This window comes from Dendrobates tinctorius, unplaced genomic scaffold, assembly GCF_039654945.1.
Source record: "Dendrobates tinctorius isolate UK_male_01 unplaced genomic scaffold, ASM3965494v1 ptg000159l, whole genome shotgun sequence".
NCBI classification, from domain to species: Eukaryota; Metazoa; Chordata; class Amphibia; order Anura; family Dendrobatidae; genus Dendrobates; species Dendrobates tinctorius.
In genome coordinates, this window is record NW_027361826.1 from 3,086,651 (window position 1) to 3,230,829 (window position 144,179).

At 44.6% G+C, this 144,179-nt stretch overlaps 1 protein-coding gene and 1 long non-coding RNA gene across 2 annotated transcripts in view; one reads left to right on the forward strand and one right to left on the reverse strand.

Moving 5' to 3' along the window:
* The first annotated feature begins 7,922 nt into the window (after positions 1-7,922).
* On the forward strand, positions 7,923-95,448 carry NPTXR (neuronal pentraxin receptor). The gene is made up of 5 exons (XM_073549445.1): positions 7,923-8,681; positions 65,662-65,893; positions 71,456-71,697; positions 89,376-89,555; positions 89,740-95,448. Exons 1-5 carry the CDS (start codon positions 8,121-8,123, stop codon positions 89,962-89,964), a joined length of 1,440 nt encoding a protein of 479 aa, XP_073405546.1. The 5' UTR covers positions 7,923-8,120; the 3' UTR covers positions 89,965-95,448.
* Positions 95,449-143,627: 48,179 nt separating this feature from the next.
* LOC141052238 (uncharacterized) overlaps positions 143,628-144,179 on the reverse strand; it is a 1,112-nt gene continuing 560 nt past the window's right edge. The window contains exon 3 of the long non-coding RNA XR_012220760.1: positions 143,628-143,993. This is a non-coding gene — a long non-coding RNA (uncharacterized lncRNA). The remainder of the gene's footprint in view (positions 143,994-144,179) is intronic.

Here is a 144,179-nt window from a genome sequence, read left to right on the forward strand (position 1 = left end):
AAACAGGGTCTGTTCCTTTTGATTGGTGGCAAGCAAATGTGGTACCAATATTCAAAAAGGGGTGTAAAAGGGAAACTGGAAACTATAGGCCGGTAAGTTTAACATCTGTTGTGGGTAATATTTTTGAAGGGTTTCTAAGGGATACCATTATGGAATATCTCAATGTTAATAAATGTTTAACTCCATATCAACATGGATTTATGAAGGTTCGCTCCTGTCAAACTAACCTGGTCAGCTTCTATGAGGATGTAAGCTCTCAAATGGACCAAGGAGAATCATTGGATGTCATTTATCTCGACTTCTCCAAAGGATTTGACACTGTCCCACATAAAAGATTGGGAAGTAAGATGAGAAAGCTGGGGCTAGGGGAAAATGTGTGTAGATGGGTAGGTAGCTGGCTTAGTGATAGAAAACAAAGAGGGGTTATTAATGGGGCATACTCAGATTGGGCCAGGGTTACTAGTGGGGTACCACAGGGTTCTGTATTGGGCTCCCTACTATTTAATATATTTATTAATGATCTAGTGGATGGCTTACACAGTAAAATATCAGTATTTGCAGATGATACAAAACTATGTAAGGTAGTTAACACAAAGGAGGACAGTTTGCAACTACAGACAGATTTGAGTGAATTGGAGAATTGGGCTGAAAAATGGCAAATGAGGTTTAACATAGATAAGTGTAAGGTTATGCACATGGGAAGGAGAAACAGATGCTACAATTACTTACTAAATGGAAAACTGCTGGGGAAATCAGACATGGAAAAAGACTTAGGCATCTTAGTCAATAAGAAGCTAAATTGGAGTGCCCAGTGTCAGGCAGCTGCCACCAAAGCAAATAGGGTCATGGGATGCATTAGAAGAGGTCTGGGGACACGAGATGAAAACATAATTCTCCCTCTATACAAATCACTCGTCAGACCACACTTGGAGTATTGTGTGCAATTTTGGATGCCGATGCTCAATTAAGACATTACTGAACTTGAAAGGGTTCAAAGGCGGGCTACTAAAATGATAAATGGAGTTGGTTCACTACAATACCCAAAAAGGTTATCAAAATTAGGTCTATTTAGCCTAGAAAAGAGAAGACTTAGGGGAGACTTAATATATATGTACAAGTATATCAGAGGGCAATACAGAGAACTCTCCAATGAACTGTTTGTACCAAGGACTGTGACAAGAACAAGGGGGCATTCTCTTCGTTTGGAGGAAAGACAATTTCTGCACCAGCATAGAAGAGGGTTCTTCACGGTAAGAGCAGTGAGGCTCTGGAATTCTCTTCCTGAGGAAGTGGTGATGGCCAACTCACTGAATGAATTTAAGAAAGGAATGGATACTTTTCTTGTGAGTAACAGTATAGAATGTTAGGAATAACATAATATTATAGGTAGATGATTGACCCAGCTTAGGGGAAGGAATTTTTTTCCCTATGGAGAAAATTGGCTTCTACTCTGTGAGTTTTTTGCCTTCCCCAGGATCAACAATGCAGAACAGCTGCACTAAAAATAGGCTGAACTAGATGGACATAAGGTCTTCCTTCAGCCTTCAAAAGTATGTTACTCTGTTAGTCTGTGTCCGCACTGCCAGGTGATGTAGAAACATCAAATGCTGGAAATAATGTAAAAAAAAGTTTTTTTATTTTTCAAAGTGTGGCCCACTTCTTCCTCAGGAAGCAAAAACCACATATCTGGATACAGACCACAAACTTTTACATTTTTACATATTTCTCTGGTGAAATTACTCCTCTTCTTGCTGCTGCCTCCCGGGGTCTGTGCACACCTGTCAGATCCCAGAGCACTGCAATTAAGGCCCACTTGTGCTCCCAGTCCCTTAAGGTGACAGCGCGAACCATCCTAAAGTGTCCCCAGCAAATGGCTGGGAGACACTTATTTACGCATCTACACCTGTTGGGAGGTGCCTGAGCAAAGTGTTCACTCTGCTTGTTTGCATACTTGCTAGTTCTCAGGGCCCTTGTTCTAATATACCAGTCGTACCTATCAGTACCTGCTATGCCTGCCTGTATACCTGCCACACCCTCCAGCATCTGCCTTGCCTGCCTGTATATCAGCTATACCTGCCAGTACCTGCCTTGCCTGCCTGTATACAAGCAATACCTGCTGTGCCAGTCTGTATATGAGCTGTTCCCACCTAAAAATGCCTTGTCTTCCAGTATGCCTGCCGATCCTGCCTGTACCAGTTGAGCCTTCCCATTCCTGACCCTTCTAGCTTTCTTGCCCTTTGGGGGTCAGATGCTGTGTGTTCGACGTCTGACCTAGAACACGGTATGACAATGATCCTACTCTATGCCGCAGATTCATCAATCAATGTATGCTGCACTTAGAGCTATTAGCACATCAGTTCTCTCCAGACTGGACCAAAGTGGCATTCTTCATGTCCCATCTTACTGGTGAAGCTCCGGTATGGCTCAATACCCTAATGGGAGAGAGGAAATCCTCTGGTCTCCAACCCATAGATTTTCCGAGAGACTTTGATGAGTTTGGTTGCGTTTCCTCCTTAGCATCCTCCCTCCTCAGATTGCGTCAGGGAAATCTCACAGTGGGCCAGTACGCCATCCAATTTCGTACCCTGTCCTCTGAACTCACCTGTAACAACAAGGTGCTGGTGGCCGCCTCCTGTAAGGGCCTATCGGGGAGAATTAAGGATGAGCTGGCTGATCATGATGTTCCTACCTCGATAGATAACCTGGTATCTCTGGCTACCTGATCGACCTCAGGTTTCCAAACTTCAAGCAAGTGATCTGAAAGAGAAGATCTATGTGCTTGGCTCCCTGCCTCCCAAAGTCAGATCATGCTGCAGATCTCAGCTTCAGCACTCTCCTCTGAATCCATGCAAGACAACTGGATGAAGCTGGTCAAGCCTCGTCAGGAGGTCTGTCGTGCTGAGGGGAGGTGCTTCTATTGTGGCAGTCCCTGACATTTAATTCACTCCTATCCTGAGAGGCCTGGAAACTCCAAAGCCTAGGGTCAGTAGGAGAGGTTATCCTGAATGAGAAATACTCCTATCTCCTGCTGACTCTCAGTTTCTGTTTCCTGCAGCAACACCCATTTCATTGAATTGGCCTATCTGGACTCTGGTTTTGCAGGAAATCTCATACAACAGGTTGTGGTGGATCGGTAACACATCCCTATCCAACGCCTGCAGAGTCCTTAGTTGCTGTCATCCATGGATGGGAGACCACTATCCGAAGCAGTCCGTTTAATTTCCGAGTCTGTAGAATTTTGGCTAAGAATGTTGCACTCAGAGAAGATCTCCTTTTATGTGCTACCAGACCTGTCCCATTCCCTCTTCCTGTGCCTTCCTTGGTTACTAGCACAGGAGCTTGTCCTGGATTGGAGATCCAGGGAAATTCCGCTTTTGGGGACAGATCTGCCTTGAGAAATGTCTTGTTCCTATTCGCCCTGCTCTATCTCCAGCTATTATATCAAACTTACCCAGCTTGCGTCCCGCTTATTGGACCTATGCAGACGTCTTTGATAAGAAAGAGGTGGAGACATTACCTCTTCGAGGCCGTATCTACCCTCTGTCCCAGGCTGAGACCTGAGCCATGTCAGAGTATATCAAGGAGAACCTAGCCAGGGGATTTATCTGAAAGTCTTCCTCCTCAGCTGGAGCAGGATTCTTCTTTGTTAACTATCAGAGTCTCATCCAGATAATGATCAAGAATAAGTATCCTCTGCATCTCAGAGTTATTTGATCGGCTCAGAGGTTCCAGAGTCTTAACTAAACATGATCTGCGGGGGGCATATAACATGATCTGTATATGCCAGGGGGACTTTAACACCTGTCATGGCCATTATGAGTATTGTGTTATGCCATTTGGGCTCTGCAATGCCCCAGCAGCCTTCCAAGATCTAGTGAATGATATCTTCTGGGACCTACTCTACCCTTATGTGGTGGTTTACCTGGATGACATACTGGTGTTCTCCCCTGATCTTGCCCACACAGAAGGGATGTTCGTGAGGTCCTGCAGAGGTTGAGGAAGAACCATCTGTACATCAAGTTTGAGAAGTGCGTCTTCTAGCAAACCTCTCTTCCCTTACTAGAATACATAATCTCTGAGACCGCACTGAGGATGGATCCCGAGAAAGTGTCCGCTGTCGTGATTTCCTGGAAGCTATCCAGCGGTTTCTGGGAATTGCAAATTACTATCACCAGTTCATTCCACATTTCTCCTCTCAGACCGCCCCAATTTCTGTTCTGACCTATAAGGGTGCTAACCCTAGGGTATAGACTAGAGAGGTTTAAAGAGCCTTTTCCTCCATAAAACTGGCCTTCTCTTCAGCTCCAGTATTGCTTAGGCCTGATGGTAATAAGCAAATTTTTTTGGAGGAGGATGCTTCTTTCTCTGGGGAAGCTGCTGTTCTTACTCAGAAGTCTCCTACAGGATGGATGGTGACCTGCAGTTTCTTTTCCAAAGCCTTCTCAGCTTCAGAATGCAACTACTCAATAAGCTATCGAGAACTGTTGGCTTTGGAGGAGTGTAGCGTTCTTACTGACCACAAGAATTTAGCCCATCTGCAGTCCGCACAGCAGCTAAATCCACGTCAAGCCAGGTGGTCATTGTTCTTTGCATACTTTGATTTTGTTCTCCATTTCCAGCCGGCGAACAAGAAAATCAAGGCAGATGCGCATTCTAGGTCCTTTCTATCTTCTGACCAGAAGGAGGAGCCTATGCGAATCATTAAGTCTTCTAAGATGCTTACCGTGGCTCCATTGGACTTGTCTTGGGTCCCATCTGGAAAGACCTTTGTCACTGGACCAGACATGAAGCGGGTTCTTCAGTGGGATCACTCATCTAAATTGACCAGCCATGCAGGACAGTAGAAGACAACTCTTCTCATTTCTCTGCATTATTGGTGGTCATCCCTGTGAAAAAATATTGCAGATTTCTTCTCGGCCTGTCTGGCCTGTCCTCAGAATAAGACTCTGAAACAGCTTCCGTCCGGTCGGTTTCTTCCTCTGCCCATACCGTCAACTCCCTGGAAGTACATCGCAATGGACTTCATCACCGATCTTCCTGTCTCAGCCGGAAGTACCGTCATTTGGGTAGTTGTGGATCACTTCTCAGAGATGGCCAACTCCAGCATATTTTCCATCTTCTCGGGTTACCTCTTCATATAGTTTCTGATACAGGTGTCCAGTTTACATCTGGAGAGCTACCTGTGAAGCTACGAAATGGAACCCTGGATTTCTCTTCAGCCTACCATCCCAAATTCAATGGGCAGGTAGAGGGGGTCAACCAGCTGCTAACCAACTTCCTGCAGCATTTCGTCAATGCTCATCACAGTGATCAGGATGAACTTCAGACTTGGGCCAAATTCTCCTACAATAACCATGTGAGTGAGTCCTCCGTTTTCTATTGAGCATGGTCAACATCCCAATATTCCATTCCCTGTAGCTACTCCTCCTATTGCTACCTCACGCCTGTCTAAACACCGGGCACTGCTCTTAGGGTGCGTGAACACTCCCGGTCTCTTAAAGAGACAGAGCATGACATCCTAACGTGTCCCCAGCCAATGGCTGGGAGACACTTATTATTTAAGGCACTTTCACCTGTTATTAGGTGCCTGAGCAATGTGTTTACTCTGTTTGTTTGCATGCTTGCTAGTTCTCAGATCCTCTGTTCTATTTACTAGTTGTACCTGTCAGTACCTGCTGTGACTCTCTGTATACCAGCCGTACCTGCCAGCACCTGCCGTGCCTGCCTATATACCAGCCTGCATCTCTTGTGTCTGTCTGCATACCAGCTAAACCTGACTGCATCTGCTGTGCATAGCTGTATATCAGTGTTACCTGCCAGCACCTGTCTTGTTTTCCAGTATACCTGCCAAGCCTGCCTGTACTAGCCAAGCCTTTCCACTCTTGGCCATTCCAGCTTCCTGCCCCTATTGGGGTCATCTGCCAGGTGTACAAGGTCCGACCTGGAGTAGCACCTGGTGTCCATCTGGAGCCAAGTCTAACAACATCTTCAGGGGCTCAAGAGAGAGTCAAGTGTTTGTCTAGTCATGCCCCTCCAGGCGTTAAAGTTGCTACACCCCAAAAAGGGATAATTTTGGGACCGCTTTTTAAAAAGCCATTGTTTCTTCTAATATCACCATATGTGTATGAACACTGACTGGCTTCTTCCCTAAAAAGGAATAATTTTGGGACCTTTTTTAATTTTCAAAAGCTTAAAAATTCCAACTGTGGAGTGTGTTATTAAATAGGCTGTTTCTTACCACTGGTTACCATTCGTTTAACCATAACCATATATGCTGATATCACTTGACATTTTTATGGTTGTCTTTGCATTAAACAGCTTAAAAGGGGTTGTCCAGGTTTTCTCTGTGACTCTAGACTTGAAAATCCTCACATCGCGTGCACTGTCACGATTCTCCATTGCTGGCATGTGACTGCAAGAAAGCAATATGCATTCTTCCGGCGCCTCAATCAATTCACTTTTATTGAATGAGGTCACACATGTCTATTTGGATTGTGGGCGGGAGAATGCATATCACATATTTGTGTGTGTTGTGAGAATTCACAAGTCTGCAGTCTCATAGAGTAAATCCAGACTTTTGACAAATAAAATTGATTACATTTAAAAACTAACAAGGGGATGTGGGTCGTGAATGGCACAACCTGTAGGCTATCCACTGTGTAATAATTATATTGGCTAAAACAAACATTTTTTGCTTATCCTAATCGGTTTGCACCATGAACCGGCAGTGATAACATTTATCAGCCTGGAATCTAAAGGTTCCATTACGCCTTAGATAGCTGTTGGCCTAAACATTCATTTGGGTGTCAGCTATCATCCCCCAACCCACCTTACATATGTACTCTCAAATTGGAAGAGTGGGGATACTATTGAAGAGAAATAGCACAATAGTGCATTATCCAGTGTAGGTATATCAATTTAAAAATAATACACTCACCAGATGGAGCTTGTAATAAGCATGGAGGATTCGCTGCTGCAGAAACCACAGATCCACGAGGGACCGACATAGAAGATGCAGTATAGGAAAAAAGTGGTCAGACAATCCGCGCTGCGAATCCCTATGGACAATTATTATTACAGTGGTCTTTATTCGACGTGTTTCGAAGTTTCACAGTACTCCTTCCTCAGGAAAAAACAACCAGGTGATTTTTTCCTGAGGAAGGAGTTCTGTGAATCTTCGAAACGCGTCGAATAAAGACCACTGTAATAATAATTGTTCATAGTGATTCGCAGCGCGGATTGTCTGACCACTTTTTTCCTATCCTGCAAATTGAAAGAGTGTGCATTTGTTTCCAAAGGAGAAGAGTGGAGTAAGCGCTGACGTTGCCCCGACAAAATTGTAAGACTGATATGACTTTTCTATGATTGGCATAGATGGGGGGGGTAGTCACTGGATACAAATAAAAATATTTTCATTGGCTAAATGAATCAGAAAATGTTAGTAATTTACTTTATTTAAAGCAAATACTTTACCCAAACTGAAAAACACCCGTTTACAGTATATTAGCTTTGCTACTGGGCATAAAAATGTCATTAAGGGCGGATCACAATGTACTGCTATACAGTACAGTGTTGATGCATCTGATATAATGGGTATATATTTTCAATATGGTGCATTTTTTTTAATGAATGTGCATATATTCACATGCCGGGTGGTTACACTACTACTACTATTAGGAAATGCTTTATACACTCAGCTACATATATTGTACACAATTGTATCATCTTATTTTTGAAAATAAATATAAAATTGATTTTTTTCTGACCAACAAGGATCTGTCAGGCTACGTATTAATTTGTCCAAATGATAGGATACTGAACAGCAAAGAGTTAAACGGAGCTGTGCTAACTCACAGGGGGAATAAAAAATGAAGAAGAGGAGGAGGAGGGAGCAATGACGTGCAAGCTTCTCCTCCCTTCCCAAGTCAGAGACCAAGCAACGACTGTGCACCAGAGAGAGTAGAGCTTGCTCCTCATCCATCTGCTTAGACAGATATTAAGGGCTCCTTTTTTACACAAACAGCTCTATTAACTCAAGAGGTGTTGGTCTCTTTTCTCTGCACAGGGGTCCCACTTTAGCTGTCACCCTGAAGTTTCTAGCTGTATTACTGGTGGCAGGAATGCTTGCATTCCTTGGTGCCATCATATGCATTATTGCCAGTGTCCATCCAGCAGCCAAGGGACCTGTTCTTGGTGCTGAAAATGATTCAGCTCCAGCTGCTCCAATGGAGAAGAGCCTAGGAGCTCTCCATGGTGTTAAGACCCTGTATGGATCAAAGGATGCCTTCCTTGAGCTCTCCGGATCCAAGTCCCAGGGTGGCCCAAGCTTCAGCAGGCTCCTTTGTACCCCTCTGGCCATGGAGTGCCCCTCTGATGTGCAGAGAGATTCCCCTAAACCTGCAGGGGAAGAGGTGCTTTCCTTGCAGAACACAGCAGAACAGCTGAGGCAGACAGTGCTGCAGCAGAAAAAGCAGATCCTCACTGATCAAGAAGCCATCAGAGAGCTCACTGGGAAGCTGAATCGTTGTGAGAATGGGCTGGAGAAGGGCTACCAGGAAGGAGCAGATGGATGGGGGGCCAAGGAAGGAGCCATGGGAGACCTGCCTCTTGATTCCCCCCAAGCAGTACAGGAACTGGAGGAGGCAGTCAGGACACTGAAGGATCGAATAGAAAAGATAGAGGTAAGAAGGAATAAATGTATATTCATCTACAGGTACAGGGATGAGATGGAAATATAATGTATCAAGACAGTCCTGAAAGGAGGAGACATTTTATTCCTAAATGGCAATATGTTGGTTTCATGACTAATGTCCTTGATAGAATAACAAATGTTCAGTATTCTACTAGGCAGGAAGACACAAAGGCCATGTAGACAGATCTATTGATTTGTGGACAATGCCTACATCTTATAGCTGCTTCTGTCCTAACTATAATAAGGTGTTTAATAATAAACCATTCATATCATGCAGAGATAAGTCAATACTGACAATACTGAATTGACATAATACATTAAATATTGACATTTCTAATGTGTGGCTCACTTTGCCATTTTGCATATTATATATGACCATTCTAGCGTCTCACTTGTTTTGTTAGGCCTTATGTATATTTTATACAGATTCCATAGTCCTGCTTAATTACACCTCCACATTGCTCAGGAAGGCAGGAAAGCTGCTGGAGAAACACTACTGCAAAAAATCCTCAATGACGGTGTGATTAGCCTGACTTGGGCGGAAACTTGTTTAAACTGATGTTATCAATGAAGCCATTTGCTATAGGGGGGAATATGTGTTTGTGTTTGTAAAATATGTGTAACGTTGTGTTATTTGCAATGGTTGTCATCTGTAATCACTAAGTTGTGTTGTAGTATCATCTCATAATGATACTGATGTAGCATGGATGACTTTTCATTTAACCATGCCTTTTATTTATGCATGGGATAATTTGGTGTCTGAGTTTGTCATTATATATCTAGAGAGATAAATATCATATAGATAGATAGATAGATAGATAGATGACACAATGATGACATCTGTGAACGCTTATCCATCACCTTTTTAGTTTTTTTGAACTTTCAACAATAGATATGTTCGTTTAATTTAGTATTCCTTTTCGAGTGGTAACAGTTGTGTAAAAATATATTATGATTATGTTAAAATATGGTTATTTATCATCTGTTACTAGAAATGTATGTCAGAAGATAATTAATTCAACCCATCCACTGATAATTTATGAAACACAATAAGGGATCTCAATCTGATAGGGAAAAAAAAAAACTCAGAAGGCAGAGAGAAGTGCGTGTAATAACTACACCAGTGTAAGGAGATGCTACAGATATGAAAAGTAACAGTATGAAAATAATATGCACATGGATAGTAGAGATAGATAGATCGATCGATCGATAGATATTAACGGATAGATAGATAGATAGATAGATACAGTGGGGCAAAAAAGTATTTAGTCAGTCAGCAATAGTGCAAGTTCCACCACTTAAAAAGATGAGAGACGTCTGTAATTTACATCATAGGTAGACCTCAACTATGGGAGACAAACTGAGAAAAAAAAATCCAGAAAATCACATTGTCTGTTTTTTTTTCATTTTATTTGCATATTATGGTGGAAAATAAGTATTTGGTCAGAAACAAGCTATCAAGATTTCTGGCTCTCACAGACCTGTAACTTCTTCTTTAAGAGTCTCCTCTTTCCTCCACTCATTACCTGTAGTAATGGCACCTGTTTAAACTTGTTATCAGTATAAAAAGACACCTGTGCACACCCTCAATCAGTCTGACTCCAAACTCCACTATGGTGAAGACCAAAGAGCTGTCAAAGGACACCAGAAACAAAATTGTAGCCCTGCACCAGGCTGGGAAGACTGAATCTGCAATAGCCAACCAGCTTGGAGTGAAGAAATCAACTGTGGGAGCAATAATTAGAAAATGGAAGACATACAAGACCACTGATAATCTCCCTCGATCTGGTGCTCCACGCAAAATCCCACCCCGTGGGGTCAGAATGATCACAAGAACGGTGAGCAAAAATCCCAGAACCACGCGGAGGGACCTAGTGAATGAACTGCAGAGAGCTGGGACCAATGTAACAAGGCCTACCATAAGTAACACAATACGTCACCATGGACTCAGATCCTGCAGTGCCAGACGTGTCCCACTGCTTAAGCCTGTACATGTCCGGGCCCGTCTAGAGAGCATTTGGATGATCCAGAGGAGTTTTGGGAGAATGTCCTATGGTCTGATGAAACCAAACTGGAACTGTTTGGTAGAAACACAACTTGTTGTGTTTGGAGGAAAAAGAATACTGAGTTGCATCCATCAAACACCATACCTACTGTAAAGCATGGTGGTGGAAACATCATGCTTTGGGGCTGTTTCTCTGCAAAGGGGCCAGGACGACTGATCCGGGTACATGAAAGAATGAATGGGGCCATGTATCGTGAGATTTTGAGTGCAAACCTCCTTCCATCAGCAAGGGCATTGAATATGAAACGTGGCTGGGTCTTTCAACATGACAATGATCCAAAGCACACCGCCAGGGCAACGAAGGAGTGGCTTCGTAAGAAGCATTTCAAGGTCCTGGAGTGGCCTAGCCAGTCTCCAGATCTCAACCCTATAGAAAACCTTTGGAGGGAGTTGAAAGTCCGTGTTGCCAAGCGAAAAGCCAAAAACATCACTGCTCTAGAGGAGATCTGCATGGAGGAATGGGCCAACATACCAACAACAGTGTGTGGCAACCTTGTAAAGACTTAAAGAAAACGTTTGACCTCTGTCATTGCCAACAAAGGATATATCACAAAGTATTGAGATGAAATTTTGTTTCTGACCAAATACTTATTTTCCACCATAATATGCAAATAAAATGAAAAAAAAACAGACAATGTGATTTTCTGGATTTTTTTTTCTCAGTTTGTCTCCCATAGTTGAGGTCTACCTATGATGTAAATTACAGACGCCTATCATCTTTTTAAGTGGTGGAACTTGCACTATTGCTGACTGACTAAATACTTTTTTGCCCCACTGTAGATAGATACTGTAAATAGATGGATTGATACTGTATATAAATAGAGAGATAGATACTGTAGAAAGATAGATAGATAATCTGTAGAGATGGATAGATAGATAGATAAAGAAAAAAGGGCAGCACTACCAAAATAATATAGTAGGTGCAAAACCTATTCAGCAGTGTCCAAACAGCCAAATTAACAAAAGGAAAAAAAATAGGCAGCACTCAAATTGAATGTGAAAACAGTGGATACTTTACTGATCCTCAGGTGGCTCCTGAGGATCAGTAAAGTATCCACTGTTTTCACATTTAATTTGAGTGCTGCCTATTTTTTTTTTCTTTAGGTAGATAGGTAGATACGTCTAGACAGAGTTGAAACGTTGCAAGAATGCATAAAGCAATCTACAATAATTTGGACTTTTTGGGGAGCCGTCTTCTATTCCTTTTATTAAATGGACAGACTGACTCAATCACGCATGACCTGATCAGACGACATTGCAGAAATGATGTATTACAGACGTTGTATGAAACATTATAATGTGATAAATTTAAAGGGAGAAATGAGGCTGTCGCTCTCCTACTATCCATCTAATAGTCACTGGATGCTTCTCTTATTTACCTAATGTATCATTTCCTTATACTTAAGAGTGTACAATTGTATTGGTATCTGCTGGGTTTCCATCTAACAATTCCTAGCCAGCATTATCTGTTGGACCTCTGTGCATTATGCTTGAATCGATATAATTAATTCCACATCCTTTTCCGGCCACCCTCCAGCACACTCTGTGTGTCGTCTCATTAGCACCTCTCCTCAATTTTGATTTTCCTACCGAGAAGACTTCCTTTGTCATAGGAAACCAATAGTCTACTCATTACAACCTCGAGAATCAATGGAGTGAAATGACGCTGACCAGCATCTTTCCAATATGCAGTTACTTGTATCTATGAAAAATGAAGAAGAGACTGTATAACCTATTCAGAAAGAAAAGCAGATTGTGATATATGCAGGGAATTTACACAGGTGGTTCCCATTTCTCAACATACTGTGGAGAATGCACATTGCTCAGCAGTCTGGTGTAAGTCCATTGTTAAGAATATCTAATATAGTTGATAATATTAAGGTGTTCTTCCATTCAACAAGGTCATCTTATATACAGTGATGAAAACTCCGCCACATGTATTATGGTGATCTAATGGTGCTGACATAATATTTATCAACCATGGCCACCAGATTGGTATATTTTATGGGAATCACATCAGAAAACAGCTTCAGTTACTCAAAATGACATTACACAAACACAAGATATTGTATTACACCATTTCCAATGATCTAATGAATGAAAGAAACCCTGAAGTATTGTATGTTTCCAAATATAGAAATTTTAGGTGGCAGAATTATTACCACATGCAAAAGTATTATCAATCCTTTCTAAATTCTATAGAAGTAATGGCTGAGATTGTCACTGTGGCAATGTATTTTCCATCATACACTGAAACTTAACTCTGAGATTCTAGTTGATTGGATACACAATGAAGGAACATATCAAAGACCCTCTGTTCAATGAAAGAATATAGCGAACACCCGATGTGCAATGGAGGAATATATTGAACATTCCCTGTTCAATGGAGGAATATATCGAAGTCCTCTGATCAATGGAATCAATGGAGAGATACTGTATATCAAAGTCCCCTGTTCAATGGAGGAATATATCAAAGTTCTGTGCTTAATTGAGGAATATATTGAACGTTCTCTGTTCGATGGAGGAATATATCGAATATCTTCTGCTCAATGGAGGAATATATAGAACACCCTCTATTCAATGGAGGATTACATCGAACGTCCACTGTTCAATACAGGAATATATCGAACTTCCTCTGTTCAAAGGAGGAATATACTGAATACCCTCTGTTCAATGGAGGAACTTATCAAGCATCCTATGTTCAACGGAGGAACATATTGAACACACTCCCTTCAATGGAGGAATATATCAAACGTCCTCTGTTCAATGAGGCAATATATCGAACGTCCGCTATTCTCTATATCTTTACACATGACTTCCTCTGGATTTTACTAATATGCAGGAGAATGGGATGATATGTTTTTCCCTACTATACATGTAATCTATTGGTTATATTGCAGTGCATTCAGAGCTTAGTAAAGTGTTGGTAATATACTGCAAGCGCCTCTAGAGAAGCCATTTCTATAGCAGTGCATTAGTAATGTATAGATTACTTACCACACTGTATAGCCTACATTGCAGACTGCAAAAAGCTGTGATGTATCGGTTGGTAATGAGTTTCATGGATTCCCTACTGATTTTTATTGCTTCTCACGCCGGCAGGAGTCATTCCATCAATAACAGTATGTAAGTGAACTGCTGATTATACAATCATATATCATATGAAGGAAAGCAGGGGTGCACGTAAGGAGTATGGGGTTCCCAATACCCAAAAGCTTCTTAGGACCCCACAGCCACAGATTAGAGTAATAAAGCTATACCTTCCACCAATAAGGGGAGATTTTATTTAGCAAAGATGGCATACTGGTACAGTTTTAATGCAGTTTTTTGAGAGAAGCCAGAAATCAATTCCAGTACTAAACACTTATATTTAGGGTATATATTTCCCCTGACCAATCATCGGGACTGAATGTTTTCGAATAATCATCTAAATAGCCTGACAATCACCCAACGAATGAGCAAAACGTTTGTTCATCAAGTGAGATGTTTTTTAAGCTTAAAATAATCATATCCAGTATCATATCTTCCTGTGTAACAGGACGGGTGCAGCTCAGAAAAATGATATTCAATGCTCACACAAAGACTGTATTGAAGTGTAACCGTAGTTTTAAATTTTATTTCATAAGTCAATAGTACACATGAAAATAAGCAACTTTGTAATATATCTGTCACGATCTATTTTTGGATCCGTGGCAGAGTCAGGATTCTTATAGAAACCTTTTTTCCTTTTGACCCGGTGGCCGCTGGTGTTACTACAACTATAGTTGCTTTGCTGCTGGTTTTCCCCCCAGTGGCCGCTAGTGTTACTACCTATTTAATTAGCCAGCAGGTGGAGACCAACCCTCTCCTTCCTATAAAAGGTCGTCAGGTGCTTAGCTCCTTGTTGGTAATACTGGTCATTTCGAAGCCAACCGTTCAGAGGAGAGAAGCTACCTTGAGCAGTGGTGTTTGCAGCTTATCTGGAGAAGTGGTTTTCCTGCTGGAAGCTGTCTTCGGGTGCCTTTCCCTGCGGTCCTGTGCATGACTGCAGAGCAAGCTAAGTTTATTGATTTTTCCCTGTCTGTTATTTTCCCTGGTGTTTATTAGTACAGCGTTGAGGACCAGTGTCCGCACTTGCCAACTTCTTTTGATCCTTTGACACAGCACCCTCGCTGATCACCGAGAGAAGGCCTGCCTTGGCACATCTCTCTCACCTCCTGCCCCATACTGATCATACTGATCGGTGAAGAGCAGCAGAGGAAGCTACCAGGACCTGCACATCACTAATGCTGCACACATGGTGCTAGTCCAGACTAGCTGAAAGCCATATGCATGTAAGGGACTTCAAAAAATGGAAATGTAATGCAGTGTGCAGGAGAGAAATGTGTTTATATAGCAGAGATGTGTTTATTGATTGAGCAGAAATGTGTGCGTTGATGTAGCACAACTGTGTAAATTGATGTAGCAGAGCCGTGTGCATCGATGTAGTATAGGTGTGTGTGTGTAAACCTGTGTGTGTATAGCAGAGCTTTGTGTGCACATGTACCAAAGATGTATGTAGCAGAGCTGTGTGTATATACAGCAAAACTGAGTCTTCTTGTGTTGTGCAGGCAGCAGTGTTGTGTAGGTGTGCACTACAGAGAGTGTACATATTGTGCATACTGTAAAATTATGTGTGTATAACTCACATTCTGCTGGGAAACACTATAGATTTATTACCTCACTATTCTGCCCTATTGCATTAAAATTAGTGATATTAACTAGAAATGAGCGAATTTGTTTGGATTCGGTTCCAAATACGATCGGAACCTAATTTTGCTTTTGCAATATCTGTCGAAGACAGCCAAACGTCTTAAGTGTATGTGCACACGTTGCAGATTCGTGTGCAGATTTTTCCGCGTGGAATCTGCAGAAGCCGCAGGACAAAATACCTGCATTTTAACTGTGGATTTCCTGCAGATTTCTAGAGGATTTTGTGTGGATTTGGCCTGCATTTTTACACCTGCGGATTCCTATAATGGAATAAGTGTAAAAATGCTGCGGAATCCTCACAAAGAATTGACATGCTGCGGAAAATAAACCGCTGCATTTCCATATGGATTTTTCCGCAGCGTGTGCACAGCGTTTTTTGTTTTCCATAGAATAACAAGGTACTGTACATCCCATGGAAAACTGCTGCAGATCCGCAGGCGAACCCGCAACGTGTGCACATACCCTTAGAATCGATGGGAGTAGAAATTACCGAATATGTTTGGAACCGACCATAAGACATATAATCGTCCCGAATATGTCACGAATATGTCAAAATCAGATTTGGGGGACAAAATTTGAACAAATTTGCTCATCTCTAATTTTTATCCCTCTATTTCTTCATACTGCAAGAGAGATTTTAATTTGTAGAAAATATACTTTTCCTATTTTCGGCTGTCTGAAGTTTGGAAACATCTTACAGTAAGATGCTTCATATAGTCCAAAATACAGTATATGTAGTATAATTTGTTTTTTACTTAGAATTAAGATGAGTTTGAAAGTTAAAATATATATTTTCAGCTTATTGAATGAAGTCAAGTGTAATACTAGTTTAAGCCCAATGTGCTGCATTTCAAAACATAATTCTTAGATACAAATCAATCTAATGTTTTTTGCACAAAGAAAAGGTTTCCTTGACATTCTCGGACCACTATGACAAATCTGTGACCGGGAAGTGCCTTCAGGGATACCAAACATCCTGAAATTTATGGACAGTCTTTAAAAATAGAACACATATTTCCCAGTCTGTAAAAAAAACAGAATTGAGGTGTCTGTGATTTTGTTGAGGCTGAAAAAACTTCTACAGATAACATTGACTGTAATCATCATTTTACAGTTTACAGTGAATGCAGCTGATGTTTCATATCAGGATTATGGGCTGTAGACCTGGATCACTTATCATAATGATTTATGATGGTTTTCCAATGTGTCCATAAAAAATATTGTCTGTCTATGATTTTTTGATAAACTGTCCAGAAAAAAAACAAAAACTCAATTTGGCAGCCCTGAGTGCCATGTATGATAGTAGTGGCAGTAAGGCTTTTGTGCCATCTATGACACGAGGGCTCAGATAGGAATGCTGGACTTGCATTCCCTATTGTGGTGCCTCAAGCTGGAGCATGATCATTGTTAGTATGCAATGTAATACTTTTCCCACATGCCAGTGATGGTAAATTATGTATTTTTTGATAGCAGGAGAAAGGCAAATCAGAACCCCTAATGAATATTACAGATCTGCAGTATATAAATTCAGAATATAATACAGGCAGATCACTAATAGTGTTATCTAAAATGATTTATGCAAACCATGCAAAAACAGAGTTTGAATGAAAAATTAGAGAAGGAGCACACACAAACCTAGATAGATAGATAGATAGATACTGTAGATAGATACGATAGATATGATAGATAGATGTCACGATGACCCGTCCTGTGTGACGCGACCCGCAGGCCAGTAACTAAAACAACAAGACACGGGGAAAGGGGAAACAGTTACAACAGTGGGCCCTGCGATAGGGGAAGGGGATGTGGAAACCTCCTGCACTCCCCTGAGTCAGCGTCCCCAACGCTCCCAACGTTCCCTATGCCGGTTCCGCACCAGGCGCCGATCAGGAACCTGTCGCCCTAGCAAACCCTACACCTATCCCTTGCTAGGGAGCTGGGTGGCGCAGGCACCGGCCCCACTGCTGCACTAATACACACAAGGAAAAACACAAACAGGGAAACACCACTTAGCTTTACTCTGTTGCTCTTGCTCCTGGCAACAGAGTCCACCACCAGAATGCAGCTGTCCTCCTGAATAATTGCCACCAAGCTCTGTCAGAGCTACAAGGAAATCCCCCATGACTCCTTCCACACCAGGGCTAAGACAGTGCTGCAAGGAACGCTCTCCAGCTCCTTCCTCCACCAAGGATGGTTGAAATGAACACCATCACCAACACTGATTGCAACACCTGTGACTCTTTTATAGGTAAGAGCCAGCAATCACACCTGCATCATAATCATGTGCACTCAACTAAAGAAACAAGAGTGCAATGACGCTCAGCACCACCGGGGGCAAACCCAGAACAAAAGACACCACAGTGCAATAATCCCAATGGCCACCGGGGGCAAAAACCAAACTTAAGCACAGCTTAAGAAAAAAAAAGGTTACCTGTGCTCTTTATCAGTCCCGATCCAGCATGGATCATGACAGTAGATAGATAGATAGATAGATAGATAGATAGATAGATAGATAGATATACTGTAGATAGATAGACACACTGCTCAAAAAAATAAAGGGAACACTAAAATACCACATACTAGATATCATTATTATTTAATAATAAATTTATTTATTTTATTTATTCCATGTTGCTTTACATGTGAGGAATGTGAGGAGAGGTATACATAATAAAAACAAGTAAATGACACAAGTCACGACTGGTACAGGAGGAGAGAGGACCCTGCCCGTTAGGGCTCACAATCTACAAGGGATGGGTGAGGAATTGAATGAAATATTCCAGTTACAAATCTTCATTAATTATATAGTGGAATGCATTGAGAGCAATAAAACATAAAAATGATCAATGTAAATCAAAATTAATATCCCATGGAGGTCTGGATTGGAATGACATTCAAAATCAAAGTGGAAAATCAAATAACAGGATGATCCAACTTATGTGGAAATGCCTCAAGACAAGAAAATGATGCTCAGTAGTGTGTGGCCTACACATGCCTGTATGACCTCCCTACAATGCCTGAGCATGGTCCTGATGAGGATGTTCTCTAGAGGGATTAAAGCATTAGTGAACTCCTGGACAGTCTGTGGTGCAACATGTCATTTGTGGATGGAACAAGACATGATATCCCAGATGTGTTCTATTGGATTCAGGTCTGGGTAATGGACAAGCAAATCCATAGCATCAATGCCTTCATCATGCAGGAACTGCTGACACACTTCAGCCACATGAAGCCTAACATTGTCATACATCAGAAGGAACCCTGAGCCCACTGCACCTGCATATGGTCTCACAATGGGTCTGAGGATTTTATCCCAGTACCTATTGGCAGTCAGGGTACCTCTGGCTAGCACATGGAGGGTTGTGCGTCCCTCAAAAGAAATGCCTCCCCACACCATTACAGAACCACTACCAAACCAATCATGCTGGAGGATGTTGCAGACAGCAGAATGTTCTCCATGGCATCTCCAGACATGGCCTCTCCACATCTGTCACATGTGCTGAACATAAGCCTGCTCTCATCTGTGAAGAGCACAGGGCGTCAATATTGAATCTGCCAATCTCGGTTTACTTTGGCAAGTACCAATCGTTCCGCACGGTATTGGGCTGTAATCACAAAACCCACTTGTGGACATCCGACCCTTATACCACCGTCATAGAGTCTGTTTCTGACAGCTTGAACAGACACATGGCTCTTAGTGGCCTGCTGGAGGTCATTTTGCAGGGCTCTGGAACTATTCCTCCTGTTCCTCCTTGCAAAAAAGAGGAGGTAGCAGTCCTTCTGTTGGGTTGTTGCCCTCCTACAGCCCCCTCCATATCTCCTGATGTACTGGCCTCTCTACTGGTATCTGCTCCATACTCTGGAAACTGTGCTGACAGACATAGCTATCCTTCTTGCCACAGCTAGCGTTGATGTGCCATTCTGGATGAGCTGCACTACCTGTGCAACTTCTCTGATTTTCTAGTGTAGACACCACCTCATGCTATTGTACCTCTAGGGCTGAGAGCAATGACAAAATGCAAAGGTGATCAAAATAACAGTCAAAAAGGATGAGAACAGAGAAATGGTTTGTGGTCACCACATGCAGAACCACTCTTTTATAGGAGTTGTCTTGCTAATTTTCTATCATTTCTAACTATTGTCTGTTCCATTTGGATTTACATTGTGTTGTTTAAGTGTTCCTTTTACTTTTTGAGCAGTGTATCTAAAGTTGTGCTCAAAAGTTTACATTTCCCGGCAGAATTTTTGCTTTCTTGGCCTTTTTTTTTTTTTTAGAGAATATGAATGATAACACCAAAACTTTTTCTCCACTCATGGTTAGTGGTTGGGTGACACCATTTATAGTCAGACTACTGTTTTCTCTTTTTAAATCATAATGACAACCCAAAACATCCAAATGACCCTGATCAAAAGTTCACATACCCCATTTCTTAATAACGTGTATTGCCCCCTATAACATCAATGACAGCTTGAAGTCTTTTGTGGCAGTTGTGGATGAAGTTCTTTATTTTCTCAGATGGTAAAGCTGCCCACTTCTTGGCAAAAATCTTCCAGCTCTTTTAAATTCCTGGGCTGTCTAGCATGAACTGCGCGCTTGAGATCTCCCCAGAGTGGCTCAATGATTTTAAGGTCAGGAGACTGAGGTGGCCACTCCAGAACCTTCACTTTGTTCTGCTGTAGCCAATGACAGGTCAACTTGGCCTTGTGTTTTGGATCGTTGTCATGGTAGAACGTCCAAGTACATCCCATGCGCACCTTCTAGGCTGATGATTGCAAATTTGCCTCCAGAATTTGCTGATCACGTGCTGCATTCATCTTTCCTTCAACTTTGACCAAGTTTCCTGTGCCTTTGTAGCTCACACATCAGCGATCCACTTCCTTTCTTTACAGTAGAAATGGTGTTCCTTTCATCATAGGCCTTGTTGATCTCTCTCCAAATGTAATAATTATGGTTGTGGCCAAAAAAGTTCAATTTTGGTGTCATCACTCCAAAACACCTTGCTCCACAAGTTTTGAGGCTTGTCTCTGTGCTGTTTTGTATATTGTAGGTGAGATACTTTGTGGCATTTGCGCAGTAATGGCTTTCTTCTAGTGACTCGACCATGCAGCCCATTTTTCTTCAAGTGCCTCCTTATTGTGCATCTTGAAACAGCGACACACCTCTACTAGTATTCAGAGAGTCCAGTATTTCAGCTGATGTTATTTGTGGGTTTTTCTTGGTATACCAAACAATTTTCCTGGTAATTGTGATGAAATTTTTGTTGGTCTACCTGACCGTGGTTTTGTTTTTACAGAGCCCCTGATTTTCCATTTGTTAATCACAGTTTGAATGCTGCTGACTGGCATTATCAATTCCTTGGATATCTTTTTGTATCCGTTTCCTGTTTTATACATTTTATACAGTTCAACTACCCTTTCCCGTAGAACTGTTAACATTCCTTTTGCTTTCCCCATGACTCACAATCCAGAAATGCCAGTGGCTGGATGAAAGATGCAAAAGTCTGTCTGGATCCCAGAAACTCACTCAACTTTTATGCACACACACTAATTACAAGCAAAAAGGTCACAGGTGAGGATGTTATCTTTAGTAGCCATTCAAACCCATTTGTGTCAACTTCTGTGCATGTTATCAGGCCAAAATCACCAGGGTTTGTGAACTTTTGATCAGGGTCATTTGGATGTTTTGGGTTGTCATTATGACTTAAAAAAAGACAAAAACAGTAATTTGACAATAAATTGCTTCACCCAACCACTAGCCATGAGTGAAGCTAAAGTTTTGGTGTTATCTGTAATGGGCTGGAATGTGGAACCACTGTGCCAAAGCCCAATGAAGACCAGGAGGGGCATGACTAGGAGCCTCACCCAATCTGAACATGGACATGCAGCAGCTAACAACACTGAGGCCCATGGAGAGACAAAGGAGGTGATCCAGGTGCTACTCCAGGACTGACCTTGGGTAGATGGCAGCTGACCCATAGGAACGGGTAGCTGGCATGGCCTGGGGAATTTTCTAACAGATGCTGGCAGGCAGAGAGGATGACAGGAGCCACAAGTACACACAGGACAGTCTGACAGAGATGAGCACTGGCAGATGCAGCTGGCTCGGCTATCGTTGAAGTGAGCACTGGCGGGTGCAGCTGGCTCGGTTGCCATTGAGGTGAGCACTGGCGGGTGCAGCTGGCAAGACACTAGTACTGGGAACTGAGAACTGGCAAGTATTTTAGGAACAAACTCACAACATTGCACAGACACCTCCATGTTGGAGGAGGCACTTTAAATAGTAAGAGACATCCAGCTATTGGCTGGGGACACTTTAGAGGAATGTGCGCGGCTCCTTTAAGAAAGAGGAAGTGTGCACGTGCATGCTCTAAGAACAGTGCCTGGAGACTTGCTAGGAGTGCGTGCACCCCGGGCAGCAGCAGACCCAGAAGGAGCAGGACAGGAGCCTCGGCGGTGAGTACACTGGTATCTCGTCAGGGAGAGAGGGACTGCAAGCAGAGATGTGGGCACTACATTATCATTTATATTCTCTGGAAAAAGGCCAAGAAAGCAAAAATGCTGCTGGGGTATGTAAACTTTTGAGCACAACTGTATATACAGTAGGGTATATAAGTATTTAATATACTGCAGATTTTGCAAGTTTTCCCACATCCAAAGAATGGAAAGGTCTGTAATTTTTACTGTAGGTACACTTCCAGTGTGAAAATCTTTAAAAAAAAAAAAAATCCAGAAAATCACATTGTAGGATTTTTACATAATTAATTTGAATTTTATGGCATGCAATAAGTGTTTTATACAATACTAAAGCAGAACTCAACTTACTATTTGGTACAGAAACCTTTGTTTTCAATTACAGAGGTCAGACGTTTCTTCTATTGGGACAGGCACAGGTTGGAGTCAGGAGGTGTCCCATCCCCTGCTCTCAACCATTAGGGCCTTCCTCTCCTTTTTCCCATCCAGTTGTAGTTATGTGAGCAGGTAGCGGGATGCAGCAACGGACAAGAGGCAGACCAAGGGTTAACAAAGGGTTAAATTCACAGGAGGATATGTGGCGCCCCTGATGGTCCGGTCGCCACAGAGGTAGTGCACCTCATCCAGAGGTGTGGTATCCCACCCTCAGATAAGGAGGGATCACCACCCAGGACTCCTAACACTCACACTCAACACATACTGGTTTGGAAAGGGAGTGTGGAAGGTAGGTAGATTGGGAGGAGCTTAGGTAGTGCAGTGATTGTGGGCATCCAATCAGAGAGAGAAAGGTGACAGTTGGTGGGTGGAGCTAGTCTGAGGTAAAGCGTTTGGTGCAGAGAGTAGTCAGTCGGTGACAGGACCAGCGAGAGAACAGGACTGACGTGAGGAAAGTTAGAGAAAGAGAGACATCGCTAATAAGAAGACACTCCCAGGAGAATAGAAGCGGTCCTAGGGGCATGGGTAGTGCGACTGGTCACCCGTGGGGCCTGCATCCTGGAAAGGAAGGACCAGGCCGCAGTAAGGGAACCAACCCCTGAGTCTAGCGGAAAATACCAAACAAGGCTCAACTAATATGTTGGAGGCTGTAGTGACTGTAGTGCGACAGTCAAATCCACTAGCAATCCTCCAGAAGGCAGCCGTTGAGATAAAGGACCCCGGGGCCTGACCCACGTCGCTCGACAAGGTCCGAGGCTGCTGGATGAGGGCCACTGCTGGTGAGGGCGTAGAGGGAGAGAGAGACAGCCAAGAAAGAGGACCATAAAGAGGAGTCCTGAAACGGTGTTCATGATCTACCTGGGAGTTGGCTGGACCCCTCACCTGGAGGACACGGTACCAAGTGGGCACCTGTGCACAAAAGACAACAGTGAGAAAAATTCTGAAACTGCACCCATCTGTGTCCTTCGTGTCCTTAACATCTCACCTGCTTTACACCGCATTTCACCATCACCGTCACCGGCTCACAAGCACCATCTTAACTGCCCTGGGAGACAGCTCTGCCCCTGGAGAGCTACACCATCTCTGCTGCTGCCGCACCACGGTTCCAGAGGATCTGTACAGCAGCATCGGCTACCCTAGCCGAATACCACGGGTGGCGTCACGATTCCCCTTTCCCCAATTAATTATCCCACCATCTTCCCCCTCATTGAACTTCCATCTTCTTTATTGGACACCCAGGGCCACGGACCGGGTCACCATCACCACCGTGACATATTTCCCCCTTAAAAGAGCCTGAAAGGCCCGGTACCGAGTAAACCTCGGCCCTGCGGGGCGTTCCATTTTGGCGTTACGACGAACAGGATCATTGAGCTCAGCAAAGCTGGGTACTTGGAGCTCGGCAAAGCAGGGTGCCTAGAGCCTAGCAAAGCTGGGTATTGTGTGCCAGAGACTGTAACATACTGAGTGCCAGAAGCCTAAATGTATAGTGTGCCAGAAATTTACAATACTGTGTAAAAGAGATTTTGTAGTATTGCTAAAAGGATTACCTGTATTGAGTAATAATGAATTTGTAAGGCTGTTAAATCATTGCCTCTCTGTGCCATTGTTTACTGCGTCACTGTTACTGAGTGCTGGTTAAATAGCTGCATCACAGGTTGTGTGGGCTTGTCAAATTACGGCCAGCAGGAGCTCGCTGAGAGGAATGCGCTGTGGTGGGCGGGGCCAGAGAGTGAGTGCAAGGATGATGCCCGCCCACCACCAACATCATTATGTGATGCAAAGGTGTCTGTCAGGAGGAAAGACCCACCTCCTGCATTACTTTGATAGGCATAAAGAGCAGAGGAAAGCCAGCCCCCGGAAGATGTCAGAGGCGAGCAGGAAGAACAGAGGAGACAGAACAATAAATATGGCAGCAACAAGGTATACAGAAGGAGGCAATTGCCTGAGTGCAGAGAATAAAACCATCTATGCAGATGAGCTGAGTAGCCAGCTCCAGGATCTGTCTCTGACCATGGTAGGAGGATGGGAGTCAGAGCAGGTCAAACCACCAAATACCTCAGCTGCGGTTGACCAAGTCATCGGGTCTGAGGATACCCTGATAGACCCCCTTCCTGTCCCCGCGGCCCCTACACCTGGGTGGGCACATTATAATATAGTGTGTGATCGGGCTACCCAAACCTCGGTGGTACACCCGGAACAGCTAGTGATCACTGGTGTAGTTCTCCATACAGAACTGTCTCAGCCAGGGAGTAGTGAATGTCAGGGGCTACCCTGGAAGAAGAAGTCAGAGTAAAAATGTGAAATAAATGCTTAAAGTTTACCTGGTTAGGACTGTGTTATAGTTTATTGAAGAAATAATGTTTACCTGGTTAGGTGTGTTTTACTGTTTTTAAAAGAACTGTGAGGTCATGTACAATGAATGATCCGAACTTTTAATTGCACATAGCACTTCTTAAGGTGCTCCAGCTTGGTTTTACGTCAGGCCTTTGGAAAGTGCCTTAATGCCACAGAACAAAAACCCGTTTGGCGAGGCCGAAAATGTACAAAGTACAGATCAACTATGCCTTGTAGCCTGCCCAAGGCCTACGCTGGGGGTTTAAAGACGGGTCCCCCGCATCATACCAAAGGAAAATACCCCGGTCAGGGATGGACTGAACTGTGCAAGAAAAATGTTTTATTCAAATGAGTTACATAAATGTTCATATTTGAATGTTGAATTTTTTGACACTTGATACAAGTATTTCTATTGAAGAGATGGTATTTTAGTAATTCAAGTCTAAAAGGTATATATTTATCAAATAGTAATTATTTGTAACGTTAAAGAGAGATGCCTCCCATAAAGGGAAGAAGAGCTACTGGTTTACATGTTTGACTGTTATACCCATTGTTATGCATTACAAGAAAGATTTTGTATGTTTCTGATAAAATCTGTTTTTGCTCTGTTCCAGCCTGCGGATGTGCTGTGTTTAATGAGGGGGGGTATGTGGCGCCCCTGAGGGTCCAGTCGCCACAGAGGTACTGCACCTCATCCAGAGGTGTGGTATCCCACCCTCAGATAAGGAGGGATCACCACCCAAGACTCCTAACACTCGCACTCAACACTTACTGGTTAGGAAAGGGTGTTGGGGAGTGTGGAAGGTAGGTAGAGTGGGAGGAGCTTAGGTAGTGGAGTGATTGTGGGCATCCAATCAGAGAAAGTTGACAGTTGGTGGGTGGAGCTAGTCTGAGGTAAAGAGTTTGGTGCAGAGAGTAGTCAGTCGGTGACAGGACAGCGTAAGAGCAGGATTGCCATGAGAGGACTGAGGATCAGAGAAGAGAGAAATGTGGCGCCCCTGAGGCTCGATCACCACAGAGGTACTGCACCTCCTCCTGAGGTGTGGTGCTCCACCATCCAGGTAAGCTGGAGGCTCCTGACCATGCTCCAACACTCGCATCCCACACAACACAGTAGTTCAGCAAAGCCACATTGCGGCTCCCTGCTTGGATTGTAGCAGAGCACCTTTGGTGGCTCCCTGCTTGGAACACAAAATGCGCTGGGAGGCGGGTGGAGTTTAGAATACATAAGAGAGCGGGAAGGGTTAGGATTACAGGTCAGTCTGGAGAGGAAGTCACTCAGAGAGGAGTGAGGGAAGAAGATCCCTGGGAGAGGAATGGAGGAAGGAGGTGCTGCAGCACAACTCAGTGACCTGGGTCTGCTGGCACGGGAAAGGAAAGAAGGAGAAAGACATTGAACTGAAACATGATCTTCCAAAAGAAGGAGAGATTAGTACGGAACGAAGGAGTAAAAGGGAACAGAGGACGTGGGTTAGGAGAGAACCCTGCCTAGAAGTTCTAAGCGCAAGGCCGGGGCCCGGTCCCCGAGGTTGTATGGATGCTAATGGTCGTGCAGCAGACACCGGTGGAGTAGTGGACTGTAAATGCACCACTCCCATCTAAGACTTGGGGGCACAACAGCAACTTGGATAGTGAGCCGGGGCTCAGGAGTAAGGAGTTCCCGAAGCATGCTACAGCTGTCTGCCGTACAAGTAGAGTTCTTGGGAACATCTGTCAGGAGGCACTCCAGTGTAACTCAGTACTGGGAGTACTTCACACTTAAAGGCGCTATAAGAGGAGACGTTCAGAAAGGTACATGTTGGCGGAGCGTTGGAAGGGAGCATTCCATCTGACCTGGAGGTTGATTGAGCCTCAAACCCGGAGAACACAGTACGGAGGCAGGCACCTGTGTGTATTACAGACTGTGAGTAAAGCTTTGGGACTACAAGGCCTGGTGTCCTCCATTGATTCTTGCGCCCACACACCCAGCTACTACACTGTCTGCGCCTCTCAGCTACCCCCCACATCTACATTGCCCTGGGACTACAGATCCACCTGTGGGGAGCTTCACCATCTTGGCTGCAACACACCACCAGTCCCAGAGGATCTGCATGCAGCGTCGGCTTAATATCTCCCTTGCCGAACACCACAGGTGGCGTCACGAACTATTCATCAATTCTATTTCATTGTTCTTTTACCCCCTTTTGCAATGGAGCCCCAGGGCCACGGACTGGGTCACAGCTTCCGTGACAACTCCCATTGAGATCAACGGGCCCGGTGCCGAGTACCCCACAGCCCTGGGAGGGCGACCCAGAAACATCTTGACCAAGCTCTTAGACTGAAGGAAGGGGTCCTAGGGGCACGGATAGTGCAAAAGCCAACCGTGGGGCCCGTATCCTGGAAAGGAAGGACCAGGCCACAGTGAGGGAGCCGGCCCCTGAAGCTAGTAGAGAACTGCAAGGCTCAGCTAGAAAGCCGGTGGCTGAGGTAACTTTAAGTGCCTAAGCCACAACCACAACCATTCCACAAAAAGGCAGCAGTAGGGACAAAGGGGCCTGACCCACATCGCCCGGTGTGATCCATGGCTGCCGGCTTGGGACACTGCTTGTGAAGGCGCAGGGCAGAAAGGAAGGGAGAGAACAGCGCAGAGACACGGCCTAGAGAGGAGAACACAAAGAAGAGTCTTGAACAGGTGTTCCTGATCTACCTGGGAGTTTGCCGGACCCCTCCCTCAGAGGACACAGTACCAAGCGGGTCATCTTGTGCACAAGACTTGTGAGTTAAAACCCAGAAACTGCACCCAACGGTGTCCTTGGAGTCATTTACAACTCGCCTGCCATACACTGCATTCACCATCACCGTCACCGGCTTAACTGCCCTGGGACACAGCTCTGCCCGTGGAGAGCTTCACCATCTTGGCTGCTTTAACACCATCCCAGTGGTTTCTGCATCGCAGCGTCGGCTACCCTAGCCGAGTACCACGGGTGGCGTCACGATTCCCCATTTCCCAATTAATTATCCCACCATCTTCCCCCTCATTTAAACTTCCATCTTCTTTATTGGACATCCAGGGCCACCACGGACCCGGTCACTATCACCACCATGACACAATTCCCCCTTAAAAGAGCCTGAAAGGCCCGGTACCGAGTAACCCCCAGCCCTGCGGGGCATTCCAGATACTCCTCGCAGGGAGATATTTAAATGGGGGGAGAGTTCTTCCCTAATACAAAGAACACTCCTAAGGGAGTTTTAACTAATAGGGAAAGAAAATATAAACTATGCACTTATCACTTTGTGCTCCAGTCACAGATGTGCCCCTCAATTTGACTGGGGCCACTTGGAATGAGCCACAATGGGGATCTGTTACAGTCTTGTGGAAAATGGGGGAAGCTTTTCTGGTATTCAGAATGTCCTCTTGTGGTCCTGACGGTGTCTTATTTCCAATCCTGTTGCTGGCGGTGATTACCCGGAGTTCTAGCATGGGCACTGGCCCCAACGGATGCAGGACGGAAGGAGGGGTAGATTCTCCCCTCAGCGGTGAGAATCCTTGTACTATCGGGGCCCGGGAGATGGTCCCGAAACAGTTCACGGTAGGCTGTTCGGTCTGCTGAGTTGTACCATTGAGAACCGGTATCCCTCACACAGACGTTGCCTTTCCAAGTCAGTACCGTCTGCCGGGGCAGTTGTGTCAGCGTCGTCGGCTGAGTTTGCAGTCTTGTCAAGGACCTTGATATAGGCGGGGACAGTGAGGTTAGCGGGGACAGCGGTACGTGCGGCCTGTCAGAGGAACCCCGTTGGTCAGCTCGTCCTCTCGTCTCTAGCTCCCCTTAGCTCTGCCCCCTTGGCTCATAGCTGAAATTGCCTCACACCATTGGCGTGTGCTCGCGTTCCCGCCTCCTCGGTTTGAATTTCTGAGCACGCATTTTCTGTCTGCTTAGCCACGCCCCCTTTTCTTGAGCACAGGGAACATCCTATTACTCTAAGCGCTCCCCCCTGTAACTGAGATGACAGACCCGACGGTTCTGGACCCGTTATGGATGAGTCAAACCTAGCTTGCTTCTTCTCCTTACACTTATATGCTGTGTAGTCCGCTTGACTTACCCGTGTCTATGTCTGAGTGTGAGAGTCACTGAGCAGCATTGAGTTTCAGTTCCGTCCAAAGATTTTCTATTGGGCTCAGGTCTGGAGACTGGCTAGGCCACTCCAGGACCTTGAAATGCTTCTTGCGGAGCCACTCCTTACTTGCCCTGACTGTGTCATGCTGGAAGACCCAGTCATGAGTGACCCATCTTCAATGCTTTTACTGAGGGAAGTAGGTTGTTGGCAAAAATCTTGCAATACAAGAACCCATCCATCATCCAGATGGTCATTTGCGGACTTCAAAAGGGCCTGGAGTTGTGCTGGTGTGAGTACGGGGACCTTGTGTGCCACACAGGATTTTAATCCATGACGGCGTATTGCGTTACTAACTGTAATGTTTGAGACTGTGAGCCCAGCTCTCTTCAGGTCTTTGACCCGGTCCTCCTGGGTAGTTCTGGGCTGATTCCTGACCTTTCTCAGAATCATCCATACGCCACGAGGCGAGATCTTGCATGGAGCGCCAGACCAAGGAAGGTTGACAGTCATCTTGTGTTTCTTCTGTTTTCTAATAATTGAGCCAACAGTTGTTGCAGTCTCAACAAGTTGCTTGCCTATTTTCCTGTAGCCCATCCCAGCCTTATACAGGTCTACAATTTTGTCCTTGGTGTCCTTAAACAGCTCTTTGGTCTTGGTCACAGTGGAGAGGTTGACGTGTGATTGATTGAGTGTGTGGACAGGTGTCTTTTATAAAGGTAATGAGTGCAGATCAGGAGGGCTTCTTAAAGAAAAACTAACAGGTCTGTGAGAGCCAGAATTCTTGCTGATTGGTAGGTGATCAAATACTTTTTTCATGCAGTAAAATGCAAATTAATTATTTAAATATCATACATTGTGATTTTCAGTTTTTTTATTTTTGGATTCTGTCTCTCACAGTTGAAGTGTATTTACGATGAAAATTACAGATCCCTGCATTCTTTGTACTTGGGAAAACTTCCAAAATTGGCAGTTGTAGTGCAGCGGGGTTGGTGCAGTGCGACAGATTGGTCGCTGCCTAAGAAAGTTCAACACAAACAGTGTCTTTAATCTCAGACTCACATACAGGAGTGATATCCTCGCAGCCAGGTTTCAGCAAATACAGTCCATGTTCAAAATGGCCCCTCTAGGTCTCTTGGGTGTATCAGCCGCCTTGAAGTCCCTGGCTCCTCACAGACCTGGGTTGCACAAAGCCTCCTGCTCTGCAGCTTGCAAACTCTAAACTGACCCACCAAAGGCAAAACCGACAGACTTTAAGTGGAATCGTGGCCATAGAGCCAATTCCAAAACCCGAAGTGGAGAGAGGGATTCGCCTCACTACCAAACCTGCAAATCCATCTAAAAATAAAAGCCCTTGACGGGCTTTCCTAACATTCTGACTGGGTCACTACTTGGACCCAATCCACTCTTTTATTTTGCCTTATGATTCACAGGTGTTCTGCTGTGAACACGAGGCACTCAAGCGGGTTTAATAAGACTTCGTCCACATCCTGGGGGACACATATCGACTCTCACATATGATCCCCCTCACTGCCTCACTTACCCCCCTCTGTTCAAATTTGTGGGGTTTAACACTTGTCACCATACAGGGTGCCTATGACAGGGCATCCGCATTTCCTTACCTGCATGATGTTCTACGGTGAAATTAAAGTTTTGCAGTGACAGGAACCATCTGATGACCCGAGCATTCATTTCCTTGGCATTTCTCATCCAGACCAAGGGTGAATGATCTGTCACCAAGCGAAACAGTTGACTGAGCAGATAATATCGTAGGGACTCCAAGGCCCACTTAATAGCCAGGCACTCCCCCACTACGCTATAATTTTTCTCGGCCGGGATGAGTTTCCTACTCAGGTAGGTGACCGGATGCTCCTCTCTGTTCACCTCCTGCTACAGGACCGCTCCCAGACCAATGTTAGATGCATCCGTCTGCACGACGATGATTTTCTTGAAGTTGAGGCTAATGAGGACGGGCTGTCCACACAGCGCCAAGGTTATAGACTGGCATGTCCATCAGCCTCTGGAACATGGCTGGTGCCCCATATAGTCCAAAAGGCAAGATGACATAGTGGTACTGACCCTCCAGTGTTATGAAGGTGGTCTTTTCCTTTGCCAACTCTGTAAGAGGCACCTGCCAGTAACCCATTGTGAGATCGAGCGTGGTAAAGTACTGGGCCTGCCCCAGTCGCTCACTCAGCTCGTCCACCCGGGACATTGGATAAAGGTCGAATTTCGACACCTCATTCAACTTACGGAAATCATTACAAAACCATAATGACCCATCCGGCTTCGGTATCAGCCCACTCACTCCGCGACTTTTCAATTACTCCTAGCCAGAGCATTTGTTTTACCTCACTTGCGATAGCTTGTCTTGGGCCTCAGGCACATGCTGTGGTTTCATCCGAAACCCTTACGTGAGGCTCGTTGATAATGTTGTGCTGGATTACAGACATCCAGCCAGGTAGTTCCGAGAATACATCTATCTATCAATAGTCTCTTGTACTAATTTCCGCACCTCTCAACGCTGCTTTTTAGGGAGAGTGTCACCTCTTTTTACCTCTCTCTCGGCCTCTGGCCGGGCTACTATCGAGCAGTACCCAGATGACACGTCTGGAGTCGCATCAATTAGCATATACTCCCTGTCCTTCCATGCTTTTAACATATTGATATGGTACACCTCTTCGGGTTTCCTCTTCCTGAGCTGGTATATTCAGTAGTTCACCTCCCCAACCTTTTCCTGAACTTCATATTGCCCTTGCCACTTGGCCATAAGTCTACTTTCGGTGGTGAGTACTAAAACGAAAACCTGATCTCTTTCTTTAAAGGAGCATACCGTGGCCTTTCTGTTATATGTGCAGCTTTGTGCTGCCTGAGCATCTACCAAATGCTCTTTTACTATAGGCATGATCCCTGCAATCCAGTCCTGCATATTGGCCATGTACTCAATTACACTCTTATGCGGCATAGGATCTTGCTCCCACGTATCTTTGGCTACATCCAGCAGACCCCTAGGATACCTGCCATACAGTAGCTCAATGGGTGAAAATCTTGTGGAAATCTGCGGATCCTCGCGTATGGCGAACATTAAGTAGGGCAGTAACATGTCCCAATCCCTTCTATGCTTGGAAACCACCTTTTTTCAACATGAATTTGAGGGTTTTGTTGAACCGTTCGGCTAATCCGTTGGTCTGGGGGTGGTACACCGACATGCGCAACTGCTTTCTTTTGAGAAGCTTGCACAGTTCCTTTGTCACTTTGAACATAAAAGGAGTCTCCTGATCAGTAAGGATCTCCTTAGGTAACCCAATTTGACAGAAAATGGCAAACAACTCCTGGGCGATTAGCTTAGCCGAGGTGTGCCGAAGTGGAATGGCCTCCGGGTACCGATTGTCATAGTCTACGACCACTAATATGTACTATCGGCCCTACTAGATCCATCGCCATCTGTTCAAAAGGTACCTCTATAATGCGTAGAGGTACCAACGGACTACGGTAGTTTGCAGTGGGTGAGGTCAGTTGGCACTCGTGACACATTTCACAATGCCTCTGCACCTTGGCATAGACTCCAGGCCAAAAGAACTGTTATAATATGTGGTCCTGTGTCTTTTTATCTCCTACGTGCCCCTCCAGCATGTGGGTGTGAGCCATTTTGAGTACCGCCCGATGGTAGAATTGGGGCACTACCAACTGTTCTACGACTTCTTCCCGGATTTTATTAACCCTATAGTGTAACTCCGGGTTGACTGCCATGCGTGAGAACACCATCTCTGCACCCAATTGCTGTGGAACCCCGTTTACCTTGATTACTCTTTTTTCCCGTGCCTGGTTCAGAATGGGATCCTGTAGCTTTGCTTTCCCAAAAGTTCCCCGGGGCACTTCCAGCACAGAATTTGTTGGGGTCTCCTCAACCTCTCCTGCCATCATCTCTAGGGAAAACCTATTGGGTTCACACTCTTTCCCTGTGGGGGTGACCCTTATGGTAGGAATCCCTATGTGGAGATCTTCGGCTCTGCGCCCAGAAGAATATTTACCGGGGAGGCTTAATTTTACTTTTTCACAGAGACCAGAACATGGGCAATTCCCATCCCAGGACAGCCCCGTAAGGAAGTTTCTTCACTACCCCCACCACGTGAAATCTCAACGCATGAAGTAAAAAATGTAACCTCTACTGTCGGATACTCACGGAGCTCACCATGAATATACACGACACCCACATTTTTCCCAGTGGGTTCTAAGCCCAAGATTAATGACCCATGCACAAGCGTCACTAGACTCCCTGAGTCCAGGAGGGCCTCGGCCTGGTCCGTTGACGCACACCTGGCACAGATGGGGTTCAGCCCTGGGGATGAACAGATCCGCGGTGAAAACGGCCTGGGCGTATATCGACATACGTTGAGTAAACCTGCAGTCCATGCATTCGGTTGTCAGGGGGCAGCTGACAGCCACATGTCCTGGCCCTTTGCACTGCCAACACCTAATAGCTGTGGCATGACTGGACCGTGGGACCGGTTTAGGGGAAACTGGTCTCTTGCCACTCGATCCTCGAATATTATTCCTCTTACTGTATCAAATACTTATTTTCCCCACTATGTACAGTATATATACTGTATGTATATATATATATACTAGCTGAAGAGCCCGGCGATGCCCGGGCATAGTAACTAACTGGTTAGTTATAGCAAATTATAATTATCCTCCATCCCATAGTCCCGTGCCCATATACCCATCACACATCCTCCATCCCATAGTCCCATGCCCATATACCTATCATACATATTCGCCATCCCATAGTCGAGTGCCCATATACCCATCACACATCCTCCATCCCATGCCCATATACCCATCATACATATCCTCCATCCCATAGTCCCATGCCCATATACCCATCATACATATCCTCCATCCCATAGTCCAGTGCCCATATACCCATCACACATCCTCCATCCCATAGTCAACCATTATGACATCATAATGAGCGGCAGGGCGTGCAACCTATGATGACATCAGCGTCGCCATGGCAACCATTATGACATCATAATGAGGGGCAGGGCGTGATACACACACACACTTTTTCCCAATTATGTAGAAAGGGGCAAAATGGTTTGGTGAATTGGAATGCGCGGGGTTAAAATTTTCGCCTCACAACATAGCCTAGGATACTCTCGGGGTCCAGACGTGTGACTGTGCCAAATTTTGTGGCTGTAGCTGCGACGGTGCAGATGCCAATTCCGGACATACACACACACACACATTATCTTATCATCCATCCATCCAGTATCTACTTACACAATAATTCCCAGAGATTTCCTATGATATATTTAAGCTCTACATCTCCTCTCCTTTTGGCCTTGTTCTTCATTCAATAATTAGGCATCGCTGGAGTCACAAGTCACTTTATTCTTGTGTGTGGTGTATCACTGGTGTGTAGTGTTGAGCATTCCGATACCGCAAGTATCGGGTATCGGCCGATACTTGCTGTATCGGAATTCCGATACCGACTTCCGATATTTTTTCAATATCGGAATTCGGCATCGGAATCGGAAGTTCAGTTGATTGACGGCCTGACGTCATCATGATGCGCAGTGTGTGCGCATCATGATGCGCCGTCATTTCGGGCCTTCCGGGGGTCTCTGCCGGCCTGCTGGGGGGCTGTGCCGGCCTGCCGGGGGGCTGTGCCGGCCTGCCGGGGGGCTGTGTGGACTGCCCGGGGTCTGTACCGGCCTGCCGGGGGGCTGTGCCGGCCTGCCGGTGGTCTGTGCACCCTGTGGGGGTCTGTACCAGCCTGCCGGGGGGCTGTGCCGGCCTGCCGGTGGTCTGTGCACCCTGTGGGGGTCTGTACCAGCCTGCCGGGGGGCTGTGCCGGCCTGCCGGGGGGCTGTGCTGATGTCCGGGGGTCTGTGCAAGCATCGTCCGATGGGACTACAAGTCCCATCGGGCGATGCCTGCTACCATGACAGTGATTGACACATTAGCCAATGATGGGACAGTAGTAGTCCCATCATCCGGCTAATGTGTTAAATGTTAAAAAAAAAAATACTACATGCATGCTACATACATGCTACATGCATGCTACATGCATGCTACATGCATGCTACATGCATACTACATACATACATACTACATACATACATACTACATACATACATACTACATACATACATACTACATACATACATACTACATACATACATACATACTACATACATACATACTACATACATACTACATACATACTACATACATACTACATACATACTACATACATACTACATACATACTACATACATACTACATACATACTACATACATACTACATACATACTACATACATACTACATACATACTACATACATACTACATACATACTACATACATACTACATACATACTACATACATACTACATACATACCACATACATACCACATACATACCACATACATACCACATACATACCACATACATACCACATACATACCACATACATACCACATACATACCACATACATACCACATACATACCACATACATACCACATACATACCACATACATACCACATACATACCACATACATACCACATACATACCACATACATACCACATACATACCACATACATACCACATACATACCACATACATACCACATACATACCACATACATACCACATACATACCACATACATACCACATACATACCACATACATACCACATACATACCACATACATACCACATACATACCACATACATACCACATACATACCACATACATACCACATACATACCACATACATACCACATACATACCACATACATACAATACATTCATACAATACATTCATACAATACATTCATACAATACATTCATACAATACATTCATACAATACATTCATACAATACATACATAGACATACAGTACATATAACATAGAGTAACATACTTACCAATACTTGTCACATTGTTCCCCGAAGCCATTGTCTATTCCGGGATAAATATTAACATAACAAACCACAAAAATACTCACCCACGATCCGAAGCAGTCCACGAGTGTGTCCCACGACGATCTTGGGTAGAGAACTGCAGCATCAGATGATGCTGCCGTTCTCTACGGGCTGTAGGAATCCAATGACGGAAGGTAGGTATCCTTCCGCACTGTATTCCTCCGCCACTTAAAAAAAAAAAGTCCCTAGTCTCACTTTATGCCATTGCTGTGTGGGAATTTCCCACACAGCAATGGCATAAAGTGAGACTAGGGACTTTTTTTTTTTTAAGTGGCGGAGGAATACAGTGCGGAAGGATACCTACCTTCCGTCATTGGATTCCTGCAGCCCGTAGAGAACGGCAGCATCATCTGATGCTGCAGTTCTCTACCCAAGATCGTCGTGGGACACACTCGTGGACTGCTTCGGATCGTGGGTGAGTATTTTTGTGGTTTGTTATGTTAATATTTATCCCGGAATAGACAATGGCTTCGGGGAACAATGTGACAAGTATTGGTAAGTATGTTACTCTATGTTATATGTACTGTATGTCTATGTATGTATTGTATGAATGTATTGTATGTATGTAGTATATATGTGGTATGTATGTAGCATGTAGTATGTATGTGGTATGTATGTAGCATGTATGTAGCATGCATGTAGTATGTATGTAGTATGTATGTAGTATGTATGTAGTATGTATGTAGTATGTAGTATGAATGTAGTATATATGTAGTATGTATGTAGCATGTAGTATGTAGCATGCATGTAGTATATATGTAGTATGTATGTAGTATGTATGTAGCATGCATGTAGTATATATGTACTATGTAGCATGTAGTATGTATGTAGCATGCATGTAGTATGTAGCATGTAGTATGTATGTAGCATGCATGTAGTATATATGTAGTATGTATGTAGTATGTATGTAGCATGCATGTAGTATGTATGTAGCATGTAGTATGTAGCATGCATGTAGTATATATGTAGTATGTAGCATGTAGTATGTATGTAGCATGCATGTAGTATATATGTGTTATGTATGTAGCATGTAGCATGCATGTAGCATGCATGTAGTATGTATGTAGTATATATGTGGTATGTATGTAGCATGCAGTATGTATGTAGCATGCATGTAGTATATATGTAGTATGTATGTTGCATGTAGTATTTATGTAGTATGAATGTAGCATGTATGTAGTATGTAGTATGAATGTAGCATGTATGTAGTATGCATGTTGTATGTATGTAGCATGTAATTTTTTTTTTTTTTTTTACATTTAACACATTAGCCGGATGATGGGACTACTACTGTCCCATCATTGGCTAATGTGTCAATCACTGTCATGGTAGCAGGCATCGCCCGATGGGACTTGTAGTCCCATCGGACGATGCCTGCACAGACCCCCGGAGCCTGCACAGCCCCCCGGCAGGCCGGCACAGCCCCCCGGCAGGCCGGCACAGCCCCCCGGCAGGCCGGCACAGCCCCCCGGAGCCTGCACAGCCCCCCGGCAGGCCGGCACAGCCCCCCGGCAGGCCGGCACAGCCCCCCGGAGCCTGCACAGACCACCGGCAGGCCGGCACAGACCACCGGAGCCTGCACAGACCCCCTGGCAGGCCGGCACAGCCCCCCGAAAGGCCCGTACAGACCCCAGAGAGGCTGTACAAGGGCAGGAAAGGGTTTTTCTTATTCCGATACCGGAAGTCCCATAGACTTGAATGGGACTTCCGGTATCGGAATCGGCGATACCGATACTTTTTTTAAAGATCGGCCGATACCATCCGATACGATACTTTGAAGTATCGGACGGTATCGCTCAACTCTACTGGTGTGTAATACTCGGCTGAGCTGCCAGCCTTGTGGAACCTTTATGTCTCATTAGTGTGAGTTGGAGTATTTATGAATATTGTAGGGATTCGCTCTGGTAGGCAATAGCTGGGCGGCAGTAACGAGGCAACACACAGGCATAAAGTCCAATTTCAGTGGTTTTAATGTCACTCAGTAACCAGCAGTTTAACAAAACATAAGGGAAATAAAACTCATACTCCAGCTTGGAGAACCACTGGTCCCAGACTCACCCCTTGCACGGGACGGGCGTAACTAAGCAGCTGCCAGGTCCTGCGGCATCCGCCAGGTGCCATTCCCAGGGTTCTTCCGAGTCTTGCTGCGATAGTCCTGCAGCACGGAGATCCTATATACAAGTTGCAGGCTGCATCCACACAAGTCCCTGTAGTTTCCAGAAACACACTCACACTGTGGCATTTACCAACCTCCATTACATAGGGCCTAACCCCTCCCACCAGTGAGGTAGACATCACATGGACTGATTTCGTGACCCTGACATCATCGCAGGTCCCATCTTTAAGGAAAAACCCAGCCAAACATTAATCTGCTAGGAGAAACATATCTTCCATCCAGTAAAACCCCCTTTACTGTACCACATACCTCCCCCCCTATGTTCAACCCTAGAGGGGTGGACAACATACAGTGAACTCTGGACAGGGCATCTGCATTCCCCTGTAGTCTGCCTGCACCATGTTCTACTGAAAATTTAAAGTTTTGCAGGGACAGGAACCACCTGGTGACTCGGGCATTCCTCTCCTTCGCTTGATTCATCCACGTAAGAGGGGAATGATCTGTCACCAACCGAAATGTTCTCCCCAGCAAATAGTAGCGCAATGATTCCAGTGACCACTTGATGGCCAGGCACTCTCTCTCCACAATACTGTACCGGGTTTCAGCTGGGGTAAGCTTCCGGCTTAGGAAACTAACGGGATGCTCTTCCCCGTTAACTTCCTGAGACAGCACGGCACCGAGGCCTATTGTCAAATTGGTACTATAGGTTCTATGGAACTCGGTAGCATGGGTCAGAGAAGACAGACACAGTATATGTTCAAAGGTTCAGTATTGTATTGTAGCAACAGGTCACAGTACTATGCAAAGATAGTTCAGGGGTATTGCAGGAAGCAGGCTTCAGTATTACACGGTAAGCAGATATAAGTTCTGGCAACAGGTAGAGTCTGTACGAACCAACTGGCGAGAGTCTGAGGTCCGGGAGCACACAGTCCTAAAGTCCTGAGCCTGGACCAGGCTTCAAGCGGAGAGCAGGCCGCAGAGATGAATGAAGCAGAGCAGATCCGGACAGGAGAGGCGGTCAGGCAGGACGGCAGGTAAGTAACAAACGGGGAATCCCGAGGTATAGAAGAAGCAGGCACAATGCGAGTTCTCCAAGCTTGGCAGCAGGTGAAGATCCAGATACACAAGCACAGGTATAATGTGCTGAGTCCCTTTTGTACACAGCAGGCAGGAAACAGGAAGAGTCAAACAGGAACAAGATGGCCCCTTGTAAAGCTACTTACTCCATCTTTGATAAGGGCAAAAGTAAGGGCAAAGTCAAACAGAACAGGAACATGGCTCAGAGCCTCACACTATTCCCTCCTTCAAGGATGTCCTCCGGACGACCTTAGATCAGGTTTATTGGGGTATCGGCTGTGGAACCGTTGGATCAGACGGGGAGCTCGAATGTTCTCCTGAGGTTCCCAGGAATTCTCCTCCGATGGGTAACCCTGCCATTTCACCAAGTACTGAAGTTTCCCCCTATGGATCCGAGAGTCGATGATCCCTTCCACGATAAATTCTTCTTGCCCGTCAATGAGAACCGGACCAGGTGGAACAGGTGTACGTCCAGGAAAAGGATTCGGTACTACCGGTTTAAGCAAGGAGACATGAAAAACAGGGTGTATTTTCAAAGATGTAGGCAACTTAAGACGGCAGGCTACAGGACTCACTATGTTGTCGATTTTGTATGGGCCAACATATTTCTGTCCCAACTTAGATGTCGGAATCCTTAATTTCAAATTTCTTGTCGAAAGCCAGACCATGTCTCCTACCTTGTATGTTGGTGCTGGTTTACGGAACCTGTCTGCAGCTCTCTTGTATCTCTCTTGAGCTGTAGCCAGCGTTTGTTTCATAGACTCTAAATTCTGTTGTAAACACGTAATTCGGTCAGCTGCTGCGGGTACAGACATGTCTATCGGGAGTCGAGGGAGGATGCTGGGATGATACCCCTTATTGGCGAAGAAAGGAGACTGCTTGGTGGAGGCACTCTGCGAGTTGTTATATGTAAATTCGGCCATCGGGAGTAAGTTTACCCAATCATCTTGCAAGTGGCATACGTAGCAACGTAAATACTGCTCCAAGGTTTGATTAGTCCGTTCCGTTTGTCCGTTAGACTGCGGATGAAAAGCAGATGATAGATTTACCTTGATGTCCAGGGCGGCACAGAAGCTTCGCCAAAATTTTGAGGTAAATTGGACCCCTCGATCTGATATCACTTCGTCAGGAACTCCATGTAGCCGAAAAACATTTTGTACGATGAGGTCCGCTGTCTGTTTGGCTGTCGGAAGACCGATACAGGGAATGAAATGGGCAGCCTTGGTCAAACGGTCGATCACTACTACGATAGTGTTTTTCCCCTTAGAAGTAGGCAATTCTACAATGAAATCCATTGAAACAGACCCCCAAAGGCGAGATGGAATAGGGAGGGGTTGTAACAGTCCCGTAGGTGAGGAGCGGGGAACCTTTGATCTTGCACATACCTCACATGACGAGACGTAATGCTGAACGTCTCTCCGGTAGGTCGGCCACCAAAAGAAGCGAGACAAGAATTCCTGAGTCTTCTGGACTCCTCTATGACCGGCGATCTTTGAGTCATGCATTAATTTTAGTACACTTAGTCTGACCGTTTCCGGAATATACAGGCGTTGCCCCTGAAACCAAAGTCTGTTTTTCCAGGTTAGGTTTACCTGATTGGGGGGGGGTCGGATCAGTAGTGGGTCTCCAGCGTAGGCTTCCTTAATACCTGTTAATAGATCTTGATTGTGTAACACTCCTATGAAGTTTCTTTCTGAGAGTATAGTCCTCGGAGGTAATGCTGGAGTTACGTTTCCTGAGTGAATCCTAGATAGTGCATCGGCCTTCCCATTACGAGAGCCTGGCCTGTAGGAAACAATGAAGTCAAACTGATTAAGAAATAAAGTCCATCGGGCCTGTCTAGGTTTTAGACACCTTGCCGATCTCATGAATTCGAGGTTCCGATGATCCGTAAATACAACAATCTGGTGAGATGCTCCCTGTAGTAGATGCCTCCATTCCTTGAATGCGGTTATAATGGCCAATAGCTCTTTATTCCCGACATCGTAATTTCTCTCTGCGGGCGACAATTTCTGGGAAAGAAAGGCAAAGAAAGGCACAAGGGTGTAAAAGATCTTTCTCACCTGTTCTTTGCGAGAGTATGGCCCCTATCGCACAGTCGGAAGCGTCTACTTCCATTATGAAAGCTCGATCCGGATCCGGGTGTACGAGGATCGGTGCTGATGTGAATTTAGCTTTTAACTTGGAAAATGCTGTCTGCGCTTGCGGTGACCAGACAAATGGTATCTTCTTCCGGGTCAATTGGGTGATGGGTATGACGATCTCCGAAAAATTTTTAATGAATCGTCTGTAAAAATTGGCGAATCCAATAAATCGTTGTACTTCTTTCACAGACTTGGGAATTGGCCACTCCTGAATGGCTTGAGTTTTACTGGAATCCATGCTGAGACCCTGAGGAGAGATAACATACCCCAAGAATTGGATTTCCGTCTTGTGAAATTCTCCAACTTGATATACAAGTGATTCTGCCGTAGACGATCCAAGACTACTCTCACGTGCTGCTGATGCTCCTCGATGTTGCTGGAAAAGATCAAAATGTCATCCAAATAAACAACAACAAATATATCGAGTATGTCTCTGAAAATGTCATTCACCAAGTGTTGAAATGTAGCTGGCGCATTACGGAGACCAAAAGACATGACGAGGTACTCAAAATGCCCATAGCGTGACCGGAAGGCTGTTTTCCACTCGTCACCGGGGCGGATCCGTACTAGATTGTATGCTCCACGGAGATCTAATTTCGTGAAGATTTTAGAGTGTCGCACCCTTTCAAGTAGTTCAGGAATTAATGGAAGTGGATAGGAGTTCCTGATTGTAATTTTGTTGAGTTCTCGGTAATCAATACATGGGCGGAGTGAACCATCCTTTTTTTTTTTACGAAGAAGATTGGGGCACCCGCTGGAGAGGAAGATGGTCGTATAAATCCCTTGGCTAGGTTCTCATCGATATACTCCTTAAGGGCTTTTAGTTCTGGCCCAGCCAAAGGGTAAATTTTACCGAACGGAATCGCGGCACCAGGTAGCAGTTCCACGGGGCAATCGTACGGCCGATGTGGAGGTAATTTGTCTGCATTTTTTTTGTCACATACATCGATGAAATCCTGATACTCTATTGGTAGATTTAGGTCAACTGAGCATGCTGACCCAACTAAAGCTGGTTCTTTAGATGATATCTGTCTTCTTGGAAACTGTATTTCTTTCATCTCCCAATTGATAGTAGGGTTTTGCAGTCGTAGCCATGGTAATCCTAAGATTATGGGAAAATGAGGGGAAGAAATTAACAAGAAGGACAGTCTTTCTGAGTGATCCGCCCCCATACGGACTTTCAGTGACGTTGTTTCAAGGTCTACGGGCCCGGATACCAGTGGGGAACCATCCACAGTTTCCATCAATACCGGAGAAATCCTCCTTTGTGAACATATACTGTGTTTTTTAGCGAATGTAATGTCCATAAAATTGCCGCTGGCCCCTGAGTCAACCATAGCGAAACTAGTAATCCACAGGGACTGGGTCCATATCTTGATGGGGATATAACAGTGCGAGTCCTTCCTTGAGCCGTCCAAGGTCGAAGTAGTGGAACTTACTGATGAGATGGCTGCATTCACCGGTGAGAATATTTCTGAAGTACAGTCGGAGAAGTCGTGATTCCAGTCGACTATTTCCTTCCTAGGAGGGTTTGAGTGGGAAACTACTGAAGATACATCCGAAAAGTCACATTCGATTACCGCAGCCGTGGTCTTGCGATTCTTACCGGGACAATTTGAAATATAGTGACATGATTTTCCACAATAGAAGCATAAATTTTCTCTAAAACGGTGCTCCTTGCGTGGGTCAGGAGGACTTCTCCGGACTGCATCGACCTGCATAGGTTCTGACTCAACCGTGAGGAAAGACTTGTTCTGAGCTTCCCTGGAGGGAGACGGCAAGGTTAAAAAATTACTGCGGTTAGCATCTGCCCATCTCTCTTGCCGGCGTTCTGCAAGACAAATATCAATACGAATGCAATGGTTTATGAAGTCTCCCAGGGCAGTGGGTGACTCGCCTCTAGCCAATTCGTCTTTAATTGCGGCAGATAACCCCCTCCTAAACACTGCATATTTTGCTGAGTCGCACCATGTGGTATCCAACACCCACCTCTGAAATTCCATCGCGTATTCTACGACAGGACGCTTTCCCTGATGGAGGGCCAGCAATGCGGTTTCTGCTGTGGCACTTCGGTTGGGGTCATCGAACATCTGACACATTGCGGAAATAAAGTCATTTAAAGAATTCAAACAGACATCATTAGTTTCAATCAGGGGATTTGCCCAAGCAAGAGCCTTGTTGGTTAACAGCATTATCATAGCTAACACCTTGTCTCGTCCTGTTGGAAACTGAGCCGCATGCGCAGCAAAATACAGCTGACACAGATTTAGGAACCCTCGGAACTTTTCTCTTTTGCCACCGAACCTGAATGGCGGGAGTTTAGAGAAAGCTGGAATCGAAGGTGGGGTTGCGGCTGGGGCTGAAACTGTAGTCTCTAGTTTTGAGAGACGAGTAGCTAACGCCTGAATGGACGTATCGGCTATGGTAGCATTATGGTTAGCTTGAGTCTCTAGTGCCGACAATTTTGTTTTGGTAGCCTGAAGCTCCCCTTGAAGTCCTGAGATAAATGTGCATATCTTTTTAAGGCGTACTTCCACAGAATCTGACCCAGCGAGCTCCATATTATTGGCTTGTGTATCCTGTCAAATTGGTACTATAGGTTCTATGGAACTCGGTAGCATGGGTCAGAGAAGACAGACACAGTATATGTTCAAAGGTTCAGTATTGTATTGTAGCAACAGGTCACAGTACTATGCAAAGATAGTTCGGGGGGTATTGCAGGAAGCAGGATTCAGTATTACACGGTAAGCAGATATAAGTTCTGGCAACAGGTAGAGTCTGTACGAACCAACTGGCGAGAGTCTGAGGTCCGGGAGCACACAGTCCTAAAGTCCTGAGCCTGGACCAGGCTTCAAGCGGAGAGCAGGCCGCAGAGATGAATGAAGCAGAGCAGATCCGGACAGGAGAGGCGGTCAGGCAGGACGGCAGGTAAGTAACAAACGGGGAATCCCGAGGTATAGAAGAAGCAGGCACAATGCGAGTTCTCCAAGCTTGGCAGCAGGTGAAGATCCAGATACACAAGCACAGGTATAATGTGCTGAGTCCCTTTTGTACACAGCAGGCAGGAAACAGGAAGAGTCAAACAGGAACAAGATGGCCCCTTGTGAAGCTACTTACTCCATCTTTGATAAGGGCAAAAGTAAGGGCAAAGTCAAACAGGAACAAGATGGCCCCTTGTGAAGCTACTTACTCCATCTTTGATAAGGGCAAAAGTAAGGGCAAAGTCAAACAGAACAGGAACATGGCTCAGAGCCTCACACCTATCTCAGAGGCATCAGTCTGCACCACGAACTCTTTTTTGAAATTTGGAGTGATCAGGACTGGTGTACCACACAGTACCCCTTTTAATTTTGTAAAGGCCTCCTCTAATTGTTCATTCCAGTGGACCATCACAGATTTTTTTCCTTTTAAACAATCTGTTAAAGGCGCGGACAGGGTTGCAAAGTTGGGAATGAATCGCCTGTAATATCCCACCAAACCCAAAAAGGCCTTTACCTGCTTTGTAGTGAGGGGACGGGGCCAGTTCTGAATTGCCTCGACCTTGTTCACTTGGGGCTTGAGAACTCCCTTCCCAATGACATAACCCAAGTACCTGGCTTCCTCCAACCCTATGAAACACTTCTTTGGGTTGGCAGTTAGCCCTGCTTGTCGCAGGGAGTCTACCACTGCCTGTACTTTTGCTAAGTGGCTTTCCCAATTGGTGCTGAACACAAAAATATCATCTAGCTAGGCTGAGGCATAGCGGCGATGAGGACGGAGAGCAATATCCATTAACCGCTGGAAAGTTGCTGGAGCGCCATGCAACCCAAAGGGTAACACCTTATACTGGAACAGCCCCTCAGGTGTTATAAACGCTGTCTTTCCCTTCGCCGCCTCTGTTATGGGTACCTGCCAATAACCTTTTGTGAGTTCCAAAGTTGTAAAATACTGTGTTTGCCCAAAGCGCTCTATCAATTCGTCAACCCGAGGCATGGGGTAGGTGTCAAACTTTGAAATGTCATTGAGTTTTCTAAAATCATTACAGAATCTTAGAGACCCATCAGGCTTGGGTATTAGAACTATTGGGCTGGCCCACTCACTCTGAGACTCTTCTATGACCCCTAACTGTAGCATTATTTTTACCTCTTCCGAGATGGCTTGTCGCCGGGCCTCAGGCACTCGATATGGCTTTAACCGGACCTTGGCCTGTGGCTCTGTGACAATGTCATGTTGGATTAGGGAGGTGCGTCCAGGGAGCGCCGAAAAAACATCTGTATTTCGGCTGATGAACTCCCGGACCTACTGAACCTGTTTAGGAGACAAAGTATCTGCAATTTTGACCGCGGGTTGGGTTTCTCCTGCCTCGCCCCGAGGTAACGGAGCCTTTTCCACCTGAAATGCTGGCAGCGGACTATCCCCACCAAGGTGCTCTCTATCTTTCCAGGGTTTAAGCAAATTAATATGGTAAACCTGTTCTGGCTTTCTCCGACCTGGTTGGTGTACCTTGTAGTCTACTGGCCCCACCTTCTCCATGAGCTCGTAGGGTCCCTGCCACCTTGCGAGAAATTTGCTATCTACGGTAGGCACAAGCACCAAAACTCGTTCCCCAGGCCTAAAGGTTCTTACCCGAGCCTCCTGGTTATAGACCCGACTCTGTGACCGTTGTGCTGCCTCCATATGTTCCCGGACCAAAGGTAGGACTGTCTCCATTCTCTCTTGCGTTTTTGCAACATGTTCTATCACACTTTTGTGGGGAGTAGGTTGGTTCTCCCAGGCCTCTTTGGCTATATCTAGTAAGCCCTGTGGATGTCTGCCATACAATAGTTCAAAGGGCGAGAACCCCGTAGATGCCTGAGGTACCTCCCGCACTGCAAATAACAAATATGGCAATAACAGATCCCAGTCCTTCCCATCTTTGGAAGCTGCCTTTTTTAACATGCTCTTCAGTGTCTTATTGAATCTTTCTACCAGACCATCTGTTTCGGGATGATAGACCGAGGTATGCAACTGTTTAACATTTAACAACCGGCAGAGTTTCTTCATAATTTTTGACATAAAGGGGGTTCCCTGGTCTGTTAAAATCTCTTGCAGAATTCCCACCCGTGAAAACATACCCATGAGTTCCTTTGCTATAAGCTTAGCTGATGTGTGGCGCAGAGGAATGGCCTCAGGATATCGGGTAGCATAGTCTAGAACTACAAGAATGTGTTGGTGTCCCCTTGCTGACTAATTGAGAGGCCCCACCAGGTCCATGGCCACTCTCTCGAAGGGTACCTCTATAATTGGCAAAGGCATCAAAGGGCTCCGAAAGTGAGGCTGGGGACTGGTTACCTGGCATACTGGACAGGAGCTACAGTACCGTTTAACTTCTTCATGAACCCCTGGCCAGTAAAATTGCTGCATAGCCTGCTGCTGCATAGCCTGCTGACGCATGGCCTCCTGTTGCTGCTGCATAGCCTGCTGCTGCTGCGTAGCCTGCTGCTGCTGTGTAGCCTGCTGCTGCTGTGTAGCCTGCTGCTGCTGTCGCATGGCCTCTATGAGCGTTTTTACCGTGGCCTCCATTTCTGGAAAATTCCCCGCCTGGGTCTCTGCCACTCGTTTCACCCAGGACATAGGCTGGGGTGCAAATCAAAAATAAAAACAGCCTGGCCTCACTGCTTGTGCCCGCATTCAGTCCACCAATTGTAGGGATTCGCTCAGGTAGGCAATAGCTGGGCGGCAGTAAAGAGGCAACACACAGGCATAAAGTCCAATTTCAGTGGTTTTAATGTCACTCAGTAACCAGCAGTTTAACAAAACATAAGGGAAATAAAACTCACACTCCAGCTTGGAGAACCACTGGTCCCAGACTCACCCCTTGCACGGGACGGGCGTAACTAAGCGGCTGCCAGGTCCTGCGGCATCCGCCAGGTGCCATTCCCAGGGTTCCTCCGAGTCTTGCTGCGATAGTCCTGCAGCACGGGGATCCTATATACAAGTTGCAGGCTGCGTCCACACAAGTCCCTGTAGTTTCCAGAAACACACTCACACTGTGGCATTTACCAACCTCCATTACATAGGGCCTAACCCCTCCCACCAGTGAGGTAGACATCACATGGGCTGATCACATGACGCTGACATCATCGCAGGTCCTGTCTTTAAGGAAAAACCCGGCCTAACATTAATCTGCTAGGAGAAACATATCTTCCATCCAGTAAAACACCCTTTACTGTACCACAATATACAGTACCTTATATGGTCACATAAAGGTCCAGGAGTGCAGAATGCCAAACACTTAACTTATAAAGAAACCCATCAGACGATGAGTCTCTGTTTTCAAAGAAATATAAAAAAGAGACTCCTTTCCTTGACTGTAATAGGAAGGGTTTTTTAACCATCTGATAAATAAAAATGTAAAACCGTGTGAAAGAGTGTTTTTTATAACGTTTATCTGTTTATCTTGCATGGATACACTAGTTTATGCATCTCTATGGAGAGGGAATAAATGTTTATTTTTTTCATATATATTATGGATAATTTGTACACAGCCTTCAAACAGATTTATTGACATAGATTAATTTATCCACACAGAATAATTCAACATTATTTGCACAGAGCTAACAATTAAAGCTGATATCACAAGATTACCGCAACAGAGAGGAGCCAGAAGACCGCAGCGTCTGATTTCTCCTACTTCACCACTGATTAGATGCACTTCATCTTCATATTAAACGGTGCAAATTTCTTTCGGCAGTGCGGGAATTAATCTGCTCAGCTGAGAGCTACTGTAGTGTTAATGCTCTCATCCGTGCACTGTTAGCCACTCCCATCTCCTATATAATCTGAATCCTGGCTAGTGTGGCGCCCATGAGGCTCAGTCGCCACAGAGGTACTGCACCTCCTCCTGAGGTGTGGTGCCTCACCATCCAGGTAAGTCGGAGGCTCCTGACCACGCTCCAACATCTTCATCCCACACAACACAGTACTTTAGCAAAGCCACATTGCGGCTCCCTGCTTGGAGTGTAGCAGAGCACCTTTGGTGACTCCCTGCTGGGAACACGAAACGTGCTGGGAGGCGGGTGGAGTTAGAATACATAAAAGAGCGGGAAAGGTTAGGAGTCAGTCAGTGTGAGTCGGAGAGTCACTCTGAGAGGAGTGAGGAAAGAAGATCCCTGGGAGAGGGATGGAGGAAGGAGGTGCTGCAGCAGACCTCAGTGACCTGGGTCTGCTGGCACGGGAAAGGAAAGAAGGAGAAAGACATTGAACTGAAACCTGATCTTCCATGAGAAGGAGATATTTGTACGGAACGAAGGAGTAAAAGGGAACAGAGGACACGGGTTAGAGGAGAACCCTGCCTAGAAGTTCTAAGCGCAAGGCCGGGACCTGGTCCCCGAGGTTGTATGGATGATAATGGTCCTGCAGCAGACACCGGTGGAGTAGTGGGCTGTAAATGCACTACTCCCATATAAGACTTGGGGGCACAACAGCAACTTGGATAGTGAGCCGGGACTCAGGAGTAAGGAGTCCCCGAAGCAGGCTACAGCTGTCTGCCGTACAAGTAGAGTTCTTGGGAACATCTGTCAGGAGGCACTCCAGTGTAACTCAGTACTGGGAGTACTTCACACTTAAAGGCGCTATAAGAGGAGACGTTCAGAAAGGTACATGTTGGCGGAGCGTTGGAAGGGACCATTCCATCTGGCCTGGAGGTTGATTGAGTCTCTGACCCGGAGGACACAGTACGGAGGCAGGCACCTGTGTGTACTACAGACTGTGAGTAAAGCTTTGGAACTACAAGCCCTGGTGTCCTCCATTGATTCTTGCGCCAACACACCCAGCACTGCTACACCTGGGTACCAGCTACTGCACTGCTTGTGCCTCTCCTCTACCCCTACATCTACACTGCCCTGGGGCTACAGCTTCACCTGTGGGGAGCTTCACCATCTTGGCTGCAACACACCACCAGCCACAGAGGATCTGCACGCAGCGTCGGCTTAACATCTAGCTTGCCGAACACCACAGGTGGTGTCACGAACTATTCCATTAACTACATTCCACCATTCAATCTTTCCTGTTAATTGGGTGCCCAGGGCCACGGATCAGGTCACCGCTGCTGTGACACATCCCGACAACACTGGCCCGGTACCGAGTACCCCACAGCCCTGGGAGGGTGACCCACTAGTACTCATCGTCAGTAGCTTTTGCTGTATGTCAGGAGGTTGTTGGTTGTTGTTGTTGGAGAAGGCATTTGGTGGATTTATCTGCAACTGTTGCTAAGTTTTGAGTGTGTGATAGATTATTCCTTTTCTTCTCCTACTTTGGTTTAACCCCATCCTCCATTCCCTGATGTTTACCTCTGTTGTTTGTGTGCATATATTTCTATGATTGTTATTTTCTTTTACCCTTGTTCGCATTATCTTGTTAGTCTAGTTAGTGCATTATGGTACACTGCTACTCCCCTCTTCCCTGGGTGGGAGAAGGGTACAGACTGAGAGAGGATTCAGAAGCTGCAAGGTACGTGGCCCTAGCATCTTCACCATCAGAAGTAGTCTGGGATACAGGGCGAGCTAGGGCACCCTGTTATGAATGGGTCACCGAGGAGAAAAAAGCAAAACAAGCTAAGTCACAGAAAACCAGAGAGGTTGGTAACTATGCAGATTGCAGATCCCTGATCCTATCACACAACTAGCAGCAGCCGTGGAGCGTACCTACGATGTTCCTAGATGCTTCGTCACAGCCGGAGGACTAAATAAGCCTGAAGCATGAAAAAGGGAAAACTAACTGCCCCAGAGCAGACCCCAAAGGAATAGATAGCCCCCACACATGTATTGACGGTGAAACGAGATGAAAGCACAAACACAGGCAGGAAAATAGGCTGAGCAAACGATGGGGCCCGAACTAACTAGAAAGGAAAGGAAAGCCACTGTCTGCAACCTGCAAAAAACCCTACAAAAATAATGTCCAACACTTCTGATAGCAAAATTAACCCTGAAGTCACTAGACTTCTCCCACTATATCAGCACTCTGAAATATTCTGAGACAGAGCAAAAAGAGGCCAAACTAGTAAGGGACAAAAAGCAAATTGGCAAAATACTGATAAATAAGAGTGGAAATTCAGCACAGCCCCCAGCCAGGGCTGGCTGACCACACAGAAAACTGAATAGACCAACAAAATCAAGTGAGAACATTAGCAGAAAAACTTAGCTTTAGATGACTGGAACAGAGCTGAAAACCAAGAGCTGACAAGCCAGAAGGAATCACCAGCAACTGAATAAGGCGTCGGCTGTCTTAAATCCAATCTGAGACTCCTGAGGTCCAATCGTCATCCTCATTCTCAGGTGGCAGATCTCCACCGATCAAATCAGCCTCACTACCTCCTGTTACCACCAGAGGGAGTCTGGAAGGAGAACTCACAACTGGTGAACCAGAGAATGAACTCACAACAGCACCCCTAGCATTAGGGACAGGGAAGGATCCACTGGCCCCGAGATGTCATGATCCAGGTTGGATATGACAGAGATAAAGCACGGTAACCTTTTTTTTTCTGTGCTTAGGTTTGATTTTTGCCCCCGGTGGCCATTAGGATTATTGCACTGTGATGTCTTTTGTTCTAAATTTGCCCCCCGGTGGTGATGAGCATCATAGTACTTGGTTACTTTAGTTTTGTGCACGTAATTATAAAACAGGTGTGATTGATATATAAAAGAGTGTCAGGTGTGGTAATCACTGTTGGTGATAGTCCTGAGTTACAAGCAAGCCTGGGTGAAGGATGGAGCTGAAGGAGAGTCCCGGGCAGCTCATTGAGAGTCCTGGAGTGGCAGCTATGGTGTCTGCGAGGAGGGCTGGCATGGCTTGATGGAGTTGCAGCTATGGTGTCAGCAAGGAGTTCTTGCATGGCTTGGTGGAGTGGCAGCTATGGTGTAGAGCTGCACTCATGATGCTGGACTTTGTTGCTGGAAAGCTGGACTCAAGATGCTGGACTCTTTTGCTGGAAAGCTGGACTCATATGCTGGACTCTGTTTCTGGACAGCTGCACGCAGGCGGGGGACTCCGTTTGCTCCAAGGCTGCACTATGGTGTTGGATCCGGTTGGAGGAAAAGATGCACGCAGGTGGTGGGCTCTGTTGCTGGGAGCGTAAGCAACAGAGCAAAGCTAAGTGGTGTTTCCCTGTTTTGTCTCTTTTCCTTATGTGTGTTTTAGTGCAGTGGTGCGATTAGTTTCCGCACCGTCCACTTCACTAGTGAGGGTTTAGGTGCAGGGCGAGTCAGGGTTTTTAGGTTCCTGATCGTCGCCCGGTGCGGAACCGGCCTAGGGAACATTAGGAGTGTAGAGACACTGACTCAGGGGAGTGCAGGAGGTCTACACTTCCCCGTTCCCTATCGTAGGGCCACCATTGTTATTGTTACCCAGGTTTTCCCTTTTATTGTTTAAATTCGCCTTACTGGAGGAGGGGTTTCCAGACATACGTGTATTTCCGAAATTCGCCTGTTGGAGGCGGTGTATCCAGCTGCACGTTTTATTATTTAAATTCGCCCAACTGGAGGCGGTGTATCCAGGGTCACGCGTGTCATCTTAATCCGCCCTGCTGGAGGCGCTGTGTCCAGCCACGCGTGACCATTACACGAGATATCCGACAACAGAGTCATGACAGCTGCACTCTGTAATGCTATAGCATGTAAACATGAAATACATGAAATTTCAATTGCATTACTGCTATAGAAAATAGGAAAAAATGAAGATACTTAGCACACAATTTGGCCAATTCGTGTATACCCAGCAGCCATCGACAAGGTGATCTTCTTTGCTGGGAACCTAACCTAATGTGATTCCTCTCATGGTCTGATAGCCTACATTTATATGAGCAAGCAGGATCTTGCGGTGATTAAAACCACCATATGCTGATGGGTGGAGTGCTGGGTCAGAGAATCTTTGTATACAAATATCAAAAGGCTGACTGTCACTTCCAAACCGAATACTGGTCTGAACAGGCGCATACAAAGTGAAGCCAACTCCATATATAACCAACAAATAAAGTTGCACACTGTAGCGCTATAGCATGTAAACATGAAATATATGAAATTAGAAATGTGTTACTGCTCTAGGAAATAAGGAAAAACGAAGATACTTAGCACATAATTTGGCCGTGGATACTCTAGTCACCCTAACTTTAAAATTGAGGTTGGCTGAAGTCAGGGTCTATAAGAGGACCCCAGCTACATTGTTATGTTGGACGAGAGAAAACAGTAACAATCTCCTATAGGACAATATATACTGCAACACTTTACAATCGGGGAAACATGACACCTAATGAGAGCATAGGATTGGCCAACAAAAGAAAGAAGAACATACTGTCTTGCTGCAAACATTTTCCCAATCCCTTTTTATACTGTAGCATCATCTGAAAAAAACAACATATAAATCTCTGACCCGCAGCAGAGGGGCAGAATAACGAGAGGGCAGCCCGCAGACAATAATTTCCCTGTATAATGTGGTCACATTGAACATACTGACTGGTCTGCTGACATCACCTTATAGAACAGGAGGAGATGCACAGATTGATTTACAGCTTTGTGGGAAAGTATTATATTATATTTTATTTAATGAAATCCCTGCTAATTATGGGCTTAGCAGTCAAAGGGGCGGTCCTAATCAGTGATTGACAGCTATCCTTGTATGTACATTTATAGGGGGAAGGCTGTCAATCATTGATTAGGACTGCCCTCTTGACTGCTTCGCTCAGAATGAGCAGGGATTTCACTGAAATAAAAAAGTTTTAGAAACCCTAAAACTATATAGACATCTGGCTCTAATGCTGAGCTGCTGTCAGTCAGTGCTGGGGGCGAGGTTACAGCAGCCGTTCACTATGTACTGAGCTGTGACTGAAACCACACCGGCCCACCCCTATGACTGAAAGCCTGAGGCTGCCGGGAGAAATTAAATTCATTTCCCCCCAGCAGTGACCCTCTCAGTGCCGGCGCTGGGCAGCTGCAGCTATTATTTGCAGATTAACCCCATACCTACGAGTTAATAGCGTTTTTTTTACATGACAGGTTCAATTTCAGTAAAATAAAATACATTATTACTGTTCATAGACTGTGTCTGGTATTATACTCAAGTCAACTAATCTGATGTAGTTCATAATGTGGCACAGGTTTGAAAAAAATCAGACCTTCTGCTCTCAGAGGAATCCATTAAAAAAAAAAAGAAAACTTTTGTGTGTTCAAAACATTATTTATATGCACTAAAAAAAGTAGTCCATATTTTTCTTGCCTGCTTCACCTTCAGCTGAGACTAAGTGAATGTTGGTCGAAGGGAATCTATCGCCAGAATTTTTACACTTAATCTGAGAGTAGCATGACGTAAGGGCAGAGACTCGGATTCCAGTGATGTGCCACATACTCGGCTGATTGGTGTAATTTTCATATATTCATTGTTTGATCAGCAGATTATCGCGAGAGGTCTAGTAAACCTGCTGCCATGTAGTCCTCCATATTCATTAGCTGTATATAACCCCGCCCCCTCCACTGATTGGCTTTCTGCCTATGCACAGTGTACACAGAAAGCTGGTAATCTGGCAAGAGCTCAGCATTCAGAGGACTAGTAGACGTGCAACAGTAAAAAAATGATTTTATCAAAACACATTGTTATAATCAGGGTTGTGCCCCTACGTTCTGCTAAGCACAGATGGAGAAGGAAAAACCTGGTGACGGATTCCCTTACATAGAGCTCCATTTGTGCTACAGAGTACGAGGTCCGCCGGCAGCATCTCACTTCTGAATGGATTTTTCATCAGTCCGCCATTCCCTCTGTCCTGATTCACAGCAGATTTCCTAGCTGTTGACGAAGGGGAGACATGTTTGCAGGGTAATAACCAATGGGGCTCAGGGAATATCATTTACAACTCTTGGCAGCACAATATTTCACAGTGGGAACAGAACATGATACAAGATTAAAGGAAATGTGTCTTCTGGAAATGACCTATAATCTAAATGATGTTTTCATGTTAATTAAAGCTTTTAAAAATGTTTGATAATTGTTTTTTTCAATGTTCCATATCACTATCTGTATTGATAAAAAAAATAACATTTTATAACTTATACGCTGGTCAGTAGGTCATCTTTTTAGTTCCTTATTAAAGACTTTTCAGCAGTCTCATTCTCATCACAGACAGTACAGTGACAGATAACCTCTAAGTAATTAGATAACACAGGATCACTATTCACAATGGGTGGATGTCACAGCTCATTTTCACCCCCTACTTTACCAATGACCTTCACCCAGATTAGAGCATGCCCAGATAATGCTTCAATACAAGCAGTTAGGGTTTTATATAGTTTACTGCTGCTAATGCTCATATGTCTGTTGAAAAGAACAGATAGTTGGAGTTTAATATTAGGTCTAATAGCAGATGTATAAAGTGCTAAATATTTTAACAATAGGTCTTTTTCTGCTGGCACATTCCTTTTAACATTAAAAATGTTATCTGCTATTTGAGAGCCCATGAATTATGTATCTAGCTGGATCTTTCACATGAAGACATGCGGTGACTGCCATGGAAATCGCCTGTTGTCTTCATCATCTATAAGTTATAGGAAGGGAATTACAGGTCACTGTATTGCGGTCTGGCCTCAGCAGATGGTGGGCATGAAATATAGGCATAATGTCTTTGGTGTATTTTTAAAATGTCTTTATATATATCCTATATGTGCTCCACTCTTTGTTAAAAAATGTCCTAAGCTTTGATAGGGATAAATATATACTGCTGCTCCAGTATTATCAGACTGATCAAAGGATGCGACTTCTTAAAGTGAATCATCAGAAAATTATGACTTTTTTTATTATTATTCATATCATCTATCTATGTAAAAAAAAATCTGAAAACTTGCAATATTCACAGTGGTCACTAGGCCTAAAATTAAATTCTGACTTTCTGTTCTTCATAAGGACAATAACACCAATAAACTTATTCAGACTCTGTATAGATTTGCGAAGGGAGTATACGCTAATCAGGGTAAAGATCATTTTAAAGGGAGGAGGAGCGGATCTGTAACATCACCTATTGCGATAAGTGGATCTTTTGTGATCTACTGTTATCTATAAATAAAAATTGTAATTCTGTCTGTGATGATAATGAGACTGCTGAAAAGTAGATATGAGCAAATTAATTTGCAAGAATATGGGCTAGCAGCTAGTTCAGTATTCCTTGACTTCTGGACAGGAGATCTGTTGAACGCCTCCTATCTGTCAGAATCCGCATGGTCCTGTGAAATGATTGACTTACCTTTACTGAAATAACTGGAAAACAAAAAAGATAAGTCTCGTATAAGACCTAGTGCCGAGTGTAAAAATTTGATTTCAGATTTTAATACACTTAGCAATATTGAAAAAAAAAATTTTTTTCCACTTTTAGGGTTTTGCACCACCCACAAAGCAGGCACTAAAAAGCAATATAAACAACATATATACACCAAAATGGTACCATAAAAATTAAAGTTCCGCATACAAAAAAAGTTTCAGAAAATTGTGACAAGCCAAATATTTCTTTTACGAAATTCTGAGTTTTTTAGGCCACAAAAAAAATAAATTAGAAATATAAAAGTTTGGTATCTCCGTAAATATGCTAACAAAGATTACCATCTTGCCTGAGCATTTTTACAGGACAATGAATGTCATAATAATAAACCCCAAAAAACAATGGCGGATTTGCATCTTTTATTTTCACCATTTTACCTCACTTACAATTTATTTCCTATTTTCAGTATATTATTTAGCAAAGTGAATGGTTTCTTTAAAACTACAACTCATCCTACAATAAGGAAACCATCATACAGCTACATTTATTTAACAGAAAAAAGTTATTGTTTTAGGAAGAAGGGGAGGGAAAAACTAAATTTCAAAAATTAAAATGGGCTGCATCATTAAAGGGTTAAACAATAAGTCATTTCAGTGCAAATTTCAATGTGCAACCAATCAGGTTTTTGCATTCATCGAAATGAGAGCTGAAATCTGATTGATGACTAAAGTCATGCTCCACCTTTCTCTAATTTCCATAAATTTCCCCCAAGGTATATAACGATGACAGTAATACTAAGGCCGGCGTGACACTAGAGAGGAATACGGACGAGTGAGAGGCGATTAAAAAACGCATTGCCCACAGACTAATGATTCTCTATGGGGTAGCTCCCATCAGCCGTATTTTTCTCGCGTATTTTCTACGGTCCATGCCAATCACAGCATGCTGCGATTGTCAGCGTATTACGACTGTAGTATGCCAATGCAAGTCTATGGGTGCACAAAAAAAATCGCATTACACATGGACCACCCTTGTGACTTGCGAGAAATATGCAAGACTTTTCCTGGTGACAGGAAATGGGCCAATCCATCATCAGGAAGCTTAGATATGCAAATGAGCTCAAATAGCGCTCCAGACATCCAGGAAATACGCCTCCACGGAGTCCTGCAGCGTCATGTCTGGCCACATTAATGTGGAGCTCCTAATTGTGTTGGTACAGGAAAGGCTCGAACTTTGGAATCAACGGGATGCCCATTATTCTGACCGGGGCCGCAAAGAGGCGGCATGGAGGCGCATCTGTGTGCACATGTTCCCAGACTATGCCCAACGGCCACGTGAGGAGCAACAACACATTCGTAAGTAAATGTCATTTTTACCAATCAGCTTAAAGGACAGAAGTGAGCTTTTTTAAATGTAGCCCCTACAATCCTAGACTGTGAACCCCTGTTTGCTAAAGAAAAATTTACATAAAAACCACCCCCTACTAGGCCACGTGACTATGTGAAATGTTAGGAATATTGCTTGGCACAATTCCCAAAGGTTACAGTCCCTTTTCACTTCACATTGCAGTTGAGGATGTGATGAGACGCTGGCGCAGCATCCGCGACCAGTACCGGTGGGAAAGACAGCAGAAGGCCAGGAGTGGGACAACAGCACCGACCAAGCGGAAATACTTCTATTTTGACCGCTTGGCATTTTTGGCACCCAGTATGGATCTCAGACCGTAAGTACAGACATCACACCACATGACATATGCTTTTCAGGGTCAGAGCTACATTTGTTTTTTGTACATTTCCTAACAGAACTCAGTCCAACCTCACAGAGGGAGACAGGGTCGGACACTGAGCCCATTATAGACCCGGACGGGGGATGTGAAGAGGCGACTGGTCCATCTTCTGTCCAGAGCTTTTGCAACCCCCAAGCTCCACCAGCATCAGGTTCTGTGCCTGGTCCAGACCCGGCATAGCCACCAGCAGCCAGCAACTTAGAAGACCCTGGCAACAGCAGCAGCCCTACTGGCCGTGTTGAGGGGTCCCCCCAGCCTGCAGCCGTAGGCCGCCGTGGGAGACAGAGAAGGGACAACACTGCCTCTGATACCCGGAGGCATGTAGACACAGGTGTCCTAAATTACCTGTCTAAGGCTGCCCAGGATGAGGGTGAAGAGGCATATTCTCGAAGCCTGGCCCGGTACCTCCGTCCCCTACCCCGTGAGGTGAGGCTACGTGTGCGCGGATCCATTCAGATCCTAATTGATGCATGCACACACCCCAATGATCCATATGAGTTGTTTGAGTATCTTGAGAGGTGGCAGCTCTCAACTCGTAACCGTCTCCACCTTGTCCGACAACCAGCTGTGCATGCTCAATTAGGATCTAAGTGTCCGCCTGCACGTGTGCCTACACCTCCACCCATTCCCCCCCCAAACCAACCTTGGCCACAACAGGGCCAAATGGCAGCCTATAACCAACCTGCCCAATATGGCCACTTGTACAGACCTGGTGTTGGAGGCTGGCCCTAACCTGGGTTTGGTCGACATGGTCATATTGGGGGGTATGATGGACGTGGCTACAATCAGCCAAAGGATTATAATCGACAGTATCCTTATAGTCTCTTTGGTGCGCAGCTGCAGGAACATGGCCACATCTTCCCACAGGGCCAAGATCATCCACCCCAACAGGGTGATGGTCAAGCTGGGCGCCCCAACCCCCAACAAAGAGATGAAGGCCTCCCGCCATCACCTCCGCCAAGCTACCAGCAGTTATAAAATAGTTAATCGTTTTGTAAATTATTTTTGTTGGTATTTATAATTTCTTGTTACCTCTTTGTGTGTCAAAAAATGACAATGTTATATACAGAAAAGGCTAAATGGCCTGGGCAATATCTGCCATATGACAAAAATATGGTACACCGTATTGTAAGCTATTTTTTGCATTTATAAAACATTTGAAAATGCATCTTTGGCCTTCTTCCTGAATTATTTTAGGCATTCGAATAAGTAAGTCAACTTTATCACATAAACAGACAACACAAATCAGAGAAGACCAAACAAAAAAATTATATACACACACATAAGAACATCACAACATAGATACAGCCTGATCTTGCCAGGTAGTAGAACCATGAGGTGAAACAAAATACTGGGTGAACACATCACGTACTTTGAGTCCTGAGAGAGGACGCCATAAAGGGAGCACATGTGGCGAAGGCCTAGCCCCATTGTCCACCACACCTTCAGTCACATCAGATGAGGAGCAATCATGCAGTCTAGTGAAGTTATGGAGGACCACACAAGCTTTGATGACCTCATTGATGTTGGCTTCACTCAGCTGAATGGCAAACTGGAGGACACGCCATTTGGCACAAAGAATGCCGAAGGCGCATTCCACCAGTCTTCGGGCACGTGAAAGGCGCACATTAAAAATCCTGCGCCGGTGGTCAAGGCTTCTGCGTGGGTATGGCCTCATGACATGCCTGGTCAATTGGAAGGCTTCATCCCCCACTAGAACATAAGGCACCGCTTCTTGATTTGAGCCTGGCAGCTGACGTGTTGGTGGTAGGTCCAACAGGTTATTGCGCAGCCGCCGACCCATAATGGAAGAACTGAAGACTCTAGAGTCTCCAGTTCTTCCATAAGCCCCAATGTCTACAATTATAAACCTGTAGTTGCTGTCAACCAGAGCCAACAAAACTACAGAAAAATATTGTTTATAATTATAGAATTGGGACCTTGAGTTCGGTGGCTTACGCACACGGATGTGCTTCCCATCCAGGGCTCCAATACAATTGGGGAATTGGCAGTGCAGCTCAAATCCCCTGGCAATCCTCAACCAGTCTACCATCTTGGGCTCTGGAAAACCACAGAAGAAAATGAGACCATAGATCCATAATATTAAAGTACAAAACGTCTTTATTAAATAATGGACAGAAAAAGACAACTGGAGGACATGTGCAAATAGCAACCAAAGTGCAAATAGTGCAAAAATGCAAAACGAGCAGTCCAGCCACAGTCAAACCCTGTTACAAAAATACATACCTAAAAGGACTTTATCAATGATAGGGGGTAAAGATAGAGCTGTCCTATATATTGGACTGGCTGCGCATGTTAAGTCTATATGTGATAATAACTATAATGGAAAAAATAGTGCCCATGTCTATTCCCCATACGTGTTCTATAGGTCAAACAATCAGATCCCATTCAAATACTGCCACAAGGCAGAATCAGCTTTACTGGAGCACACTATGGGAACAGAGGGAAGATTCCCAGCACTATTAAACATGCACCATGTAACAGGGTTTGACTGTGGCTGGACTGCTCGTTTTGCATTTTTGCACTATTTGCACATGTCCTCCAGTTGTCTTTTTCTGTCCATTATTTAATAAAGACGTTTTGTACTTTAATATTATGGATCTATGGTCGCATTTTCTTCTGTGGTTTTCCACATTCCCTATATTATAAGTTTTAGCGATTGATCCTTGATTGTCCGGTTTCCACTGCACATGTGTGTCAATTTATGACATACAGGATGCAATGCTATATCATTGCTATTGTGGTTCATCTTGGGCTCTGTCATGACCAGTTGATGAACTCTGGACCAGATTTCCGAACATGTAGCACGAACGATGCCGGATATTGTCGATCGCCCAATCAAAAACTCCAGATGGAGTGCTGCATAAGAAAGGCGAGTTGAGAGGAACCTACAATTAAACAAATGTAGAAAATATATACATTAAAATACATGCTCAAGGATGCAAACATTACATATAGATCACCAGACAAGTGTGTAAGTAAGAAGCTAGGCGAACAATACATATACACATGTCCCACTATGTAATGTGGAATAACAAATCAAAGTGTTCTAAGTTTCAAAGCATATATTTGGTACCAATACCTAATGTTTTTTGGCCAAAAAGGGGTTACTGTGTAAGAGAATTAGTTGAGAAAATAATCATCTACATACTGTAGCTGAGAAATACATACCATAACGTAAGGAGATGGCGCTCCTCAGAGATACATTTGCGCATCCAGTTCTCCTGGAAGGTGATCCCTGGGCGCACTGTCTCCAACAAAGCATCAAAGGTAGAAATGGTCATCCGACAATAGAGGAAAAACTTGTCAGGATGTGTCCTCAGAGCGGCATAAAGCCTGTGAAAATGGCCTTTATTGAGGCGTTGTCTCAAATGCGGATGCACCCACATGCGTCTCCTCCTCCTCGGATCCACAATCACTGGGTATGGCTGGCCAAAGCACCTGGACAAAACCCAGTTGAAGAGAACATGGTCAGTTGGGGTGAACTGAAGTGTGTCAGACATGTTTGCTAACAACCAGCAAGACACCCACACAAGTACAGCACCAAAATGGGCAGATTGGAGGCTGCCATCTGATGTTGAGGCAATAATTAGGGTTGGTGCTGATTATTTAAATTATGTGCAGGCCTCAAAACCGTTAAATGTCCATTTTGCAAGGTTGCGAGTAAAAAACAGTATGCGGATGCCGTATGGATTGCATACGGATGCTTACATGAGAAAAATACGCGCCCACACCCTGACAACGGATGACATACGGAGCACTATTTAGGGACCATTTATGCGTATTACGGACGTAAAATACGGTCCCTATTTTTCTACCTTGTGTGTGATTCCAGCCTAATGTTTAAAACCCATCTACCTATGGTAAAGAATTACAAATACAAATTAAAGAACCACAAATACATTGAGTGTCTACATGAATGCTAATGAGGCTCACACCAGTTTGGGTATGTTAAATTGGCCACATCCTAGAATAGTGGCTGCAAAGATGAATACAAATATTTTTTTATTTTTTAATTTCTCCTCTCAGTTGCAGAGATATTAGCTTGCAAAGTTTAGGTTATAATTTATGATAAGCCCAACTGGGCGATACCACAGATTTTCTCTGCAGAGTGTACTTTGTTGCCTACATGACATTAAGCTATCATAAACAGGAGGCATCATGGAGAAAGAAGAAAAACACACCCCTAGAATTCAGAAGAACATGCCTTCTCCTATAGATGTAATTGGGCCTCTCAGCCCTGATCTCTGCAGCTACTGTGTATGGTACAGTAAAGCTAGCTAAGTGTGATTACAAACACCTCCAGCTTTCATCTCCCAGCAGTCAGTGTGGGAGGGATAGAAAAATACAGCAGAATTGTTATTACAAACATGTCTGAAACTACAGCTCTTCTCATAGTTTTGCTATATTCTCTCTTTCTCCACACCAATACTGTCTTGAGAGGAGATCTGAAAGTATTTGTAATGGTACTCAGCTCTGATCTTTTCTACACAGTAGCTGCAGAGGTCAGAGCTGTCTAACATCACAGTTTCCAGGAGAAAGCATGTTCTTCTAGCTTTCTGGGGGGGGTGTTCTTTTTTTCCCCTGCATGACACATCCTGCTTATGATTTGTCAACGTCAAGCAGGGAAAAAGTAAACACTCCTAGAGAAGAATCTCTGCTAGCAGCCAGTTGAACTACAACATAAGTTATACCCTAAATTTTATAAGCTAATGTCTTTGCAATGAAGAAAATAAATAAAAAAAATGAAAACTGTAATGAAGAAAATAAATAAAAAATTGAAAACTGTTTTTCTTAGCTCTGCAGATATTATTCCATAATTTGGCCATTTTAACATGTTAAAACACATGAAAGGTCCTCTTTGACCCCTTCACGACCTTGGGGTTTTGAGTTTTTGCATTTCTGTTTTTTAGGCTCCCTGTCTTAATTTTTTTGGTCAATATGGCCACATAAGGGATTATTTTTTTTTGTTGAATGAGTTGTATTTTTGAACTACATCATTGGTTTTACCATATTGTATACTGGAAAATATGAAAAAAAAAATTGCAAAAAAAGTGCAATTCCACAATTGTTTTTCTTTTTTTTTTTTTTATACCATATTCACTAAATGCCAATGCTGACCTGCTATTATGATTCTCCAGGTCATTACAAGTTTGCAGATATCCAAATATGTATAGGTTCTTTTTTATTTAAGTAGTAAAAAGGCGCCATTTTTCAGAGACCTGTAGCGTCTGCACATTTTTAAATTTGGGTCTGGGTGAGGGCTTATTTTTTGCATGCCAAGCTGTTGTTTTTATTGATACCATTTTGGGGTAGATATTTTGATTGCCTATTATTGCATATTGCATATTATTGCAATATAGCAGCAACAAAAAAAATGTAATTCTGCCATTTTTATTTTCTTTCTCTAGTTATGCCGTTTACCGATGGGATTCATTCTTTTTATATTCTGAATGCAGCGATACCAAATATGTGTATTTTTGATTTTTTTTTTAATTGTTTTATTTTGATTGGAGTGAAATGGGGTGATTTGAACTTTTATAAATTGCTCAAAAAAATAAAGGAAAAACTTAAAGAACACAATGTAACTCCAAGTCAATCACACTTGTGTGAAATCATCTTATCCAATTATGAAGCAACACTTATTGTGAATCAATTTCTCCTGCTGTTGTGCAAATGGAACTGACAAAAAGTAGAAACAATAGGCAATTAGCAAGACAACCATTATAAAGGAGTGGTTCTGCAAATGGTGACCACAGACCATTTCTCTGTTCTCATCCTTTTTGGCTGTTGTTTTTGTCACTTTTGCAGAAGAAGTATTTACTGTATCATGAGGCGGTGTTTACAATGCACAGAAGTTGATCAGATAGTATAGGTCATCCAAGATGGCACATCAATGTGAGTTGTGGCAAGAAGGGTAGCTGTGTCTGTCAGCACAGTGTCAAGAGCATTTAGCAGATACCAGAAGACAGAGGGCTGTAGGAGGGCAACAACCCAGAAGCAGGACCTCTACCTCCTCCTTTTTGCATTGAGGAGCAGTGCCAGTGCCCTGCAAAATGACCTCCAGCAGGCCACTAACATCCATGTGTCTGCTCAAACTGTCAGAAACAGACTTTGTGAGGTAGGTATGAGGGCCCAGCATCCACAAGTGGGTGTTGTGCTTACAGCCCAACACCATGCAGAGCAATTGGCATTTGCCAGAGAACACAAAGATTAGCAGATTTGACATTGGTGCCCTGTTGTCAGGACTCTAATGTCAGGACCCTGCCAGCGTGGGCAAACTGCCACACCGAGCAGGGTGACTTACCCACACTATGGGAGAGCGCGGGGTCCAATACAGTAGTGACGGTTCAAGCAGACAGGACCTGCGGCACTGAAAATAGTAAGGAGTCCCAGGACCTAGATCATGTGACTGCAGGGGGCGGGTCTTAGCGTCCTACTGCTGCAGATGATATAATGTACCTACTGCAGGGAAACTGTAGAAGAGAAGAAGAAAACGCAGGTCAGGCAAGCGAGGGTTCATACACAGAGAGGGCTGTGCGGTACCAGAGGGACGAGCAAAGAATAGTCAAGTCACAGGCAGAGGGTCATACACAGAGAGGTAGAACAGTACAAGAGGGACAGGCAGAACTCGTAACAAGGACAGAACCGGGTCAAAACCAAACAAGCACGCAAGATATCAGGCACAAGGCACATGTACGCACAAGGTCAACTAACTCAGCCGAGGGCAGGAGTATAACTGACACCGGACCTAGGTCAAGTGAGCATTAAATAGCTATATATATACGTCATAGGTTGTGAAAGGGTTAATCAATAACTCAAGGATACTGGGATGAATACATACAAACCTGAATAAAACCTGCTTTTTCTTGAAGCATTCACTATTTTTAATGCTTTGGCCAGAGATATATTCATCACAGTCCTTGCTAAACCACTTAGTCATGACAGCACATGGTGCTATTGACTAGATTTAACAATTTGTTTGGCTGTTACGTTCTCAGTATAGACAGGAGAGGCTCAGAAATGCATAAGGTCAGATAAGCTTAGCAGAAAATCAATTAATAGTGTTGATGGATAAATGTCCGACATGCACGAATTAGTGACATCAGCCTCGCTGCTTATTAGACTTACTTACCAACAGATGCAAAGAGAACTATAAATAAATCAATTTGTTAGGGTTAGTGAATGAGATGCATGAAAATGCTGAATATTGATTTTCTTTTCAAGTGCAAATTGAAGTTGATGGTTTAAGGATTTGACAACAGCCAAATTGTAATGACTTTCTGACCAAGTCAGGTCAGAAACCTTCGAAAACAGTAGGTCTTGTGTGGGGTTCCCAAATAGGCAGACCTGTATTTTTCACTGGGAGCTGGAGGTCCAGAGAGGTTTGTGTGTAAGGACTGCTTTTCATGCCTCATTCAGATGTCTGTGTTTTTCATGTACACTAAAAATGTGGTACGGGTGTCACCAGAGTTTCAGCGGTGTCATCCTTGTCTCATAAGAGTGTCATCAGTGTTTTTCACGGATGGATAAATATATTACAAAGCTCCTACACTTCACAATGTTAAACACGGACACCACATGGATTCCACACTAACGCTATCCCTAATGCTAATCTCACATGCTACTGGGATCGGGTTTCTGGCCCAATATAACCCTGTTAGCAGTCCAGGCGTATATCAAACAGGAACTAGTGGCAGTCCTACAGGGCTGATAGGTTTCTGTTTCACTGGTGCTAGTGAAATGGGTCTCTCAGCCTGTCAGAGTGGTGGGTGAGTGTGGTACCACATCAGTGACTGTGTGAGCAACCTTCTCTTACTCCCTGTGCCTCCCTGTCTGTGTATAACTGTGCCAAGGTGAACTTACGTGTTCCCAGGGGGTACGGAACGTCACGTTGGTACCACGTGATCCCGCTGGCGTAATATTGAGGTCAGGCAGGGTGGCGTGGTGTGGATCGTTCAAGTTTCGTCACAACATACTAATAGGGAATTCAGATTGTGAGTCCCAATGGGGAGAGCAATGATGATGTTTATAAGGTGCTGTGGAAAATGCTGGTGCTATGTAACCAAGCAAAGTATAAGTACAAGAAGTCATTCATTTTATGGGGGCATTTACTTTCTTTTCAACAGAACCGCTGCAACGAGAAAGCGACTATGGATGTGTCCACCCTTTCCCTTTCTAAATGTCGCAATTGGTTGAGGAGTCGGGACACATATTGCATAGATATTTTTAACAGAGTATTGAGAAACAATTTTCTTTAAAATTAGTAATCTGGTGCAACACATCTACTGATACGTTGCATCCAAGAGGATAATAAGGAAGGACATGTTTATAACTAAGTTTTTATAATTAATATTAAACATTATTTTTGAAGGAAAATGACTATTAACTTACTTTTGGAATGAGCTTAGTTTATACAACATTGAATTTCTTGCTGTATTTTTGCAGTTGGAAATTCAGCAGCGAGTGAACAATCTGACTGCTCCAACAGCCACGGCTCCTTCACCTCTCCATGGACGGGACTCCTTACAATCTAAGCTACTGGAGTTGGAGGCTCAACTTCTAGCCAAATTATTAGAGCTAGAAAAAGAGCAAACCACAGCTTCAGGGGAAAGAGACAAGCAGGACATAGAGAAGGAGCTAAGCATCCTGCAGAACCGGATAGCAGAGCTGGAACAAGGTAAGATTAATGTGGTAGAATTTATTGTAAGCCAACCTGTCAGGTTATCAAGCTCTAATTCCTTGTGTGGATACATAAAGCCATGGAAATAATATAGGTCTCACCAATGTTCTACTGAGCTGGACGCTTGGTTGTATCCTGAGTAGTGTTGAGCTTTCCGATACCGCAAGTATCGGGTATCGGCCGATATTAGCTGTATCGGAATTCCGATACTGACTTCCGATACTTTTTTCGTATCGGATACCGGAATCGGAAGTTCCCATAAAGCTATCAGCCTGCTCGATTTGATTCAGCCAATGGGAATCCTCAGGAGTGTGGGCACATCCTGTTAATTATTGGCATGGCTGTGATTGGCTGCTGAAATGACGTCATCATGATGTGCGGTCTGTGCGCATCATGATGCGCGGTCTGTGCCGACTGCTGGGGGTCTGTGCCGACTGTCGGGGGTCTGTACGGGCCTCTCGGGGGCCTGTGCCGGCTGCCGGTGGTCTGTACGGGCCTGCCGGGTGCCTGTGCCGGCTGTCGATGGTCTGTATGGGCCTCTCGGGGGTCTGTGCCGACTGCCGGGTGCCTGTGCCGGCTGCCAGTGATCTGTGCGGGCCTGCCGGGGGTATGTGCGGGCCTGCCGGGGGGCTTGTGCCGGCTGCCGGTGGTCTGTGCAGGCCTACCGGGGGTCTTGTGTGTGTGCAGTCATCGTCCGATGGGACTACAAGTCCCATCGGGCGATGCCTGCTACACTGACAGTGATTGACACATAAGCCAATGATGGGACAGTAGTAGTCCCATCATCCGGCTAATGTGTTGAATGTAAAAAAAAAAAAACATACTACATACATAGTACATACATACTACATACATACATACTACATACATACAACATACATATATACCACATACATACTACACACATGCTACATACATGCTACATACGTGCTACATATATACATACTACATACATACTACATAAATACTATACTACATACAAACTACATATATACTACGTTCATACAACATACATATATACTACATACATACTACATACATGCTACATATATACTACATTCATACAACATACATACATACTACATACATGCTACATACATACTACATACTACATATATACATACTATATACATACTATATACATACTACATACATACTACATATATACATACTACATATATACATACTACATACATACTATATATATACTACATACATACTGCATTCATACAACATACATACATACTACATACATACTACATATATACAACATTCATACAACATACATACATACATGCTACATATATAGAACATACATATATACTACATACTACATACATGCTACATATATACTACATTCATACAACATACATACATACATACTACATACATGCTACATATTTACTACATTCATACATACATACTACATACATGCTACATATATACTACATTCATGCAACATACATACAACATACATGCTACATATATACTACATTCATGCAACATACATAGATACTACATACAGTATATACTACATTCATAATACTACTGTATTATATATTATTATTATATGTATTATTATACTACTGTATTATCACCCATCCCTTGAAGATTGTGAGCCCTCGCGGGCAGGGTCCTCTCTCCTCCTGTACCAGTTATGACTTGTATTGTTTAAGATTATTGTACTTGTTTTTATGTATACTCCTCCTTACATGTAAAGCGCCATGGAATAAATGGCGCTATAACAATAAATAATAATAATAATAATTCATACAACATACATATATACTACATACATGCTACATACATACTACATACATACAACATGCTACAGACATACAACATACATACATACATGCTACATACTGCATACATACAACATACATAAATTCATACAATACATACTACATGCAATACATTCATACATTCATACAATACATACATAGACATACAGTACATATAACACAGAGTACATACTCACCAATACTTGTCACATTGTTCCCCGAAGCCAGTGTCATCTAAGGAAAAATATGAAAATAACAAACAAGACATATACTCCCTGATCTGCAGAAATCCACGCGTGTCCCACACCGATCTCCCATGGAGAGCAGCAGCATCAGCTGATGCGACCGCTCTCTAGGGGCTCAAGGAATCCAGTGTTGGGAGGTAGGTATCCTTCCGCACTGTATTCCTCCGCCACTGTAAAAAAATAGTCCCTAGTCTCATTGCTGTGTGAAAAAGTTTAGAGAGGGGTCACATCAGCTGATGATGCTGCTCTCCACAGAAGATCGGCGTGGGACACTCACTCGTGGATTTCTGCGGATCAGAAGTTTTTTGTGGTTTGTTATTTTCTTATTTTTCCTTAGATGACACTGGCTTCGGGGATCAAAGTGACAAGTAATGGTGAGTATGTACTCTATGTTGTATGTACTGTATGTCTATATGTATGTATTGTATGAATGTATTGTATGTAGTATGTATGTTGTATGTCTGTAGCATGTTGTATGTATGTAGTATATATGTATGTTGTATGAATGTAGTATATATATAGCATGTATGTAGTATGTATGTATGTACTATGTATGTTGTATGTAGTATGTATGTTGTATGTATGTAGTATATATGTATGTTGTATGAATGTAGTATATATGTAGTATGTATGTAGCATGTATATATGTAGTATGTATGTAGTATGTATGTATATATGTAGTATGTATGTAGTATATATATATGTAGTATGTATGTAGTATGTATGTAGTATATATATATATATGTAGTATATATATAGTATGTAGTAGGTATATATGTAGTATGTATGTAGTATGTATGTAGTATGTATGTATTATGTATATATGTAGTATGTATGTAGTATGTATGTAGTATGTATATATGTAGTATGTATGTAGTATGTATATATGTAGTATGTATGTAGTATGTATATACATAGTATGTATGTAGTATGTATATATGTAGTATGTATGTAGTATGTTTTTGTTTTTTTTTTACATTCAACACATTAGTCGGACTACTACTGTCCCATCATTGGCTAATGTGTCAATCACTGTCAGTGTAGGAGGCATCGCCTGATGGGACTTGTAGTCCCATCGGACGATGCCTGCACACACACAAGACCCCCGGCAGGCCCGTACAGACCACCGACAGCCGGCACAGGCCCCCGAGAGGCCCATACAGACCACCGGCAGCCGGCACAGGCCCCCGGCAGGCCGGCACAGGCCCTCGAGAGGCCCATACAGACCACCGACAGCCGCACAGGCCCCCGACAGGCCGGCACAGGCCCCCGAGAGGCCCATACAGACCACCGACAGCCGCACAGGCCCCCGAGAGGCCCGTACAGACCACCGAAAGGCCCGTACAGACCTTGCCCGCACACACAGACACGCACAGTGTCCGCCCACGCACCGCCCACACTCTTCCCCCCTCCCGAACAGGCTGTACAAGGCAAGAGAGGGGTTTTTTCAATTCCGATATTTCTGTCCCATTGACTTGAATGGGACTTCCGGGATCGGAATCGGCGATACCCGATCCTTTTTTTAGATCGGCCGATCCATTCCGATACGATATTTTTCAGTATCGGCTGATATCACTCAACACTAATCCTGAGCACTGTCCTGTCTTTTCTGCATTAACCCCTTCACCCCGAAGCCTGTTTTCACCTTCCTGACCAGGCCAATTTTTACAATTCTGACCACTGTCACTTTATGAGGTCATAACTCTGGCACTCTTCAATGGATTTCGGTGATTCGGAGACTGTTTTCTCGTGACATATTGTACTTTATGATAGTGGTAACATTTCGTTCATATGACTTGCATGAAAAAAACGGAAATTTGGCGGAAATTTTGAAAATGTCACAATTTTTCAAAGTTTTAATTTTTATGCCCTTAAATCAGGGAGTCATATCGCACAACATAGTTAATAAATAACATTTCCCACATGTCTACTTTACATCAGCACAATTTTGGAAACATAATTTTTTTTTGTTAGAACGTTATAAGGGTTAAAATTGACCAGCGATTTCTCATTTTTAAAACAAAATTTGCATAACCATTTTTTTTGGGACCACCTCACATTTTAAGTCACTTTGAGGGGTCTATATGACAGAAAATACCCAAAAATGACACCATTCTAAAAACTGCACCCCTCAAGGTGCTCAAAACCACATTCAAGAAGATTATTAACCCTTCAGGTGCTTCACAGGAATTTTTGGAATGTAGAAGGAAAAACAAACATTTACTTTTTTTTCACAAAGTTTCCTTTAGACCAATTTTTTTCTACTTTCGCAAGGGTAACAGGAGAAAATGGACCATACATTTTGTTGTACAATTTCTCCTGAGCATGCCGATACCCAATATGTGGAGGAAAGCAACTGTTTGTGCGCACGACAGGGGTCGGAAGAGAAGGAGCGCCGTTTCACTTTTTGCATGTAAAATATGCTGGAATAATTAGTAGACACCATGTCGTATTTGTGGAGCCCCTGATGTGCCTAAACAGTGGCAATCCCCAACAAGTGACACCATTTTGGAAATTAGACCCCTTATGGAACTCATCTAGATGTGTATTGAGCACCTTGAACCCACAGGTGCTTCACAGACGTTTATAACGTAAAGCCGTGAAAATAAAAATAAAAAAATCTAATTTTTCCCAAATAAATCTTTTTTAGCTCCAAATTTTGCATTTCCATAAGGGTAACAGGAGAAATTTCTCTATACAATTTGTTGTGCAATTTCTCCTGATTTCACTGATACCCCATATGTGGTCGAAAAACTACTTTTGAGGCACAGTGCGAAGCTCAGAAGGGAAGTAGCGCCATATTACAGTGCATATTTTCCTGCTCTTGTTTGAGGGTGCCATGTTACTTTGGCAGAGCCCCTGAGGTGCCAGAACAGCAGAATCCCCCATAAGGGACCTCATTTTACCAATTAAACCTCTCAATGAATTCATTCAGGGGTGCAGTGATTATATTGACACAACAGGTGTGTCACAAACGTTTATACCATTGAGCAGTGAAGAAAAAATAATTTACATTTTTACCACCAAGACTGTGTGTTAGCCCCAAGTTTTACTTTTTGACACTAGTAAATGGGTAAAAATGGCACCAGAATTTGTCTCACAATTTCTGCTGAAAGTAGAAATACCCCATATGTGGCTGTACAGTACTACTTTGCTATACAGGCTAACTCGGGAGGGACGGAGCGCTATTTGCCTCCTGGAGGGAAATAAAAAAGTTAAGACTATTGGATCTAGAGGAGAAAAAAAACAAAAGCACAAAAACAAAAAATTCTCAGGTCTTTAAAGGGGTTAATCAACTTTTCCAAAGTAACCCTAGCTTTGATAATGATTCCCATCAAGCTACCTCATATTTGTTATATGGAATTTTAGTCTATGGAAATATCGGTCAAATCAATATCAAGATTTTAAATTATTACTGAAGATTTGAAATATTTAAAATTGACAGGTATCACACATACAAAATTGTGTAATCCTACTATAATTGTATTTTTGCTAAGAGATTAATTTTAAAATAAATGCTTTTTTTTCAGGTCATCCTGGATATCACCCTGAGAACTTCAAGCTTAGTTTTTCAGTTCGTACTAACTACATGTATGGACGGATGAAGAAAACTCTACCAGAACTCTACGCATTCACCATGTGTTTGTGGCTGAAATCTAAAACAGTTTCAGGATCTGGGACTCCATTCTCTTATTCTGTAAATGGCCAACCCAATGAGATTGTCCTTATTGAGTGGGGTCATAATCCAATGGAACTTCTCATTAATGATAAGGTGAGGCTCAAGGAAATAATCCTACCCAGGCCGGGGTCAGACTTGCGTGTGCAAGAAATAGATGCACCCGCACACTCCGATCCAGAGTGCCGGCGGCAGTGCTGGGTATTGATGCGCGAATGTCACCCAAGTCTGACCCTGGCCTCAGTCAAAAATCATTGTAAGGCTGGAGTAACACTGCCGAATTTCTCATGCGATAATCGCATCGCATAGCACGGACTAGCCGGCACCTCTCCTGACCTGAGCATGACAGCATGATGGATTACTATGCAGCTGTCAAGCCAGGTCAGGAGAGGTGCCAGCCAGGGCAAGTTTTACGATCCAATTCTCGGACGAAAAATACGCCAGTGTGTCTCTGCCCTAAGAAGGAGAACCAGTAACTAGTCCTTACCACTCAACCTTACTTTATTCCATCTTTCCAATCCACCTAGTTCACACATCCAGTATTCGATCAGCAATTATATCTGCATTTGATCTGCATTTTTCACCCACTCCTAATTTTGCTTTTCAAATACTGATGTAAAATACTGACCAAATACTGGGGCGTGGTTACCACCGCCGTTCACTATGTACTGAGCGGTGTGTTAAGCCCGGTGGTTGGCGCTCATAGCAGATGAGCATTTTTGTTACACATAGCAGGGCTGTAGCTTTGCTATGTGTAACACAAGCAATCAGATGATCACAGATTCTAGTCTTCCATGGAGACTATTGAAGCAAGTAAAAAGTAAAAAAAATTATTTAAACAATATAAATTGTTGCCCCATTCAAAATAAAACAGTAAAAAAAATAAAAAATACACATATTTGGTATCGCCGCGTTCAGAAACGCCAGATATATCAAGATATAAAAAGAATTAATGCAATCAGTAAACGGCATAACGAGAAAAAAAAAATCAAAAACGCCAGAATTACATTTTTTTGGTCGCTGCAACTTGTAATAAAATGCAATAACGGGCGATCAAAACATCGTATCGATCCAAAAAAATTGTATCAATAAAAACATCAGCTCGGCGTGCAAAAAATAAGCCCAGACCCCCAAAATGGAGACTCTACGGGTCTCAGAAAATGGTGTTTTTTTAAAAAAAATTACTTTTTTACAAACTTTGGATTTTTTTCACCACTTAAATAAATAAGAACCTATACATGTTTGGTATCTACAAACTCGTAATGACCTGGGGATCATAATGGCAGGTCAGTTTTAGCATTTAGTGAACATGGTAAAAAAAAAATTGTGGAATTGCACTTTTTTTTTGCAAATTCACCTCATTCACATTTTTTTTCCGTTTTACAGTACACTATATGGTAAAACCAATGGTGTCATTGAAAAGTACAACAAGTTATGGCTCTGGGAAGAAGTGGAGCAAAAAACGGAAACACAAAAATGGAAATAGCCCTGGTCGTTAAGGGGTTACTAGAGTTTTTTATATAACAAGTTCCCTTTAAATTGTTTGATTAGTGAGAATCTTGGAACTGTAGGCTTGTGCATGAATTGAAATATTTAGTCATAACTTATATAACCTAATCTATTATTATTTAATATCATAACTTGCAAATGTATTTATTTATAACCTTCACTTGTCCACTTAAATATATGCCATTACTACATTATATACACAGCTCTGGCAAAAATGAAGAGACCACGGCACAGTTTTATAAAAATCAGCTTCTCTACATGTCTGACAGCCATTCCATTCCAGTGTCAGTTGAATTCCAACCAGAGTACACCTCATTCTACTTAATGTGCTTCTGATTAGGTGATCGCCTGAACCAAATCTTATTTATTGAAGGAAAGTATAAAAAACCCTGCTGTGATGTTCACAATCCTCTTGCAATTGGACAAGCTGAATGGCAAAACAAGTAATAGTAATATCCCAGAAGTAATAGGAAGGAAAAAATAACTTTTAACTATGCCAATGGAGTTGAAAAGAAAAGGGCTCAATTCTGGCTTTACTAGCAGAGGGATACAGTGAGCGTCATGTTGCCTCCATCCTTAAAATTTCTAAGATGGCAGTCCATTACAACAAGGTCAAGCAGCAGATATTGGGGACAACAAAGCTACAGACCGGCAGAGGGCAAAAACTCTCCACTGACCGGGATGACTGTCATCATATTTGAATGCCACTCAGCAACCGCAGGATGACATCAAGTGACCTACAAATGGAATAGCAAATGACAGCTGGGGTGAAGTGCAGGGCAAGTACAGTTCGAAACAGGCTCCTAAAGGCAGGGCTCAAGTCATGTTAAGCAAAAAAAAAGCCTTTCATCAATGAGAAGCAACGGAGAGCCAGGCTGAAGTTTGCCAAAGACCATAAGGATTGGACCATAGAGGACTGGAGGAAGGTAATCTCTGATGAGTCTAATTTTCAGCTTTGCCCAACACCTGGTCATCTAATGGTTAGACGGAGACCTAGAGAGGCCTACAAGCCACAGTCTTGCACCCACTGTGAAATTTGGTGGAAGATCGGTGATGATCTGGGGATGCTTCAGTAAGACTGGAATTGAGCAGGTTATTCTTTGCGAAAGATGTATGAATCAAGTCGCATACAAGGTTATCCTGGAAAAACAGTTTATTCCTTCTGCTGAGGCAATGTTCCCCAACTCTGAGGACTGGTTTTTCCAGCAGGGCAATGCGCCATGCCATACAGCTAGGTCAATCAATGTGTGGATGAAGTACCACCACAACAAATCCTTGTCATGGCAAGCCCAATCTCAAGACCTTAACCCCATTGAAAACCTCTGGAATGTAATCAAGAGGAAGATGAATAGTCACAAAACATCAAACAAAGAAGAACTGATTAAATTTTTGTACCAGGCGTGGAATAAGGTCACCCAAAAGCAGTGTGAAAGACTGGTGAAAAGCAAGTCAAGACGTATGAAAGCAGTGATTAAAAATCATGGCTATTCCACCAAATATTGATTTCTGAAATCTTCCTGAGTTAAAACATTAGTATTGTTGTTTCTAAATTGTTATGAACTTGTTTTCGTAGCATTATTTGAAGTCTGTGAGCACTGCTTTTTTTTGTTATTTTGACCATTTCTCATTTTCTGAAAATAAATATAAAATATAGTGGTTGGAAATTCGGAGACATATTTTCAGTCGTTTATAGAAAAAAAGAGCAAATTTCATTTTACTCAAAAATATACCTATAAGGCCCGGGTCACACTGGCGATTAAATCGGACGCAGCATGCTGCGATTGTCACCGATTTTCGGATCGGATTCGACAATACAAGTCTATGGGGGCGACAAAAAATGGGACTAAAAACGGACCCGATGTGTGAGTTGCGATAAAATCGCACCTGGTGTCCTTTAGCAAAAGCCGGCATTTCTTCCAATACAGTAAAATCACAGAGACCGGTTAAATAAAGAATGAATAGATCTAGACACACACATATATATATATATATTTTATACATGTCATAGAGACACATTAATATATATATTACAAATTCATACAGTTCACCATAGCAGAATAGCCGCGGAAACATTTGCCGGCTTTTGTATAATTATTCTCCAGCCCGACATGAAATGACACATGGTTTACATATAGTTAACCATTTCATTTCATGTTTTTTTTGTAATCTCTATCACTATTAATTAGATGAGGGTTTGTGGGTAAAATTTTGGACTTGTAGGGGTTAATTTAAGGGGTTAATTCGTTGTATGAAATTACGGAGATTCCCTGCACCCTCAGTGACGTCAGCAGGAGTCCTTGCAATTTAATACAACGAATTAACCCCTTAAATTAACTCCTACAAGTCCAAAATTTTAACCACAAACCCTCATCTAATTAATAGTGATAGACATAACAAAAAAAAACATGAAATGAAATGGTTAACTATATGTAAACCATGTGTCATTTCATTTCGGGCAGGAGAATAATTATACAAAAGCTGGCAAATGTTTCTGCGGATATTCTGCTATGGTGAACTGTATGAATTTGTAATATATATATTAATGTGTCTCTATGACATGTATAAATATATATATATATATATATATATATATATATATATATATGTCTAGATCTTTTCATTCTTTGTGTGGGGAAACCTGTCATTGGGCTCCATTATATGTCCATTTAGCTACCCAGCGAGAAAATCTCGCCAGACGGATGTCAAACGGATCCTTACATGCGATTAAAATCCTATCAATTAAGAAAAATCGCATAAAAAACGGATCAATGGTTAAGATACCTTTGTGCGATTTCGGACCGTTAAAATGGGACCGTTTTTTTAATCGTTGTATGTGACTCCAGCCTAAAGAGAAAAATCATACAAACTGAAAATTTTACAGTGGTCTCTTAATTTTTGCCAGAGCTGTGTATATATATATATATATATATATATTGTATATTTGTATGTACAGTTGTGCTCAAAAGTTTACATTCCCAGGCAGAATTTTTGCTTTCTTGGTCTTTTTTCAGAGAATGTGAATGATTATACCAAAACCTTTTTCTCCACTCATGGTTAGTGGTATGGTGAAGCCATTTATTGTCAAACTACTGTGTTTCTCTTTTTAAATCATAATGTCAACTCAAAACATCTAAATGACCCTGATCAAAAGTTCACATACCCCATTTCTTAATACAGTGTATTGCCCCCTCTAACATCAGTGACAGCTTGAAGTCTTTTGTGGTAGTTGTGGATGATGTTCTTTATTTTATCAGATGGTAAAGCTGCCCACTCTTGTTGGAAAAAAGCATCAAGTTCCTGTAAATTCCTGGGCTGTCTAGAATGAACTGCTTGCTTGAGATCTCCCCAGAGTGGCTCAATGATATTGAGGTCAGGAGTCTGAGATGGCCACTCCAGAACCTTCATTTTGTTCTGCTGTAGCCACTGACAGGTCGACCTGGTCATGTGTTTTGGATTGTTGTCATGCTGGAATGTCCCATGCGCAGCTTGCAGGCTGATGATTCCAAATTTGCCTCCAGTATTTGCTGATAACATGCTGCATTCATCTTTCCTTTAACTTTGACCAAGTTTCCTGTGCATTTGTAGCTCACACATCCCCAAAACATCAGCGATTCATCTCTGTGCTTTATAGTAGGAATGGTGTTCCTTTCATCATAGGCCTTATTGACCTCTCTCCAAATGTAGCGTTTATGGTTGTGGCCAAAAAGTTCAATTTTGGTCTCATGACGCCAAATTACCTTGTTCCAGATGTTTTGAGGTTGTCTCTGTGCTGTTTTGAGTATTGTAGGCAAGATACTTTGTGGCTATTGCGCAGTAATGGGTTTCTTCTGGCAAATGAACCATGCAGCCCATTTTTCTTCAAATGCCTCCTGATATGCATATGGAAACTGCCGCACCGCTAGTGCGAGAGTCCAGTATTTCAGCTGATGTTATTTGTGGGTTTTTCTTTGCATACCAAACAATTTTCCTGGCAGTTGTGGACGAAAGTTTTGTTGGTCACCTGAGCGTGGTTTTGTTTTACAGAGCCCCTGATGTTCCATTTGTTAATCACAGTTTGAACACTGCTGACTGGCATTATCAATTCTTTGGATATCTTTTTGTATCCCTTTCCTGTTTTATACAGTTCAACTACAGTTTATCTGTAGATCCGTTGACAATTCTTTTGCTTTCCCCATGACTCACAATCCAGAAACATCAGTGGCTGGATGAATGATGCAAGAGTCAGTCCCAGTCAGCTTTTAAGCGCACACACTGATTACAAGCAAACAGGTCACAGGTGAGGATGTTACCTTTAGTAGCCATTCAAACCCATTTGTGTCAACTTCTGTGCATGTTATCAGGCCAAAAACACCAGGGTATGTGAGCTGTTGATCAGGGTCATTTGCATGTTTTGGGTTGTCATTATGATTTAAAAAGAGAAAACACAGTAGTTTGACAATAAATGGCTTCACCCAACCACTAACCATGAATGGAGAAAAGGTTTTGGTGTTAACTTTCATATTCTCTGAAAAAAGGTCAAGAAAGCAAAAATTCTGCCGGGGTAAGTAAACTTTTGAGCACAACACACACATTCATACTCATGGAGAGATAGTGACGTATATTAAAAAATTGTCACAAGAATAAGTCAAATAAATGCATTAAAATCATAGAGCTACAGGCAAAAAAAGAAGAAAAAAAAACAACAAAAAGCTATGCAAGAAAATGCCTTTTTTCGAATAAATCTGTTACCATTATAAAGTAGTAACAGTATAAAATGGTGTCACTTACTGATAGAGTTTCCATAAAACTCCTGTTTATTGGCTGCAGAGAGAGCCGAGTGCTGTGACTCAAGAAGTGCATCTCCACTCTGCCCCTACCGGCTAATTGAAGTTTTCTCCTACAGCTGTCAATCAGGAGTGATTGAGTGCAGCTCATGAATATCGAGGACTACTGAGTAGTGATGGGCGAGTAGCATCGTTGCTCAGATTTTCCCGAGCATGCTCGGGTGATCTCCGAGTATTTTGGCATGCTCAGAGATTTGGTTTACGTCGCCTCAGCTGCATGATTTGCAACTTGTAGACAGGCTGAATACATTTGGGAATACCCTAACAAACAGGCATTCCACACATGTATTCAAGCAGTCGCAAATCATGCAGCTGAGGCGATGAAAACTAAATCTCCGAGCACGCCAAAATACTCGGAGATCACCCGAGCAATGAGTATACTCGCTCATCACTACTATTATTATTATTGTTCATTTGTATAGCGCTATTTATTCCATGGCGCTTTACATGTGAAAAGGGGAAATATAGACAAGTATAAAAAACATGTGTAAGACAAGGGACACACAAGTACATAAGGAGAGGGGACCCTGCCCGCGAGGGCTCACAATCTACAGGGATGGGTGAGGATACAGTAGGAGAGGGTAGAGCAGGTCATGCGGTGGTTCTGTAGACCGAGGAACATGGCAGGCTGTAGGCTTGTCGGAACAGGTGGCTCTTCAGGTTCTTCTTGAAGGTTTCCGTTGATGGTGAGAGTCTGATGTGTTTGCAGAGAGTTCCAGAGTATGGGAGAAGCACGGGAGAAGTCTTGTATGCGGTTGTGGGAAGAAAAGATAAGGGGAGAGTAGAGAAGGAGATCTTGAGATGATCGAAGGTTGCGTGCGGGTAGATACCTGGAGACCATGTCACGGATGTATGGAGGAGTTTTGAATTGGAGCCTCTGGGCAATAGGAAGCCAGTGAAGGGCCTGGCATAGGGGGGAGGCTGGGGAGTAGCGGGGAGACAGGTGGATTAGTCGGGCAGCAGAGTGTAGGATGGACTGGAGTGGTGCCAGAGTGCTAGAGGGGAGGCAAGAGAGGAGGAGGTTGCAGTAGTCGAGGCGGGAGATGATAAGAGCATGCACTAGTGTCTTTGTGGTTTCGTGGTTGAGGAATGAGCGGATCCGGGAGATATTTTTGAGTTTGAGGCGGCAGGAGGAGGCGAGGGCTTGGATATGTGGTTTGAAAGAAAGCACAGAGTCGAGGATCACCCCAAGGCACCGAGCGTGCGAGACTGGGGAAAGAGAGCAGCCATTGACATTGGATTTGTCTGGTGGAGGGGTAGAGTGAGATGGGGGAAAGATGATGAATTCTGTTTTGTCCATGTTCAGTTTGAGAAAGCGAGCAGAGAAGAAGGCTGAGATAGCAGACAGACATTGTGGGATTTTGATCAGTAAGGAGGTGAGGTTGGGTCCAGATAAGTAGATCTGCGTGTCATCAGCGTAGAGGTGATACTGCAGACCATGGGATTCTATGAGCTGTCCCAAGCCGAAGGTATAGATGGAGAATAGTAGGGGTCCTAGGAAAGAGCCTTGAGGAACACCTACAGACAGGGGGCGAGGTGAGGAGGTGGTGTGTGAGAGGGTGACACTGAATGTTCAGTCTGCTAGATATGACGAGATCCAGGATAGGGCCAAGTCTGTGATGTCAAGAGATGAGAGAATCTGTAGCAGGAGGGAATGGTCCACGGTGTCGAAGGCAGAGGACAGGTCCAGGAGAAGGAGGACAGAATAGTGTCGCTTGCTCTTGGCGGTTAGTAAGTCGTTAGTGACTTTAGTTAGAGCAGTTTCAGTTGAGTGATGCGGTTGGAAGCCAGATTGTAACCGGTCAAAGAGGGAACAGGAGGAGAAGTGGAAGGACAGTTCAAGATATACATGCTGTTCCAGTAGTTTTGAGGCGTAAGGGAGAAGAGATATCGGGCGATAGTTAGACACAGAGGATGGGTCAAGGGAGGGCTTTTTGAGGATGGGTGTGATTGAGGCATGTTTGAAGGATGAGGGAAAGACACCATTTGTAAGTGAAAGGTTGAAGAGGTGTGTTAGAGATGGAATGAAGACTGTGGCCAAGTTAGGGATGAGGTGGGACGGGAGTGGGTCGAGGGCACAAGTGGTGAGGTGTGATCTGGTGAGCAGATGCACATTATTTAGTAGACATTTGATCTCTGCTTGCTTTGCAGCTGATAACCAGTGGTTTTATAAAAACCATAGCACAAAACAATCAGAATCACATGAATATGATGATTGCAGGTTACCTTTAATGCCTAGAGATGCCTACTAGCAATGGGCGAGTAGCATCATTGCTCAGGTTTTCCCGAGCATGCTCGGGTGATCTCCAAGTATTTTGCCGTGCTTGGAGATTTAGTTTTCATCGTCTCAGCTGCATGATTTGCGACTTATAGACAGGCTGAATACATGTGGGAATTCGCTAACAAACAGGTATTCCACACATGTATTCAAGCTGTCTAGCAGTCTCAAATCATGCAGCTGAGGAAACGAAAACTATATCTTCAAGCAATCCAAAATACTCGGAGACCACCCAAGCAACGAGTATACTTGCTCATCACTATTGCCTACACCTCCTAGACAGGTGTGGGCTGAATTTTCTGCCTACAGATATTCCTCCTTAAACCAGCACACTGGGCCAAGCATGCATATCTTTCATCCAAATTGTAGATCCATGTATCCCACAACATGAACTATAGGGGGAGAGTGGTGGGGCCTACATTAGATAAAAAAATGCAGCCAACATTCATCTAACATGTAAGGGCACCTTCAGAAATGTCTGTTGGTACCGTCTTGTATATTAGTGCTTTAACAAAAGGTCTTAATAATTGATTTGTACCTAAAATGTAGGGACTCGTCTTCAAGACATGTACTCAAGATTTATTATTTCTATTTGTAATTTCATTTTATAGAAAAACAAACTATTGGCAGAGACTTGGTATGGGATGCATCTTTTTTTTTTTTTAGAGAAGTATGCATGGTCAGTGTCTGGTTAAAGGGAATCTGCCAACAGGTTTTCTCCTTCGTCTCATTGGGGGACACAGAGACTGTGGTGTGTGCTTCTGCCGTCTGGAGGCTGACACTAAGTATACAAAAAAAGAGTTAGCTCCTCCTCCGCCGCATACACCCTCGCCCCCAGACCGGGCGTAACTCAGTTTTTTGCTTAGTGTCTGATGGAGGCACACGCAGTCTGGAGCTCCAGACTAGGTTTTTTTTTTTTTTTTTTTTTCCTCTATGAAGATAAGACAGGGGCGACGGATCCTATAGAGAGGATCCGATCTCCCCAAATCATCAACGGGCGACCACGTGTGAGTAACCCTCCACGTGTTTCTCTCCCGCACCGAGGGACACATCTGGGACTTTTCCCCAGACAACTATTTTTCTTTTTTATTTTGAAAGAGGCGGCAACGCATCCTGATAAGAGGATTGCGGTTTCCCCATCGTCCCCAACGGGCGAGCACGTGTGAGCGATCCTCCACGTTGTTCTCTCCTGCAACGTGGAAATGCCCCTACCACCCCTAGGTAGTGAGTCTAGGGGTGGAGTTGGAGGCGCAGGTAAGCCAGGGATTGAAGCGGAGAGCGGAGAGCGGTACAGTAGCCTCCCCCTCCCTGCCCAGGGATGGGGTTGAGAAGCACCTCCGTGGAGCCCCCTCGGCGGCCCGGCTCACCTTTGGTTGATCAGGCCGGGACCAGGTAGTCCGTCTCTCACCCGGCGCTGCCCCCGGTGGGTAAGCAGGGGAATGGGCGGCCCCCGCTGTATGGGGAGATCCGTGAGCGCGCGCCCGCCGACTTGTTGGGCAGAATGCCGGGGGCGGAGAGCGGCGGGCGCGCACAGTGACCGGGGAGCTCCCGCCCCCTCCCTCCAACGCCGCACGTGGAGTGCGGCCAGAGCCCCGCGGGCGGCCACGGTCCCCGCTGTATGGGGAGGTCCGGAGTCCGCGCGCCCACCCGCCGACTTCCGGGGATGGCCGGAAGCCCCGCCCACTAACTTCCGGGGGCGGAGAGCGGCGGGCGCGCACAGTGACCGGGGAGCTCCCGCCCCCTCCCTCCAACGCCGCACGTGGAGGGCGGCCAGAGACCCGCGGGCGGCCACGGTCCCCGCTGTATGGGGAGGTCCGGAGTTCGCGCGCCCGCCCGCCGACTTCCGGGGATAGCCGGAAGCCCCACCCACTAACTTCCGGGGGCGGAGAGCGGCGGGCGCGCACAGTTACCGGGGACCTCCCGCCCCCCTCCTTGCATTTTCCTCGCCGAAGTGGGGCCGGAAGCCGCCCCCTATCTCCTGGAGTGCGAGTGCCCCGGCGGGTAACGCTGCACGGAAGAGACGCAAGGTTGAGCCATTACCGGTGGGTAAGTGCATCCCCGTTGCGAGTGCCGCACTAGTAGTCAAGGAAGGGGTTATCCTCCTCCTCCTACCCTACCTTGCAATATGTCTGGCAAAGGGAAAGCTCACTCTTTCCTATACGCTGTTTGCGTTTCCTGTGGGGTCAGGCTGCCTAAGGCACAGCCGGGTAAATTTTGTGAAGCCTGCGAGTCGGAGCGAGCCCAGGGGCCCCCCATTGTTGCAGAGCCCAGAGGTCAGGACCCTCCAGAATGGGCGGTGTCTTTATCAAACTCTATGATATCCCTTACAAAGGCAATTGAGTCTCTCCAAGGCCCAGGTAGGGACAAGGATGGTGGTCTGCCAGCGGAAGACAGCTCGTCCACGTCTCAGGACCCTCCGACCGTTAGAGGCCGCTCCAGCACCAGACAAGCTCATAGCAAAAGAGCTCGTTCCCCATCGGCCGGACCCTCTGGGGCTTCGGTGGCGGGTATTAGGGTATCTCATTCCCCGTCGCCGAGCTCAGGAAGCGAGCAGGATGAGGGCGAGGAGGAGGAGGAGGCCTGGAATCCAGAAAGCCTGGGATACCAAGACTCGGTGGACAGCCTCATTGAGGCAGTCAACCAGACTTTAGAGATCGAGGACGATGTGTCCACGGCCTCAGGTCACAAGGTCTCCTTCAAAAAGACCAGGCGACCGCATAGAAGGTTTGCCACGCATCCGGAGTTCGAGGAGCTAGTTCAGAAACATAGGGAACACCCGGATAAGCGTTTTGCAATGCAAAAAGCGCTGCAAGCTAAGTATCCGTTTCCTCCTGAACTCCATAAGGGATGGGTGGAGTCGCCAGTAGTGGACCCACCGGTATTTCGTTTAGCGTCAAGATCGCTATTGTCGATACCCAGCGGTTCTTCTATCAAGGACCCAACTGATCGCCTTATAGAGGGGCTTGCCCGCTCGGTGTATGAGGCAGCGGGGTCGGCCCTTGCCCCCTCCTTTGCGGCTACTTGGGTGGCTAAGGCCATGGTTTCGTGGGCGGACGCTCTGCAGAATGCCCTCCAAGACAGAGACCTGCCTGCGGAGGTCTTGGAGGTGACAAATCAGATCTTAGGGGCAAGTGATTTTCTCGTCAGCGCCTCTCTGGACGCGGTCGAGTGTTCTGCGGTGGCAGCAGCAAATGCGATCGCCATTAGCCGAGCATTATGGCTGAGATTGTGGAAGGCGGATTCTATCTCCAAAAAGTCCTTGACCTCATTGCCTTTTCAGGGCAATCGGTTGTTCGGTGAGAAGCTTGATAAGCTTATCTCAGAAGCCACAGGGGGGAGGAGTAGTTTCCTCCCGCAGCAGAGGACTTGGCCAGCATTCAGGCAGACACAGAGGCGTTTTCGGCCTTTTCGTAACCCCTGGAGGGGGTCTTCGGCCAGAGCATCCACCTCCGCAAATGATGGTCAGATTAGGGAAAGGCAAATCTCTTACAGAGCCAATCCGCTGGGTAGAGGCCGAGGCCGTTTGCCCAGAACAAGGGGGGCCAGATCCCAAAAGCCTCCAGCAAAATGACTCGAGGCGCTTAGTACCTTCGGACGACAGAGTGGGCGGACGCCTACTAAAGTTCAGCCACGTTTGGGTCGCAGTGGCACGCGACGCTTGGGTGGCAGAATTGATATCGTCCGGGTACAAGATAGAGTTTCTCGGACTCCCGCCACAGTGATTCTTCCGTTCCCGGCTTTCCGGAACAGAGTCGCAGGCGGAGAGTTTGTTACAGGCCATAATGACGCTACAGCGCAACGGGGTCATTGTCCCAGTACCGAAAAGCGAAGAGACACAAGGTTTTTACTCCAACCTGTTTCCGGTCCCCAAAAAGGACGGGACAGTAAGGCCAGTATTAGATCTAAAAATCCTAAACAAATTCATCAGAGTCAGGCGGTTCCGGATGGAATCCCTCCGTTCGGTCATTGCAGCCATGGATCCAGGGGAGTTCCTGGCCTCGATCGATGTGCAGGATGCATATCTGCACATTCCGATTTTTCCTCCACACCAGAGGTTCCTGCGTTTTGCGATCGGAGGGCGACATTTTCAATTTGTTGCTCTGCCCTTCGGTCTGGCCACTGCTCCCAGAGTCTTTACGAAGATAATGGCGGTGGTTATGGCCATCCTGCATGCTCGGGGCATTACGGTACTACCTTACCTGGACGACCTTTTGGTAAAGGGGCCGTCTTTTCAGGCGTGCCAGGAGAATGTCAGTATCACGCTGGATACCCTGGCGCGTCTAGGCTGGTTGATCAATCGGAACAAATCGTCCTTGGTTCCAGCCCAGAGAATTGTATTCCTAGGCATGGTTTTCAACACCTCCCGGGGGCTGGTGATCCTCCCTCAGGACAAAGCGCGAAAGATCAAACAGGGGGTACGGAACCTTCTACAGCCAGGCTCCAGATCCATCCGGTACGGCATGAGTGTGTTGGGCAGAATGGTGGCGGCGATGGAGGCAATCCCGTTTGCCCAGTTCCATCTCCGTCCGCTTCAGCATGCGCTCTTGTCAGCATGGGACAGAAGGTTGCTATCCCTCAGTCATCGGTGCAATTTGTCTCCGCTGGTCCGACAATCACTCCGGTGGTGGACTCGCGACTCGTCTCTGGTCCAGGGGAAACCCTTTCCCCCGGAACAGTGGTTGGTGGTGACGACCGATGCAAGCCTGCAAGGTTGGGGAGCAGTTTTCCAGAGTCACACAGCCCAGGGGCGGTGGTCCATTCAGGAGATAATTCTCCCGATCAACATTCTGGAGATACGGGCAATACGATTGGCCCTGCAACATTTTCAGTGTTTCCTGAGACACCGGCCGGTGCGCATTCAGTCGGACAATGCTACAGCAGTAGCATATGTCAACCATCAGGGGGGCACGCGCAGCCAAACAGCCATGCGCGAGGTTGGACTGGTACTGCGTTGGGCCGAAAAGAACCACGTGGTAATTTCAGCGGTGCACATTCCGGGAGTCGAAAACTGGGCGGCAGATTTTCTCAGCCGACAGGGGGTTGCGGCAGGGGAATGGTCCCTGCACCCCGAGGTTTTTCAACAGATCTGCCAACGGTGGGGGACACCAGACGTGGACCTTATGGCATCCAGAGAGAACGCCAAAGTGCAAAGGTTCGTCGCTCGATCCCTCGACCCGCAGGCGATCGCAGCAGACGCTCTGGTGCTTCCATGGAGCCAGTTTCGTCTCCCATACTTGTTCCCCCCGCTACCTCTGCTTCCAAGGGTCATCAGAAAGTTAAGGAGAGAGAAGGTTCCGGCAATTCTGCTAGCGCCAGACTGGCCTCGGAGGGCCTGGTATGCAGATCTGGTTCAGCTAGTGGTGGACGTACCCTGGCGTCTACCAGATCGACCGGACTTGCTGTCCCAGGGGCCGATCTACCATCCGAACTTAGGGGCCCTGTGTTTGACGGCGTGGCCATTGAATCTTGGCTGTTAACACAGGCAGGATTCAGGCGCGATGTGGTGGCCACGATGGTGAGTGCCCGAAAACCTTCCTCGGCGAAGGTATATCATCGGACTTGGGAAGTTTTTTTCCGTTGGTGTAGGGATCGCGGAGTGGCTCCTCTGGTTTTTTCAACCCCCAACGTACTGGCTTTTTTGCAGGCAGGGCTGGACGCAGGGCTGGCTCCGAGTTCGCTCAGGACGCAAATCTCGGCCCTGTCGGTCCTTTTTCAACGAAAGGTCGCTTCGGTCTGGCAGGTTAAGACGTTTATGCAGGGGGTCGCACATTTAGTACCCCCCTATAAGGCGCCGACGGAATCATGGGACCTGAACTTGGTGCTCAGAGCCCTTCAGGAGCCCCCCTTCGAACCCTTACAAGAAGTCTCCTTACCTTACCTGTCCAGAAAAGTCGTTTTTCTGGTAGCTATTACGTCTATTAGGCGGGTTTCGGAATTGGCGGCTTTATCTTGTAAACCGCCGTTCTTGACTTTTTATAAGGATAAGGTAGTTTTAAGGCCAGCTCCCCCCTTCTTGCCGAAGGTGGTCTCTGCATTCCATATCAACGAAGACATTGTCTTACCTTCGTTTTGCCCGGCACCGGTGCACAAGGTAGAAAAGGCTTTGCACACACTGATCTGGTAAGAGCTCTTAGGAGGTATGTGACAAGGACAGCATCTTTCCGCCGGACAGACTCTCTATTCGTGATCCCAGAAGGGAGACGGAAGGGGCTTGCTGCGTCCAAAGCGACTTTGGCCAGATGGGTTCGCCTGACGATTCAGGAATCTTATGAAATCAGTGGCACGCCGGTTCCGGCAGGGATCAAGGCACACTCGGCTCGAGCAGTGGGTGCCTCATGGGCACTGCGACACCAAGCTTCAGCGGAACAGGTGTGCAAAGCAGCTACCTGGTCCAGTTTGCATACGTTTGTCAAACATTATAACGTACATACCCAGGCATCCTCGGATGCAAGCCTGGGAAGAAAGATTCTTCAGGCAGCAGTTGCGCACCTCTAATCAGGGGCGCAAAGTAGCATGGATTGGGTGAGCTAAGATCCCGCCCAGGGACTGCTTTAGAACGTCCCACAGTCTCTGTGTCCCCCAATGAGACGAAGGAGAAACATGGATTTTTGTGAGTACTCACCGTAAAATCCTTTTCTCCGAGACGCTCATTGGGGGACACAGCACCCACCCTACTAGCCAGTTGGCTTTTGCTTATTTTAAGTTATACAAATCCTTATGTAAGGATCAGGGTGGTCCCTTTTCCAGACGTATAATTTCTTGCCTGAGTTTAAGGCGCGTTCTCCTACTGCTTATGCACTAAACTGAGTTACGCCCGGTCTGGGGGCGAGGGTGTATGCGGCGGAGGAGGAGCTAACTCTTTTTTTGTATACTTAGTGTCAGCCTCCAGACGGCAGAAGCACACACCACAGTCTCTGTGTCCCCCAATGAGCGTCTCGGAGAAAAGGATTTTACGGTGAGTACTCACAAAAATCCATGTTTTGCCACCTCATCTGACAGCAACATGATGTAGGAAAAGAGAAGCTGATTCCAGTGAGGTATCATTTAGTTTACTGAGTGCAGCAGTTGTGATATAGTTTTCAGATGTAGAATGCAGCAGAGCTGATAAAGCTTCCCCCACCCACACCAGGCTCTCTATGTACATTAGAACAAACAAAAACTGAGAGTCACCCCCAGGCGAAAGACTTGTTCCGAAACGCGCGTCGGGGTGTGCGCCGCACATGAACCGAGGACCACCATCAGGAGACCATTGCTGCTCGTTCACTTACCCTTTCTCTACATGAGACCCATTGAATACTTTGCTGTATAATATCATTGCTACATATGTATACATACTCCTGAAGAGGCTTCATCTGATGCACATTCATTTGCCACATACTGAAACAATGCCTTTCCATATACAATTAGTGTGTATAAACACAGTAATACTGTTGATGCTACCATATTAATTGTGTATGGAAAGGCACTGTTTCAGTATGTGGCAAATGAATGTGCATCAGATGAAGCCTCTTCAGGAGTTTAATAATAACTGTGACTGGTTTCAACTCTGGTTATTTTCCACCATTTATTATATTGTCTACTGTCTAGTGAGATTGTCCTTTTTCCATCAGCTATTATAACTGTTACCCTATATCAATTTTGTGGTTCCTTAGATTATCTTTTTCTATATCTTTTGTGAGGCAGTGACTGGTGTTACATGTGAGGGTCACTGTATGTTCTCCCCAGGATACGCACGAAGGCATAGTGAGGCCATGAGTGGGCATTGCAGGCACAGGCGTAGCTGTGGTTGCAATGCAGACTAAAGCGAATATAGGTCTTGGACATGCTGGTTGTCCAAGGCAGATTTAGGCCATGTACACACGATGCAGATATCCAGCGGATCCGCAGCGGATTTTTCCGCGCAGAAACATTGCATATCCGCATTGTGATGTACAGTAGCATGTTAGTCAATTGGAAAAAAAAAACCGCTGTGCAGACGCTGCGGATTTTTCCGCGTGGTTTTCATGTGGTTCAAAATATGCACTTCTTTTGTGCGGTTTTCCACCTGCTCCATCCTCCAAATCCGCAGGGGAAATCCGCACAAAAACCGCAAGAAAACAGGAAGAAATCCGCAGGAAAAATGCAGGTCATTTGACCTGCGGATTTCTTCAATTCTGCGCGGAAAAATCTGCAGGGCTAAAAAGTACGTCTGCACTTAGCCATAGGGAAAACTTGCTGTGGGCTTTTGTGTTTGAAACAGACTGCAGATGGTAGTTGTGCAGTCCGTTCCATTCCTGGCCAGGTTTTCCATGTGGCTAAAGGCCACAGATTGCTAGTTAAAAATCCTGCAGTATAGGGTTTGGGTGTGTCAGGTTCAGGGTCAGTGTCAGTCTGGTGTTTGCTAGAGTGCAGCGCAGTCGGCTCTGCATAACTGCACCTGTGTGAGGCAACACAGGCAAGTGGAGCCTAGAAGCAAAGGCAGCTGGAAGGTCTGGCACCCACAACATACACAGCGGTGCAGTCACCCATGGCAAATGGTCTCAGGAGGTGGACTTCCTTGTTTATTGGCTGTAATCCAGAGGATATAGTTCTCGGCTGCGATCCGGAGGATATCGTGTATTGTGCATTATTTGTGAGTTAAACATTAAAGAGACTTTTGCTTTGAACTTTGCTGGGTCACTGCCTCATCACTGCATACGGTGTTACCGCTGCACTACACTTTATATATATTTTTTGCTTTTACCATTTTTCCCATATTAAATTATTGATTTTACTCGAGTGGGCACTCTGTTACATGCTGTGCCAACTATTGCCACTTATTGTGACCCACCCATTCTTTAACCTATGTTCGGTGTTCTCTTCTTGGTTTCCTCTATGTATATTGTATATTGACAGTGAGCTGCTTATCACAGGAGGGGATGTGGTCAGACAACTTGGCATAAGAGAACTAGTCAGGGCAAGGATAATGTCCTAGTTATAAAATCTTCATTGTAAGTAAACAACAGTACACAGTCTGATAAGTGACACATTTCTGAATTCAGTGTTTTAAACCCTACCTTGCACAGTCCTCAGATTACATAAAATCCTGCTCACAGATTCCCTTTAACCATCATTGCGCAAATAACTATGCATCTACTTATATTGTGTGCATAACACTTTCAGTAAAGTGAATGTTGTCTTGGCAGGTTACTCAACTGCCAGTCAGTCTTAAAGATGGGATGTGGCACCACATATGTGTGGCCTGGACCACAAGAGATGGAATGTGGACAGCCTTCCAGGATGGAAAAAAGAAAGGATCAAAGGATAACCTATCGGCCTGGCACCCAATCAAGCCCAATGGTGTCATCATCTTTGGTCAGGAACAGGTAGGTTTTTGGTTGGTAATTAACTTACTTGGAGTCACTCATTTTCTTGCTTCGGTTTTGTGCAAAAATGTTTTATGATGTCAAAATTTGCCTCTTGCCTCCTCTCTTTTTCATGTTTTGGAAAGATGTCTAATTATAGAATAAGACTGTACAATGTATTGAATGAGAATTGCTCTTTTCACAGGATGCTGTAGGTGGACGCTTTGATGCAACCCAGGCGTTCGTGGGAGAGGTGGCGCAGTTCAACATGTGGGATCGTGTCCTGACTATGAGTGAAATAGAGGGAATTGCCAACTGCACAATGCCATTGTCCGGTAACCTAGTCCAGTGGGATGATCGTCAGGTTGACGTTTTCGGTGGAGCAACAAAGAGTCCATTTGAAAGCTGCGAAGAGCGCTTGCGCCACTGAAACATTTACCAGCATTCACATTTACTAACCTTTTACACCCAACAGTTTCACCACTGCAGGATTTCACAGCTCTCCCAAAATCTGTGTATAAAATCAGCACCAGCTTGTGTGATTCACAAGATACATACAAAACCTGTGTCTGTGTTTGGGGTCATTTTACAGGTATCGGAATTAATTGAGTTGATATATTTTGGGATATTTAAGCATTTGAAGTCAATGTCTAAAATGGAGGAACCTGTTGTTATGTACTTCGTACTATATGGAAAAGTAAAGCACAACAGTGATATAAAATGTATGTGTTCAATTTTAAGAAAAAACATTTCAACAAATTTTGTCAACTTTTATAATACCTCACATAAAGCAGAACTAATACTAGCACAGATCGTGTCTTATATGTATAGCAAAACCTTAAGGGCTACATGACACAGTCCACCAGAATGCCCAACAACGTAAAGCACAAGGACGGCCACTTAAACATTGGGTACGTCTACCGTGCAGCCAATGTAAAACTCACATCCCCATCATATTAAAGCTTTTACTCTCTGGGGTCTCTTAATATAGTATTTACAATCTGTATCCTTCCTAAAATGTATCCAATATTTACACTTTAGATAACAAGCACCACTACTATGTCTGAAATATACCAGGTCATCCATTTAATAATGGAGGAAATATAAAATTAACCATCCTTTTATTTTTCTGTTTCAGAAGTTAATTGAAATTAACTTGAAATTAAGCTGTAAGAGACATCTGCTTTTTCTTCTACTCCTGGATTGATGTTTCACTCTCAATTCATGGGTAAAATCTACAGGCTTACACATTACTGAGATAGGAAATGGCAATTGGTGCTTATAAGATTCTATGGAGGAGTTTGGAGGGAGCAACTACAGGCAGAGCCAGACTTTCTGCTGCAACTTTTCCTGATATGACAGTTACACATAAATGGGGTGTTCTCAAGTTCTTAAATTGTTTGTAAATGACTTTCTTTTTCTATCTTCTGTAATTCTACTGCAATTAATGATTTTATAGTAAGGAGTGTGGCCTCTAGCACCTGACCAGTGCGCAGTAGTTACATTCCAGGAGAGGGGTTAGCTCTTTCCAGCCCATTGATTTCTATACAATAGTTAGGCTAGTTTCACACTTGCTTTTTTTTGCAGCGCGTTTTTCCCGCAAAAAAACGAATTGAAAAAACGCATACAAAAGCATACAACTGCTGCGTTTTTTTCAAGCATTTTTATGAGCATGCATGAAAAAAACGCAGCGTTTTTATGCGTTTGTATGCGTTTTTAGTGCGTTTTTACCGCGTTTGCGTTTTTTTCCAACATTAGGTGGCCCCTCACACTAACCCAAACCATGACTTTACTAACCCTAACCCTAACCCTAACCCTGACCCTAACCCTTAACCAAACCATACTTAACCCTAACCCAAACCCTAAACCCTAACTAACCCTAACCCTGACCCTAACCCTAACCCTAACCCTGACCCTAACCCTTAACCAAACCATACTTAACCCTAACCCAAACCCTAAACCTTAACTAACCCTAACCCTGACCCTAACCCTGACCCTAACCCTAACCCTGACCCTAACCCTAACCCTAAACCCCCTTAACTAACCCTAACTCTAACCCAAACCCCTAAATTCCATGGTTAACAAAAAAAAACGCATGTGCAAAAAAACGCATACATGAGCATGCCAGTGCGCACGTATGCACATCCATAGGCTATAATGGCCATTTTTAGCGCAAAACGTGCGCATACGTGCGCATGCGCTTTTTTGCAGGGCCAAAAAATGCAACATGCTGCATCTGGAAAATACAAACGCACACCCCAAAAAAACGCAGCGCATGAAAATCGCATACATGCGCTTACCAGCGCGCAGGTATGCGCACCCATGTTAAATATAGGGGAAAAACGCATGCGCACGTATGCGTTTTTTTACAGCGCAAAAAAACGCAAATGTGAAACCAGCCTTAGCTGTTCACCGTCCTCCTCCCTCCTCTCTCTCATCTTCTGAAGAGATACAGATATATATCACCATTAGAGATGAGTGAACGTGCTCGGATTACGTCTTATGTGAGCATGCTCAGGTGTTATCAGGGTATATTGGGCGTGCTCGTATATTATGTTCGAGTCCCTGTGGTTGCATGATTTGTGCCTGTTAGGGAATCCCCACATGTGTTGAGTCTGAACAACAGCTGCAAATCATGCACCACACGGACTCAAACATGATTTACGACCACGCACAAGATACTCGGATAACACCAGAGCACGCTCGGATAAGACGTTATCTGAGCATGTTCACTCATCACTAATCACCATTCCTACAGCTTTTAGAGCAGTTCTCCTAATCTTGCCTCTCTGATCTTCTTGTTTGGACCTGTGTGCTCTTCTAAAGGCCCAGTCACACAAAGCGATCTCGCTAGCGAGATCGCTGCTGAGTCACAACTTTTGTGACACAACAGTGATCTCACCAGCGAGATCGCTGTGTGACAGCGATCAGCGACCGGCCCCCCTGCCGGTTTCGCTGATCGCTGCAAGAAACCTCTGGACATTTCTTTCGTCGCTGATCTCCTGCTGGCCAGCACACATCGCTGCGTGTGACAGGTGGGAGACCAGCGATCAGCTGTAAAATAATAAAAAAATAAAAAATATTGTTATTATTCTCACCTTCCGATGTCCCGCGCAGCATTGCCGCCTCTCTTCACACTCCGGTCCCAGTAAGTCTTTGCAAGAATGACCGCGAGACTTCGCGATCCCGCGAGAACGGACGTCATCGCGGTAATTCTCGCAAAGGATTACTGGGACCAGAGCGTGGAGAGAGGCGGGAATGCTGCACGGGACGTAGGAAGGTGAGAATAACAATATTTTTTATGTTAATTCTATTTTTTACATTGATCCATGGCATCAGCACTAACGTGCGCGGCGTCGCTGTGCTGATCGCTGGTGAAGCTGTCTGTTTGACACGTTGATACCGTTGTCGGGATCGCTGGTAAGTCGCTATGTGTGACTCCAGCGTAATGCGCTGTTATCTCTATGTGTAAATACTGTGAAGGGATAACAATGTAGACTCAGAACAAACCACTGACATGTGATATAGCAGAACTTATAATACTACAGTTCTATCAACCAAAGCTGTCACTCAAGGAGGAGAGCCGCCCTGCCAGAAACCAGGAAGTGAGGAAACTGTAAGGCGACTGCATGGCTCCGAGCTGCTCAGGAGCAAACAGTAGAATACCCCTTTAAATATTTTTTTTAATCACAGATTTAAAATGTAATTGTCATTTCATGTGCACAACTGGTTCTGCCTGTGCGTCCTCCCTCTTTCTAGTTCCTACCCTCTTCATGGAATGTTATGAGCAGCAACTGTCATCTGCTATCACAGTAATGGGAAAATCTGCCTTGACTAAATACAGATTTAACAGCTTTGACCTTTTAATTCAGATTGAAAGATAAATCTAGGAGGAGAAAGATGCAGATTTCTCAGAAGCAATGTATTACACATTAGCTTATTTTCATGTATAATACTAATTTAAGAAATAAAAAAATGACAGTTACTCTAACAGTTTTCCAAAACTTTTCAGACAAAAATATTGTAAATTTTGCCATTAAATTTTTGTGCTAAATTTGCACATTTTTACTTCTCGACACTTTTGAAAAGTGGGTCAGATTAAGTAGAGAGGATGGGTCCCCCGCCGTACCACAGATTTATTTGTATTTGTTAGTGCAAATTGTAGCAGAATTCTACACCCGCTCGTAACAGCTCCACTACCAAATTTCACACATTTTACACCGGTGCAAAAATGGTGTAAAAAATCTACCCCATAGACTTAGCTTCTAATTGCTTCTTATTAACCACACGTTTTGTCAGTTAAGTATTAAGAATTAGACACTGCATTCAAAACATAGTAGACAAATGTACAAGATAATGAAGGATTAGACTGTAGAGTAGGAAAGGGTCTTTAATCAAAAGGATATCGAGCAGGGAAAAGATTGACTTTTAAAGGTAATATATCTTGATGAAGTTCCACATGCTTTGTCTACCGTTCTCTTTCTTGTACCAGATTGTCCAAATGCTTAACTTCAGTTTTGATTCATTAAAGGACAAGTTGTAGAAGTTTTGTGAGGATTGCAACTTGAAACCAACTATAACATGCCAGTATGAGGACAGTGGTGCAAGTACACCTTCTTCTCATACCAGGCTGCAAAACACAACCTTGGTCTACTAGTTCTCTATAATAACATCCATAGACAGTTATCTATATATCACCTGGATGAGCATCTCATCTACATGAACATGTTCACCCAGACAAGTCACATGCAACATGCATGCTAAAGACAGAGAAAGGGTTGATGGATGTCACCAAACTAGCTTTGCTCTGTATATCCTTTGGTGATCTAAGAGCACAAAACTGTTCTAAGCTACAGTATATGCTCCTTATTGAGGGTTACGGTCAAATTCGAAAGGCAACTTAGACGCTATTTATAACATTCATAGGTATATATTCTGTAAAAGCTCCATTTCTTCTTTGACTGAACTGAGATATTTCATTTTTACCGTATTAACAATTTTCTGTATGTCTGAGCACAAATTATTGTACTTTTTATCACCTGGATATCAGGAGATGGGGCTCTGCAGTTTCCTTTCATGGGTCTATTGGCTAGAACTTTCAATTATATTTTGTATCACTGATTTTAAAGCTCTCACTTTCTAGCTGCTGTAAAACTACAACTCCCATCATGCTGGTGATTCATAGATTGGAGACCACGGCTCTATATGTTTGAGATTGTTATTACCTCTGTTATGTAAAGCCATCCTTTATTTGAGCCTTAGTATCAGTTACAGTGAAAATACAAGGTCACTGTGACAAAGCTATATGGTACATTTATATTACATAGATGATTATTTCTGCATCCTGGAGTATTTTAAGACAAAACTAAATAAATATTGTTGGTTTTATTTTTTAAGATTGTTGATATGAAATTTAGGCATTTGACATACCTCTCAACCTTCCTTCTATAAGTAGGACAGTCCCAATCTTTGGACCAAACAAGAGGTGGTACATGCTGGGGGAGAGGAGGAGAGCTTGGAGGCATGATATCAATTGAATCCTACTTATTGGAAATAAAGTTCAGGGGGCTATCATCATGCAATTCTTGTGGTTCTATATTGTGCAATCTCTACTTTCGCACACTGTGACATTAGATATCACTGCCATCTTACTCCGTCCCTAGGTTTCGCTCACTTACTTTTACATGCTTTCCTTTAGCTTTACAGGTTTCCTCTTATGTTTTCAGTTTAATGAACAAGTACCTGTCTGTTGCTTATTTTTCTGCCTCTTTACCTTCTTTCAGTTTCACAATCAATATTCATCATAAATGTCTGCAACACGTTCATCAGGCTTGCTCTTTTGGTACATTTGTGAACTGAATTGTGTTTATTTTGTAAAATATCAGTGTTGGAAATAAAGAGTTGTGTTTGTTTAGACTGGCGTAGAGACAAAGTGTTTTGCACAGTACTACAGAAATAATGCATCACACACTGAGTTAATGTAGAACATCAATAGCATTTGCAATGTACGACGTAATTGTAAAATCCAAATTTTAAGGAGTTATACATTGTGTACTATTATGGATTATCCATTTGTAGAGGAATCAAGGGGATTGGATGTTTTCAGTGCAAAATGTTAGAGGTTATGGATACTAGGCAATACCAACATTGATGTAGGTGAGTCGGATATCAGGTCAGCATTGTACCAATGGGTCACTACAGACTGAGCTCAAAATATATTCAGTGTCTAATACACTTTACAAAACTCTAGATATTCCATTTTACATGAGATTAATCTTGTATTGTGACTTAAAGCTAATAGCACAGGCCACATAGCTGCTTTGGAGCCTTTCCTTGTGGGGGAAACTGGTGCCAAACAGCAGCACCCCACTTGCCATCTCGATTTCAGAGATATCTGCATCCTGAGTATACAGTTGAAGGCAATGGTAGATCTATCAGCTCTCTGCTCCACCATTCAGCTGGTGCATCTGAATCTCAGCAGAGCAGGTACAATGACAACACTAGATCGTGCTTGATATACTGAAGACTCAATCCACATACAGAAACACATATTGGGGGAACAGGGTGAGTTTTTTTTTGTAGTACTTGTGGAGGACACTGTTGGGCCTCATAATGTGTGTGGGAAATGGGAGGCATAATACCATAGGAGTCCCTGTGGAGGCATCATAGTGTGTGAGTGGGGGAATCATACTTTGGATGGGTTACTGTGAGAGCATCATAAGGTGTATAGGTGAAAAGTGTGGACATCATACTGTAGAGTCGTCACTGTGGGACAATGGTACTGTGGGAGGTCATATTGGCATGTGTGGGAACTGTGTGGGCATCAAACTGTAGAGTTGTCACTGCGGGAGGTCATATTGGGGGCATCATGCTATTTGTAAGGGTACGGTGTGGGCATCATACTGTGGATGAGGTCATTGGGGGGGTGTAATGCTGTGAGGGGATCAGAGTGGGAACATCATACTGTGGGGCATCAATGTGGAGGTCTAATAATGTGTGCAAAATGTGGAGTCATCATACTGTGTTGAGGGCACTGAATGAGCATTATACTATGTTAGGGGGAACTCTGAAGACATACTGTATTGAAGTGCTGAGGGGGTGTAAGCAGGTTGCGTGATGCAGTGACACACGGGAGACAGATCAAGGGTTAACGTATTTACTTGAACAGGGATATACCTCATGCAGGGAGTTAAGCAGTTTTGCAGGGTTGTTAGAGTAATGGGGAAAACAACTAGGAAATAAGGGGAATGAAGCAACAACGGTGATCAGGTGGAAACAAGTTCTTAAAGGATAACTTACCAGTCAGTCAACTTCCAGGTGATGGATCCAATGATGCGGAGCGGTGACGCCGACAGCAGTCAGCGTAGACTTGTTCTGGTGGAGTCGTGAGGTAAGCAAGGATCCTGTGGAGTCTTAACAGCAACAGTTCGTCTCTGATACCCTACGCAGGGTTCTCAATCCTGGGATTGTGGTCGCATGTAAAGTGCGGGACGCAACACAGTTCAAGCCCACTGTGGCTCGGTAGGTATGAACCGAGGAGTCAGGGCACGGTTTACGGTCACGTGCCCGGTCTCTCTGAAGTGGTCACAGTTTTCGGCACCCTGGTTTGGGAGAGCCAGCAGAGGCACTCCAAGTCTCTGTCCACAGTCTCTGCGGGTGGCCGAGGAGATTCTCAGGCGCGGGCCTGCGCTGCTCCAGTGCTGCAGGGATGGAGCACTCACTTCTCCCTACAGTGCACTGTCTGTTCCCGCCAAGACTGATGGCTTTTGCAGACTCTCCACTCTCCCTGAGCTAACCATGCCCCCCGCTACTTAGTACAAAGGTTGGTCCGGTTGCTTAAGCTTTCCCCCCCGGACAACAGAGGAGACAGCTCCGACAGGTCCGGACCTGGCACAAGAAAAGTACCCCCAGCCCGGTCCTTCTGCTTACAATGGCATCATACTATGTTGGGGCATCACAATTTGCTGTTGTGTTGTCATCACTGTGTATGTGGGGCTGCTGTGGGGGGAAATTGTGTGCAAATTCACCGAGGGTTATCATACTGTGTGGGGGCACATTTAGAGGGCCACAAAAGGGGTATTATGGTGGGTATTAACATTAAGGGATTCCAGTAGGATCTCTATTTCTTCAATAAGTGACCCTCTACTTGACTTTAAAAGTTGAGAGGCATGAACTTCTGTGACTGCACCTATGTGCAGTGACAAAATGTAACATTTTTTTAAAGGGGACTTTTGCTACAGGGCCCCATGATTTTTATAATTGCCCCTGTAGTAAAAAAAAAGAGTCAGGCCAAAGCTTGGAAACTGCTGTTCTCTGCCAGGAGAGTATGCATCCTACTGCTGTAGATTTGTCACAGTTCAGTGCATCTTTTGTCTTAGGCTGGTTTCACATTAGCATCTGTTTGCGCAGTGTTTTATCCGCAGCAATCAGCATGCGTCATGTTTCCCTATGTTTACCATGGTGTACGCTGGTGCATGCGTTTGCATCATTTCGTATGCGTCCGGTTGAAGCGGACCCTCATCTACCAGCCACTGAACAGACATAGTCCCAGTCATCCACCAGCGATGGAGCAATCTTGCAGGCTTCACAGGCTGGGGAAGAGGCAGCCGGTCCATCAGGTTTTCCCCTCTCTCAGCCCTCTGCCTCTGCTTTTGCCAGGTCTTCTCTCCAGCGACAGAGGGCCTGGGAGAGGTCAGGCATACCCGAGTTTCTTCAATTAAGCTCGGTCTTCCAGGATGGGGTTAACTTAGGTTGATTGCCGACAGAGTGAAGAGTGGGTTCAAGGAAGTCAAGAATTGCCTAGACCGCCTGGAAGCTGACCTTAATAGACCGGCGCGATATTTTTTTTCTGCAATTGAGCGGAACGTGTTAGAAAACCTTACGCTTCAACTCCAGCTGTCCGTCATGCAGGCCTGCTTACAGCCATGCATTACAGCAGCAGCAGTCCCAGCAGCAGCCACAATCCTACACTCAACAGGCCGGAGGATACTACCAGCAGAAAATGTACTATCCAGCTCCCACAGCACCGAACTATCCGCCACCACCACCGCCTCCAGTTCACCGAGCGACGACGCTGCCAAGCCCTTCAACCCTGCAGCCAGCACCATCTAAGATGTTCCAGAGTACAGCACCCCTGCAGCAATCAGGATATACTATGCTGCCCAGTCCACCACCCCTGCCCAGTCCACCACCCCTGCTCACTATAGCACCCCTGCCCACTACAGCACCCCTGCCCAGTCCAGCACCCCTGTCCACTACAGCACCCCAAATGCGGCCCAGTCCAGCACCCTACCAGAATACTGCTACAGGGCCCAGCACTCCCACTTGGCCAAGAAAAGCAAAGTCCAAAAAATGTCTTGGCCTCAGGACCAATACCAGGAGCCAAAAAATTCTTCCTACCTTGAACCAACCACCTCCACCCTCACCTACCAATTTGTCACTAACTTCCCTTTTGTCTCTGTTCCTTCTGATTCCACTTTGTCATCTGTAGACCCTTCCCCTGTAACCCCATCCTCATCAACTATCACCCAGTCCTCACAGTTCCACACCCCCAAAGGTCCTACCCATTACACCCTCACATAAACCCCGAAGAAAAAATAAATCACCCCAACCTTAACCCTTTTATTTTTGTTTAAATGTTGTAAATAAAAGTTGTTGCATTTTGTTACCACTATACCTTGTTTTTTCTTTATCTTTCTGTGCCGCAGCCAACACAAACACATTTGTTTTTTTGAGTTAAAATACAACACAAACACACTTTTTTGGGAGGTAAGGTAGTTTATATTTAAATCAGGAAACATTAGGGGTAAATTATTGCATGTACATGTTCGCATCACAGGTACATTTAAACATAAAAGGTATGTAATATTTGACCTTACATGTACATAACAGGCACAAAACATAACAGATACATTTAACTTAGCGGCATAAATCATTTCGTCTTGACAGGCCACACGTCCACTATATGAAACAAAGTAAGCGGCAAACTTATCCCTCATCTGGGTAACTTCAACAGTGGTTCTCAGAGGGTGAAATTGGTAGTCATGCAATGTAACAGGTTCCTCAGGTTGTAAGCTTGGTTGCTCTTTTACCATTATGTATTTGTGCAGAAGAACACATGCTTTCACAACCTCATCAACTCCAACAAGCATTGATTGTGAAGGAACCTTGTATACCCACATTCTACCTACTGCCAAAGATACATAAAAGTATTGATTTACCACCAGGTAGACCAATTGTATCCGGCAATAGGAATTTTTTGGACAATGTGGGTAAATTTATCGATCATAAATTACAACCCATGGTCGAATGTCTTCCTTCCTTCACAAAAGATACGATGGAATTTTTGAAGAAAATTGATGGCCTCCATATTGAGAACGACACACTACTTGTCACATGTGATGTCGAGTCTCTATACTCAAACATTAGACATGTGGATGGGATCAAAGCAGCTAAATATTTTTTGTCTATGTCCAATTTGTGTCCCAGTATGAGGGAATTCGTCATTGAGATCTTGGGATTCAGTTTAACTCATAATTTCTTTACTTTCAAGGGGTCCTTCTACCTGCAGCTCCAGGGTACAGCAATGGGCGCTTCTTACGCACCTGCGTATGCCAATCTGTTCCTGGGGCTGTGGGAGAGGGACCTTTTCCATTCTGATCAATTGCCGTCAATGTGCCGTGTCCTCTTTTGGACACGGTACATTGATGATATATTTTTCATTTGGCAGGGTTCAGCTGAGGCTCTTGATCTATTTATCACTGAATTGAACTTGAACGAATTAAATATTCGATTGACCTGTCGTTATGATAGAAATTCAATTGAATTTCTGGATGTTCTGATTAAACGTGACAGCAATAGTATTTTATAAACTGACATCTTTAGAAAAAGTACGTCCACAAATTCAATATTACATGCTTCATCGGCTCATCCTGCATCATTGATAAGATCCATTCCGGTGAGCCAATTTTTGAGATTAAGACGCCTTTGTTCTACTGATAGGGACTTTGAAATGAGAGCTGAAGAAATGAAATTGAGGTTTATTGAGAGGGGATACAGTCGGCGTAGTATCAAAAGGGCATACAATAGGGCGAAACATTCTCTCAGGAATGACCTACTATATTCATCCCCTAAATCCGAGAAAACATCGAAAGTTCGATTCATTTCTACCTATCATTCTGAAGATCAGAGAATGCGAAATGCTCTGGCCAAAGCATGGCCAATTCTTATGGTGGATAATACATTATCCAAATACCTTTCAGATGAACATAGCATCACTTATCGTCGACCAAAAAATATACGGGACCAACTTGTTAGGAGCCATTATGATAATGGACCTAAGACTTTCCTATCCAATTTTGAACAGAGAAAGGGATCTTTCCAATGTGGTCACTGTGTGGCCTGTTCTAATATTGATAGGACTGACAAATTTGTAGACTCTACAGGCCAGAAAATATTTTCAATAAACCATCACATTAATTGTGAGACGAAGGCAGTGATTTATTATGCAGTATGCCCATGTCCAAAAATTTATATAGGGTTAACAACCCGTCAATTGAAAATCAGGACACGTGAACATGTTAATGGTATTTTGGCCGCAAAGAATGAGGAAGAACTGGTGTTCCTAAAAACAATCCCTAAGCATTTCAAGCAGTACCACAATTGTGATCCCTCACTTTTGAGGATTAGAGGTATTGATAAAATTCCATCTAATATACGAGGAGGCAATATCAGTCAGAGATTGGCCCAGATAGAAACCAGATGGATATGGACGTTAAATACTATCCATCCCCTTGGTTTAAATGAGAACATGAGCTTTGTTCTGTTTCTATGACCACCCTTGTCATTTGGTGTTATGTACATTTGATTACCTGATTTTAATTGTTTTTATTCATAATTTTGTAGGTTTTTTGTGCTTATATAGTTGTTATAAGATTTTTAATTATTTGTGTGTTTTATTCATTTTTAGTTATTCCATCTTGGTTGGGTGAATTCTTTTTTGTGTGTATGATCATACCTTCCACCTTCGGCGGAGTCCTTTTGTCTTGGTCCTTTATCTTCATACATCTACATGCAAGAGGGGAGAAGAGTGAAGAGGAGTAATTTGATAATTTGTTAATTTGTTATGTTCAATAAATAACACTATCATATATGTAATATTTATGGTATGAATATCCATATGTGTGCCATGGGCACTATTTTCACATTGTATTCACATTTATTCTTTATATTTTATTTTTTATTATTTATTTATTTATTTTTTTATTATTTTTTATTTTCTTTTTTGTTTTTGCACTGTATACATTTTTCATAGTGTTGTTTTATGCATTGCATATTTTCAGCATTCATCACGGTCACTACCACTATCACATCCGTGGATGTGTGGTTTATTAGTGTTATTTTAATCACTGTGATACATGTCTGATCATTAGATATTATTGCGGTGTGCACTGAATTATGGCACATATCACAGTGTATTCGGTACTTATTTTATTTCATTCTATTTTTTGGTCTTATTTTTCAGGACCCTTTGGTCACATGACTCTCTTGCTATTTATGTAAGAGAGCCATTTCTTGTCATCTGTCACTATTTTTTGCACTAATGATATTAATATAACTTAATATAGGGTATTGCTTCTTATCTATATTGCATACACGATTGTAGCGTATAGTTTTGGCATGTTTTTTCTTTTTTCTTCATTTTTCACATTTTTTTGTTCTTTGTATGTCAAAGGACCTTCTAGTCACATGACTCCAGTCCACCAATGACAGCTCCGTGACTGCTTTGTAAGTCAAAGGACCTTCCAGTCACATGACTTCCGTCCACAAATGACAGAGGGCCGGACAGAACGCGCATTGACGTCGGCGTCCCGGGTATCCCAGCCTATCGTGTTCACGTCCCCTGTGTCTGCGAGTTTCATTCGCAGCCGCGGGGATCACGTGGGGCGGAGGGGCGGGATTTCCTTGTGACGTCTGATGCCTATGCGCGTCACACCCCCCGCTCCCTCTCTCATTGGTTCTACATCGCATAAAAACCTACCCTTATGTGTATGACGCCACCCCCTGATGAAGGCAGACGCCGAAACGCGCGTCGGGGTCGGACGTATACTGGGAACTTGGCATTAACAGTTACAAGGTATTTATAGCCTTTCTCTTTGGATATGTGTCCATTACAATTGTAGGCCTCATGGCACGGCTATTCTACTTGTGGGGTATCGATACATATAAAGAGGCACTAGTTTCAAATATACTTAAGTGCATTGTGGCATCACATACTTCAGTGTTTTCCATTTGATTTAGGTGTGTGCAATATGGCAGGGCTATTTAGCCGCTAGCACATTGGTGCTTATCAAGTTGTTTACAATATATAAATGTGTAACATGTAACTGTACGCTTATATATTTATACACATTTTTTCATGTTAGCACTAGCTTGCAATATAATACATGCCCATATTTTTGGGTGCCGTTACCTGTTACACACTATTGGTGGTTACACCATTCGATTCAATTATGCTATGTTGTACACATGTTTTTAAATTATAGTATATTATTCTATTTGGGGACACTTTATTATAATTAATGCCATATTGTTTCCCGGTATTCCTCCATTCGGGTATTGGGATTACCACCCTTTCTTTTACAGTGGGGAAAAAAAGTATTTAGTCAGTCAGCAATAGTGCAAGTTCCACCACTTAAAAAGATGAGAGGCGTCTGTAATTTACATCATAGGTAGACCTCAACTATGGGAGACAAACTGAGAAAAAAAAATCCAGAAAATCACATTGTCTGTTTTTTTTTTTCATTTGATTTGCATATTATGGTGGAAAATAAGTATTTGGTCAGAAACAAAATTTCATCTCAATACTTTGTGATATATCCTTTGTTGGCAATGACAGAGGTCAAACGTTTTCTGTAAGTCTTCACAAGGTTGCCACACACTGTTGTTGGTATGTTGGCCCATTCCTCCATGCAGATCTCCTCTAGAGCAGTGATGTTTTTGGCTTTTCGCTTGGCAACACGGACTTTCAACTCCCTCCAAAGGTTTTCTATAGGGTTGAGATCTGGAGACTGGCTAGGCCACTCCAGGACCTTGAAATGCTTCTTACGAAGCCACTCCTTCGTTGCCCTGGCGGTGTGTTTTGGATCATTGTCATGTTGAAAGACCCAGCCACGTTTCATCTGCAATGCCCTTGCTGATGGAAGGAGGTTTGCACTCAAAATCTCACGATACATGGCCCCATTCATTCTTTCATGTACCCGGATCAGTCGTCCTGGCCCTTTTGCAGAGAAACAGCCCCAAAGCATGATGTTTCCACCACCATGCTTTACAGTAGGTATGGTGTTTGATGGATGCAACTCAGTATTCTTTTTCCTCCAAACACGACAAGTTGTGTTTCTACCAAACAGTTCCAGTTTGGTTTCATCAGACCATAGGACATTCTCCCAAAACTCCTCTGGATCATCCAAATGCTCTCTAGCAAACTTCAGACGGGCCCGGACATGTACAGGCTTAAGCAGTGGGACACGTCTGGCACTGCAGGATCTGAGTCCATGGTGGCGTAGTGTGTTACTTATGGTAGGCCTTGTTACATTGGTCCCAGCTCTCTGCAGTTCATTCACTAGGTCCCCCCGCGTGGTTCTGGGATTTTTGCTCACCGTTCTTGTGATCATTCTGACCCCACGGGGTGGGATTTTGCGTGGAGCACCAGATCGAGGGAGATTATCAGTGGTCTTGTATGTCTTCCATTTTCTAATTATTGCTCCCACAGTTGATTTCTTCACTCCAAGCTGATTGGCTATTGCAGATTCAGTCTTCCCAGCCTGGTGCAGGGCTACAATTTTGTTTCTGGTGTCCTTTGACAGCTCTTTGGTCTTCACCATAGTGGAGCTTGGAGTCAGACTGTTTGAGGGTGTGCACAGGTGTCTTTTTATACTGATAACAAGTTTAAACAGGTGCCATTACTACAGGTAATGAGTGGAGGAAAGAGGAGACTCTTAAAGAAGAAGTTACAGGTCTGTGAGAGCCAGAAATCTTGTTTGCTTGTTTCTGACCAAATACTTATTTTCCACCATAATATGCAAATCAAATGAAAAAAAAACAGACAATGTGATTTTCTGGATTTTTTTTTCTCAGTTTGTCTCCCATAGTTGAGGTCTACCTATGATGTAAATTACAGACGCCTCTCATCTTTTTAAGTGGTGGAACTTGCACTATTGCTGACTGACTAAATACTTTTTTGCCCCACTGTATATATATATGTGTACATATATACATCTGTTTTAATAATAAAATATTTTTGGATATCAGTTCGGTTTTTCGCAGTTTGTTTTGTTTAGTTTTCCGAATCATCCTATATTTGTCCATTTGATGTGCATAAATTGGTTTACTATAAGTAATATATTCAATCAGGATAAGCACTACTGTCTTGGAATTTCCCTTTTTTGTATTCAATGTTATACTGTGTTTTGCACAGGATTCCTTCGAGACTATGGACTTTAAAGCCAAGGAACAGTCTTGGCAGAGCCGGGTTAACCAACTTTTCGGCAGCGGTGGGTCCAATACCAATGGCTCTGGTGGTCATGGCATAGTGAACTTTAATTCAACTATTAAAAATTTATTACATAAACGCACTCGTTTATGGTGGAACAGGGCATTTTTGCAAAATTATGTTACTAAAGATTTAATACCGAGGGGATTAAGGATTAAAGTCATTCCATCATTTCCCATTGAGGATGAAGAATTCATTAAAAAGTGGGAAGAGGTCTGTAATAACTCCTCAAAATTTTTTTTAGAATTATTAATTAACCTGAATACTAAAAACATTACGGATTTGGATCAACAAATTGAGGTCACGTTCAATCTAGCTAAAACTCAATTGACAACTGAGGACTTCCAATTAATCAATGTGACTATGGAAAAAGAATTGGATATTTGGGTTAAAGATATACAGGAAAGCCAAGCAAGTAAATTAGCTCGGGATATGAAGGATTTTCAAACAAATAATGTATATCGTTGGAGAAGGACAATGACAACAGTAGATTTGAATCGAACTCCTTCTATTTCGTCCACAATATCACAGAGTGACTACTCTGATGCTTCTACATCCTCTTCTGTATCATACAAAGACTCTTTTAAACGGAAGAGGAATCTGAGGAATTTACCATACAGACGTAATAATGATTACCCGGTGGACAACCAATTTAAGGTAATTAATTTGAGTACTCACCATCTTTCCAAAGTAGATTTAGGGGTCCTTTATAAGGGGTTATCCTTTTGTCCTGCCTCACATTTTGACACTTTCTCTGCCATTAAGGACTTGCATATTTTTGCAAGGTCCCTGATGTTTAAGAAATATTTTCATGATGATATCACACACGATATGTTTCACACAGACAAGGAGCAAGAGGCGTTACAAACCCTAGAGGAACTTGCTCAGGAGCATTCAGGAGAGGAAGGAGGTAAGATCCCTATTTGCATTTTGCCAAGGTCAAAGAAATTTCCCCCATTTTCATCTTGTCCTAACATTGAATTATTTGTTAAAATCGTCAGTGAAGAGTTTAAACAAATACCACGGCATATAGGTAACGGTAATTTAAATTTTGAAGAACGCAAGAGTTTGGATAAACTTAGGAATCTGACAGATGTGGTTATTAAACCATCAGATAAAGGGGGCAACATCGTTATTTGGCCATCCAAGATGTATGAGACAGAGGCTTTCAAACAACTTAGGAATAAAGTATATTACCAAAAACTTACTTATAATCCCATAATATCTTTCTGTTCTAAATTATATGATATCTTTAATAGGGCTACTGTTGAAGGAGTCATCTCGAAGGAACTCCAACAAGCATTGATTGTGAAGGAACCTTGTATACCCACATTCTACCTACTGCCAAAGATGCATAAAAGTATTGATTTACCACCAGGTAGACCAATTGTATCCGGCAATAGGAATTTTTTGGAGACTGTGGGTAAATTTATCGATCATAAATTACAACCCATGGTCGAATGTCTTCCTTCCTTCACAAAAGATACGATGGAATTTTTGAAGAAAATTGATGGCCTCCATATTGAGAATGACACACTACTTGTCACATGTGATGTCGAGTCTCTATACTCAAACATTAGACATGTGGATGGGATCAAAGCAGCTAAATATTTTTTGTCTATGTCCAATTTGTGTCCCAGTATGAGGGAATTCGTCATTGAGATCTTGGGATTCAGTTTAACTCATAATTTCTTTACTTTCAAGGGGTCCTTCTACCTGCAGCTCCAGGGTACAGCAATGGGCGCTTCTTACGCACCTGCGTATGCCAATCTGTTCCTGGGGCTGTGGCAGAGGGACCTTTTCCATTCTGATCAATTGCCGTCAATGTGCCGTGTCCTCTTTTGGACACGGTACATTGATGATATATTTTTCATTTGGCAGGGTTCAGCTGAGGCTCTTGATCTATTTATCACTGAATTGAACTTGAACGAATTAAATATTCGATTGACCTGTCGTTATGATAGAAATTCAATTGAATTTCTGGATGTTCTGATTAAACGTGACAGCAATAGTATTTTACAAACTGACATCTTTAGAAAAAGTACGTCCACAAATTCAATATTACATGCTTCATCGGCTCATCCTGCATCATTGATAAGATCCATTCCGGTGAGCCAATTTTTGAGATTAAGACGCCTTTGTTCTACTGATAGGGACTTTGAAATGAGAGCTGAAGAAATGAAATTGAGGTTTATTGAGAGGGGATACAGTCGGCGTAGTATCAAAAGGGCATACAATAGGGCGAAACATTCTCTCAGGAATGACCTACTATATTTATCCCCTAAATCCGAGAAAACATCGAAAGTTCGATTCATTTCTACCTATCATTCTGAAGATCAGAGAATGCGAAATGCTCTGGCCAAAGCATGGCCAATTCTTATGGTGGATAATACATTATCCAAATACCTTTCAGATGAACCTAGCATCACTTATCGTCGACCAAAAAATATACGGGACCAACTTGTTAGGAGCCATTATGATAATGGACCTAAGACTTTCCTATCCAATTTTGAACAGAGAAAGGGATCTTTCCAATGTGGTCACTGTGTGGCCTGTTCTAATATTGATAGGACTGACAAATTTGTAGACTCTACAGGCCAGAAAACATTTTCAATAAACCATCACATTAATTGTGAGACGAAGGCAGTGATTTATTATGCAGTATGCCCATGTCCAAAAATTTATATAGGGTTAACAACCCGTCAATTGAAAATCAGGACACGTGAACATGTTAATGGTATTTTGGCCGCAAAGAATGAGGAAGAACTGATGTTCCTAAAAACAATCCCTAAGCATTTCAAGCAGTACCACAATTGTGATCCCTCACTTTTGAGGATTAGAGGTATTGATAAAATTCCATCTAATATACGAGGAGGCAATATCAGTCAGAGATTGGCCCAGATAGAAACCAGATGGATATGGACGTTAAATACTATCCATCCCCTTGGTTTAAATGAGAACATGAGCTTTGTTCCGTTTCTATGACCACCCTTGTCATTTGGTGTTATGTACATTTGATTACCTGATTTTAATTGTTTTTATTCATAATTTTGTAGGTTTTTTGTGCTTATATAGTTGTTATAAGATTTTTAATTATTTGTGTGTTTTATTCATTTTTAGTTATTCCATCTTGGTTGGGTGAATTCTTTTTTGTGTGTATGATCATACCTTCCACCTTCGGCGGAGTCCTTTTGTCTTGGTCCTTTATCTTCATACATCTACATGCAAGAGGGGAGAAGAGTGAAGAGGAGTAATTTGATAATTTGTTAATTTGTTATGTTCAATAAATAACACTATCATATATGTAATATTTATGGTATGAATATCCATCTGTGTGCCATGGGCACTATTTTCACATTGTATTCACATTTATTCTTTATATTTTATTTTTTATTATTTATTTTTTTTTTTTTTTTTTTTTTTTTATTATTTTTTATTTTCTTTTTTGTTTTTGCACTGTATACATTTTTCATAGTGTTGTTTTATGCATTGCATATTTTCAGCATTCATCACGGTCACTACCACTATAACATCCGTGGATGTGTGGTTTATTAGTGTTATTTTAATCACTGTGATACATGTCTGATCATTAGATATTATTGCGGTGTGCACTGAATTATGGCACATATCACAGTGTATTCGGTACTTATTTTATTTCATTCTATTTTTTGGTCTTATTTTTCAGGACCCTTTGGTCACATGACTCTCTTGCTATTTATGTAAGAGAGCCATTTCTTGTCATCTGTCACTATTTTTTGCACTAATGATATTAATATAACTTAATATAGGGTATTGCTTCTTATCTATATTGCATACACAATTGTAGCGTATAGTTTTGGCATGTTTTTTCTTTTTTCTTCGTTTTTCACATTTTTTTGTTCTTTGTATGTCAAAGGACCTTCTAGTCACATGACTCCCGTCCACCAATGACAGCTCCGTGACTGCTTTGTAAGTCAAAGGACCTTCCAGTCACATGACTTCCGTCCACCAATGACAGAGGGCCGGACAGAACGCGCATTGACGTCGGCGTCCCGGGTATCCCAGCCTATCGTGTTCACGTCCCCTGTGTCTGCGAGTTTCATTCGCAGCCGCGGGGATCACGTGGGGCGGAGGGGCGGGATTTCCTGGTGACGTCTGATGCCTATGCGCGTCACACCCCCCGCTCCCTCTCTCATTGGTTCTACATCGCATAAAAACCTACCCTTATGTGTATGACGCCACCCCCTGATGAAGGCAGACGCCGAAACGCGCGTCGGGGTCGGACGTATACTGGGAACTTGGCATTAACAGTTACAAGGTATTTATAGCCTTTCTCTTTGGATATGTGTCCATTACAATTGTAGGCCTCATGGCACGGCTATTCTACTTGTGGGGTATCGATACATATAAAGAGGCACTAGTTTCAAATATACTTAAGTGCATTGTGGCATCATATACTTCAGTGTTTTCCATTTGATTTAGGTGTGCGCAATATGGCAGGGCTATTTAGCCGCTAGCACATTGGTGCTTATCAAGTTGTTTACAATATATAAATGTGTAACATGTAACTGTACGCTTATATATTTATACACATTTTTTCATGTTAGCACTAGCTTGCAATATAATACATGCCCATATTTTTGGGTGCCGTTACCTGTTAAACACTATTGGTGGTTACACCATTCGATTCAATTATGCTATGTTGTACACATGTTTTTAAATTATAGTATATTATTCTATTTTGGGACACTTTATTATAATTAATGCCATATTGTTTCCCGGTATTCCTCCATTCGGGTATTGGGATTACCACCCTTTCTTTTATATATATATATATGTGTACATATTGTGGTGCAGTGACCGCTGTGTCCACTAGGGGGCGCTGTGTGGGTGTCCCAGGACAGCCGTATAAACATTTCCATTGCCCTGATAGGTGTAGGATACTGAAAGATCATAATGATCAGCAGAGGTACTGCTGACTAGTACGTTCTGTTATAATGTGTCAGGGAAGCCTGTGTGTGGTTGTCTGCAATAGGACCTTGGGTGAGATCATAGCCATGTGATCACATGTGGGTGTGGTTATGGACCATATAAGGTACCTGAGGTCCGGTCACATGTGGGTGAATGCAGGGACCCGATTGGTCCAGAGAGGAAGGTCCCGCTGACATAGGGCTTCCTGCCTGACAGCACATGTGGACGCTGTGTGTAATGGCGATGTGTGCCTGTTAGTTCCCTGGAGGGAATAAACGTACAGCATGGTGAAACAGCACGAGGCAACCCTGACGTGGGTGAGATAACTTGGTGGCTAGAAAGCCTGCGCATTGAACAGTGCATAATTTCTGTGATGCAAGGATAACAGAGCTGAACTCTGTAATGGACGCAATGCTGACTGTATGCTGTTTTCTGTTGCTGTGACGGTTTGTGAAGCTGAAATAAACCGCATGGATTGTACTGCTTTATGAAAACCCGTGCTGGATGTGACTTATTCACTGCCAAGCGAGTGTCCCCTAACCCTGAAGGACAGCGCTACCTCACAAATGGTGGAGAATGCGGGCAATATAGTAGCCTTGTTGCTGGGGGCAACGGAAAAGGACTGCCAAAAAAAAAAAAGAAAAAAAACTTTGTTGCTAAGGGCTGCGGTTCCAACAGCACATGTTGCAGTGCTGGCAACGCTGAGCCAGGAGGGCTGGCGGTTGTGAAAGCCGCATACTGACAGCAGCTCAGTGAAAGAGACTGGTGATTGCTAGGGTGCCTCTGCGGATAAGAGGTACCCAAGGACCTGTGTGGCCGACACAGGTAACGGACAGGTGTTCGTTGTTGTACTGACCTGGATCAGTGAGCAAGGTCCTGGAGGGTCAGTGTTGGGAGGTTCTGGGAGAGGAATCGGATCCCTGGAACACGTGATATGACCTTGGACCTGGTGAAGCCAGTGTGTTGGGAGACCCTGGGAGGAGGGTCTGCTCCCTGAATAGCACCCGGTGTGCCCTGTGTGTTGGACGGTCTCAGACGGAGACGGTACGTCCTGAATAGCGCACAGACAGGATACATGAGTTTTTTTGGAGTTTTTTCGTGCATGTGTTTTTTCTTTTTTTCCTCTGCAAAACCTGAAGGTGCTTGCTGTGGCTCAGTGGGGTCACGAAGATCTCGCAGCACAGGGACCTGGTGTTTTTCCTTTTTTTGGGATCTCCTCTTTCAGCATTGGTAGCAGACGCTGTCTGTCTACACCATCCTGCTGCAGCTTTATTGCATGTGACTAAGCGGATATAGTAGTTGTGGCTTTACACAACTATTAAGGGTGAGTACCCTGTATTATTTCTTTATACCCATTATACTTGCACTGGTAAGGCCCTATGGGCGCGCTTTTGTGGTTTCTTTTATCTTCGAGGGTGACAAGCGGCTTCCGGTGGTTCGGCGGGTCCACGAAGACGGCGCAGCAGGAGCTGCAGTGACACCAGCAGCTGTGTGTGAACAGCAGCCGGTGGTGCCGGTGATCGGTGACAGCAGGAGCTGTGGTGGTGCCAACAAAGACTTGTGTGGTATCGTAAGAGACACAAACTGTGTGGTGTGAACTGTGGTCTGAGAAGACCGGTATAACAGACATGGGGAGATCCCGAAAGGGGGTGGAGTCCCAAAAGGGGGCGGTGACCCAAATCGGGGTAGTAGCACGGTAACCCAAAAAGGGGTGGAGTCCCGGGAGGGGGCGGCAACCCAAAGTGGGGTGGTGGTCCAGAAAAGGGCCAAGTTTGAAGAAATGACAGCACTAGATGACTCAGTGGGTATGTCTGGAGTACCGCAGTGTGTGTGTATGACTTGGTCAGAATGTGGGATATCCTTTCCGGATAGTGACGATGGGCCGAAGGTGTGTACCGTGATGCTGCATCGGGAAGGAGTCCCTGGTAGGCTGGACTCAAAGAGTCAGGTGACTCTCACAGGAACTCCGCTCGTTTTAGCTCAGACCGAGAAAAACGTCAGAGTTCGCTGCCTCCACGGGGTCATCGTGAATTATAAGGTGGACAGAGTCCTAATTGAGATGACAAAGGGGGAGTGCCAAGGTGGTAGTATGCCACCAAACTTAGTGCATACCTTTGAGAGGCGCCGGGACTTTGTCATGTTTAAAGATGTGGGGCAGGAGGATAGAGACGTTTCTACTATAGGGCTAGCAGACACTGAGACGCTGACGCCTCCTAACGTGGACAGGCCAGACGTAAGGGCGACCGGAGAAAGAATTGCGTCAGACGAATTTACTGACCTGATGTCACCTAAAGCGTTCCACAGTGTGAATGAGAATGGTGTAGTAAACAAAAAGAGCGGAGCTGACACACAAATAGAGAGTGTCTTGGGGGTTCACCGTACGGTGTGGTGTGACTGTGACGTGTTATTGCCAGTAGCCACCACTAGGACAGAATCTAATGCTGTGCTGACTGAAACTCATGACAGGACTGGTGGTAACCTGATCGAGAGGATAACGGGAATAGAAACACAGTCAGACGGTAACCGGGGGGTTCACTCGACTGATAGGACTTACTCAGTGGTACCCTTTGACGATATAGTTAAAGAATTAGTGGTGCGACATGTGCTGGCCAAAAGAGAACAAGATCAGGAGATACAACTAATAAAAGAGACAGTGGAAGAACATGTCAAACAAGAGAGAATCTTGAGACAATTTGCCGAGCACAAGGTGGAGGGGCTCGAGAAAGAAGTCTTGGAGCTCAGAGGTCACCTGTCCACCTGGCAAAGTGTGAACAAGAGCCTTAAGGAAGAGATTGAGGAACTCAGAGGAGTAGTAGAAGGTCTTCTGCGGGAGAAGAGCTTGGACAGAGATGTGCAGCAGCTGGGTCCGAGTGATAACAAGACGGAACTGCCGGTACCTATCTTGGCAAAGGCTCGCGAAGAGATAAAATCTCCTGAAGTTGGTGAGCAAAGAGACGAAGAAGACAGTCACCTGGTCGGGTCAACTGTAGTGAGGGAAGTGTCCATGGTAAAGCCAGAGTCTTCTGTCCAGGAAGAGAGCAAGACCACGACCTTCAAATCTGTGATCGAAGTACCCGAAGACATGCAAGAAGCCTGTGCGGAGGAAGGTGTACATGAGGCTTTCAAAGAGGCGGTCAAAGCGTGTGAGGTGCACTGGGCACCTGAGACTCGGCAGTTGGTGACAGTATAAGCCAGGGAAGATACATCAAACAGAGTAGCTGTCCTGAAAGAGATGCATTTGCAGTGTCTACGTGTCAAACAATTGGTTAGGCAGGGTAATATGAAGGCTGCTCGACGCCTAGAGATAGCAAGAGAGGCTATGGATCAGTTGGGTTTGAGGAAAGATGTGGTTCCGGTACCCAAAACTCTGATTGGGAGAATCATTGGAAGGTCCGGGAAGGTAATGCAAGACCTTGTGAATATCTCCGGTGTGGTGAGGGTGAGGATCCCTCCTGATGATGACCAGGTATCCAGGGAAGTGGATAGGATTTCCATCATGGTGGTTGGCTCCGTGGAAAGCCTGAGAGACTTTCGGATGCTCGTGGAGTATCGAGTGGAGTACCTGCAAGAAATTGAGCAGTTGAGGCTGGACCGTCGGCGAATTGATAAAGAAATACAGAATACCAGGTGGCGGCCGCCTCCAACCCAAGATGTAAGGACCCGAACGGTTCCCCCAAGAAGCGACAGGGCAGATGGCAGGAGAGTGTCAGCAAGGGGTAGTTCGACTGGCAGGATGATGTTGAAAGACCATAGTTCCTGTGAGATGCTGACTGAGTCAGACTCAGACCAGACAGCAGGCTCTACTATGACTTATGACCGCACCAACCGAGAGAGACGGTCAGTGAGAGAAAGATCAGGTGACGAAGCGTACTGCAGACAGGTGGAGACTAGAGAGTGTCTGATGATGCAGACAAACCGTGACTGGTGGGTCAAAGACAATGACCGGTATTATGACCGCTGGGAGCGGAGGCCGTATGACAAATGGAGACGGTTCTCTCGACCTGGTGGGCAAGGTGTAGTGAGTGCCCAGTCTCGAGAGCCGGGGGATATGCTGTGTGTTCAACCCCACAGGTTTGAACATAGGGGGGAGGTATGTGGTGCAGTGACCGCTGTGTCCACTAGGGGGCGCTGTGTGGGTGTCCCAGGACAGCCGTATAAACATTTCCATTGCCCTGATAGGTGTAGGATACTGAAAGATCATAATGATCAGCAGAGGTACTGCTGACTAGTACGTTCTGTTACAATGTGTCAGGGAAGCCTGTGTGTGGTTGTCTGCAATAGGACCTTGGGTGAGATCATAGCCATGTGATCACCTGTGGGTGTGGTTATGGACCATATAAGGTACCTGAGGTCCGGTCACATGTGTGTGAATGCAGGGACCCGATTGGTCCAGAGAGGAAGGTCCCGCTGACATAGGGCTTCCTGCCTGACAGCACATGTGGACGCTGTGTGTAATGGCGATGTGTGCCTGTTAGTTCCCTGGAGGGAATAAACGTACAGCATGGTGAAACAGCACGAGGCAACCCTGACGTGGGTGAGATAACTTGGTGGCTAGAAAGCCTGCGCATTGAACAGTGCATAATTTCTGTGATGCAAGGATAACAGAGCTGAACTCTGTAATGGACGCAATGCTGACTGTATGCTGTTTTCTGTTGCTGTGACGGTTTGTGAAGCTGAAATAAACTGCATGGATTGTACTGCTTTATGAAAACCCGTGCTGGATGTGACTTATTCGCTGCCAAGCGAGTGTCCCCTAACCCTGAAGGACAGCGCTACCTCACAATATATACATCTGTTTTAATAATAAAATATTTTTGGATATCAGTTAGGTTTTTCGCAGTTTGTTTTTTTTTTTTTTTTTTTTTTTCATTATGTAGTTGTGCAGAAGAACACATGCTTTCACAACCTCATCAATAGTGTCAATTTTTAGGTTAATGGATGTGCACAAAATGTGCTATTTCGATACTAGCAATCCAAATGCATATTCCACGGTTTTTCGTGCCCTTGTCACTCTGTAGTTGAACATTTTTTTGGTGTAATTTAAGTTTCTACTAGAGTATGGTTTAATAAGGTTGGCACACATTTGGAAGGCCTCATCACCAACAACAACAAAAGGCATTGGCGGTCCAACAGTGTTGGACAGAGGTTGTGGTGGCGGAAAATTAAAATCATTCCCATACAGACGTTGGCCTATGTCTGAGTTTTTGAACGTCTGCGAGTCTTACAATTGAAGTACTCTGTTCCACTTCCAGCTGGTTTCATAATCCTAATGTGTTTGCCGTCCACAGCCCCCACACAATTAGGAAAATTTCAAATTTCCTGGAATTTGGAAGCATTTTCAATCCAAAGTTCACTTGTGGGTTGGGGGAGCAATTCTTGCCGCAGAATGCCAACTAAAGAACGACAAGTGTCTACAATAATCCCAGAAAGGGTGGATACCCCAATCCGGAATTGGAAATGTAATGAGGACAATGTCTCTCCATTAGCCAGGAATCTGTGGAAAAGAAAATGAAAAACAAAAATCAGTACACTGCTTAGGGTTAGGGATAGGGTTAGGGATAGGGTATGGTTAGGTTTCAACACTACGTAACTCAGGGTGACCAAGAGACGTTTCTCAGCAGGAATTGCTCGCCGGAGCTGTGTGTCCTGCCTAGCAATGGATCCTTGGACACGTAGCAGCAACTCATGGAAGCTCTGTTGTGACATCCTCGTGTAGTCAAAAAACTTCTCCGGGTCTTGCTGCAGCTCAGTGTACAAGGAGTGGTAGGCTCCATGGCTCCTCGGAGTTCAAGGATGGGGTGTTGCCAATAGCTACGACGACGTCTTCTCAGTCTTTCTCTTCTTCTGTGTTCTTGACAAGCAAAAGCAAAGGCAGCAGCCAACTTCATTTGTAAATACAGATCTTCTAGGAAGCTGTCCAGGTCAAGATCCATCTTGCAGGTAGATATAGCAGCCAAAGGGGCGTGGCCTGGCGCGGATGTGAGAGGACGTGAGGCTGAGGAGCTCCACTGTCATTCTGAAGAATAATCCTTAATAGGCCGACATAACAGAGACCCGTGCACACTTACTGCTGTGGTGGGTGCCCGAGGGCCGAGTGGAGACACCGGGAGTGAAGAAGAGTGCGGAGATGGGGAGGAGGAGGCAGAAAGACGTCGGGGAGGACGGCAGTGTGGCTGCACAAGATGGCGCCGGGAGAGTGGAGGAGGCACAGAGACTGACTGAGAACTATGGCAGAAGGTCACAAATTATCCAGAAGCTGCAGCGCTTTGCAAGGGAAGATGAGGGGGGCACCGGAGAAGGTACTGTGCTGGAGGGAGAGAGAATGAGCAACGAAGCTGCAGGAGAGGCTGAAAGCAGGGAGGAGGGGGGAGGGGGAGTCACTGTCTCTGAGTGTGCATCTGAAGAGGAGGATAGTGAAGCTGACAAGGAGGGCCCTGAAGGGGAACCAACTTTAAAAGATGTCTTTCTGGTGGTATTGTTCTGTAAAAAAACAAAAAACACTGACTAAGTTGAGCAGCCGGGTTGATAATATTAAGGAAGAAATTATTGGAATTAAAGAGGCACAAAACAAGGCGGATGCTAGGATGGGTGCTGTGGAAGAGAGAGTGAGCACCACTGAGGACACTGTAAATAAAATGCAGAAAACTCAGAACCAGCACACGCAAAAGAATTCAGAAGTGCACTTAAAACAAGATGATCTAGAAAATAGATCTAGGAGAAACAATCTTAGATTTGTGGGATTCCCGGAAAAAGAAGAGGGTAACAACCCCACTGACTTTACTGAGCAATGGATCCTATCTAAAATTGGCAGAGACACACTCTCCAGGGTGTTTGCGGTAGAGAGAGCACACCGCGTTCCCCTGCGACCCCTCCCTCCGGGTAGTGCCCCCGTACAATGTTGGCCAGGATACTTAACTGCAGAGATAGAGAGACTATCCTCCGGGAGGCTAGGAAGAAGGAGGACCTCATATTTAATGGACGCCGTATTGAAATATATCCGGACTATTCAGCAGAGGTTCAGAAAATGCGGATGAAATTTGGCGAGGTCAAGAAAGGACTGAGAGTGCTGGGAGTGAAGTACTCTATGTTATATCCCGCCAAACTGAGAGTAGCAGCTTTGGGGTCTGTTCAGTTTTTTCCAACCCCAGAGGAGGCCGTCAAGTGGATGGAAATCAACCACTCCAAACTAAGGGCTGAGAAAGAAGGAAAAGGCTGAAGAAGAAGAATTTTTCGGACATTTTTTCTCTATTTTTGAATCTGTGCCCCGCGACGCCTGGGTACTCAGATCTATTTTTGGGTCGTAGATCCTGGGTTTTTTTTTTTTTTTTTTTTTTTTTTTTTATGTTTATTGAATTATCCATGTTAGAAAAAGTTATGTGGCCTATTGGGCATGTTTGTGTGTGACGGTGGGAGCGATGTACGCCCAAGTGAAGGAGGTTCAGTGGCTATTCGAGGGCTCACAGTAGCTAGGTGCCAGTTGCACCCTCTCTCGTTGGAGAGAGAGAATCTGTTATACGGGGAAGGAGGGGAGAGGGGGGGCGGGGGGGATCAGGGGGGGATATGTTGTGGGAGAGTTTTCATACTGCAATGTGATAAAGGGACTACAAGAGACCGACTACAACTGATGTTCATAGGACATAATTAGAGATGAGCGACTTTTGCTTTTTTAGGGTCGCGTTTCGTTTCGTGAAACCTGACTTTTCCAAAAGTCGGGTCGAGCAAGATCGTCCGATTATAGGGAAAAGTCGGGGTCGTCCCGAAACACGAAACCCAATGTAAGTCAATGGGGAATAAAAGTCGGCAGTGAGAGGAGGACAGGAAACACACCTACAGTGCCAATTTGAATGCCAAAAGCATCAATTCTTCTTACTTAAGCTTGTCAACCTTAATTAACTTCATAATACAAGTTACGCACTGAAAAATGGGGGTTATTTGGCTAAATTTGTGGGGGGGAGGGCTGGCTGCAGGTTTTCATGTGCCCTGGGCGAAAGAGCGCCCCTTTAACACATACCACAACTCATCATGCTCCGATACGGCAGAGAAATAGCGGTATAGTACAATGAAAAATACCTCACTTTTTACATCTCATGACGAGGCCCATCTATTTCTCCATACAAAATCATTGGTCCCATATAATGTTTGAAACAGTATATGATGAGCTCCACATAATGCTACAGTATATGTTGGTCCCCATGGATGAAGCTCCACTGTCTTATGGGCCCAAATAATGCTCCAAACATAATGGGCCCCATTTCTACTGCTCTAGTGTATAATGGGCCCTGTAAATGCTGCTCTAGTGTCTGATGTCCACCTTTGGAATGTTCCAGTGTATGGTGGGCCCCATCTATCATTCTCCAGAGTATAGTGCTCCCCAAAAATTGCTGTCCCAACATAGAAAACAATCAAATAAGTCTCCTCGCTAGGGAATCCCTGTACTTGTCTGGACAGGTGCTGTAGCTTGCTTAACAGCTCGCCAGCCGTTCTCACGCCCAGTATGGATTGCACGTCATTGCACAAAGGTTAGAAGGGGTACCGTATCCCCGGATAACATGTATGGATAGCGTACACATTCAAAATATATGTCTATACAGCATGAGGCAGGCTCAGACGGTGTTAGGCCCAGTATGGATTGCACGTCATTGCACAAAGGTTAGAAGGGGTACCGTATCCCCGGATAACATGTATGGATAGCGTACACATTCAAAATATATGTCTATACAGCATGAGGCAGGCTCAGACGGTGTTAGGCCCAGTATGGATTGCACGTCATTGCACAAAGGTTAGAAGGGGTACCGTATCCCCGGATAACATGTATGGATAGCGTACACATTCAAAATATATGTCAATATAGCATGAGGCAGGCTCAGACGGTGTTAGGCCCAGTATGGATTGCACGTCATTGCACAAAGGTTAGAAGGGGTACCGTATCCCCGGATAACATGTATGGATAGCGTACACATTCAAAATATATGTCTATACAGCATGAGGCAGGCTCAGACGGTGTTAGGCCCAGTATGGATTGCACGTCATTGCACAAAGGTTAGAAGGGGTACCGTATCCCCGGATAACATGTATGGATAGCGTACACATTCAAAATATATGTCTATACAGCATGAGGCAGGCTCAGATGGTGTTAGGCCCAGTATGGATTGCACGTCATTGCACAAAGGTTAGAAGGGGTACCGTATCCCCGGATAACATGTATGGATAGCGTACACATTCGAAATATATGTCTATACAGCATGAGGCAGGCTCAGACGGTGTTAGGCCCAGTATGGATTGCACGTCATTGCACAAAGGTTAGAAAGGGTACCGTATCCCCGGATAACATGTATGGATAGCGTACACATTCAAAATATATGTCTCAGGAGGCAGGCTCAGACGGTGTCAGGCACAGTATGGATTTGACGGCCCAGATTACACAGCGGAGGAGCAGGGAGAGGTAAAGATTGCAAATGCTGGGGCCCTGGCCAAGCAAGGGGGGCCCACTCGTGGGCGTCGGTACTGGCACTGGGCCCCTCATAGTACAGCGGTGTGTCTGACGGCGGGTGCGCACCACCACCGTCAGAGACACTTGATTGCACTATGAGGGACCCTGTGCCAGTGCCCGCGCCCAAGAGTCGGCCTACCCACCTGTCCAGGGCAACGGCACTCGCACGGTGTCGTGCACTAGGTGGTGACCCCGGCCATGGGGGGGGAGGCAGCACAGTTAGGGAGTTTTAGAAAGTGGCATATGTTGATGTTGGACATTCAACTGATGCAAAAGGCGAAATAGGTGAAGTACCAGGAAGAGGTGGACCAAAGCAAGCCATTTTTCTGTCACCCTATGTGTCATCAGGGGAAGGTGGGACAAAATCCTTGGAAACCCATGCGTGGTTCATTTTAATGAAGGTTAGATCATCCACATTTTGGGTTGACAGACGGGTCCTTTTTTCTGTCAGGATTGATCCAGCTGCACTGAAGACTCTTTCCGATAGCACACTTGCAGCTGGGCAAGCGAGCTCCTGTAAGGCATATTGGGCCAATTCAGGCCAGGTGTCCAGTTTAGCGGCCCAATAGTCAAAGGGGAATGACCTGTGTGGGAGAACATCGATATGGGAGGAAAAGTAGTTTGTAACCATAGTTGACAACTGCTGTCTCCTGTCACTTTCCATCGATGCAGTATTACCAGTTGTGTGAGCGGTATTTGAAAAATCAGTCCACAACATTGTCATGAAACCCCTGTCTCCAACGCCACTTCTGCTGTGTGCACCACGAACACCTCTGCCAAGCTGCCCCCGGCCCGTACGGCTCGTGTGAGAACCATCAACGCTGCTGTGTGCTGGGAATGCCTCAAGCAACCGATTTACCAGAGTTGCTTGTTTATTAGCCAATATTAGGTCAAGGTTCTCCTGTGGCATGATGTTTTGTAATTTGCCTTTATAGCGTGGATCCAGGATGCTGGCCAACCAGTAGTCGTCATCGTTCATCATTTTGGCAATGCGGGGGTCCCTTTTTAGGATCCGCAAGGCATAATCTGACATGTGGGCCAATGTTCCCGGTTTCAATGATGCACTGCGAGTGCTGGGTGGAGGAGCACTTTCTGGCAAATCCACATCCCTCCAGTCACGCACAAACCCTGTATCAAACCTTGCCACGCCAACATTTTCACTTGCCCCACGAGATGCATCCTCCTCCCCTAAGTAATCATCCCCATCATCCTCCTCCTCCTCCTCCTCTTCTTCCTCCAACTCGTCCAGGAGAGGTCCCTGAGCAGACAATGGCTGAATGTCATCAAGGATTCCCTCCTCCTCTTCCTCCTCATCAACATTGGCTGCAGACGCCTGCTCCTTAAGGTGCGTCAAAGTTTGCATGAGCAGACGCATAAGTGGGATGCTCATGCTTAGGATGGCGTCGTCTGCGCTTACCAGCCGTGTGCATTCCTCAAAACACTGAAGGACTTTACAAAGGTCTTTCAGCTTCGACCACTGCACGCCTGTCAACTCCATGTCTGCTCTCAAAGTGCCTGGCCGTGTATCCTCCCACAAATGCATTATGGCCTGCCTCTGCTCGCACAGCCGCTCCACCATGTGCAGGGTGGAGTTCCACCTTGTTGCAATGTCGATAATGAGGCGGTGGTTGGGAAGGTGGAGCAATCGCTGCAGCTTCTGCATACGAACGGAGTGTACAGGCGACCGGCGGATGTGCGCGCACAGTCTTCGCACCTTCTGGAGCAGGGCTGTTAACTCCGGATAATTTTTGAGGAAGCACTGCACCACCAGGTTCAAGGTGTGAGCCAAGCAAGGTATGTGGCTGAGTTTTGAAAGGGCTATGGCTGCCACAAAATTACGGCCGTTATCACTAACTACCTTGCCTGCCTCAAGATGTACACTGCCCAGCCATGACTCAGTTTGTCGCTTCAAGTACTCGGCCAGCACCTCGGCGGTGTGTCTGTCGCCCAAACACATCATCTGCAACACAGCCTGCTGACGCTTTCCACTAGCTGCTCGATAGGGGGACACATCGTGTGCAACAGTGGCAGCTGCAGATGGAGTGCTCGTACGACTGCGCTCTGTGGACGAGCTGTCGCTTCTGGATGAGGAGGGTCGAACGCCTACAGCCAACTGTTTCCTATACCGTGGGCTAGGCAGCACTGTCCCACCACCGCTGTCCCCTGTGGACCCTGCATCCACCACATTAACCCAGTGCGCAGTGATGGACACGTAACGGCCCTGGCCATGCCGACTGGACCATGCATCAGTTGTGAGGTGCACCTTTCCGCTCACTGACTGCTTGAGTGCATGGACAATGCGGTCTTTCACATGATGGTGGAGGGCTGGGATGGCTTTGCGAGAGAAGAAGTGGCGACTGGGTAGGTCATAGCGTGGTACTGCATAGGCCATGAGTTCGCGGAAAGCTGTGCTTTCCACCAACCGAAAGGGCATCATCTCAAACGAGATTAGTTTGGCAATGTGGGCGTTCAAACCCAGTGTACGCGGATGAGAGACTGAGTACTTTCTTGACCTACTCATAGTGTCTGGGAGGGTGAGCTGGACTTGAGAGCTGCATATGGTGGAAGTAGCGGTGGACAGGGCGGACTGAGAGAGGGTTGATGATGGTGATGGAGTTGGTGTTCTTTCTGATGGCCTAGAATCAGTCTTTCGTTGATATAACAGTGGGATTCCCTGACTGCTGTGGCCTTGCAACAACACCTCAACATTTGCTGCTGTGCTAACCGGTGGGCTTACAGTGGGGGAAACAATGTAGCGTTGCTGACTACCTTCGTTGTGATCAGTTGCACATGTGGCACTTGAGGTTTGATGTTGTGTCCACGCTTGCAAGTGCATGCTGGTTAAATGTCTAAGCATGCAACTGGTATTCAAATTTTTCAGATTTTTCCCTCGGCTAAAGGTCTTTGCACACTTCTTACAGATAACCTTGGCCTGATCATGAGGATTTTGTTCAAAAAAGTGCCACACTGCACTCTTCCTACTTTGGCAGACATTTTGCGGCCTAGCACGCTGTGATCTTTTGACCCTCTGGACAAGCTGTCCAGCAACTCTTTTGATGTTTGGAACCTGTCTTTGGAGTGCTCCGGGCCTGCCAGATAACAGCTGTTGCGATGTCGATGTCTGCTGTGGATGCTCCTCATCTGAGCTATTGGAAGCAGCACCCTCTTCCCCCAATGGATGCCAATCTGGGTCAACAACTGGGTCATCCATCACCTCCTCTTCTATGTCATGTGCACCTTTCTCTGTGTCACCGTGTATGGTGGTATAGTGTGCGGGAAGGGGCACCTGAGTCTCATCAGGGTCAAAATCTGGCTCTGTACACTGCGAGGACAATGTAGTGCTCTGAGTGAATGTACCAGCAGAATCATCCATCAGCGGCTGTGCATCAGTGCACTTCATGTCAGATTCATCTTGGCCTGGGTAATTCACCATTTGACTTGATAATCCAGGCATGGTATGTGAAAACAGCTCCATGGAGTAATCAGTAGTATGGCCTGCGTCATCCTTCAATCTTGGTTGGGGTGAAGGACACAAGGAAAGGTGTGGTTCATGAACATGAGCCTCCAATGACGACTCAGTGCTTTTACTTTTTACAACTGAAGAAGAGGAGGCGATAGAGCTGGAGGCTGAGTCAGCAATGTAAGACAAAACTTTTTCCTGATGCTCTGCCTTTAAAAGCGGTTTGCCAACTCCTAGAAAACTAAGCGTTCGAGTCCTTTTGTAGCCAGACGATGACGCAGGGTCAGCACCTCCTGCATTCGGTCCTATTTTGCTCTTGCCACTACCATCAGATCCACCACCAACACCATCATTACCAGCTGCCAACCCCCGCCCAATTCCACGGCCTCTTCCACCAGCCTTCCTCATTTTTGGTAGAAATGTAGACAAAACCCAACAAACTACACTCACTGGCCACTTTATTAGGTACACCTGTCCAACTGTGTGTTAAGACTTAATTTCTAATCAGCCAATCACATGGCGGCAACTCAGTGCATTTAGGCATGTAGACATGGTCAAGACAATCTCCTGCAGTTCAAACCGAGCATCAGTATGGGGAAGAAAGGTGATTTGAGTGCCTTTGAACGTGGCATGATTGTTGGTGCCAGAAGGGCTGGTCTGAGTATTTCAGAAACTGCTGATCTACTGGGATTTTCACGCACAACCATCTCTAGGGTTTACAGAGAATGGTCCGAAAAAGAAAAAAAATCCAGTGAGCGGCAGTTCTGTGGCCGGAAATGCCTTGTTGATGCCAGAGGTCAGAGGAGAATGGGCATACTGGTTCGAGCTGATAGAAAGGCAACAGTGACTCAAATTGCCACCCGTTACAACCAAGGTAGGCAGAAGAGCATCTCTGAACGCACAGTGCGTCGAACTTTGAGGCAGATGGGCTACAGCAGCAGAAGACCACACTGGGTACCACTCCTCTCAGCTAAGAACAGGCATCTGATGGCTACTTTCAGCAGGATAATGCGCCATGTCATAAAGCTCGAATCATCTCAGATTGGTTTCTTGAACATGACAATGAGTTCACTGTACTCAAATGGCCTCCTCAGTCACCAGATCTCAATCCAATAGAGCATCTTTGGGATGTGGTGGAACGGGAGATTCGCATCAGGGATGTGCAGCCGACAAATCTGCGCCAACTGTGTGATGCCATCATGTCAATATGGTCCAAAATCTCTGAGGAATGCTTCCAGCACCTTGTTGAATCTCTGCCACGAAGAATTGAGGCAGTTCTGAAGGCAAAAGGGGGTCCAACCTGTTACTAGCATGGTGTACCTAATAAAGTGGCCAGTGAGTGTATATAGTAATGTAAAACAAGGTACAAGGTGTCTATAGGACAGGGGAGTTTTAGAATTTCTGCACACACTTGTGGACAGTGGACACTTGTGGATTGTGTGCGGCCCACTGATATCTGAGCGCTATGTGACACGCTCGATGGCACAGCTGCCTGTGACCAAAGTGACGAGAGGATAATGGAGATTTTGAATCTCTGCGTACACTTGTGGACAGTGGACACTTGTGGATTGTGTGCGGCCCACTGATATCTGAGCGCTATGTGACACGCTCGATGGCACAGCTGCCTGTGACCAAAGTGACGAGAGGATAATGGAGATTTTGAATCTCTGCGTACACTTTTGGACACTGGACACTTGTGGATTGTGTGCGGCCCACTGATATCTGAGCGCTATGTGACACGCTCGATGGCACAGCTGCCTGTGACCAAAGTGACGAGAGGATAATGGAGATTTTGAATCTCTGCGTACACTTTTGGACACTGGACACTTGTGGATTGTGTGCGGCCCACTGATATCTGAGCGCTATGTGACACGCTCGATGGCACAGCTGCCTGTGACCAAAGTGACGAGAGGATAATGGAGATTTTGAATCTCTGCGTACACTTTTGGACACTGGACACTTGTGGATTGTGTGCGGCCCACTGATATCTGAGCGCTATGTGACACGCTCGATGGCACAGCTGCCTGTGACCAAAGTGACGAGAGGATAATGGAGATTTTGAATCTCTGCGTACACTTGTGGACAGTGGACACTTGTGGATTGTGTGCGGCCCACTGATATCTGAGCGCTATGTGACACGCTCGATGGCACAGCTGCCTGTGACCAAAGTGACGAGAGGATAATGGAGATTTTGAATCTCTGCGTACACTTTTGGACACTGGACACTTGTGGATTGTGTGCGGCCCACTGATATCTGAGCGCTATGTGACACGCTCGATGGCACAGCTGCCTGTGACCAAAGTGACAAGAGGATAATGGAGATTTTGAATCTCTGCGTACACTTTTGGACACTGGACACTTGTGGATTGTGTGCGCCCCACTGATATCTGAGCGCTATGTGACACGCTCGATGGCACAGCTGCCTGTGACCAAAGTGACGAGAGGATAATGGAGATTTTGAATCTCTGCGTACACTTGTGGACAGTGGATACTTGTGGATTGTGTGCGGCCCACTGATATCTGAGCGCTATGTGACACGCTCGATGGCACAGCTGCCTGTGACCAAAGTGACGAGAGGATAATGGAGATTTTGAATCTCTGCGTACACTTGTGGACAGTGGACACTTGTGGATTGTGTGCGGCCCACTGATATCTGAGCGCTATGTGACACGCTCGATGGCACAGCTGCCTGTGACCAAAGTGACGAGAGGATAATGGAGATTTTGAATCTCTGCGTACACTTTTGGACACTGGACACTTGTGGATTGTGTGCGGCCCACTGATATCTGAGCGCTATGTGACACGCTCGATGGCACAGCTGCCTGTGACCAAAGTGACGAGAGGATAATGGAGATTTTGAATCTCTGCGTACACTTGTGGACAGTGGACACTTGTGGATTGTGTGCGGCCCACTGATATCTGAGCGCTATGTGACACGCTCGATGGCACAGCTGCCTGTGACCAAAGTGACGAGAGGATAATGGAGATTTTGAATCTCTGCGTACACTTTTGGACACTGGACACTTGTGGATTGTTTGCGGCCCACTGATATCTGAGCGCTATGTGACACGCTCGATGGCACAGCTGCCTGTGACCAAAGTGACGAGAGGATAATGGAGATTTTGAATCTCTGCGTACACTTGTGGACAGTGGACACTTGTGGATTGTGTGCGGCCCACTGATATCTGAGCGCTATGTGACACGCTCGATGGCACAGCTGCCTGTGACCAAAGTGACGAGAGGATAATGGAGATTTTGAATCTCTGCGTACACTTTTGGACACTGGACACTTGTGGATTGTGTGCGGCCCACTGATATCTGAGCGCTATGTGACACGCTCGATGGCACAGCTGCCTGTGACCAAAGTGACGAGAGGATAAGGGAGATTGGATTGCTTTTAAAAAAGCAGTTTGCGGAGCAGTGGGTAAACAGCAATGCCAGCGTGTCAGGAAGCCTTAAAAGGCAGCCCAACAACCAACACCACTGATACACCACAATATAGCCTCCCCTTGCACTGCACACACAGTGACTTGTGTGTTGTGCAGGCCAAATCGCTAGCAGCAGAAGCAGTTTTTTTGTCTTCTTCCCTGCCTAACGCTCTCCCTACAGAATCAGCAGCAACCTCTCCCTATACTAAGATCGGCAGGAGTAAGATGGCGGTCGGCGTGCACGCCCTTTTATACCCCCTGTGACGCCCACCAAAGCAAGCCAATCACTTGCATGCCCTTCTGAAAGATGGTGGTGACCCGTGCCTATGTCATCACGTTGCCCACAGTGTCCGTGGATCCTGATTGGCTGAAAAAGAGCGCAAAACAAACTTTTGAAACGCGACTTTGGCGCGTAAGTCGCCGACCTCGTGGCCGACCTCATCCTAGGGTCGGGTTTCGTTTCATGAAACCCGACTTTGCCAAAAGTCGGCGACTTTTGAATTTTTTCGACCCGTTTCGCTCAACTCTAGACATAATGAGTGGTGATACAACAATTCTAAGTTGGAATGTGAGGGGGGTTTCAGATCCAAGTAAAAGAGCGGCAGTCATGGCAGAAATTAGAAAGCACAATCCAGCTATTACGTGTTTACTAGAAACTCACTTGATTAAAGGAAAAGAAAAATGGCTAGAGAAAGAATGGATTACCCGGGCCTATCACTATGTATTCGGCCTACGCGAGGGGAGTCTCTGTACTGATACATTCTCATGCTCACTACGAGGAAATTGAATCTTACGTAGATAGGGATGGGCAGTTTGTTTCCCTGAGATGCCGAATTTCTGGTGTATGTGTGATCATAGTGGCACTTTATATTCCACCCCCATATTCGAAAAAGAAACTACAAGAGATTTTTGAGTGGACGGGGAGGGGAGGGGAATGTCCGGTGTTAATATTAGGGGACGTTAACAATGTCATGAACGAGTATTGGGATCGTGTGGGAATCGGGGGAATTAACCCCAGGAAGGATAGGATGACTCCATTCGGGACATATGTTAGTGAGATGGGTATGATAGACTTATGGAGAGTGCGGAATGAGGGGAACAAATGCTTTTCGTGTTATTCGTCCTCGTATCATGCCTTATTGCGCATAGACTTAGCATTAGGTAACAGGGGCATGGACGGAATAGTTGGGACGGTGGAATATTTACAGAGAGTTATCTCCGACCATAAGGCAATTGAAGTTAGTTTGAGACTGGGAGTGGGAAAAAGGAGGAGAGTAGGGGGGACAATACATCCGGAATGGCTCAAATGTCTTAATATGGAAATTATTAAAAAAGATCTTATTGAATTCTTTCAATTAAATGAAGGTTCTGCTGACTCACTTATAGTGTGGGATACCATGAAAGCATATTTAAGGGGACTATTCATACGAGATATTTCGAGACGTAAGACACAAACGAGACAGGTAAACCAAGAGACTACAGACAGATTGAGCAGGGCAGAGGAGGAAATGATACGTAGGCCCAGTATCGCCACTAAAAAGGCATTAAAAGAAGCACAAGAAGAAGTAAATAAGTTATATTTACAAGGGATAGACAAGAAAAGGGCATTCCAGAGAGCACTGTTCTATGACGAAGGGGAAAAGGTGGGACACTTACTGTCAGTGATATCTGCGGCGCAGAAAGGGTCCACACAGATATATAAAATTGTCAAGGAGGATGGGGTAACTCATAAAGCCACCTCTGGGATATTGGAATGTTTCCGGGAATACTATGTAAAATTATATACCTCAGAATTGGGGGTTAGAGAACAAGAAATGGATAGATACTTACAAGAGATAGAGATACCTAAGTTACATGATACTGATAAACAGAATCTGGAAGAATTATTTACTGTAGAGGAAGTGGAGAAGGCTATTCTGTCATTGGCAAATAATAGGTCACCTGGCTCTGACGGTATCCCGGGAGAAGCATATAAGGAACTAATAGAGGTCGTAGCACCTAAACTTAAGGAGGTATTTGAAGATGCAGCGGAGAGAGGGGCTTTGCCGAGGTCTATGAGGGAGGCCGTAATTGTGGTTATTCCTAAGGAGGGGAAAGATGCCTCATCCGTTGAATCCTATAGACCCATCTCGTTATTGACGTCAGACGTTAAAATATTAGCTAAAATGTTGGCGATAAGAATGTCTGGGGTTGTTCAAAAATTGATACATCCAGACCAATCAGGTTTTTTTACAAAATAGATCTACCGCCATTAACCTACGTAGACTCTTTCTTAATATACAACTCCCGGCAGATAATGAAGGGGAAAGGGTGGTGGCCTCGCTGGATGCACGAAAGGCATTTGATAGGGTAGAGTGGAATTATCTATGGGCAGTATTGAAGCTAATGGGATTCGGACATAGATTTATTTCCTGGATTAAATTATTATACGTGGATCCAAAGGGGTACATTAGGATTAACGGGGAGACCTCGGAGTCGTTTGGGTTGTTCAGAGGAACTCGTCAGGGATGCCCCTTATCGCCGTTGCTATTTGCGGTGGCGATGGAGCCATTAGCGATTAAAATTCGTAACTCCACAGAAATACAGGGCTTCAGATATGGGAATCTGGAGGAAAAGATTGCCCTATATGCAGATGACATACTCCTTTTTCTGCAAGATGGGGGAGATTCGTTGACTAAGGTTATGGCCCTTATAGAAAGATTTGGATCCTTTTCCGAATTGAGAATTAATTGGGACAAATCATGTATCATGGGGATTGACCGGGAATTGGGATGTCCACATATAGGTGGGGTGGATGGACAGCTGAAAGTAGTTAATGAATTTAAATACCTCGGAATATGGGTATCAATGCCTATATCTAGATTTCTCGAATTAAACCTGGATCCTTTATTAGTTAAACTTAAAGCCAAGATGACAGCATGGTGTAAACTAGTATTGTCAATAGTAGGGAGGACGAACCTACTTAAAATGATAATGATGCCTCAGTTGGTGTATATTCTCCATAATACCCCGGTGTGGATCCCAAAGAGAAGATTTTATAAAATTAATACTATTTTTAGGGAACTAATTTGGGGGAAAAAACAAGCAAAACTTAAACTGGAAGTGCTACAAAGGGGGAAGGAGGAAGGAGGGCTGGCGGCACCAAACCCATGGATATACTTTATAGCAACGCAAGGGCAGCACTTCAGAGGTTGGCAAGAGGAGGGAAATTTAAATGTTATGGGAAAAATTTTGGCCCAACTGACCAATAAAAAAATATTAATACAGAGTCTGGAGGCGGGATGCTTTGTGAGTCATGGAAAAGGACTACCTACTTTTAGGTTAATGCATAAAATATGGCAAAATATTAAGAGTCTCAGAGGAATTGGGGAATTGACGACATACACGCCTATTTGGGATAATGCAAGCCTATCAGAACTGTGTAAATTGAAGGATTTTGGTGATTGGGAGAGGAAAGGATTGCAATATATGTGGCAGTTACTGGAGGGGACGGAAATCAAGCCATTTTCTGTATTAAAAGAGGAGTTTGGGCTCTCGAGCAGCGGGGAGTTTCGATACCTCGGTCTCAGGCATGCATTCCAGGCACAGAAACATATGACACATATGACGGTACAAAAAGATGTTGTGTTGGATTATGTGTGCGCGTCTGGGGGTACGAGGGGAGTTATTTCCACCATTTACCGGGACCTATTGTACTCCCACATGATTAGGTTTCCCCTAAAGGCAAAAGCTAAATGGGAGAGGGAAGTGGGACAGATAGAAGATGAAATATGGGACACTATATTAGAATATATACCCAAACTTTCATTGAGTGAACCGGGTAGGATATCGCAGCTGTACATCATACATAGAACGTATAAAACCCCGGAACTTATGGAAAAAATGGGCCTGAGGGACAATGCGGAATGTCCAAGATGTAGAGTTGAGCCCGCGGGAATGTTACACATGCTCTGGTCCTGCCCAAGACTCTCTTCATATTGGGGGGAGGTTATTGAACAAATTGAGAAGATATACCAATGTGGAGTGGGAAGGGACCCCATAACGTGTGTGTTGGGGTATGTGGAGGAAGTGTCTGTGGGAAATGCATATAAGCCAATTATAGCAAAACTTTTATATGTTGCCCGTAAACTGATCGCACAAAAATGGATCGATGCCGAGCCCCCGACGGTTGGGGAATTTATTGTACGAGTGAACAATGTAGTTCGGTTAGAAGAAAGAGTTTATAGACGACGACACAAAGAGGTGCATTTTGAAAAACTTTGGTCTAAGTGGTTGCAGTAGAGTCAACCTTATTGAGAATGTCTTATGGCAATTAGGCTGGGGGGGCGAGGGAGGAGGGAGGAGGGGGGCTTTCTTATGAGGGGGTAACTCGAATGTCGTATATTTTTTTTTGTATATGTTCTGGATTTTGCATAGGCTTTTGCCTGCATGTAATGTAAACGGCATTTGAATATAGAATATAATAAAAAATCTTTGGTTCAAAAAAAGATATAGCAGCCAAAAATGAGGATTTCCTGTTCAGTGTGTGTATATATAGAAATCCCATGAGACACGCCTACTGGGTGTCTGATGTCAAGAAAAAGCTACTGGAAAAAATTGGAAATTTCTAACGCATACACACGTATGTAAACGCTGCATTTTTTTCCGTCATGCGTAAGATGATGCGGATAAAAAACGCTGCGTAAACATGAGTTTGCATGCGTTTGGGAATGCGGATGATATGCTGCGGACTCAACCGCAAATGTAAACCAAGCCTTACTGAGCTTTTATATTTCAGAATTAGATGCGGCAATCAAAATCTAAAGAAGAGAGATGGGGAATATATAATCAAACATATATGCAACTCTGTATTTGACAATCATCTTAGTTCTCTTAGTTCATATCAATATCTAATCCTTCAACACTGTAAACAAACAAGATAAATAAGCATGAACTAGTTAACAATCAGTAATATTAGAGGATCCTTGAACATCATGTATACCAATGTGAACAGCTAAAAGAATTAGTAAAATATGGGCACATTATGCCATTTCTGCCTTTAACGTCATTATGTTTCTAAGCCATCTCTAAGCCCCACTATTTGTATACTTACTGTACATGATATACAATTTAATATGAATTTTGGATTAAAACCTAATGCCCTGGTTTAGTATGGAAAATAGGCTAATGCTACTACTCTAGGGCAGGGTTCCCCAACTCCAGTCCTCAAGGCCCACCAACAGATCATGTTTTCAGGATTTCCTTTGTATTGCACAGGTGATGCAATTATCACCTAAGCAATACTAAGGAAATCCTGAAAACATGATCTGTTGGTGGGCCTTGAGGACTGGAGTTGGGGAACCCTGCTCTAGGGGATGAAAGCGTGGCTTACAAATATATATTTCTAGAATTCAGGAGGCAGAGTCCTGTTTTAATACAGAGCACTGAGTTTACTGTATAAGGATTTTTCCAGCTAATAATGCAAGTTGTCTCTTCATTGAGAAATAGGACTAGAACTCTAGCGCCGCCTATAGGAAGTAGCAATCCTAAAAGTCAATGTTGGACCTTTAGTCAGCCTTGCACTATGACTTAGGATAAAAGCCAAACCAGTGTCTGTAAATTTAGTTTCTGGTTTGGCTTTTATCTTAAGTCATATTTCAAGGCTCGTTAAAGGGTCGATATTGACTTGTAGGATTGCTACTTCCATTAGGTGGCCCGAGAGCTCATGTCCTCTTCCTCTCTGAAGAGACAACTTGCATATTTAAATTCCCAGAGGAGCATGAAAGGTGTTCAAGTCTCCTCATACTGGCATGCCAGGCCTGGCTTGTCACTCTCCACAAGGAGAAAACATACCCCTTACATTACAGCTAATATTGTAATAAATTAGTATACTGCCACTAGCGGGAGAGAGATTTATAACTTGTAACAATGCTACTCACTTGGAAGCGATCTGAGGTATCACAGGTAACTTTTTCTGTTTAAAGCCCGATTGGTTTATTTCAGTTCTCATAAACCATATCACAGGTAAACTTAAATACAGCCTTTGTCCAGCACAAAGTAAACCATAAAGTAACAAGTCCAAACAATAGTGATGGTTAGCCCCTGGCTTAGAGTCCAGCTTCTTAGTCCTTCAGCAAAGGCACTCAATCCAGGTGGTCTGCACACCTACATGTGCTTCTCACAAAATTAGAATATCATTAATAAGTTAATTAATTTCAGTTCTTCAATACAAAAAGTGAAACTCATATAGAGTAATTACAAACAGACTGATCTATTTCAAGTGTTTAGTTCTGTTAATGTTGATGATTATAGCTAACAGCCAATGAAAACCCAAAAATCATTATCTCATTAACTTAGAATAATTAACAAAACACACCTGTAAAGGCTTCCTAAGCGTCTAAAAATGTCCCTTAGTCTGTTTCAGTAGGCTCCACAATCATGAGGAAGACTGCTGACTTGACAGATGTCCAGAAGGCAGTCATTGACACACTCCACAAGAAAAGTAAGTTTTGCATTTCATTAGGAAATCAAGGTCCCAGAGTCTGGAGGAAAAGTGGATAGGCCACAAACCAAGCTGCTTGAGGTCTAGTATGAAGTTTCCACAATCAGTGATGGTTTGGGGAGCCATATCATCTGCTGGTGTAGGTCCACTGTGTTTTATCAAGACCAAAGTCAGAGCAGCAGTCTACTAGGAAATTTTAGAGCACTTCATGCTCCCCTCTGCCGACAAGTTTTTTCTCCAGCAGGACTTGACACCTGTCCACACTGCCAAAAGTACCAATACCTGGTTTACAAACAATGGTATCACTGTGCTTGATTGTCCAGCAAACTCACCTGACCTTAACCCCATAGAGAATAATCTATGGGGTATTGTCAAGAGGAAGATGAGAGACACCAGACCCAACAATGCAGATGAGCTGAAGGCTGCTATCCTAGCAACCTGGGCTTCCATAACACCTCAGCAGTGCCACAGGCTGATCTCCTCCACGCCACGCCACATTGATGCAGTAATTGATGCAAAATGAGCCCCGACCAAGTATTGAGTGCATTTACTGAACATACATTTCAGTAGGCTAACATTTTGGATTTTAAAATCATTTTTCAAGCTGGTGTTATAAAGTATTCTAATTTACTGAGACAATGACTTTTGTGTTTTTTTATTGGCTGTAAACCATAATCATCAACATTAACAGAAATAAACACTTGTAATAGATCACTCTGTAATGACTCTATATAATATATAAGTTTCACTTTTTATATTGAAGAACTGAAATAAATTAATTTTTTGATGATCTTCTAGTTTTGTGAGAAGTATCTGTACATATACATCAACAGTTTGAAACAAACTGCTCTCATTTTACAAAGTGAACCACACTGAGGGGTGGAGATATGGTGACCAGCCATCTCTCCCCACTGTGCTCACAATCCAATGGTCATGGCTGATTAACCCCTTTTAGTTCTATATTTACTAAATCATTACTTCAGGTTTATCTCCCATCCATTAGGTGTCCTATAGGCTTCTTACAGACAGAACTTCAAGCTATTTGCTGAACTGTCTTGGACAGGCCCAACAAATTGTCTTCTACATAGGGGTGGTCATCTCAAAGAAGACAATATAGATAAGATATATGGAAATGTAAATCTGTTGGGTCGCCCTCCCAGGGCTGTGGGGTACTCGGTACCGGGCCGGTGTCAGCGGGATGTGTCACAGCAGCAGTGACCCGGTCCGTGGCCCTGGGCGCCCAATTAATAGGGGAAGTTTGAATGGTGGAATGTAGTTAATGGAATAGTTCGTGACGCCACCTGTGGTGTTCGGCAAGTGAGATGTTACGCCGACACTGCATGCAGATCCACTGGGACTGATGGTATGGTGCAGCAAAGATGTAAAAGCTCCCCACAGGTGAAGCTGTAGTCCCAGGGCAGTGTAGATGTGGTTGGCACGGGGATGTAGCAGTGCCGGAAGGGTAGGAAGCAGACAAAGACACAGCAGGGTGCAATTTCTGTTCCTTTACTTGATAAATGCAGTCCAGGGTCCTGATTACAGATGGTACCGAAGCAGGCTAGCCTGGAAGCAGCTCAGGATTCTCTCTCAGCAGATGGGCTGTGCAGTCTCCTTCTTAGCGCTTATTTGAATGAAGTACTCCTAGTACTGAGTTACACTGAAGTTCCTCCTAATTCTCTTCTACTAGCACTCCTCGTATGGCAGACAGCTGTAGCCGCTATTCCTCTCTTGGCTCACTCGGTGCTGTTGTGCCTGCGAGTCTTAAATGGGAGTAGGGCATTTACAGCCTCCTACTCCTCTGGTGTCTGTTGCAGGACCACTAGTATCCGTACAACCGTGGAGACCAGGCTCCAGTTCATGCGCTCTCACTGGGAGGGAGCTTTTTCCTCAGGTCAACCTCCAGTTTCTCTCCACACATCTACACACGTGGACCTCCTCACACTAACTGACCACCCCTTCCTCTTGGCCCTCAGAGAGCACTCCTCCCTTCAATTCCGTTTCAGAGTCCCCCTGCTGGCCTGGAGTGGAACTGTGTTACATGTATAGGTTAACTGCGAGAGAGACCCTTCACTGCTTCCAAGCCTGGCATTACCCTCCCTGGAGGAAGGCAAAGCCACTGTGGCGGCCATACTTCTGGGGGCGCCACACTGTCGTCGCCTTGTTTTACTACGGCAGGCTTAGGGCGTCCTTGAATATATTAATATATAACAGGAGCAGCTTTCTGATTAACACAGCAGTCACATATTGTGTTCTTTGCCACTGTGTATAAATCATCAGACATCCAAGACTGAGAGCTATAACATAAGCTAACAAATACTGGTAACCTTGGCACTAGCTCATAAGGGACAGGACACTGAGAATAGTTCACAAAGCATTAGAAATCCTGCCCCAGGTCACCAGAGGTTGTGCAATCACACTGTATCAGCTGCTCAAATTGTTATTCTCATTTTATCTGGTTTCCCTTTTGTGTATGTACTGTAGAGCATCACCTACCACTATATAAATGAATAATCAGGGGCAGACACAGACAGAAGAGGGCCACTGAGCAAGAAACTTACATTTGCCCTTTGTAGTCCAACAGCTCATCATAATATGTCTGTGATGGAAATGGAGGAGGGCCCCTGTACTGAGGCACAGGTTTAACCAATCATATGTCCTCCCCTGTGAATAAGGCTGGTTCACAAAGCACTTTCTTCTATATTCAGTGGCTTGGTAAGGGCTTAGGTCTGAATTCACTTTAAAGCGGGATTTGGGCACATGCGCTGTTGGGCCATTGACTCTAATGATGCAGATGATGGAGTGTACTGTGATGCATTATTTTCATCCATATACACCTACTGGAGGTGGGCATCAAGACTTAATCCACCACATCTTGCTGTCCACCTTCAATTGGTGTATATGGCTGAAAATGATGCACGACAGACAACACGTTAACTCCATCTGCATCATTATAGTCAATAGCCCCACAAGCACATATGCCCGAATCCCATTTTGCAGAGAGTTCAGACCTAATCCCTGACCAAGACCCTGAACGTAGGAGAAAACACTGTGTAAACCCTACCTAACACACACCAACAAAAAACATCAATTTTTCTTGGGGTTGTAATGCAGTGACCCCTGTGACAGCTAGGGGGCGCTGTGTGGGCTCCCCAGGTCATGCATACAGGCATTCCCTCTGTGGTGATGCAGAAACAGTGACTGGCAGGGTTGTGAATGGCCGATATATGTCACAGGGATGGATGCTCTCTGAGATGCAACCCGGAGTGTTTTATTATTAGTGCACATGAGCACTAATATAACGGTTAGTGCACCTGGGTCCAGGTTGCGGGTAGCTATGAGAGATGGGAGGATCAGGCTACCCATATTACCTCACCTTTGGGTGAGGTTGCTGGCTGTACCCCTGTTTTCCTTCAGGACCTGCAGGTATGTTTAGGACCTGCCGTGAGGTCATGACCAAGTGACCAGCCATGTGATCCATAACTTACCTGGGGGTGGGGTTACAGCCTACATAATGAAGGTGTGTTTAGCATATGAGAGAGTGTTGGGAGTCTGGATTGTGCACAGACTTCCATGTGTCCAGGTGGGACACTACAGAGTTGTAGAGGTAGAGGTAGAAGGCCTCCTGTGTGAGTGGCTCCAGGCCAACCCTGCTTGCTGGATATTGCACAGCCTGGGGAAGCAGTGATGGCTTTCCTTAACCAGAGGAACGAGGTCTGTGAGATACCGTCCACTGTCAGAGTGAACGGTCGGACAACCATGAGTGGCACTGACCTCTGTCAGTAAGAGACTGTACTGTCCTATGGAACTGAGTGTTTAACGGACATTGCCCTGGCCTGTGTGTGAACAGGGTCTGAGGGAGCAAAGCCCTATTTATGGACATTATTATTTTATGTTGCCGGACCTAAAGGCTGACTACTCTGTGTTTGTGCTGCTGGGGATATGGAGCAATAAACCCAGGAGAACTTTTAAGGAAATTGAGTCTTTCTATATGCTATAGCACTGCCAAGTGGGCGTTCCCAAATGCACTCAGTGAGCGTTGCCCTACATATGGTGGAGAATGCTAAGGGCACTTTTGTAGCCTTGTTGCTAGGGGCAATGGACAAGGTATACAAACTCGGTTGCTAAGGGCAACGGTCCAGGAGGCACGTGTGAGGTGTTTTGCTGTGACTCGGTGGTTTCACAAAGTTTTTTGTTTTTTTCTCTCAAGTCAGCATGAAGTAGCTCAGCGGGGTCATGAAGGTGACAAGCGTCTGGCTGAAACACGGCGGGGTTAGGAAGGTTGCTGTGGTTCAGCGGATCCACGAAGACAGCACAGCGGAAGCGTGCAGTGACTTGTGGCAGTGGAAGCTGCAGTTACAGTTGCAGTAAGAGGTTCTGCAGCAGCAGGAGCTGCAGTGACACCATCAGCTGCTTGTTCGGTAGCCGGAGGTGCCGGTGGTTTGTGGCTACTGCAGGAGCTGTGGCAGTGCCAGCAGGAGCTGGTGGGGCGTCATTAAAAGACATTAGTGGTCCAGATCGCACAAACTCTTAAAGGGCCAGTACAAGCCCAGAGACATATGTGTACAGTGCAAACTGGGGCCTGAGAGTGCTGTGGGGGAGAGAGTGTGTACCTGAATGGTTCAGCGTGCAAGGTCCAGGAGGGTCAGTCTTGGGAGATCCTGGGAGGAGGATCGGATCCCTGGAGCACGTGCTGCGACCTTGGACCTGGTGAGGCGTGAGTGTTGGACGGTCTCAGGAGGGGACGGACGTTCTGAATAGCACCAGCTGAGGCCCTGGACCTGGTGGCCGGTGTGTTGGGAGACCCTGGGAGGAGGGTCGGATCCCTGAATAGCACCCGGTGAGGACTGTGTGTTGGACGGTTCCAAAGTAGGGATGGACATCCTGAATAGCACACAGACAGGCCACGTGTGTTTGCAGAGTTAGTGACGGCCCTGCGTTGGGGGGAAGCTACCAACCTTCTGTGGGTCTGGACTGTCAAGAGTGCCCTGGTCACACGGACGGTGATCCCAGCAAGGCAGCTTCCCCTGGAGAAAACGGGGTGGTGTCCCAAAAAGGGGGGCAGTAACTCAAATGGAGATGTTTGCCCAAAAAGGGGTGGAGTCCCAAAATGGGGCGGTATCCCAATAGGGACTAGTTGCCCAAAAAGGGGTGGTGTCTCAAAAGGGGGTGGTATCCCAAAAGGGAGTAAGTGCCCAAAAAGGGGTGGTGTCCCAAAAGGGGGTGGTATCACAAAAGGGAGTAATTGCCCAAAAAGGAGTGGATCCCAAAAGGGGCAGTATCCAAAAAAGGGAGTAGTTGCCCAAAAAGGGGTGTAGACCCGAAAAATGGTGGTTACCCAAAAGGGGGTGGAGCTTTCCAAAGTTAAAGGGGTGGCGCAGACAGACGGTTGCCAGGGGCAAGTGTACTATGTGTGTCCAGTCTGCTATTTAAACTACCTACCCGGCAAGAAGCTACGAACGTGTGCCCTGCAGATGGACGAGACAGAAATGTATGGACTGGTCGATTCTGGGACCCCGGTGACTCTGGTGAGGGTGGCGCCCCAGGGATTTGTAATACCCAATAGGAAAGTCGGGGTCACTTGCATTCATGGGAGCACTATGGACTATCCAGTGGCCAGGGTGATCCTTGAGACAATCTGGGACAGTACCGGACAGGATGTCGCTATAGTCCCGAATTTATCTTATCCGGTAGTCATAGGCCAGGACTCTGAGCTGTTCTCTGACTTGTGGGAGAGGGGAGCGGCTCTACAGCAGGAGGATGGAGGGCTCTTAGCTGGGGGGGTTGCATACCTTAAGGCGGTAATACCTCCTAAAATTGACGGGTCAGAAAAGGGTGACCAGAGGAGAGGGTACGTTTGCCCAATTTACTGACCAGAAGTCACCTGACTGGTACCACAGTGTGACGGATAGTGGAGCTGACACCCGAACAGAGTGCAATTCGTACGTTTACCATACTGTGGGGTGTGACACAGGCCCCGGGGGTGACTATGACATGTTGTTGCCGTTAGCCACCACTAGGGCGGAGGACAACCTTGGGCAGACAGAAGCTCGAACCCAGAGTAATGATAGTGCGCCACAAGGTGAAGGCAGCATGACGTTGGTAGTCCTACCAGAATGTGTGATCGTTGAAGACGGGGAAGCTCCAGGAATGGGGTCTAACACTGTTAAAAATGGGGACCACTGCTTACAGGAGGACCGGTCGGGTGGTGGTGACTCCCATTCAGACAGTGACGACAGTGGCAAGGAGTGCAGTAAGACTGACTCAGGTCGAAATGGCAAATCTACTGCCCGTCGCCGGAGATGTAAAAGGAGGAAAAGGGCTGAACAAATGGCTCCCTCTGAGAAGATGGATAAGGAGGAGACAGAGTAGTCCCCAGTATGATGATATTGTGAGTATTATTAAATAATATCTTCCAACTTTGAATCAAGATATGAAATTAAAAGAAATTCTGGGCAATGATGTTAGATTTGTAGCTAAAAATGCCCCCACTTTGGGGTCCCTATTATCACCCAGTCTTTTTGGAGAGCATACATCTCAATTAAGGCGAAAAAAAAACGTGGTTGAATATACAGGGTTTTTTTGGATGCGGGGCAAAACGATGTATTGCGTGTCACCATGTTAATGAGACTGATAAATTTCAATCTGTACACAATTCTAATATATACCACATTCGTGATTTCATTAATTGTAATGATAACTATGTGATTTATCTTGTAGAATGTGTTTTGTGTAAATTGCAGTACGTTGGCTGCACCACTTGTGCGCTAAAAACTAGGATCCAACAGCATATATCAGATGCTGTCAATTCTCAAGCATTTTCCTCATCAGCGGTTTCTAAACATGTTGCCAGAATTCACAAGGGAGATGTAAGCGGATTAAAATTTAGTGCTATTGAGAAAGTTTATCGCCCCTACAGAGGTGGTGATCATAAACACAAACTTTTAAACAGAGAATCTTTCTGGATATTTACTCTGGAAACAAGAATACCAAATGGTTTAAATCAGAGACAAGATTTGATCTTACAATATTAAAGGAGGAGAAAGAAAACAAAAATCTGCTTATATTTTTCAAATTATTTTCTCCTATTGTGAATTTTTACCATTCTGGGATTTTTCTTGGATGTAATATATGTTTTTATCAGTTCCTTTGCCAAAGGAAGTTTTGTTTTAATGATTTTGTGTCCATATGCAGCTATTTGGTTTATTTCTTGAACCTGAAACACTCGTCATGATTATACCACCTGATTGGAATGGGAAGTATATTATTTAAATGTGAACAATGCCTATACCTTTAGGCTGTATGCCCACGTTGCGTTTTTTTAAGCGTTTCCGCAGCGTTTGTGCCGGCTCAAACGCTGTAGAAATGCTTAAAAGATGCTTCAAATTAATTTGCATGCGTTTTTGGCTTTTTGTGCCAATGCATGCATTTTTAAACGCTCAGGAATCGCTTAGCGGCTAAAAACGCAGCATGCTCATTAATTTCCGCATTGCTGAGCGGTTTTAGCCTTCCCCAATGTTCCCAGAAAACGCGCGTCAAAAAACGCATCAAAACTTTTGTGCAAAAAAACGCGCAAGAAACGCGCAGAAAAAAGACGCGCGTTTTCTGGGAAGGGGATCAGTTTGCTGAGCGTTTAAGAATGCTAACGTGGGCACATAGCCTTATACCATGATTAAGACCTAGAGTCGAAATGCGTTGGATATGCTGCTATATGTGTTGTGCTGCTAGTGCTATTTTTGCATGGAACATCATATTTGTTCATAATTTTATGATAATCAATAAAAGTTATTTTTTAAGTGATCAAGATTTCCTGTGGATCCTGCTGGAATTCACCTGTTTTCTGATTATCTCTTCCAAGGCTGCTCAGCCCAGTCCGTGCAGGATGAGGCACTTGGAACTACAGCAAATATGGATGAGCTGATGAACTTTTTCTTTTTTCCTTACTAAATGGAACGATGATGCCCTAGTGGCTCTTTTTCGGAAAGGTCTGGCAGAGACCGTAAAAGATGTTATGGTGGGATTTCCTGTCCCCTCTGGTCTCAACGACTCTATGCTATTAGCCATTCAAATTGACAGACGTTTACGTGAACGTAAAACTATGCAAGAGGCGGTGTTGCCTTTCGAACAAACTTCTAAGCCTATGCAATGTGATAGGGTTTTTTCTAGGGCTCAACGTCAATAATTTAGAAGGTGTAATAAGTTGTGCTTCTTTTGTGGGGACGCCTCTCATACTATTTCCGTCTGCCCTAAGCAGGAAAAACGCTTTGCTCACTCATTTGTTTTGGGCAATGTACAGCCTAAATTCCTTTTGTCGGTTTCCTTGATCTGCTCCTTAGGGGTACTTCACACTAAGCGAGATCGCTAGCGAGATCGCTGATGAGTCACCGATTTTGTAATGCAACAGCGATCTCGCCAGCGATCTCGCTGTGTGTGACACGTATCAGCGACTGGCACCCCCGCCGGGTATCGCTGATCGTGCAGGAATGTCCTGGGCCATTTTTTGATCGTTGGTCTCCCTCTGGCCAGCACGCATCGCTGCGTGTGGCAGCGGGAGACCTTCGATCAGCGAACTCCCAGCGCTGTAAGCAGATGCTGGGAGCTGGTGTCCAAGGTAAACAGCGGCTAACTAAGAGCGCGCAGCTTAGTTACCCGCTGTTTACCTTTGATACCAGCTCCCAGTGTGAGCACGCTGGTAGCCAGGGTACACAACGGGTAACTAAGCGGCGCGCATGCTTAGTTACCCGCGTCCTCTCTGGTCCTGATCTCTGGTGAGTCTGCCTGTTTAACAGCTCACCAGCGATCATGTAGCGACACACCAGCGATCCTGACCAGGTCATATCATTGTCGGGATCGCTGGTGCGTCACTTAGTGTAACGGGACCCTTATCTTCATTTTCTGCTAAGGCTTTTGTTGATTCAGGAGCAGCGCTGAACCTGATGGATTTTGACTTTGTCAAACATTGTGGTTTTCCCATGGTACCCCTGCGGACTTATTCCTTTAAGGGGTATTGATGCTACCCCTTTGGCGGAGAATAAACCCCAGTTTTGGACCCAGGTGGTAATGCAGGTCGCCCCGGACAATCAAGAGAATTGTACATTTTTGGTGTTGCACAATTTACATGATACTATTGTACTGGGTTTCCTTGGGGGCAAACCTATAATCCTGTTTTAGATTGGAAATCTGTGTCTGTGGTGAGTTGAGGTTGTCAATGTGTTCTTAGTGACACTCCTGTTTTCTCTACCTCTCCCCAGTCTCAAGATGTTCCTGACTATTTGGCTGATTTTCCTGATGTATTTAGTGAGAGTAAGCCCGCATCTTTGCCTTCTCATAGGAATTATGACTGTGCAATTGAGTTAATACCCGGTTGTAAATTTCCCAAGGGTCGCCTTTTCAACTTATCTGTACCTGAACATGATGCTATGTGATCTTATATCAAGGAATCATTGGAGAAGGGTTATATCAGACCATCCTCTTCGCCTTTGAGTGCTGTTTTTTTCTTTGTGGCCAAAAAAGATGGCTCATTAAGGTCATGTGTTGACTATCGTTCCCTTAAGATCACTGTTAAATATCAATACCCATTACCCCTGATTTCTGATTTATTTTCCAGAGTTAAAAGTGCTTGTTGGTTTACCAAACTTGACCTCAGGGGGGGCGTATAATCTTATTCGCACCAAGCATGGGGATGAATGGAAGACGGCGTTTAATACTCCGGAGGGACATTTTGAGTACCTGGTGATGCCTTTTGGGCTCACTAATTCCCCTTCCGTCTTCCAATCTTTTATGAATGATATTTTCTGGGACCTTGTGGATAAGTTTTTGATCATTTATCTGGATGATATTTTGATTTTTTCCAGTGATTGGGATTCTCCTGTGGAACATGTCCAGACTGTGTTCCGGATTTTGAGGGAAAATACTCTGTATATTAAGGGATCGAAATATCTTTTTGGTGTACAGAGGATTTTGTTTTTGGGATTCATTTTGTCCCCGTCTGCTATTGAAATGGACCCGGCCAAGGTACAGGCCATTTATGATTGGGTTCAGCCCACTTCTCTGAAGGCTCTTCAGAAGTTTTTGGGTTTTGATCATTTCTACCATAAATTTATAAGTAATTTTTCTGGTATTGTTAAACCTCTGACGGATTTGACCAAAAAGGGGGCTGATGTGGTAAATTGGTCTCCAGCGGCAGTTTCGTCATTTCAGGAGCTTAAGCAGAGATTCACTTCTGCTCCGGTTCTACGGAAACCTGATGTTTCACTCCCTTTTCAGGTGGAGATAGATGCTTCTGAGATTGGTGCAGGAGCCGTTTTGTCTCAAAGGGATCCGATAACCTCTAAGATGAATCCCTGTGCCTTCTTTTCTCAAAAATTTTCTCCATCTGAACGTAACTATTACGTGGGGAATCGGGAATTATTGGCCATGAAGTGGGCATTTGAAGAGTGGAGACATTGGTTGGAGGGAGCTAGACATCAAGTTGTGGTCCTCACCAATCTCAAGAATTTGATTTATCTTGAATCAGCCAAGAGCTTGAATTCTAGACAGGCTAGGTGGGTCTTGCTTTTCACGCGTTTTAATTTTGTGGTTTCCTTTCTTCTGGGCACTAAGAATGTTATGGCGGACGCCCTTTCTAGGAGTTTCTTTGCGGATTCTCTTGACGTGACCGAGCCTACGACCTTTCTAAATGAGGGTGTAGTTCTTTCCGCCATCTCTCCTGATTTGAGACATGCCCTGGAGGCAGGGCCGGATTAAGGTTGGTGGGGGCCCCTGGGCAGAAAATCTGGTGGGGGCCCCCATATCATTAACATTTTAGCCATAACAGTAGAGCGCGAACTGTAGCACTTAGATGTACAATCTAATCTTATCCTCTTGTTCTGCCACATTCAGATTTACAGTACTACAATAGAGATACAGTCCAGGATAACTCAAAGCAGTCCAATTATAGACAGAAAGAGTTACTCACATTTTTTTTATTGAACCCAATGTTAAGACAGCCAAGGAATAATAAAAATGCAGAAAGGGAAAGTTTTCACCGGCAGCAATTGTTGCTAACTACTGTATAACAATATGCTCTCTATTGTATTATCTCCGGAGTAGTGGCTTGCTCTCCTATAGTAAGAGAAGAAAAAGAAGCATTCTTTGAATACAGGTCTGTTGGCTGAAGGAGGATATATCACCTGTCTTAATGTGCCTGTGAGCATCTCCAAGTACAAGGGGGAGGTGTTAGCGATCGAAAACATGCTTTATATAAAAGTGTGTACAGATAAAAGCATAAATAAATGTATACATTTCAAG

Excerpts from the sequence above, each read along its gene's own strand:
- NPTXR (XM_073549445.1), top strand. The coding sequence starts at position 8,121 with ATGCTTGCATTCCTTGGTGCCATCATATGCATTATTGCCAGTGTCCAT. Across the intron at positions 8,682-65,661 it reads ATCGAATAGAAAAGATAGAG|TTGGAAATTCAGCAGCGAGT; the intron begins GTAAGAAGGAAT and ends GTATTTTTGCAG. Across the intron at positions 89,556-89,739 it reads TCATCTTTGGTCAGGAACAG|GATGCTGTAGGTGGACGCTT; the intron begins GTAGGTTTTTGG and ends CTCTTTTCACAG.